Source organism: Bos taurus, chromosome 19 (assembly GCF_002263795.3).
Source record: "Bos taurus isolate L1 Dominette 01449 registration number 42190680 breed Hereford chromosome 19, ARS-UCD2.0, whole genome shotgun sequence".
NCBI classification, from domain to species: domain Eukaryota; kingdom Metazoa; phylum Chordata; class Mammalia; order Artiodactyla; family Bovidae; genus Bos; species Bos taurus.
The window spans coordinates 61,972,914-62,113,703 of NC_037346.1; the positions used below are offsets into that span (position 1 = coordinate 61,972,914).

A 140,790-nucleotide genomic window follows, 5' to 3' on the forward strand; every position below is an offset into this window, starting at 1 on the left:
CTGTCTGAGCCCCCAGGGCTCTGGGCACACAGCACCAGCACTGGGTGACCCGCAGCAACAGAAATGCACTCCCGCCGCCCAGGGGCCACAAGCCCGAACTCCCGGGGTGGCCAGCTAGAGACCAGGAGCCTCCTTTGCTTGCCCAGTGTCTGCGGTGGCCACACTCCTGGAGGCGCCGTGCCTGCACACACACCGCTCCGCTCCCACGGCCATTTCTTTCTCTGGGTCTTCACGTCATCTTCCTTGTGTCCAGATTTCCCCTTCTTGTAAAGACACCAGTCATACTGGAATAGCGTCTACCTGACCTCGTTTTAATTCGATTTTGTCTCTCAAGTCACATTTTCACGTATAAGAGGCGTCAGAACTTGGGTCCATCTTTTGGGGGGACACAACTGGACTCTGGCCCTGGCCTCACCAGGCTACTCTTGGCAAGGCCCTTAGCCAAGGGAGGAGACAGAGACAGAGTCAGAGACAGACAGGGTGGAGCAGGGCCAAGGTGGACATGGTGGGAAGCAGGCTGGAGCCCACACAGGGAGGCGGAGGCCTCTAGCCGGACAGCTTTACCCTCTGGCAGGAGCCAGTGAGGATGCACCAGGGCAGGGATGCGGGTTAAAGGTTAAGGGTGCCATGCTTCCTACAGAGAATCAGAGGGGTGAGGTCTGCTCAGGGGTGTGGAAGAGCCGCAGGACCCGCCAAGGTCACGGGGTGATGAGTAGCTTCAGGACCCAGATGAGACGGTGACCTGCAGTCGTGCTGACGAGATGCCACAGCCGGTTTTCCTCCCGGGTCTCTTATTCTCTCCCACGGGGCACCTCCGCTGGCCCAGGGGGACTGGAGGGCCAGGCTGAGCACCGGGGGCCCAGGAGGCCCTGGAGAAGTGGGCTTGCCGGCTGACCTGGAGTCCAGCGAACCGGGCGGGAAGCGCGGCCCCTGGGGGCCGAGGACCCAAGGGGACTGGCAGGGCCGGGCGTTAGGGGGCGGGGTGGGGGGGGAGAGCTGGGGGGCGTTAGGGGGCAGCGGGGGAGGGGGGGAGAGCTGGGGGGCGTTAGGGGGCGGGGTGCGGGGGGAGAGCTGGGGGGCGTTGGGGGGCGTTAGGGGGCGGGGTGGGGGGGAGAGCTGGGGGGCGTTAGGGGGCAGCGGGGTTGGGGGGAGAGCTGGGGGGCGTTAGGGGGCAGCGGGGGAGGGGGGAGAGCTGGCGGGGGGCGTCAGGGGGCGGGGGAGAGCCGGGGGGGGGGAGCTGGGGGTGGGGGGGAGAGCCAGGGGGAGGCGTCAGGGGGCGCGGGGGCGGGGGAGAGCGGAGGGGCGAAGCCGGCTCGCAGGCCCGAGCCGGACTCCAGACTCCGAAGGGCGCGCGTTGCTGGGTGAGGACAGGGTCCCGTGCGGCTGGGGGTGGGCGGCTGACGCGGGGGCAGCAGGGTCCCCGGGGGCTGTGAAGCTGGGAAGGGGGGCACAGCACTGCGGGCTCTGAAGTCACTCACTTCAGACGAGAGACTGCCCGCGGGGGAGACACCTGGCAGTAGGAGGAAGCGGAGCGGCGGGGGTGGGGGAGCCCCAGGGGAGCGGGGCTTCCAGCCTGGGCGGGGTGCGCAGTGGGAGGCCCTGCGGGGGCTGCTGCTTGGAGTTCTTGGGCAGAGGGCAGTTCATTTAGAAAGGGGGTCCCATGGGGGTGGAGAGTGTGCGATGCAGGGGCCGGAAGGGGGTGCCAGGAAGTTGTGTCGGCCCCGCGCTCCCCCAGGGACGCCCACAGTGCAGTGGGGACCCGGGCCCCTGGGATCTGTGTCACACGCGGGCGCGGGCCAGCCCAGAGGAGGAAGGAAGCGCTCGGGTGAGGGGGGCGCTTCGGGGCCGCCACGGTCAGACCCGGGCCGGGAGAGGCCAGAGCCGACCGGAGGTCCAACATGAACCAAAGCCGCTCCCTGCGCTGACCGAGGAGGGCGGTTCGGGAGGGTGAGGGGGCAGCACTGGCTGGAAAATGGGCTCAGGTCCCCGTGGCCTTGGGGTGTCAGGCGGGGGGCGCGTCCTCTCCCGGGAGGCAGTAGGGAGCCACAGAAGGTCTTTGCAGGAAGTATGCGGGCAGTCCCTGCGGAAGATAAATTCTCTGAGTTTGTATTAAAAACAAAATGCTTGGTGTCTGCAGGGCAGCCTTGGCTTTGGTCCCAGAAAAGCTGGCTACCCAAGGAGCGAGGAGGCAGGAGGATAGGACTGCTGCCCCCAAGGTCAAGGTGCTGCTCACGTTACTGGGGAGAGAGGGGGGCGGGGAGAGGGCGGGGGTGCGGGGCAGAGAGGAGGGAGGGGAGGGCGGGGGTGGGGGAGCGGGAGGACCGAAGTTCCCCGTCTAAATAAAGAAAGTGAAACTGGCGGTGGCCGTGAAATGGGCCCTCGCAGGTGTCTTCACTTCCTGCCGTCGGTCAGCTTCCTGAGCCCTCCAGAGGGGCTCTTCCCAGGAAGACCAGAGCCGGAAGGAAGCAGGGCAGGAACCTTGGAAAGTCCCTGACTAGGGAGCATCACAGTTAAAAGGACATGGAGACAGTGCTTTTCTCTCATAAGGGCGAGGCTGGAGACCTGAGCCTAGTCTGAGGGTCCAGCGGGCCTGCGGAAGCCGGAAGGAGACGGGATCTCCCGGCTGGCCCAGGGCAGGGCTTCTCAGGGCGGGCAGCGCTGGAGAGATGCTGGCTGTGGGAAGCCCCGGCTGGGGGGAAAGGGCTTGCCCGTGGGATGAGTCACCTCCGCCCCAGGACGGAGGGAGCAGAGGGCAGAGTCGGGGTGGGAGGTCGGGGTGGGAGCGGCCTTCAGCTCCCCGCGCCTCCTGTCTTTATTCCACAAGCCTCCGGTCTTTATTCCACAAGCGCTTCACTCGGGAGTCGCGGAGCCCCGCGGCGGTTCCTCTGGACTTCGGACCTGGCCTGCTGGGTTGGAATCTCTTCTCCACCCCTTCCTAGTTCTGGGCCAGGCCTCCTGCGGTGTCCAGGTTCTCTCTTGAACACGGAGCGGGTGGGGAGGGCATCCATGTGACCTGAAGACTAACTCTTTAAAACACACTTGGGACTTCCCTGGCGGTCCAGTGGTTAAGACTTTGCCCTCCAACAAAGACGGTGTGGGTTTGATCCCTGTTGGGGGAGCTAGGATCCCACAGGCCTCAAGGCCAAACAAACCAAACTTAAAACCAAAGTAATATTGTAACACACTCAATAAAGACTTTAAAATAGTCCACATTAAAAAAAAAAAAAAAACCTTTAAAAAAGGGCCTTCCCTGTATTAAATCCAGGAGCTCCAGTCCACCCCTTTCCCTCCTCCATCCCACTTCAAACTCACTCAAACTTCTTTTCCTAGATTACATGCGAAGTTCAAAAATTCGCTTCTATTTCTATATTTTCAGTAGTGAGCATATATTTACAGGGGAACAAGGAGACTTGTAAAATCAAAGACGTCAATTTTCTCAGAGTCCACCGGACTCCTGATTAAGGAAGGCAGAGTGTGATGTCTTCTGGGGAACAGGGGACAGGACAACGGGGTCCTGTTTGCCTTGGATCATTTCTAGCAGCTGTTTCTGGGAAGTGTGTGCCCCGGACCCACTGCAGGAGCGCTTCTCCTTAGAAGATGGAGGGGAATCATTCCTTATCATAGAGGGGCATCCTGGAGGCGACTAGGAGGTCCCACTTGGCTCAGATCATTCTACGTGGAATTCCTGAAGCCACATTCCCATGTTCCTACCCGCTTCCTCCATCCCTGACTCACTCACTCACCCACCTCACCTGGAAGCCATGGAGGTGCAGCTCAGGTTGAGAAATAGGATGTGCTGTTACTTCTGAACTGAGCTGATCCCTTTCGATAGACAGGCGTGATCTAATCAATTGCCTCGCAAGGAAAGCAAATTTTCATCAAACTCCAATGTATTTTCACCACACTGTTCTCCTTCTCTCATGCATCTTGGACTAAAATAAAACAATGTAGGTTCAACAAACATTTGGATGAATATAGTCACTTATCCTGAAGACCATTTCGACTGCACAGTTTTTCCTTTCTCCCCCCACCTTGTCCAATTCATCAAGCCAACTCCCATTCGCTACTCAAATACAATTTATTTCTATCCCAAGTCATTCCAAAAAGGACTTCTTGTGGCTGACCAAAAGACCAAAACCCAGAGAATGAAATCTCTGGGAGAAAAAAACACGAAAAATTGAACATTCATTCCAGTTCCTGCAAAAGAGCCTGATGCCAGATTTGTTCTGCTGCTCAGGGTGGGAAATGTCTGGGCGCACATCTCTTTTTGATCAAGAAAAAGGATACGTTGTGATTTCTGTCTTCAGGGAACTAAACTTGGAAGGAGATTTCTTTTGTGGTGTTTGTTAGAGAGACAGAATAGACACTGTCTTGACAGTAGTTTGGGGTCAAGTCAGATTTTTTTCGAAAAGAAATTCACGTGCTTTGTTCCTGTAATGACTTTTGGTACCCGCTGGAAACCCTCATACTGTAGATTTGCCCAGAGATGCTGATTCAACGTGGGCATTTGAAAGCACACTGGTGGAAGCTCAGACTGGCAAGAATTTTTGGAGGCAAATGTTATTTCGTAATGTATTGGCCATTATTTTATTTGGCATCTTTGAAAACATAAGCATTATGTCGTCAGTGTTGTCAGCTAGGTCATTATGATTTTTAATAGGATGCCATTGGGTGAATCCTGTGACATACAAGTGGGGACTAAGGAGGAGCTGGGACTGTGGTCATTTGGACATGAGTCCACTTAATCTTTGGGGCTTCCTTGGTGGCTCAGAGGTTAAAGTGTCTGCCTCCAATGCGGAAGACCCGGGTTCGATCCCTGGGTTGGGAAGATCCCCTGGAGAAGGAAATGGTAACGCACTCCAGTATTCTTGCCTGGAGAATCCCATGGACAGAGAAGCCTGGTAGGCTACAGTCTACGGGGTCACAAAGAGTCGGACACGACTGAGCAACTTCACTTTCACTTTCACTTTCCACTTAATCTAGTATTCATCCAAACTCTTGATTCATTTATACCATGCCTCTTTTCAGGCTTCCCTGGTGGCTCAGACGGTAAACAATCCTCCTGCAATGCAGGAGACCTGGGTTTGATCTCTAGGTTGGGAAGATCTCCTGGAAAAAGGAAAGGCTACCCACCCCAGTATTCTGGCCTGGAGAATTCCATGGACAGAGGATCCTGGCAGGCTACAGTTCATGGGGTCAGCTGCAAAGAGTTGGACAGGACTGAGCGACTTTCATTTTCACTTTATGCCTCTTTTCACAGTTCGATCAGTGAGGCATACAGGAGATGCTTAATATAAAACGTGTGTGTGTGCTTAGTCGTTCAGTTGTGTCCAACTCTTTTTGACCCCCTGGACTGGACTGTAGCCTTCCAGGCTCCTCTGTCCATGGGGATTCTCCAGGCAAGAATACTGGAGTGAGTTGCCGTGCCCTCCTCTAAGGGATCTTCCCAAACCAGCGATCCAATCCAGCTCTCTCGCATTGCAGGTGGATTTTTCACCATCTGAGCCACCAGGGAAGCCTCAACATAAAATGGTAAGCTATAAATTAGAAATCCAGGCAAGGAAGGCGTTCCCTGGGGGTCTAGTGGTTAGCACACAGTCTCACCCCAACCTGTTGAGTCAGAATCTGCATTTTTACAAGATCCCTGGGGGACTGCTATGTGCATTAAAGTTTGAGAAGGTTGAAGAGAGGACTCTGGGGAGTGCTGAACAACTCTGACCGGGGACTGGGATTCCCTGAGGTGATGAGTCTTGCCTGATGTACCCAGTGGGTCAGCCGTAGGTTTGCAATCAGCATCTAAGTATCCTGAGTCCTAATTACGTTCCTTCTTCCCACCCTACCTCGTCCCCTTCATCTGGGAAATGAGGACGCTTGATGAGATCCTTGTTAGGGTAGTAAACTGTGGGGTGATGAGGGTGGCCATTCAATTTATCATCCGAGCAAGGTCGCCTTAGAGAGTGCCAGAGGACCGTGAGCGTCTTCAGGCTGACAGGCCACTCACAGTGACTCAGCTGGCCACTCTACGCACCTACGGTTCTCTCCTGGTCGACAGAGCCCTCTCACAGATGTTCAGCAATTTAAACAGCAGAAATATCCAGTGACCAGATGATCTTAACATTCTATCTTTTTAATAAAATCTGATTCTCAAGGAAACTACACACACACACAATCTCCTAATAGACAAGTCACCATCTAACCTAATTGAGAAAACAGAAAGCCTAAGGTAACAAACAAAAGAGTGGGGAAACAGGTTTGCCAATTATGAGATTCTGAAACCGTTCTGCTCTCCCCATCCCCGTGAGTCTGGGAGCCTGGCTGAAGCGGGGCTTTCCCGCCATCTGTTATGCTCCGTGGCCGCCGCCTGGCCGGGCTGACGTCACATCTGCTGGCTTTCGGCCAAGTCATCTCCCGATGAGTCAACCAGCCCTATTCCAGCACTTCAGCCTGGAGCTGAGATGTCAGAGCAGCTTGGCAGAACTCCGCTCTTCTGCTGGGATGGGAACCCGATTATCTAAAGCCCAGTTTGTTGACTGCTCCTCTGATGGCAGCTGCCCACGTCCCCTCTCTGCCACAGCGTCACCCGCCGCCCTCAGCTGCCCAGTTCTAGGCAAGTCCCCATTTTTCACGGAACCATGTTGCTGGAGCTGGGAGGGCTCACCCTGTCGGAGACTGGGAGCTCCAGTCGCCCCTTTACAGATGAAGAAATTGAGGATCAGGGGAGGGAAGTGGCTGTCAGATGAGACTGCTTTTATTCATTTTGTGCTCTTTCTATTATACTATCTTTAATGACACTAAGTAACAGTCACAACTGGCATCTGTTGGTTTGCATGCTGTCTATCACGTAGGCAGTCACTGTGCCATTCCCATTTCACAGAGGGGTTAAGTAACTTTCCCAGACTCACACAGTTCGTTGGTTGTAAGTAGCAGTGTGGAGATGTGACCCCACATAATCTGACTTCAGATGCTATTCTCTCACCTCCACTGACTGCTCCAAGAGTCCTCACGTTATTCTGGAAAGATACAGGACTCAGACGATGGGTGTAATGGAGCCACTAGAGACGGTGGTTTTCAACAGTCCCCCAAAACACGAGAAACTGTGGTTTATCTGACATTCACCACTTGTCAGTCACGGTTCTAAGTGTTTTTAAAACATTTTAAAATTTTATATGGGAGTATAGTTGATTTACAGTATTGTGTTAGTTTCAGGTATACAGCAAAGTGATTCAGTTATACATATATATGTCCATTCTTTTTCAGATTATTTCCCATTTGGGTTATTATAGATTATTGAGTATAGCCTCTGTTTGTGACCCCAGGAACTGTAGCCAGCCAGGCTCCTCTGTCAAGGAGTTTTCCAGGCGAGAATACTGGAGTGGGTTGCCCTTTCCTGCTCCAGAAGATCTTCCTGACCCAGGAATCGAACTTGCATCTCTCGTATCTCCTGCATTGGCAGGCAGATTATTTGCTCTTGCGCCACTTGGGAAGCCCTCATTAATACTCTCTGCTGTATACAGTAGGTTCTTGTTGATCATCTATTTTATTTATATGTAGTAGTGTGACCTAGGATAACCACGATGGTGTGGTCACTCACCTAGAGCCAGACATCCTGGAGTGTGAAGTCAGGTGGGCCTTAGGAAGCATTACTACAAACAAAGCTAGTGGGGGGATAGAATTCCAGCTGAGCTATTTCAAATCCTAAAAGATGATATTCTTAAAGTATTGTACTCAATACGCCACCAGATTTGGAAAACTCAGCAACGGCCACAGGACTGAAAAAGATCAGTTTTCATTCCAATCCCAGAGAAAGGCAATGCCAAAGAATTCAAACTACTGCACAATTGTGCTCATTTCACATCCTAGCAAGGTAATGCTCAAAAATTCTTCCAGCTAGGCTTCAACAGTACATGCACTGAGAACTTCCAGATACACAACCTGGATTTAGAAAAGGCAGAGGAACCAGAGATCAAATTGCCAACATCCACTGGATCATAGAAACAGCAAGGGAATTCCAGCAAAACATCTATTTCTGCTTCATTGACTATGCTAAAGCCTTTGTGTGGATCACAACAAACTGTGGGAAATTCTTAAAGAGATGGGAGTACCAGACCACCTGACCTGCTTCCTGAGAAACCAGTTTGCAGGTCCAGAAGCAACAGTGAGAACCGGACATGGAACGATGGGCTGGTTCAAAATTGGGAAAGGAGTACGTCAAGGCTGTATGTTGTCACTCTGCTTATTTAACTTCTATTCAGAGTACATCACGTGAAATGCTGGGCTGGATGAAGCAGAAGCTGGAATCAAGATTGCCGGGAGAAATATCAACAACCTCAGATACACAGATGACACCACCCTTATGGCAGAAAGTGAACAGGAACAAAAGAGCCTCTTGAAGTAGGTGAAAGAGGAGAGTGAAAAACCTGGCTTAAAACTCAACATTCAAAAATGAAGATCATGGCATCCGGTCCCATCACTTCATGGCAAATAGACGGCGAAACAATGGAAACAATGTCAGATTTAATTTTCTTGGGCTCCAAAGTCACTGTGGATGGTGACTGAAGCCATGAAATTAAAAGACACTTGCTCCTTGGAAGAAAAGCTATGACAAACCAAGACAGTGTATTAAAAAGCAGTCATTACTTTGCCAACAAAGGTTCATATAGTCAAAGCTATGGTTTTTCCAGTAGTCATGTATGGATGTGAGAGTTGAACCATAGAAAAGGTTGAATGCCAAAGAACTGATGCCTTTGAACTGTGGTGTTGGAGAAGGCTCATGAGAATCCCTTGGACGGCAAGGAGATCAAACCAGTCAATCCTAAAGGAACTCAACCCTGAATATTGCATTGGAAGGACTGATGCTGAAGCTGAAGCTCCAATAATTTAGTCACCTGATGTGAAGAGTTGGCTCTTTGGAACAGACCTTGATGCTGGGAAAGATTGAGGGCAGGAGAAGGGGCGGCAGAAGATGAGATGGTTGGATAGCATCACTGACTCAAAGGACATGAATTTGAGCAAACTCCTGGAGACAGCAGAGGACAGAGGAGCCTGGTGTGCTGTGGTCCATGGGGTTACAAAGAGTTGGACATGACTTAGTGACTGAACAATGAGTGTGGACTTCCTGGTGGCTCAGCAGTAAAAAATCCATCAGCAATGCAGGAGATGAAGGTTTGATCCCTGAGTTGGGAAGATCCCCTGGAGGAGAAAATGGCAACCCACTTCAGTATTCTTGCCTGAAGAATCCCATGGACAAAGGAGCCTGGGGGGGCGACAGTCTATGGAGTCGCAAGAGTCAGACATAGCATATGCGCGCGCGCGTGCACACACACACACACACACAGTGTGTGTATGTTAATTCCACATTCCTCATTTTATCCCTCCCCCCCCTTTCCCTTTTGGTAACCATCTTTGTTTTCTATGTCTATGAGTCGGTCTCTGTTTAGTAAATCAGGTTATTAGTATCACTCTTTTAGATTCCACATATGATATTTGCTAAATGCTTTTCATATGTATCAGCTCAGGTATCCTAAAACCAAAACCAAAATTCCCCTTCCCAAAGAAAAACTCACAAGGAGGGAGCAGCAATGGCACCACTGAGATGGGGAGAATGAAGCAGAGAAAGGTTACATAACTGGCTTGAGCACAGCGAGTGGCCATCTTGGGGTTCAGAGCCAGTCCACCTGGCAGGGGAGCTGCATTCCTCCCAGCTAACCACACTCCACTGCCGGTTCATCGGGTTATTCATTCTGTCCTCGCAGAGCCCGACACACAGACAGGTGTCACTTTCCATCCACTCACTTTTCTCCAGCGAGATGAGGAGACAGACGCTCAGAAAGTTCAAGCAGCTTGCTAAGGCCATGCAGGGAGCTGATGGCAGCCCAGCTAGGGATCCAAGTGCCGGGGCGCACTGTTCACGCCCCTGGGCCTTGGTGCTCGGTCCGAGCTCGCCCTGGACCACAGAGCATGCGGGCGCCCTGGACCACAGAGCATCCTGGCGCCCCGGGCGCACCTCACCTGCGGCGCCCCGGCCCGCCAGCCCGACACCGCCCCCTAGCGCCAGGTGGGCGCCAGCGCAGCGCTCGCCCGGGCGGGCGCGGCGCGCTGATTGGCCAGCGCGGATTCGGGCTCCCGGGGGCGCGGGTCGGGGGCGCGGCGGGCAGCCTCGCTCCGCCTGGGCTCGGGACCGCGGGCGCGCTCTCCGGGGGCTTCCCCTTCCGTCCCGTGCGTCCCGGTTCTGAGTCCCAGGGGCCAGGATGACTATCCGACACAAAGGCCAGCAGTGCAGGCCGAGGATGGCGTTTCTGCGGAAGGTGAGCGCAGTGCCATCCGCCGGGCCCGGGAGGGGCGCGGGGACCACCTCGGGGAAGTGCCGGCGGGGACGTGGGCTGGGCTGGGCTGGGGGCGGGCCTGGTGGGGTGGGGGGAGTCCTTTGTGGTCTTAGTAACCTCAGTGATCTAAGCTTCCACGCCGCCTCTTGGTCCATGTTGGAGTACACGGGCCCGGCTGTCCTGAGGATGTCTACACGCCACACTTGCTCCGAGAAGCTTCCAGTGACCCACGGGGGAACCTGCATAGGAATGCACCTGGCATTGCGCTCCTTTCTTTCCCTGGATCGGGCCCCCAGCCCTTACGGCCACTTCTGCGCATCAGACTGCCCACCGGACACTATAAAGATAGGTGTGACTAGTGTCCGCGTTTTACAGGGAAGGCGACTGAGGCGAGTGAGGACCAACACTGGAAGAACTGTCGGTGTGACACAACAGTCTCCTTACAACGGTAGGAACATGATGCAGTGTCTGCTGGGAAGGGGCTTCCGGTTCTACTCCAGGAGCCGGGGAGCACCGCGGAGAAGCGTGCCTTGAATGTGAGACCCAAGCATGCTACATCGGGCTCTGCTGGGCCCAGGAGAGGCAGAATGAAGACCCAGGGGATGCGTCTTGTCTGTAGGGAGCCCTCTCCTGTTGGTGGGAGCTCCCCCTGGCTGAGATCTCTGTGGAGAGTGTCAGCCACCTAATGTGAGAAGCATTGTGAGCAGTGGGGGGTGGGCGGGATGTTGAAGCCATCCCTTCTGATACTTTTGGTGACTGTCTGGATTCCTTGCAACATTTGCGGTCACACCTCGGTGAGCCGGAATCTGGGAGTGGTAGCGCCAGGGCTGCCTGAGGGGTCAGACAGGCCAATGATGACATCTTGTTACAGCTGGGAAGCTGTGGTCTGGTCATCTCTGTGTGTCTGCCTGTCTGTATGTTGTGGAAGGGGTCTTCAGGAGGGATGGCACAGGGCACAAAGGTGATGGGGGGCCCGGAGAAAGGCCGCAGCAGCAGCCCCTGTGGAGAGCTTTAAAGTCTAGGCGGGTTTCTGTTGTTGGTGGACAGTTTCTGTTTAAGAAAAGATCAAGATGGCTCTGAGATCCTAGGCGTCAGTCATATATATGTATAATTTTTTTTTTGCGCTTCGGATTGATAACTTTTTTATATTTTTTTGTTTATTTCCAGGTCTTAGTTGTGGCATGCGGAATCTTCTAGTTTGCATAGGAACTCTCTAGTGGAGGCATGTGGGATCTAGCTCCCTGATCAGGAGTGTCACACAGGATCAGGCCCCTGCATTGGGAGTGCAGAGTCTTAGCCACTGGACCACCTGGGAAGTCTCTGACTAGAACTTTTTAAAGGGAACCATTTAAGTAGTTCCTTTAGAGTTTGGTTGGCATGGGTGTGTCCTCTGGAGCCAGGTTATCTCTGTGGGAACTGTGTAGGTTTCTGGCCGTACAAGATGGAGGGGCAGACAAAGGAACAAGGACACAGTCATGTCTTGTTACTGTCGTCCTTTGACAGGTCTTGCTTGAAAGTGCAAGTTTAGTAACATACTATTAATAGTAAGTCACTTCAAAGCTCCCCTTGATAGAGGTTTGGGCCAAAACTGCCTCATTGATTCTGTTGTTATTTCAGTATCTACATCATCGTGAATAAAGCTGAAGAGGTTCCTTGTACCCAATTTTATTCTATAATGTTAGGGCAAGTTTCCAGTGAAAGTTACTTCATGCACACATACAACAGTTCTTGAGTGTTTCTTAGCAACCTTCTATTTATCAGAGGAAATGTTAATCATGTTTTACTAAAGTAGGTCCTTGAACAAATTTCCGAGGTTTGTCATTAAGAAGCCCTGAATTGTTGAATTTCCACTTGGAACAATTTGTATTTTTTCCATGTAATTGTTTCTATATTTTATAAATAATTCATTGATAACACTGGCTCAATGATGTTGAGACGGTATCTATTCATGATATATGTAGGAGGAAGGGCAAGGAGGGTCCACTTCCTTCTCCAAATGTTAACGGCTCGTAGTACTTCATTATTTATGGACTGATTTCTCAATCGTCTGTAAAACTGAAACCATCCTACGGAAATCCAGTCAGATGATTTTCAAAACAGGGGTTTCAAAATGTCGTTTGAGAAGTGAGAGTGACTCTTGCACAGGTCTGTACTCAGGTGAATGATTTATGTCAGTGTCCCCAAAAGTGTGTTCTGGGAAAAAAACACCAGTTGGTGGTGGGGAGAGAGGTGGCTATTAACAGGGTGTTACCCCGAAGTCTCTGAGGTCAAATGCTTGAAAACCACTCAGCTAAACAAAGTCAGCTGAGCTCCATTACTGCAGAGCTTCTCAGAACAGTTTAATATTCTATCAGTAACTGTGGCAAGAGACTGGAGCTCAGATCCCAAACTTACTTGTCCATCTTTTATTGTCCCCTCAGGAACACACTGTGTGAAAGCTTCTTTATGTGAAATATTCCCCAATGCAGCCTGACAGTGTCAGAGAAGGTGAATCTGGTTCACTGAAGAATGCATGCCACAGTAGTCACACGCAGCACGACAGGGTCCCATACAGGAGGCCAGGGTCACACAGGACAGGGTCAGAGTAGGACAGGGTCTCATAGGAGGACAGGGTCTCACAGTAGGGCAGGGTCACATACAGGAGAGGGGCACATACAGGACAGGGTCACACAGTAGGACAGGGTCCCATACAGGAGGCCAGGATGACACAGTAGGACAGGGTCACACACAGGGCAGGGTCAGAGTAGGGTAGGGTCTCACAGTAGGGCAGGGTCTCACAGTAGGATAGGGTCACACACAGGACAGTGTCACACAGTAGGTCAGGGTCACACAGTAGGTCAGGGTCACACACAGGACAGGGTCACACACAGGACAGGGTCACACAGTAGGTCAGGGTCACACACAGGACAGGGTCAGAGGAGGGCAGGGTCTCACAGGAGGACAGGGTCACATACAGGAGGCCAGGATGACACAGTAGGACAGGGTCACACACAGGGCAGGGTCAGAGTAGGGTAGGGTCTCACAGTAGCGCAGGGTCTCACAGTAGGACAGGGTCACACAGTAGGTCAGGGTCACACAGTAGGTCAGGGTCACACACAGGACAGGGTCAGAGGAGGGCAGGGTCTCACAGGAGGACAGGGTCACATACAGGAGGCCAGGATGACACAGTAGGACAGGGTCACACACAGGGCAGGGTCAGAGTAGGGCAGGGTCTCACAGTAGGACAGGGTCACACACAGGACAGGGTCACATACAGGACAGTGTCACACAGTAGGTCAGGGTCACACACAGGACAGGGTCACATACGGGACAGTGTCACACAGTAGGTCAGGGTCACACACAGGACAGGGTCAGAGGAGGGCAGGGCCTCACACTAGGACAGGGTCAGAGGAGGGCAGGGTCTCACAGTAGGTCAGGGTCACACACAAGGCAGGGTCACATACAGGACAAGGTCAGAGTCGGGCAGGGTCTCACAGGCGGACAGGGTCACATACAGGAGGCCAGGATGACACAGGAGGACAGGGTCCCACACAGGACAGGGTCTCACAGTAGGACAGGGTCACACAGTACGTCAGGGTCACACACAGGGCAGGGTCAGAGTAGGACAGGGTCTCACAGTAGGTCAGGGTCACACACAGGACAGGGTCAGAGGAGGGCAGGGTCACACAGGAGGTCAGGATCACATACAGGGCAGGGTCCCACACAGGACAGGGTCAGAGTAGGACAGGGTCTCACAGTAGATCAGGGTCACACAGTAGGTCAGGGTCACATACAGGACAGGGTCAGAGTAGGGCAGGGTCTCACAGGAGGACAGGGTCTCACAGTAGGACAGGGTCACACACAGGACAGTGTCACACAGTAGGTCAGGGTCACACACAGGGCAGGGTCACATACAGGACAAGGTCAGAGTCGGGCAGGGTCTCACAGGAGGACAGGGTCACACAGTAGGTCAGGGTCACACACAGGACAGGGTCAGAGGAGGGCAGGGTCACATACAGGAGGCCAGGATGACACAGTAGGACAGGGTCACACACAGGGCAGGATCAGAGTAGGGCAGGGTCTCACAGGAGGACAGGGTCTCACAGTAGTTCAGGGTCACACACACAGGACAGGGTCACATACAGGACAGGGTCAAAGTAGGGCAGGGTCTCACAGGAGGACAGGGTCTCACAGGAGGACAGGGTCTCACAGTAGGTAAGGGTCACACACAGGACAGGGTCAGAGGAGGGCAGGGTCTCACAGGCGGACAGGGTCACATACAGGAGGCCAGGATGACACAGGAGGACAGCGTCTCACAGTAGGACAGGGTCACACAGTACGTTAGGGTCACACACAGGGCAGGGTCAGAGGAGGGCAGGGTCACACAGGAGGTCAGGGTCACACACAGGGCAGGGTCACACAGGAGGTCAGGGTCACACACAGGGCAGGGTCAGAGGAGAGCAGGGTCACACAGGAGGTCAGGGTCACATACAGGGCAGGGTCCCACACAGGACAGGGTCAGAGTAGGACAGGGTCTCACAGTAGATCAGGGTCACACAATAGGTCAGGGTCACATACAGGACAGGGTCAGAGTAGGGCAGGGTCTCACAGGAGGACAGGGTCACATACAGGGCAGGGTCTCCAGTAGGTCAGGGTCCCACACAGTAGGACAGGGTCCCACACAGGACAGGGTCAGAGTAGGGCAGGGTCTCACAGGAGGACAGGACGATAAGACTGCAGGAGGAGGCCTCACACAGGAGGCCAGGATGGCTACGCCCACGCTCCTCACAGCTGAGGGCACTCAGCCCGGGCGGTCAGCGGTGCCGGCGGCCAGCCGCTACCCGGAGGAGGAAGAAGCTGGGTTCCGAACGGGTCTCCCCGCCAGGCCCACTTCCGGGCGGGGGCTCGGTTCTGAGCGCCAGCCCGCGCCGAGCGGGGGGCCCTTCCGGGGCGCCGGCAGGGCCTTCCCCCGACACCTGCACGCGTGTGTCTGTTACTTGATGCGTTTTACACGCGCGGCCGGTCCGACACAGCACGACGAGCCCTAGCTCGCGTCCTTTTAGGTCGGGTTTTCACCCTTCTTGTCCACAAACCAGTCGCCTCGAGGGGCTGAAACGAGGAGACAAGTCCACAGCGCTGGGGGTCGACGGGCCGACCCCGAGCCAGGCCCTCGGGAAGGGCCGCGGGAGCTGGGGGGCAGACCCACCCTCACTGGCGCGCGCCCCCCAGGCTCGGGCAGGCGCAGGGAGGGGCCGGGCCGGAAGTGGCTGCCGCCGGAAGTGGCCGCCGCCGGAAGCCCGCCGGCGGGGCCTGCCCTTCCTCTCTAGGGGTGGGGCGGTACCCCCGTCTCTGTGGTCCGGGCGCGGCGGGCGGCGGAAGCGGACGCGGCGCGGGGCTCTGCGTGGGGCCCTTCCCTGCCCTTTGGCACCTGTGCGCGCCTGGCGGCGCAGCTGGCAAGAGTCGGGAATTGCCCTCATCACGACGTTAAATGTGGAGCTGCGGGAACGCGCCAGGGCCCCGTTTCTCACAGCGCGGCCATAGGGGCTCTATCGAAGTGAAGTCTGGCGCCCATTCGCTCACACTTGACTTGTTTTTTTTTTAAAGCGGTCTCACCCTTGAAGTAAGTTTTGGGCCTGAAGCCCGGCCTGGCCGCTGGACCCGCGGCTCCTGTGTCCCTCCGGGTTCGGCCCTCCGGCGCCCTGGGTCTGCGGGGCCCACAGACAGACCTTCCTTCTCTTCCCCTCGGGCCCACTGGTTCGCCTGGGTTCAGAGGCTCCTGTTAGCACCCTCTTACTTGGATTTTCTGGTCCAAGAAGAGAACAGAAACTATACAAATACAGAAGCTAGGAAAAGTAGAATCGTCTAGGTTTAAAAAACTTCACAGCATCCAACACAAACATCCAACATCTGTGGAGGATTCATCCTGGGCAGACAATCAGAGAAGTGGAGGGGAGAGGAAAACCTGCGTTTCTGAAGTGATCCTCCCACGAACGTCTGTTGGGTTTGCTCGCCCAACACCCAGTTTTGTTTGTTGCAGTTTTAAAGTGATGATTTTTCTGTGGAAACCAGCTAGCTCTCAGTCGTCTGAGGTGGGCGCAGGACCCAGGCGTGCCGGGTGGGAGCGCCCCAGCACGTCAAGGGGGCGAGGTTTGAGGTCAGAGGCTGGGCTGCCCAGGTCCCAGTCCTGGGTGCTACCTCATAGGGGTACTAAGAACCTCAGCTTATTATTTGTCCTCTACTCGTTTTTTAAGAAAAACCTTGTTTTAAATTGTAGTACAGTTGGTGTGCAATGTTGTGTTCATCTCAGGTGTACATCAATGTGAATCAGCTAAACACATGCACATACCCACTCTTCCTCGGAGTCCTTCCCCAGGTAGGCCGTTGCAGTGTTAGAGTTCCCTGTACTATACGGTAGGCCTGTGGTCATCTATTGTGTTGCTTTTATTTTGAATTGGAGTATAGCCACTTAACAGTGTTGTGATAGTTTCAGGCAGCAAAGGGACTCAGCCGTACACGTACATGCGTCCATTCTTCCCCAAACTCCCCTCCTGACCAGGTGGCCACAGAACACTGAGCAGAGTCCCCTGTGCGGTACAGCAGGTCCTTGCTGGTTATCCGTTTTATATGTAGTGGTGTGTGCATGTTACTCCCAACCTCCTAGTTTACCCCCCATTTTCCACTCTGTTTACCCATTTGTTCACTGGGGGTATTTTGTTTTATTGGAGTATGATTGCTTTACCACACTGGGGGCATTCATAACAGGCATCTACTCCGAGACTGTACCACACACTTAGGGGATAGGGCAGGTGTACTAAGGCCTGTTAGTACAGGCCATGATGAGTTCATCTCAGCGTGCTCTCTTCAGCTTTCTGTTTTTTCCTTTTCGTTTTTGCCTCCCACGATCCCACATCATCCACTGCATTGCCCCAGAAGTTTATTTTTCGTCTTTTTTTACCTACGGGAGACACCCTCAAGACAGAACCATGTCTTCCGTGCATGCTCAGTCGTACCCATCTCTTCCCGACCCCATGGCTGGTAGCCCACCAGGCTCCTCTGTCCGTTGGATTTTTTTTCCCAGGCAAGAATCCTGGAGTGGGTTGCCATTTCCTTCTCCAGGGGATCTTCCTGACCTAGGGATCGAACCCTCGTCTCCTACTTGGCAGGCAGGTTCTTTACCACTGAGCCCCCTGGGAAGCCAGGACCGTGTCTTACTCACCATTATACCATGCGCTTGACACGGTTCCCACCCCAGAAATGGTGCTCGGTCAAGTCTGTCGAACAAAACTGAATACTCCCTGACACAGAGCGGAGAGCACTGGACCAACGAGTGAAAGTGTAGTGAATCCTAGAGGAGGGACAGCGGGGAGATGGTGACAACCTCATGAAACTGGGGCCACTTTCTTACCGAAAACGCCACGATCCCTGGAGACTGCAGACTCCATTTCTTCGTGCTCTGGACTTGCTCTCGTATGGAGGGCAGGTGCTGGTGATCAGCAATCTACTGGTACCCAAGCCTGGCTTTCTGAACGACTGCTGCTTTTTTTCTGCCTTAGAACCCATTTCTTCTCTTGGGGACTGGCAGGGAAAATGACCACTGCCTTCAAAGAAATCAAATCTACCCTCAAGATATCAGATATTGCCCTGTGAGCCCAATAATCAGGTGCAAACGTTCACACACATGATGCAGAGTGGAGAGTGAGCCTCCTTAGGCACGGACGAGATGGATCCGGGCAGCCAGAAAACCCCTTTTAAAAAAAAATTAGTTTTCTTTATTTGTATTTGTTTTGGGCTGTGCTGGGTCTTCGTTGCTGTGCAGGCTTGTCTCTAGTTGCAGAGAACCGGGGCTGCTTTCTGGTTGCAGGGTGCAGGCTTCTCGCTGCGGTGACTTCTCTTGTGGAGCGCGGGCTCAATCAGTAATTGTGGAGCACGGGCTCAGTGGCTCCACAGCATGTGGGCTCTTCCTGGATCAGGGATCAAACCCGTGTTTCCTGCATTGGCAGGTGGAATTTTTTTTTTTTTCTTTTTTACCACTGAGCCACCAGGGAAGTCCCCAGAAAACCCTTTCTCACGGATGATTGCCCAGCCTCCAGTGGTGATGCTGGGTGAGTGATATCACCATCTGTTTCTCTGTTGAACAAGACTCACGTGGAGCCACATGGTCTGAGACTCAGTAATTCTTAGAGTCAGAACAGACGCAAGCGCTGAGTGTAGATCTCATTCACAACATCCAGTACCATGGCCACTTAAGCTGTGAATATTCCCGTGACTCCTGGTTCCCTGGTCCATGAAATAACCTATGTAGTTTATGGAATATTCTAGTTGCTAGAAAGTTTTTCAAATCTTTGGTGAAAGATTTCACCAAATCTTTATGCAATGGTGCCCTAATTCAGATTTTGCTAGTTCTTAGCAAGCTTCGGTGCTGCAAAATGAATCCAGCAAATACAAAGGACCTTCACCTCCCATCCAGTAGCCCTGTGGTCACTGATGGCACAACAGTAGGGTATTGATACCACGGGAATCGGCGATGCCACAATCAGATCTGCCTCCTGCCAGAACCAAAGCCCTGAACCCGCCGCTCACAAGCTGCAGGCTGACCGTGTCCTCGGTGAAACTCAGAATATGAGGGGGTGTAAGGTGTGCAGCAGTTATCTCCCCCAGATCTGCAAGGAAAAAGTGCCACATGGGTGGCACCTACTCCGTGCTGAGGGAGGAGGGTGGAGGGAGACGTGAGCAGAACATGCGACAGGGGAGAAGATTTGGAGGGGAGAAAACCCACCACGTGCTGGAGAAAAAGTAAAATTCAGGGCTGGTGAGAGGGAGAGACTCCATGTTGAGGGGCAGTGAAACTACAGCTGACAATTCAGATCAGGCCAGACTGAGGGAGGATGAGCCTTTTCAGGGAGCTGATGGAGCCACTGATGATTTTTAAGGAAGGGAGGGGGCCTTATAAGAGCAGGACCTGGGGAAAACTTTCTCTGACCTTGCACTTTAAAAATTGAGATGTAACTCACATACTATAAACTTCACCCTTTTAAAGCACACCGTTCAGTCATTTTGTCTACTCACAAGGTGGTGCGACTATTAACTTCTGTCTAGTTCCAGGACATTGTCATCAGCCCCGAGAGGAAACTCAATACTCATTAGTGGCCACTCTCTCCTCCACTAAATATGTGTACTTTTTACAAAACACCAAATTTGGTAACCTGTGAAGTGACTTGAATTTTGAACCCAGGAGGATTTATGTGTTCCAAACATAAAGAGGAAAAGGGACAGTGGCTTTTCTGAAAAAGAAGTGGCTTTTCCAAGGTTGTGTTGATATAACCAGAAATCATCTATCTATCCATTCATCCAACCATCCGTCTGTGCCATCAATGTTCTATCTAACTAGTCTGTCTTTCCGTCCATCCATCCATCCATCTATCCATCCATCCGTCCACCTACCCAGAAAGAGCAGAGAGAGTGAGAGAGAAGGCAGTATTAGATCCACATATGGGAGCAAAGAGCGTGGGTGGAGCTGATCCTCAAAACCAGCATATGGGAGACATGGCAGCTCTGGATGTTAGAAGACAAGTCTTGCAGGGATCATGTTTTTACCTGCAGGCATCTCCCGTATCAGCTGTCTTCCTGTACGCTTCCAGACACTGCCATTCCCGGGGAATCCAAGAGAGAGCAGAAGGCGCAGAAACTTGGAAAATCCCTTGCTCTGGAAAGCCCTAAGGAAGACCCTTGCTTTCCATGGCCCTCTGGGCTCTTCTTTGATGACAGAGGTGGCGGCTGGGGCCCAGGCCTGTGGAGCCTGAGCGACCCCACAGTCAGGGGTGGCATCTGAGCGTCAGGAGTGGGGCTCCCTCTTGCCCCACCCCCCGTCCCATGTGGCAGGAATGGTTGGGGCATGTCCACGATGGCATCCAATCTTCAGCCACGTGGAGCCTTGGGCTGGCTGGTCTGAGGGCAGCAGGGCCTCGATTTGTAGGGATGCTAAATCCCACCCTGTCAGCCTTCGGGCTGATCGAGCTGTGTATTTTCCTTCACATGTTAGAGTCTCGAGACTTCAAGACTGGAGAGTAATTCTGAGTTCATTGAGCCCGACTCTTTCTTATTACTCCTGAGAAAACAGAGACTCAGAGAGATTATGTAACTTGATCAAATCCACCTCTCCCACTAATCGAAGTGTCAGAAAAGCGGGGTGGGGGTGGGTAGGGGGTGTCAGCGAGAGGGACAAAGGCCACAAGGAGATTTTGGGGGGTAACGTGCTCCCTGACTTGACTGTGGGTGTAGTTTCCTGGGTGGATACATACACTGAAGCCCATCAGGTTGCTCACTTTAAATTCCTGCACTAATGTATGTCAGTTCTCACTCCGTAAGGCTGCTGGAAAAGAGTCACCCATCCGGGGAGGGGCACAGCAGGGGCTAGCCAGGAGGTTCACGCTTCCCTGAAACCCAGCGCTGTCTAAAAAGCAAAGCCTATTTGAAGTCGTGAAAATGCCTTTTCCCATAAAGTAATTTTTCCCTTTTTTAAAATTAAAAAAAATTTTTTAAAATTGATGTGTAGTTGCTGAACAATGTTATATAAGTTACAGGTTGCAGTATAGTGACACAATTTTAAAGATTACACTCCAATGGTAGTTTCTATAAAATATTGGCTATATTCCCCGTGCTGTGCATACATCCTTGTTTTACACCTAATACTAATACCTCTTACGCCCCCCTTCTCCCTCTTCCTCCTCGCCGCCCTCCGCCCTCCGCCCCCCACCCCGCCACCCGCCCCTTGTTTTACCTCCCAGCGAAGTCCCATCCTGCCTAAGGGCTCGCCCCGGACCACAGAGCATCCCGGCGCCCTGGACCACAGAGCATCCTGGCGCCCCGGGCGCACCTCACCTGCGGCGCCCCCGGCCCGCCGGCCCGACACCGCCCCCTGGCGCCAGGTGGCCGCCAGCGCAGCGCTCGCCCGGGCGGGCGCGGCTCGCTGATTGGCCGGCGCGGATTCGGGCTCCCGGGGGCGCGGGTCGAGGGCGAGGCGGGCAGCCTAGCTCCTCTCGGGCTCAGGGCCGCGGGCGCGCTCTCCGGGGGCTTCCCCTTCCGTCCCGTGCGTTCCGGTTCTGAGTCCCAGGAGCCAGGATGACCATCCGACACCAAGGCCAGCAGTACAGGCCGAGGATGGCGTTTCTGCGGAAGGTGAGCGCGGTGCCATCCGCCGGGCCCGGGAGGAGCGCGGGGACCACCTCGGGGAAGTGCCGGTGGGGACGTGGGCTGGGCTGGGGGCGGCCCGGTGGTCGGTTATCGCTCCTTGATGTTATTGAGTGACGGTTTGCCGTGTGTGTGTGTGTGTGTGTGTGTGTGTGTGTGTGTGTGTGTGTGTGTGTGTGTGTGTGTGTCGTGTGTGTGTGTGTGTGTGTGTGTGTCTGTGTGTGTCTGTGTGTGTGTGTCTGTGTGTCTTAGTCTGTATTGGTTAGGTTTCCTTGTAACCTGTTTATAGTGGAGAGTCTGCAGCGGGGCGGTGATCAGCTGGAGGCTGAAAACAACCTGTTACTCGGGAGAGGAGGCGCGGCTGGGTCATTTCTGAGACAGTCTCCAGACGTTGTTGGAAGGCGCCCAGAGAGTAAATGAACATGTTTACAGTTTTCTGATTCAAAGCGGCAGTATTTAAAGTGTGTGTGTGTTTGTGTGTGTGGTTAATGTGTACATACAGAAATGGTGTGATTTGTAAGCTAGAGAGACACCCTGCTTCCAGCATCCCTGGGTTGCTCCTTCAAGTGCGTGTATTCGTGGCTCTCGGCTCTCTAGGCCGGCCGCAGAAGTCAGGACCCTCCTGTTGCAAGGGCTTTCTCAAACCAGGTGGCCAGGCACTGGGTGTCCATCCTGGGGACTTGTGCCAGGTGGAGCGCATCTTGTGGGGTGATATATTTGGGGATGAAGTGGCTTATTTTGTTCTGGGCTCTTAGATAAATGGTATTGGAGGAGGTTGGCAGAGGCTTCTGTCCTGGATCACTCGCCCGCACCCGCTCCCATCTGCAGTGAAGTGTCCTCTGTCTTAGGCTTATCCTGAGGAGAATTAGCTGAATCCTTTGTGACGGTAAGAGCTGCCCTGAACCCTTGGAGCTCAGCAAGCTATTGTTGTCAAAACTGCCCTGATCTGTCTTGCAGTGTTAAAAGCTGGGCAGTTTGGGCTACGCTGGGCCACTGGTCACCCCTGGTCCACTTAGTTCAGTAAGCTGTGCGTCTGCCAGGTGTAGAGGTGTGAGGTGCAGAGGTGCAGCGTCGTCTCCCTGGGGAAGAGCATACGTTAGAGAGTTGTTTAGTCAGTGGCCTAGTCGTGTCTGACTCCTTGCGACCCCATGGTCTGCAGCATGCCAGGCTCCTCTGTCCTTCACCGTCTCCTGAAGTTTGCTCAAACTCAAGTCCGTTGAGTCGGTGGTGCTATCTGGATCCCCAGGTGGTGCAGTAGTCAAGAATCCCCCTATGAATGAAGGAAACCAGGGTTCCATCCCTGGGTCAGGAAGATCCCTTGGAGAAGGACGTGACTACCCACTCCACAGTTCCTGCCTGGGAAAGCCCGTGGACAGAGGAGCCTGGCGGGTTGCAGTCCATGGGGTCCAAGAGTTGAGCACCACTGAGCACACACACGCTGAAGAACGGCATTTAGGGAAACCCAGGGCTTGGATGTGGGGATCGTGCGGGGACGTGGGGGAGCCCTCAGGGAGTGGGGAACTAGCTTGGGCGGCGAGAAGTTGATGATGGAAGGGCTGGTGGTGAAGGAGGGCTCAGGGTCCGCACACGTCTTGCGGAGGTTGGGGGTTTGATGCTTTCTGTGTTCAGTGAGGAGCTGCTCGACAGTTTAAAGTTGGGGAGGAATAAAACCCGTTGGTTCCCATGTTAGAAAAACGATTCTGGTTAGAGGGGAGGAGGGCCTCTCTACTCTGGTGGCACTTTCAAAACTATGGCCATCAGATCACCAGCCTTAGAGTTTCTGATTTACTTAGGAGGTAATTAAGTCGTTAAATCTGTGGAGCCCAAACATCGGTGTTTCTGAAAAAAAAAAAAGAAGAAGCTTCCCAGGTGATTTGAATGTTCGGTGAAGAGAAAAGGCCACAGGACATTGAATGACATCTGGGGACGTTGTGGGGAAGGGGCTGCTCCTGGCATCTCTGGGGGGAGGCAGGTGCTGCTAGACCCCCAGGCGCACAGGGCCTCTGGCCCCGCATGTCAGCAGCAGCAGCGCTGGAGGGCGCCCTGGAGGCGGGGGACCTGCCAGGCGCAGGCAGAGACAGGCGGCCAAGCCTGGGGGTCGGCGGAGGTTACACGTTTCCCGGAGGCCAGGTCCACTGGGCGAGTGGGAGACTCGGCAGAAACAAATGCAGAGCCCGCAGCAGCTGGCGGGGCCCTGGGGGTGCCTCCCAGGTGTCTGTCAGGTGGGCAGAGCAGGTTTTGGGGAGGGGCCTGTCTGGGAGTGGTGCCCCCAGGGGTTGGAGAGCCGTAGGCGACGTGATCCAGTGTCTACTGGCCCCTGGCGGGAGAGCTCCTTCGTCCCCTGTTGGCAGACAACTCCGAGGTGCCGCTGACTTGCCCGTTGTCTGTGCAGAAAAGGGCTGATGATTATCGTCCCCTGGGGAACCTTCTCGGGCTCCGAGGAAAATTCCAGCTCGTGATCTTGCCCTGTGAATGACAGCTCCCTCCTGCAGGAGTGGCGTGGGCGTGGGAGGTGGGCTGCCGTTCCTGCTCCTGGTGACACTGGAGTTCCCTGTCACGCCTGCAGTCACGCCCAGCACGTGGCCTCCAACGCCCCCATCCTGCCTCCAGCTTGGGGTCACCCGGGGTCAGGCGAGGCCCGGGTCCCCCTCCAACTTCTTGCTCCCCGGGATCGTGGGGGGCTGAGCCTGGGGGGCTTGAACGGGGCTGATGTCTGGGGTGCGGGTGGCCATCCCCTCTGGCCTCTGGGCTCCCAGGCATAGGGAGGAGCAGAGGGGAGTTGGCAGCAGTTGAAGCTGAAAGGTGGGGCCTCTCACCTGCTGAGGACCTGGGGTGTGGCTCAGATGGCCCCATCTGTGATGGGCACGGGGCCTTCTTGCCGGAGGCAGAGCTGGAAGCCGGGTCTGCATGGCTGTGCTGGGCCACGACAGCAGAGGCGCGGCCCGGAGTGCACGCCCCGGCTGAGGTGTGCGCAGTGGTCTCCGGGTGGCTCTGCGGGGCCCGTGGGGCCGTGCTCTGCTGGCGTCCTCACGTGGCGCCCCGTCCCCCCGGCCGGTGTGTGTGTGTGTGTCAGTCGCTCGGTCGCGTCCGACTCTTTGCAACCCCGTGGACTGTAGCCCACCAGGCTCCTCTGCCCCTGGGGTTTCCCAGGCAAGAATACAGGAGTGGGTTGCTGTTCTCCTTCTGAGAAGATCCTTCTCCAGGGGATCTTCCCGACCCAGGGATTGAACTTGTGTTTCTTGAGCATCTCCTGCATTGCAGGCGGATTCGTTACCGCCTGAGCCACCAGGGAAGCCCCTCTGTGTGTGTCTGAGTCCTTACCTCGTCTCTTCAGTGGACACCAGCCAGGCCCGCCCTAATGACCTCCTTTTAACTTGGTCACCTTTGCAAAGACCCTGTCTGCTGATCCAGTCACATTCTGAGGTCCTGGGGGACAGGACCTCAACCTATGAATTTGAGGAGTGGTGCCATAAGAGAGTCTCTTGGAGATGAGACCACCAGCCAGAGTCCTGTGGTTTCCTCCCTGGAGAGACCCCGGGGGGACTTCCCTGGAGAACATCTGAGGACGGTGGACCCAAACCCCAAATGTTCTCGAGGTCCCTTTGCTGCTCCCCCTCCCACCAGCCCCCCTTTCTGAGAATTGTGACACCTGCCAGGGAGAAATCTGACTCCCCTCATTGTGTTTTTAAAATAACTCTCATTATTCCTCCTCGGAAGGTTATTTTCAAACCTTTTGTAACTAGATTTTTTTTTTTTTTTTGATGCAAAGAGAAGGAATCAAACCCCCTGACTTTCTGCTGGAGAAACTCAGGTTTCTAACTCATACCTTGGGTTTCTATTCTCCAATGCTTGGGCGCCTGGACTCCATGAAATGTTGCTGTTTCCTCTCATACAAGTTTTGGGATAAATGTGGACTTTCTTCTGGGAGCTAACGTGGGAAACGGGGCCCCGGGCTCTCACGTCTGAATAGCAGGCAGCCCTGGAAGGAGCAGGTGTGTCCCAGGCTAACGGGCAGGTGTGACTGCAGAAGTGGTGCCTCCTGCAGCCCGAGGCCCCTCGGTCCCCACCCGTGTCCAAGAGAAGCACCCCCTCCACCCCCATCCTGGGGCGTCTCCTCGCTCCCCTCTACTGTGAGCCTCTCGGCTGGCCCAGTGGCCTGAGACAGCAGTGGGCTCCTGGTTGTAAGCGCCCCATGTTCCTCTTGGCATCTTTTACTCCCTCGGTGCCACTCAGCTGAGCCGGGCTGTTCTGTCTTGCAGATCGAGGCCCTTGTGAAGGACATGCAGGACCCGGACACAGGGGTCAGGGTGCAGAACCAGAAGGTCACGGTCGTCAGCATCCCTCACGCCATGACGGGTAAGGTGTCTGGCCATTTGGTCTTGGCTTGAACAGACCACACACAGGTGTTGGTAAACTAGAGCCCACGGGCCAGAAGCAGCCCTTGTTCTGTATTTGCGAATAAAGTTTTATTGGAACAGATCCACGTCCCCATTTATGTATTACTGGTGGCTGCTTTTGCACTGCAGTGGTAGAGTAAACACACACTCTCCCCCTCCACACACACACGAGTCCAGTGTCCAGCCTCTCATCCCTTGTCTAGGTGTGTGAGACACACTGTCCTTCCTGGCACCTGGGGCCCCCTCAGTTCTCGGATTTGGGGCACTGCCCACTCAGCCACGGTCCCCCTCGTTTCTCCTACGTGGGTGAATCCCAACTGCAGTCGGAGCCCCTGTCGTGTAGCATCGGCACTGATCAAAGCAGACTGGGTCAGCGCTGCTGCCCCCTTGGAGGGCAGGTGACCGGGACTTAGGGGACGACGGGGCTGACGTGCGAGCTGAGATCAGCACAGATCATGTGGTAGATGCCCTGGGAGCCCCTAATCCCATCTGATCTATTTCAGGAAGTGCCCAAGTGGATGCGAAAGTCCTCGGCTCCTTGGCGGGGAGCGCTAACCCGTCTTCTGCCAGCTGGGGGCGGGGGGACTCCTTGGTGTGCACACCTCTGTGTAGAGACGTGGGGTGGACTGTCTAATAACACACCCAGTCCTGGGATTTTAAGTCGGATTTTAGGTGAAGAAGTCTGCTTTTGAATAAGCAAGGGGCTGAATAAAGGCGAGAGCGACAGGGGCCCCCGGGAGCCGTCATGGTGGGCATGTGGACGTGGGTGGCTGGACATGTGTGCGCCCAGGACGTGTGTACGAAGGGGCGGGTACGGGCCGTCCCCCCTCAGCCGTGCTGTGCCCCCCACCCCAGGGCACAGGCAGTGGGGTTTAGACCCTGGCTCCCCCCTGTGGTGTGTTTCGTGGGCCAGTTTCCACTCAGGCAGGGCACCTAGCTCAGCCCTTGGGAAGCAGGCTGGGGTTGCTAGAAAGAGTGGTGGTTGGCATTTGCACGATGGCTTCGGAGCTGGGGTGCATCTTTGTTCTGAGATGATGCTGCCGCCTCTGACGAGGAGCATGTCCTGCTGAGGGGCTGGGGACCTGGCTGAGCAGGAGACACGCAGCTTCCTTGAGGTCCCGTGTCCACTCTCGGCTGGCTGGTGGGGCTCAGCTTGTCCTGGCCCTTGGATCAATGTGAATCCTTGGGAGGGGCTCCCCGTGCCCTGATCTTGTCCCCGTCTGCCTCCCCTGCCTTCTTGCTCGCTGGCCTCCCATCTGCGTTGCCCCCGGGGCCAGCCCTCAGATGTGCAGGGCTCAAGGGCAGGCAGAGCCCACGTTCCACGGTCTGAAGTTGTAAACAAGACTACAGAGTGTTCCTAAGAAAGTGTCTCGTCCTTCTGCTTTGACAGAAGCCTTTATGATGACCTGAAAGGCCAGGCTTGGATGTACCACTGGCCATCAGAGTTTTGCTGGGGAATGTAGGGGCGTCAGAGACCCAGCACCCCGACCCCCTTGCACCCCCTTCCCCTCCCATCCGGGTTCTCATTACTGCCAGGACTGAGCTCCATCCAGAGCTCCATGGACAGCTTGCTTTGGGGCTGTTTTTTTTCCAATGGTCAAGACTTAGTCTGTTTACTTCCCTCTTGATGGATGACAGTCCAGGCACCCGTTATTGTATCAGTAAGAAAAGAGAGTCAGTACCTCTGAGAGGTGAAGGCTGAGGGGGTGGCGGGGACATGGGGTGGAAGTCTGGCTGGACTCACATCGTGGGCGGCCCTGAATCATGGGCTGGGGGTTCGGACTGGACATAGTTGGGGGGTGGGGTGCAGGGAGGTCCCTGGAAGATCTGAGCAGCAGGACGAGATCACGGCTGGACAGGGAGGCGGCCAGTTGGGTGGCAGCGTGTGGGTGGGTGTTGGGGAGGCTCTGACGTTGGCCAGACCCTTCTGCTTTGCAGGAAGTGACGTCCTCCAGTGGATCAGCCAGCGCCTGTGGATCTCTGGACTGGGTGAGAGCACCTTCTGTCCTCAGCCCGACTGAGGGCTGCTGTGGGCATCACCCTGGGGCGTATCTGGGTGCAGCTGGGTGGGGCTCAACCCGTGTCTCTGAGAAACTGACCTTTTAATTGGCGAGTTGAAGCCTTTGTGAGTAAAACAGCCAGACTCAACATGGAAGGGGTGATAACCGGGGGGACACAGTTGTTTTTTCGTACAAAATACTGAGATGTGTAAGTCACAGGCTTCCCTGGTGGCTCAGATGGTAAGAATCTGCCTACAAGGCGAGAGACCCAAGTTTGATTACTGGGTCAGGATGATCCCCTGAAGAAGGGAATGGCAACCCACTCCATTCTTGGCTGGAAGAATCCCATGGACAGGGGAGCCTGGCGGGCTAGGGGGCTAGTCCATGGGGTTGCAAAGAGTCAGACATGACTGAAGCGACTAATATGACGACTGCTACTACTAGGTCGCAGGAGTAACTGGGGAGGAGTCAGTCAAGAAGGACTTCCTGGAGGGGGTAATGCACACGTACACTTGGTCTGGAAGGACATGATGCCTGTGAAGTGTGCAGGGGAGCTCGGAGGGCCTGGACCCTGGGGGCAGGCAGAGTCCAGCTTGGGGCAGAAGTCGGCTGTGAACTGGGGGCAGAAGTCGACCGCCCCTTCCTGCCTCTCACGGGGTGAAGAAGGGTCTGTTGGTCAGAGACACTCTCCCTGCTCCTGGGTTTCTCCAGACTCAACGGTGTTCCTCCAGGAAGTCCCCATCTATCACCCCAAACCTGGCCCCTGTCAGCCCTGGGGTTCACTGGCTCCCCTCCAGACGCACTGAGTTGTCTCTGGGGCGACCAGGCTGGGGGACACTCTGGGACCGTCTCCCCAGCTGGTACTTGTCCACAGCGAAGGTCAGGAACCGCTGCTCCCACTTCTTGGCGAAAGTGCCGTGAGGATGGGGGTGCCCGTCCTGGCGTTTGGGGTGCTGTGTGGGGGCGGGCGGTGAGCTTCTGCTCTTGGCCCCTGCTCTTAACTTCCTTGTCTCACCTGCTCCTCCCCAGAGGCCCAGAACTTGGGCAACTTCATTGTCAAGTATGGCTACATTTATCCCCTGCAAGACCCCAGGAACCTCACTCTGAAGCCCGACAGCAGCCTCTATCGATTCCAGGTGAGCCTCGGCCTTGACCTGGGGTCAGTGGGGCAGGATGTCATCTGGAGGTTTAACGGTCAGCTTCACATCCTCCCAGAGCTTTAGAAACGGTGGCAGAGGCGGAGGCATGTTTCAGGCTACGGGGCGGGGGGCCCGGGGCGCACAGCCTGTGTCAGCCTGGCCGCCTGGTTTCTCTCGCAGACGCCGTACTTCTGGCCCACCCAGCAGTGGCCGGCTGAAGACGTCGACTACGGTAAACCGCGCCCGCCCCCGGCCTGGCGAGGGCTCCCCATGCTGCCCAGCTGCACGCTGCGTCTTGGCGGCGTCTGTGGCCGTCACGACCTTGTCTGTGTTAGGAGTGGCTCCTGGGGGCGGGAGCGGGTCCCGGAGTGTCCTGTCTGCTACGCTGAGCGTGGCAGCCTAGCTCATAGGGGGGTTTCGACAAGCGATGAGGGTGGAAAACGGTGTCGTTTTCTTTTCTAGCCATCTATCTGGCCAAGCGAAATATCAAGAAGAAAGGGATTTTAGAGGAATACGAGAAGGTATGGAGACGCTTTCACATATAGGTCCTTGTCATTGAGTGCAGTGCAGTCTTGAGCTGCTTCCCCCGTCCCCCCGTTACTCCATTCACACATGCGCTCATCACCCCTCCCTCCCTCATCCTGTGCCCATCCATCATCCGCCCTTATATTAATATTTGGAAGCAGCTGGTTGGAGTAGTCTCCCCCATGTTGTGCTACGGTTTCTCCTGCTGTAGTTTAAGCCTTTGTCTCAGTAACTCCTGGGCTCACAGTAGCGACTGCTTTCCTTTCTGTCCCCAAATAAGAGGAGTTAACATGTGTGATGATGCACATTATAGGAGGGACAGATTTTTTTAAAAACACTTTTTATTTTGTGGTGGAGTATAGCAGATTAATGCTCTTGTAACAGTGCCAGGTGGACTGCAAAGGGACCCAGCCACACATACACGTGTCCATTCTCCCCCAAACTCCTCTGCCGTCCAGGCTGGCACACAATGCTGAGCAGAGTTCCATGTGCTGGACAGGAGATCCTTGCTTATCCACTTTAAATAGAGCCGTGTGCACAGGTCCATCCCAGACTCCCTGACCAGCCCTTCCCGGCGTCCTCCCCACCTGCAACCATAAGCTCCTTCTCCAAGTCTGCGAGTCTCTTTCTGTTTTGTAAACAAGTCACATTGTATCATTTCTTTGTAGCTTCTGCATATAAGGGGTGCCATGCGCTATTTCTCCTTCTCTGTCTGATTTACATCACTCAGTATGACTACCTCTAGGTCCAGGATGGAGAGATTTGAACCTGAGTGTGAGATGGGAAAACAGCAGTGCAGGCTTTTGTTTTGGGCAGAATAAGTCAGATTTCTCAGAGAACACACCCTAATCCTCAAAAGGCTAGGTTTCTGGGCAGATGGCAACAATCTTGCTGTGTTTACTTTTTGAAAGTGAGAGTGTTAGTTGCTCAGTTGTATCCAACTCTTTGCGACTCCATGGACTGTAGCCCTCCAGGCTCCTCTGTCCATTGAATTCTCCAGGCAAGATACTGGAGTGGCTTGCCGTTCCCTTCTTCAGGGGATCTTCCCGACCCAGGCCACATTGCAGATTCTTTACTGTCTGAGCCACCAGGGAAGCCCCAAACACGTTTGTAGAAGGGCCAGCATCACACACGGTGTTAGGTTGTAGCTCTGTGGGTTTGTGGTGCTCTGCTGTTGACTGTTAAGTTTCCACATTCTTCTCCACACAACTCCCATCTTCGTAATCAGACTAGGATACATTTATTTAAAAAAAAAATCCAAGCCCACCTGTGGCTTCTGTTGTGAAAGCTTGTTGAGGATTCGGCATCACCCTGTGAATGAAGCCTTTGCACAGCAGGTGGGGAGGGGGCGTTTGGCTAGGTCTCCTGGTTGACTAGGGCTCCCTGCCCATTGCACACAGCAAAGCTCCTGAGGCTCAGTGTTCTCATTTTGTCTTCCTCCTCTAGGAAAACTACAATTTCTTGAACAAAAAAATTAACTACAAGTGGGACTTTGTCATCATGCAGGCCAGAGAGCAGTACCGGTAAGTCGGCGCTCGCCCTGGTCCTCTGGTATCCCTCTGCCCTCCCCTCCTTCCTTGTTTCTTTAAAAAAAAATGAGCTTTTATCAGGTGTCTGTGTGTTAAACAGCGGGCTAGGCCTAGGCGTAGGGAAGGGAGAGGCATTGTCCGGGGAGCTGGAGGCAGCGGAGAGGGGTGTCCGGAGGGGGCGGGGTGGGAGGACGGTGGCGGGGCAGGGAGGGAGAGGAGCGGGGTTGGGGGGACGGTGCGGGGGGGTGCCCACCTGAAGCGGACCTGGCACAGAGAGTGGCAGGAGTGAGGCTGGAGGTGTCGCATCCAGACTGGGAGAGGGTACTCTGCTCAGCACTGCCGGATGGTGAGCCGCCTCAGTTCACGTGTCATGAGCTCAAAGAAGTTTATCTTTTTAAAAAAAATGTTATCAGAGTGTAGTTAGAGAAGGAAATGGCAACCCACTCCAGTATTCTTGCCTGGGAAATTCCATGGCCAGAGGAGCCTGGTGGGCTACAGTCCACGGGGTCACACAGAGTCAGACGAGACTGGGCGGCTACACAACAGCAGCAGTTGGAGTGCAGTGCTGTGTTGGTTTTGGGTGTCTGGCAAAGTGGGTCACCAGTCACACATACACACACGCCCTCTCTTTTTAGATTCTTTTCTCACGTGGGTCAGTACAGAGTACTGAATTGAGTTCCCTGTGTATACAGTAGGTTCTTATTAGTTACCTAGTTCATACACGGTAGTGTGTGTCTGTCTGTCCCAATCAAAGAAGCTTTTCTGATTAGCAGTTATTACTGCACACAGATCACCCCGAAGCTTCATGCTCCGAATGGCAACAGTTGTTTTCCGCTCACGGAAGTTTCCGCAGCTCTGGAGTCGGGGACGGCTTGGTTGGAGGTTGTGGATCAGAGCCTCTCGTGTGGCTGCAGCCATGAAACAGTCACACAAGTAGTCAGGAAGTAAATATAAAATGACATGTTGGGTCACGAACTTTAAGGACATGGCCTGTGCACTCTCGTGCAGAACCCAGGATGGCCCCTGTGGTGCTTTTAAATCTGTCTGAAGTTCTGAGGGCTTCCCAGGTGGCTCAGCGGTAAAGAATTCACCTGGAGTACAGGAGTCCCAGGTTTGATCCCTGGGTCGGGAAGGGCCCCTGGAGAAGGGCATGGCAACCCACCGCAGTATTCTTGCCTGGAGAACCCCATGGACAGCGGAGCCTGGTGGACCACAGTCCATGGGGTCACAGAGAGTTGGACACTGAGCGCCTGAGCACGCACGCCTGGTTCTATGACCCCTGTCCACCGTGAGGGGGAGGGCTTGGCGTTCACCCCTTCCTCCCCTCGGGGTCTCTCCAGGAGGTCACTTGGCCTTCCTCACAGCATGAGGCATCTCACCACCTACAGGTGGTCCGAAGCTCTGAGGGCAAATACCACAGGGAAGGAGGGTGGCGGCTGCCCGCTTTGATGGCCCAGCCTCAGAAGCTGCACAGGGCCGTCTTCCTGACGTGCTCTGTTGGTCAAAACAGCTGGAAACCCCACCTGGTCTCTGAGGGGGAGGACACAGACCCTCCTTACAGCGGGGGGAACCGTAGACAGATTTATAAAGCGCCACAGTGGCCACCCCTGATCCTGCATGCAGTATACGGAATGTGTCCCTAGAGCACACAGCGAAACTTGTGATTTTGTATTTATTGCTTGACTCTTTCTGTAACATTTAGACCAGAAGCTATTCAAGGGCAAGACACATGTTTGTGTGTCATGCCGGTGACTTAAACAGCAGACGTTCATTTTCTCACAGGCCTGGAGGCGGGGAAGTCAGAGTTCACGGTTCCGCCAGGGTTTGGTTTCTGATGGTGCCTCTCTTCTCGGCTTGCAGATGGCTGGCAGCCTTTTTGTTGGGGGAGGGTGGTGGGGAGAGGAGAGAGGCTGTCCAGTGTCTTCTGTACCCAGGGCACGAATCCTATCCTAAAGGCCCCACCCACATGACCTCATCTAACTGCTTCTAAACTCTTAAGTGCTTCTTAAAGAGCCTACCTCCAGGTACTGTCACACCGGGAGCTAGGGCTGCAGCACATGAATTCTGGGGGAGAGTTGCTAACGTTCAGACCTCCACAGTCTGGTTCTCCCAGTGCTTGGATCAGAGTGGAGATCAATAAATATAACATCAAATGACTGTGGGAATGAGTGCAGAATTGATCAATTAAGGGATACTTTTGCTTTAAAGATCATAAAGTGACAAACTAAGATAATTCCTCGCTCAGGGTTCTCTTGAAGCCCATTCCTCACGACTCTCCTCCAATAAGCTCCGTTGCAGACAAGCAAAGCCAGAGAGGACACAGCAGTAAATTAGCCCTTGACTGTATTTCCAGGGCTGCCAGCATTATGGAAAGTCCCCAGTGCCCCAGGCCATCTGTGGCCTGTCTGCCTGGCTCGTTTACCCAGTAGAAGATCCACTTAGGTTGGCAAGGGGACAGTGTTTATAGTTAACTTCCGGAGGAGGTTGCAGAGCGCCCCACGGGAAGGGCCCTCCCCGCCTACCTTGCTTGCTGGGTGTCCTGAAGTTACTCAAACACGTGAGCTGGCACACGACCCCGCCAACCGAGTCTTGAGAGAGTGTGTGCGTCATCCTGCGTTGCCTGGGAGAACGAGCCTCCCCGAGCAGAGCTCAGGTCGCCGTGGAAACAGCGCTGACGGGTCCACGGTGGGATAATGAGCACAGCCTCGTTTCCTACCTGTGATGGCGGGGGAGACTGGGATGGGAAGGAACACAAGTAACCTTTCCCAGGAATCAGCTGGGGGCTCAGGAAAACTCTGACTTGGCACAAATTCTCTGAAGCCGCAGAGTGGAAGTGACGCTGGAGAGAAGCCGGGACTCCCCATGCAGGCTCTGGAGTTGCTTGCCACGCCCTCCCTCAGATGTTGATGATTTCGTTTATCAGAGCAGGGAAAGTTCAGAAGCCGGGTGGGTGGATGTCAGCCCCGCAAGTCCTCCGTACTTCTGCAGGGGTGACGTGGGTGGGGATGGTCAGACCCTCAGCTGGTCATGGGGCCTACATCGCCTTGCAGCCCGTGCTCCTGTGGGGAGCTGGACTCTGGGACCCGTCCCCAGTTCAGCTCCCGCCGCTGCCCCCTGGTGGCCCCGTGACCCTCAGGGGGCTCAGCCTCTCTCTGCTTCAGTCCCTGGGCTGCAAGGTGAGGCTCGCTCACCGGGAGGATTCGATGAGTCAATATGTGTAGAAGTTCTGAGCAGGGTACTCAGTGTGTAAGTGTGGTGTTAGGGTTCGCTACTTTCATCATCGTCATTATTATTATGGCAAGTACAGCTTATCTGGGCAGATCCGGAGAGTGGTCCGGAATGGGGTCCATCAGGAAGGGGGGCCATCAGTGAGCAAAGCATGCAGCATCTTCCTGGCCTCCAACGTGGCTTGTGGCTTTTCAGGGCCGGGAAGGAGCGGAACAAGGTGGACAGGTGCGCGCTGGACTGCCAGGAGAAGGCGTACTGGCTGGTGCACAGGTGCCCTGTGAGTGCCCTCCTGGCCCACCCGCCTCCTCTCACACCTGCCCGCCCCACCATGCTCCCCACCCCCGTGCGGCACAGGTGCCCTGTGAGTGCCCTCCTGGCCCACCCGCCTCCTCTCACGCCTGCCCGCCCCACCCATGCTCCCCACCCCCATGCGGCAGAGGTGCCCTGTGAGTCCCCTCCTGGCCCACCCGCCTCCTCTCACGGCTGCCCGCCCCACCATACTCCCCGCCCCACCATACTCCCCACCCCCGTGCGGCTCATCTGTCTGGGGCTGGAACTGAATCTGCAGGAGCTCAGTGTGGGCTCGCGTCCAGGGTCCTCTGGCTGGAAGAGAAATGGACTGACTGGATGGAGTCTGCCCGCCGCCCGTCCGTTGGTGTCAGGATGGAGCGAAGTTCCCTAACGGAGGGACCGGAATGAGTCTGCCTTGTGTGAGGGCTGGGACTCGATGCCTTGAAAAAGAATATGAGAAGAAAAAACTGTACTTCTCTGGGGGTCCAGTGGTTAAGACTCTGCTCCCGGTGCAGGGGCTTAGGTGCAGTCTCTTGTCGGGGAACTAAGATGCCACGCGTTGCATGGTGCGGCCAAAAAATTAAAAGAAGAAGAAAGAACTAGAGCCCAGGCCGCACGGCAGAAGCAACCCCGTGTTGCGGAACGGGAGTCGCTCGCGGTGGCCACGCCCCGGCGTCCCCGCGCCGCCTCTCCCTTCCTCGTCTGCGTCCCGCTGGCGGGGGCGGGAGGACGGGGTGAGCGTGTGCTCAGCCTGGGGCTTTGAGCGTGGGGCTCGAGGGCGCTAAGAGGCCGAGAGAGACCAGCCGTGCCGGCCACGTGCCCTGTCACTCATTCCCGGGAAGGCTGGCCTCGCCCCCAGCGCAGCAGAGGCGGTGTCTGTTCACGCCTGCTTCGGACCCGGTCGCTGCAGGCGAAGGGATTCGGAGAAGTCAGCTATTCAGAACCGAGCTCCTCCTCTTGCGGGAACCAAGTTCTCAGAACCAGAGTGACCTGCGTCCCCCACGGTGTCCAAGCTTCCGGATTCTTTGAACTTGAAGCCATCAGGGTTTGGCCGTTTCGCTCATTTTCTTTCTGGATTCAGAACAGACAGCCCGTAGGCGTTCCCTCTGTGAAGGCGTTGGTGTGGACGCCATGCTGGCCTGGGCTCCGCGCTAGGCCTCATGGTGCGATTTCTTTCTCCTTCAGAAAAAGCTTCTTCCTCTCTTTGGCCGTCTCAGGTCCTCGCTGCGGCACGCGGGGTCTTTGGTTGTGGGGTGTGGGATCCAGTTCCCCGACCGGGGACTGAAGCCGGCCCGTGCGTTGGGAGCACGGAGTCTTGGCCACGGGAGCACCAGGGACTTCCCTGCGTGGACGTTCTTAGTCACCTCTCGGCCGTGTGGGAGGCACAGTCAGGGCTGGTGCTGACTCCCTGTGGGAGCTGGCGCCCCGCTCTCCTGGAGAGCTCCTCCGCCTCCCACGACAGCGTCACGTGGTGTCACTGGGCGTGCAAGGCCTTTGTCACCTCCTCAGTCATGAGAGCATCACGTGATTGCTGCTCAGAGTTACCTGCCCCCTCATGGGTGGCCCTGGGGAGCTGTGTTCAGAACACGGCCTGATGTGAAAGAGCAGGCGTGAGCAGATGTGAACAGACGTGAGCAGATGTGAGCAGACGTGAACAGATATGAACACATGTGAACAGACGCGAGCACATGGGAACAGATGTGAACACATGTGAACAGACCTGAGCACACGGGAACAGATGTGAACAGACACGAGCACATGTGAACAGACATGAGCAGACGTGAGCACATGTGAAAGATGCAAGCAGACGTGAACAGACACACGCAGACATGAACAAACGTGAGCAGACATGAACAGCATGAGCACATGTGAACAGACATGAGCAGATGTGAACAGATGTGAGCAGATGTGAACAGACGTGAACAGCGTGAGCACATGCGAACAGACGCGAGCAGACATGAACAGATGTGAACAGACACGAGCACACGTGAAAGACACGAGCAGACGTGAACAGACGTGAGCAGATGTGAACAGATATGAGCACATGTGAAAGACACGAGCAGATGTGAGCAGACGTGAGCACACGTGAAAGATATGAGCAGACCCGAGCAGATGTGAACGGATGTGAGCAGACATGAGCACACGTGAAAGACACGAGCAGACGTGAGCAGATGTGAACAGACGTGAGCAGACGTGAACAGACGTGAGCAGACATGAAGCCGCTCTCACACCCCGGCCCCCTCCTGGCTGCCTCTCTCCATCGGAACTGAACTGGGAGTTGGGGACGAGACCAGGATGTCCCTGAGTCTCCGCTCCCTGAGTTTTTTTTAAAACTCTCAGCCTCTCGGTGGCCTGGAGTGTAGGGATGAGGGCCGTGTCTTGTCTGAGGAGCATCCACTTTAAAGTCTGTCTTGGGTGGGGATGGAGCGATCCAAGTGACAGGCCAGCAGCCCAGGCCGTCAGATGGTCTCCGGGAGCACTCATCCAGAGTGTCCGCCCTGGGCTGCACGCAGCTGCGCGGCTCCCCCTCTGCTGACGGCCACCGCTGCCCTTGTTTCCTGTGCCCTGACGTCAGCTCTGAGGGGTCTCCATTCCAGCTGCCTCTGGGGTCCCAGAAACTGCATCAGAGTGTGGGTCAAGTGTGTATGTATGTGTGTGTGTGTGAGAGAGAGTGTAAGACTGTTTTCCATCTCCCTGGGATGGGAGGTCCCAGATCGTTGCCTGCACCAAACAGAGGAAGTGAAAGACTTCAATTGCTGGCCCGAAGGAGTTCAGAGCTGGAGCAGGACTGGCCGGGGAGGCGGCCTGGTGGAGGCGGCAGAGCCGAGACCAGCTCTGGGCCAGGCCTCTCCACCGTGATCTTAGGGTGAACCGAGGCCTTGCCTGGTGACAGCGACCCTCCGTTGTGAGCTTCCATCGTGCTAAATCCTCACAAGAACCAGACAGACAGGAGGGGTCATCTCTGGTTCTCAGCACAGAGAGAAGTCTTTTCCAAGATCCTCCCCCCAGCTGGGAGATGGCAGAATCTGGATCAGAACTTCTGGGTGCTTGACTGAAGCCCGGACTCTCCAGAGCAGTGAGCCGTGGAGCGCAGCAGTTGGAAGGCCCCTGTGCCAATCCCATGAACTCCGATCCAGTCTGCGTGTTTATCCATCTACCCACCCACCCACCCATGCATCCATCCACCCACCCATTCATCCACCCACCCACCCATCCATTTATTTATCCATCTATCCACCCAGTCCCTTGGAGTGCAAGGAGATCAAACCAGTCCATCCTAAAGGAAATCAACCCTGAATATTCATTGGAAGGACTGATGCTGAAGCTCCAATGTTTTGGCCACCTGATACAAAGAGGCCGACTCACTAGAAAAGACCCTGATGATGGGAAAGATGGAAGGCAAAAGGAGAAGAGGGTGGCTGAGGATGAGATGGTTAGACAGCGTCACTCAGTGGACATGCAGATGCAAACTCCAGGGGCCTGGAGTGCTGCAGTCCATGCTGCAAGAGAGTCCGACCTGACTTAGTGACTGAACAACCACCACCACCACCCACCCACCCACCCGTCCAGCCACCCACCCACCCGTCCAGCCACCCATCCACCCTCCCTCCCTTCCTCTGGGGATGCTATGGTGGTGGAAGACGCCCCCACCTGAGGAACCTTACACACCCCTGTAGCTCCCCACAGATGGGCCACAATCCTCAGCTTGGTCTCACGATGGGCAGCTTGGCCAGAATCCAAAGGTAATCAGAAACTGGAGACTCTCCCGGTCCTTACACTGAGTTTTTCCTCATTCAGCCAGGGGCGAACAATGTGCTGGACTACGGCCTGGACCGAGTGACTAACCCAAATGAAGACCAGGTAAACCAGGTCAGTCTGCTGCGTACGTTGGGCGGGGCCTGGGCCAGGGGGGTCTTCGGCTGGGCAGGTGTCTGCGTGCCGTTGTCTGTCTGTGTCTGTAGGGCAGTGGAGCCTCTGCTCTGAGACGGCCAGGGAGAGGAGGCCTGTGCACGCTGTGGTGTCAGAGAGGGGAGACCACGGCAGGGGTTCTGGTCAGGAGAGTGGGTGAGGGCAGGCCAGGGCAATGGGATCTAATGGTTGGTTTTCAGACTCCTGAATCACTTCCCTCTTTGAAAATCTGATGAAACTTATCAACCCGTGTCAGCCAGAGAGGCACAGAAAGGCCTTTTGCACGCCGCTTCCACCAGTTCCCTTCCCCCTCAAAGACAGTAGGCCCCAGGCTCACAACCCCTGAGTCAACTTTGGGTTCAAACCTTAATCCACATGACAGGACCTGGTCCCTTCACTTTCTTTTGCATCTCAGTCGGCTGGGATCTTTGCTTTTTTTTTTTTTTTTTAAAGGACCCCTTTCCTTAATAGGCCACCGCTGATGATGAACTGTTTCCTATAATAGATTTTTATTTAAGGAAATGTGGTTCAGAAGCTGCTGAAACACAGGGCACCCCGATTAGGGTTTCCCAGGCATGGCACAGTTATTTGGGGCAGATAGTTCTGTGGGGCTATCCTGTGCCTTGTGGGGTGATCTGAAGCACCCCTGGCCTCCCCAACTGGATATCTGTAGCTCCAAGCATCTCCCTGATGTCTCCCAGTCCTGACGATCAGAAGTGTCTCCAGACATCATCTGGTGGTCTTGGGGACCAAGACTGTCCAGGCTGAGAACACGGGTCCCAGTAAACCAGCCTGTCCCCACTTAAACTAGCTGTGGACGGCTCCCTTGCTTTCTGTCCACCGCTGTATCTGGCAGCAAGCAGCCAGGGGCCTCGTTAGCCCTGTGTATCACCTGTAAGCCTCGGCAGTGCCTGGAAATGCTGGCAGGAAGTCTGACTTGTTTTCTTAGCCCACGGGGACCCGGAGCTCCGCATGACTGTGGGGACCCCCACCAGTGCCTACACGTTTTGGGTGGGGTCCACATGGAGGGTGTCCATACACAGAGGACACCCTGGGGACTCCGCTGGGCTCCCTGCCCCTAAATCAGAGCCCCCCTCCCTTGATACATGTTTGGCACCGTCAGCGGCCTTTTCCACATTCCCTGCGTCAGATGACAGGTAATTGCCCAGGCCTTGGCGGCTTGGTTGCCATGGATACAGCATCCTCAAGGAAAATACTGAACAGGGCTGGAGATTTGCTTTTTTGTGGATGCTGGCAGCTCTGGGACCTGTGTGGCCTGGAGGAGGGGGTGTGGAGGGGAGGCCCCCACTCAGCCTGACCAGCCACACACCGCATATGTGTGTGTGCATGTGTGCATGTGTGTACCTGTGTATCGTGTGTGTATCTTTCTGTGTGTATGGTATGTGGATATGCATGTCTCTCTGTATATATTGTATGTGTGTGTTTTATGTATACATGCATGTGTGTATATGTTTGCATCGTATGTGTATATGTGTCTGTATGTATTGTGTGTGTATACATGTATATGTGTGTGACTCTATGTGTGCGTGTATGTGCACGTGTGTGTTATGTGTACATGTGTGTGTGTTGGGTGTGGATTGTGTGGATGTGTATTTGTGTACATGTGTACGTGTGTATTGTATGGCCACCCCCTGGGGAGTCACCCCACAGAGCACCCCCGTGAAGCCGCTCACTCAGCATCTCAGCCTCCCGCCAAGGCCAGAGCCAGAGGGCCCGCCTCTGCCACACACACACACATACACACAATACACATACATGCATGCACACACACACAACACACTCACATACACACAGAGACACATACACACCACATACATGTACACGCATAATACAGAGACACATACGTACAGAGACACATACATATATACACGCAATACACACAGACACACACACACAATACATACATGCATACACACATACAACACACACACACACGTACACACACGTACATACACACTGTGTGTGTGTGTGGTGTGTGTGTGTCTGTGTGTAGTGTATGTCTCTGTGTACTGTGTGTATATGTGTCTGTGTGCATGTGTGTGCATGTGTATGTGTTATGTTTGTGTATTTGTGTGTGCATATGTGCGTGTGGTGTGTATACGTGTCTCTGTATGTGTGTTATGTGTGTCTCTCTCTGTGTGTATATATGTATGTGTGTCTGTTTGTACTTGTGTGTTGTATGCATGTATGCATGCATGTGTATTGTGTGTATGTATGTCTCTGTGTATTGTGTGTATATATGTATGTGTGTCTCTGTATGTGTATTGTGTGTATGTATTATGTGTGTACGTGTGTGTGGTGTGTATATGTCTCTGTGTGTATGTGTGTGTGTATGTATGTGTATTGTGTGTATGTGTGTGTATGTGGCAGAGGCAGGCCCTCTGGCTCCGGCCTTGGCAGAATGGCTGAGATGCTGAGTGAGCGGCATCACGGGGGTGCTCTGTGGGGTGACTCCCCAGGGGGTGGCCAGCCCCTTCTGGCTGAGGCAGGGTCCTCAGGGCCCCTTTCTGGGCAAAGGCAGGCAATGCGCCCCTCCAGGAGCCCAAGCCGAGGCTGGGGAGGCTGCGGCCACGGTGCCAGCAGCAGGGGCATAGGGGGCGGTGGGGGGGTGGGGGGCGCCGGGGGGCAGGGGTGGCCGGTGGGCCGGGGGCGCCGGTGGGTGTCACAGCCGGGTACCCACTGTCTTTCTGTTTCTCTCCCACCAGCTCCCCTCCTCCGTCTGCACTCGGGCTGCCCTGGTGCCTTAAGAAGAACAAAGACGTGTAACTCTGCTCGCGGGCCCGCCCCCAGCCCTCACCAGCCCTCCCCCTGGACCTGGGGCCCCCAGCCCTCCGCCTGGGCCCAGGGCGGGTGTGTGTGTGCCCTCTCCCGCAGCTGGACCCAGTGTCCCTGCTTGTCTGGCCCGAGCGCAGGGTGCAGGGAGCGGGCAGCGTGTCCCGGGGGCTGGGTGTCCAGAGGTGTCGGATTTCTGCGCAGTGCTGGTTTGAAGAGGGCTCGTTTCTGACAGTTTGTAAATTCTTGGAAAGACCTCTTTTCCTTAAACAGAGGCAGATGACCCGGAAACTGTAAACACCATGGAGAGAGGGCAGAGGCTCGGGTTTGGCAGGTGCCCGGGGCCCTGGGGGACCCTGTGCCTCAGGCTGGTGGCCGCGGGGGCTGCCCAGCCCGGGGAGGAGCCGGCCGGAGCGGGGTGGCCCGGGAAGCGGGTCCTCTTGGTCCTGCCACCCCGGCAGGTGGGGCGCCCTAATCTCAGAGGGCACCTGTCCCCACGGGGAGCAAGCTGAGTGGCGGCCAGCCCCAGCCTGGCTGTAGGCAGTGGTGCCAGGGCCGTGCCCCTCCCCTGGGCTCCAGCAGGGTCTCCAGGTGGTTCTGTGACAAGGGCTGGTGGGAGCTCTGACATCAAGGTGAGGCCCTGCTCCCTGCTTCTGCAGTTGTGTCATCTCGGACAAGCTGTGGCTCAGGCAAGCTCTTGAGCTCAAAGCCTCAGTTTCCTCGTCTGTAAAATGGGAGTAAGGAGAGTGCCTCCAGGGGCTGAGTGAGGTCATTTATGCCAAGTGTCTGGAGTGGGATTGGCGTGTGCGCACACTGGCCACAGCAGTGCTCACTGTTGTCATGACCATCTCTTTGCTGCCAGAGAGGGAATCTCTGGGGCCTGGAGACCCTCCGCCCTATCTGGGGGGCGCTCTCCCTCACCCCAAGTGTCCCCCTTCATCCTCCTTTCTTCTCATCCTTCTGCCCTGACCGTTGGTGGCAGAGGCAGGTACACGGCAACGCCACCACCCTGCCTGGCCCTGTGGACGGCTGCGGAGAACAGCGCCGTCCACACCGGTGGCTGCTCCAGCCTTTAGGGGGAAGGGCAGACACATGGCTCCACGGTCAGGGGCTGTGGCCTGTGGGGCTCCGGCCAGGAGCCCTCCATGAGCAACACCCCTCACCCCATGTGTCCCTGCCACCTGGGGGCAGACAGCTGTCGTCCTCTGGCTCCTGTGCGACCGGCGGGCGGCCGGGGCTCCATGCGGGCTCAGCAAGCGGCTCGTGACGCGGAAGCTCTGGCGTCTGTGTTCACAGCTGGGGACACAGGCGCTGGGGGTGGGCTGCCCGTCCCGGACACTCTCGGGGCTGGTGAAGCCGGGTGAGAGCTGACGGGCCCGAGCCCCCTCGGGGCCTTGTTGACATGTCCCGATGTCCGCTGCGCGGCCTCTGGAGGCTTTGCTGGAGTTTATTCTCTTCTCCCAGCAGCGTGGTGAGAGAGGTCACACCAGTTCCGTTTTGCGGAGAGACTGAGCCGTCTGTCTGCTCAGGCCGGGCCAGCCGGCGGGCGTGTGGGTCCTCACGGTTCTGTAGCCGCTGCCTCTCCGGGTACCGCCTCCCCATCCCCAGCCGCACCCTGCGGTCCTGCGCCCGGCGCCCCCTTCATGGCAGGGTCTGTGCTCAAGCCCCGAGCTCTACGCTCAGCAGGCCCGCGCTTGCCTTGATGTTCTGCTGATCTAGAACCTTATCCAGGTCCCTGGTCCCCTGAAAGCTGTGCGGTCAGTCCCGCCCTCATCGGGACAAGGACTCCTTCCGATGCTCACAGCCTCGGACTCGTCTCCTTGGACCGCTGACCGCACCCCTCTCTTTTCCGGTCAGCTTTGCCAGAACTGCTTCCGCTCTCGGATTTCCGGTTTCCGGCGTTTGACTCTTCCTCTGCTCTCGCGGCCCGTGTTCCCGGCGTCCCTGGGGTCCTCCCCACCTTACGTTTCACTCCACGGCTTGCCCGGCCCTCACCTGTTTCTGCACAGAAACCTGCCTGATCGCCTGACCCCAGGGTCGCTGCTCTTCCCTCCCCGGGTTTGCCCAGCCTCTGCCCCCGTCACCCCAGGGCACAACCTTGAGCCCTCCTGCCCTGGACCATCGCCTGCAGCCTGCGTCTGGATCTCAGGGCTGGCACGCGGGCCACAGGGCTGTGTGTAAACAGGCTCTGGACGTGTCCCTATTTGGGCAACTCTGGAAAAATCCCAAGCCAGAATCCTGGGAATGCAGAGAATGCTAAGATTCCTTGAGTGGGGTGCTCCTCCTGTAACAGCGTCTTCTTCCCTGGGCTGCGGGATAAAGAGGTGACTTCACCCCAGGAGGACTAGCTGTGGAGACAGTGGGGTTTGTGCGTGCCTTCCAGGGTGCAAGACGTGTTTTAGTCTTACCATGAGACGGCTTTCTCAGAATTGCTTAGAAATATGTGTGTGTGTACTTTTTAAGGGATTTCCTGGTGGCTCAGATGGTAAAGAGTCTGCCTGCAATGCCGGGGACCCAGGTTCAATCCCTGGATTGGAACAATCCCCTGGAGAAGGAAATGGCAACCCACTCCAGTACTTTTGAATAACTGAACTTTGATTAAATATTTCTTATGACCTTTTCTGCTTCCCTGGTGGCTCAGAGGTAAAGAACCCACTTGCCAATGCAGGAGACTTGCAGGAGATGCGGATTTGATCCCTGGGTTGGGAAGATCCCCTGAAGGAGGGAATGACAACCCACTCCAGTATTCTTGCCTGGAGAATCCCACGGACAGAGGAGCCTGGTGGGCTACAGTCCACAGAGTTGTAAAGAGTTGGACACGACTGAGCGACTGAGCACACACACACGTGGCCTTTTCTGTATTGATAGTAATAATCATATTGATAGGTTTGTGAGGCTTTGAAGCCCAGTTAAGTTTATTTTATTTTATTTTATTTTTCCCAGTTAAGTTTAAATTTCACGTAAGCAGCAGATGACTGTGTCCCCAGTATTGCCTGGGCATCCTGATCTGCCTCCTGACTGGGGCTAAAGCGGTACCTGCGTGTTCTTGGCAGAAGCATCTGAGCCCTCGTCAGCAGCCAGTGCTTAGGGTCCCGCCCCACGCCAGTCACTCCAGCTTATGTCCCTCTTTACGGATGAGAAGGCAGAGGCTTTCAGCTGCCGGGTAACTTATCCAGAGTCAGGGAGCCGAGAGGTGACAGACCGGGATTTTGACCTCTCTGACCCAGAAGGTCGATACTCTTTTAGTGACCCCCATCCCGTCAAATTCTCTCTCTGTCTTTTCAGAGAAGTCCAGAACCCTCTCCCTACTGCCAAGATACACACTCTCCAGACAGGAGAGAGACTCCCTGTATGTTAACCTAGAGGAGGCAGGTCCCATGGACAGAGGGTTGTTTTTTTTAAAATGATATATATATATATCATTATTAAATGATATATATATATCATTATTAAATGATATATATATATATCATTATTAAATGATATATATATATATCATTATTAAATGATATATATAGATATAAATCATTATTAAATATATATATATATTTAATAGTTGGGCTTCCCAGGTAGTGCTAATGGTAAAGAACCTGCCTGCTAATGCAGGAGACATAGGAGACGTGGTTTCTACCCTTGGGTCGGGAAGATCCCCTGGAGAAGGAAATGACCACCCATTCCAGTATTCTTGCTCAGAGCTTCCCACGGACAGAGGAGCCTGGTGGGCTACAGTCCATGGTGTCACAAAGAGTCAGACACGACTGAAGTGACTTAGCATGTAAGCAGTGGCTTTACAGTGATGCATTTGTGCTGTACAACGAAGTGACCATGGTACCTGTATCCCCTCCCTCTTGGACCTCCCTCCACCCCACACTGGACATCAGTATTTAAAGTTAGAAATAAACACTGAAGTCCATGTGGGTGATCCAGGGTGGAGGTGGACAAGCTCTTAGACCCCAAGGAACCCACTGCAGTCCGATTCCCAGGAGATCGCTGGTAGTTTGGGGGAACCAGAAAGCCCACAGCAAGCCCAGCGTCCTGAAAGGATAGTGAAGTCAAGAAGGGAATTAAAATATAAAAAAGTTTAACACCCTGAAGACCGAGATAGTGGCCCCAGAAACAGCAGTATTAGGCCGGAGACCATGCCGAGTAGACTAGAGGTGGGAGTGCTGGTGGCCGGGGCTGTGCGAGGACGGCCCCCGGGGGCCCAGAGGCGGTGGACAGGCTGGGCTGCGTGTCCACACAGGGTGCAGGGCCGGGGACAGCGGCTCATCCTGGGGCCTGGGCACCGAGGGAGGGTGTCTGAGACCCTGCCCACCGGGCACCCCGAGCACAGTTGCAGTCGTTACCACCGTCAGCGTGTCCACGCTCCAGCCTTGCTGAGGTATTGGCGTTATTACATGTGCAGGTTTCAGGGGTATAGTGGGTGGTTAGATGCGAACAGATATGGCAAAGTGAGTTCCACCAATGAGTTCACACCTCCACCCTTGACTTTGTGGTGTAACAGTTAAGATCTGTGCTCTGAACAGCTTCTAAGCATGTAATACAGCATCGTTAACTATGGTCACCGGGCTGTGTCAGGTCCCAGGTCCTACTTCTCTTCCAGCTGGGAGTGTTTTATCGTCGTTAGTGTTAATTAAAGAGTCAGTCAGGTGTGTGCTTCCTCTTGGACTGGGGCTCTTGCGTTCTTTCGTGCTTCTTGGTTTGTTTTTGTTTTTAATTTTTATTGGAGTGTAGTTGATTTACAGTGTTAGCCTCAGGTTTACAGCAAAGTGAATCAGTTAAATATACACATGTCTCCTCTTTTCTGGATTCTTTTACCACTGCAGACTGCTGAGCAGAGGTCCCTGTCCCGTGCAGCAGGCCCTCATTCTTTATCTGCTTTATACGAAGTAGTGTCTCATGGCCAAACAGGGGCATTCCATTCAGCACTAGCCTCAGCCTCGGGGCAAGCGAGGAACAGGTGCAGAGAACACACCATTTTCCAATTCTCCTGGATCACTGCTCGGAATTTTTGTTTTTGAACAGCCTTTTTTGAGCCTTTCTTGCTATGATTCTTGTTTTTTCTGGCCCGCACTGTGCTTCCTGTGGGATCTTAGCTCTCTGACCGGGGATGGAGCCCGAACCCCCTGCAATGGAAGCACAGTCTTAGCCACTAGACCACCAGGGAAGCCCCACTTCTCCGCTTGCCAAGGTCACATCTGGGTTTGGATCCTGGTTCAGCCAGTTACCAACCAGGAGATGTCAGAGCCTTGGTTTCCTCGGCCGGAAATTAGAATAATAAAACCTCCCTCCCTTAAATTTTCTAAGGGCTCAGAGAGGTGTAAATAGCTTTGTATATAGCTAGGTGATTATTTTCACACAAAAGTCCAGCTTCTCTTTTGAGCAGAAGGCATAAACCAGTAGATACTCTTCTTAATCCACTTCCGCATGACTTGAACTGAAGCCTCTGATTATATTAGATTTGAATGCAAATCCACCCTGGCCCTGGGGTCCTTTCCCACCTGAAATGTGTGTCTTCTCACACAGCCCTGTGTTAGGAGAACATAGGAACAGATAATTAGCGTAACTGCCAAAATGTTTGGGTCATTTGGAGAGTGTTCTCAGTTTTTTAAGAGAAAAATATTCTCTTAACCTTAAAATGCATCTCCTTTTTTTTCAGCCTCCAGGCACACAGTGGTCATCATTTGTCTGGTATTTAGCGAGCATCTGCTCTGTGCCACAGGTTATGCTCCGGAAGATTAACGTGGTCTTCCTGCTCCTAGTAGCGCCTGATGGGTGCTGCATAGATTAAACAGAGGTGCACAAACAGTGTCTAATTATGGTTGTGATGAGTGCGACGAAGGCGGAAGCATGTGTGGGGATGAGGGTCAAATCAGAGAGCTGTGCCTGAGCATTCCCTTCCTTGGTTAAAAGTATGTACTTTTCATCTTTGACTGTGTCTGGTCTCAGTTTGGCACGTGGCCCCCGGAGCGCACGGACTCTCTAGCTGTGGCGCGGGTACTCGGTTGCCTTGTGGGGTGTGGGATCTCAGTTCCCCGAGCAGGGCTTGAAGCCACGTCCCCTGCACTGGAAGCTGGATTCCTAACCCCTGAACCACCAGGGAAGTCGCACGTTGCCTTTCTGAGATCACTTGTCTTAGCTTCCCGCCGCCCCCCCCCCGCCCCCGCCCCCGCCTGAGAAAAGCAATCACATAAAAACAATTCCTGATGCAAAGTTAAAAAAATGCCGCAAAGTAGAAAGGAGACTCACATATGACGTTCCAGATCAGACCCTCCTTCCTTCCTTGTCACTGGGCTCTGGCCCAGGACTTAGCTCACTAGCTGGCCAAAGGAGATCGTGTCGTCCTTGGGCTTTCCCAGGGACGCAAACCCGGTGGGACTCAGCAGCACGGGTGTTAGCCGCCAGGAATGGTGCTCAGCTTGACGCGTAAGAGGCACACCAGGCGGTCCTTGACACAAGCAAACCTCGGAAAACTGGTTTGGGAAGCACCAGCTGTACCCAGCCTCCCAGAGTTGGATGGGGCAGACAAATGGTACCAGGGGCGCGTGTCAGGTGGTAGGAAGGTTCAGGAGGAGGCAGGTCTGAGTGGTTTCCGGGAGCTTCCAGGATCCTAGACACGGGGCTCCTCTCCGAGTCGCCCTTCCTCTGCTGTGAAAGTCCAGACCGAGGAGGGAGCCCGAGGTGAGAGCGTCCGTGTTAGGGCTCCGCTCTGGGGCTCAGCTTGCAGTGGAGGCTGCTCTCGAGTCTTTGAAGCGTGTGCTTTATTTTTGCTGGCGTGGCTTTTCCCTGAAACATCGGGTACTGGTCAAGTGGCTAGTTCCCCCAGTGGATGTTATGTGGGCGCTGTGGTGGATTGGGAGCAGTCCTGAAGTAGTGGCAAAGCAGCCCCTTCTGTCACCAAACCTCCCAGCTGATATAATTCTCCAGTAGTTGTACAGAATAGGGTGGAACAAGTAATGGGGAAATTCTGTCTTTTAAGTAAAAAAAAAAAAAAATGGGCAGTGTTCTCTTGGGGAAGGGTTTTTATGTTTCAAATGGATATTTGGACTCTAATGATTTCATGACTTCTGTTTAATGGTTTTGCTTCTTTGTTTTTACAGAAACAGACCGTGGTTTCTGTCAGGAAAGAGGTAATTAGCCTCCCAGTTTCAGGGAAGTTTGATTTTTAATCCTCTAACAAATTATATGTGCTTTGGCTTCCTGCTCTGCACTCAGCGATGAAATGAAAACCAGGTGTAGGGTTCAGACAGTTGTCTACAAAGTAACGGACGGCACAGACGCCAAAGCGTCTCTTGTAAGATGTGCCTGGGGTGAGCTGCTATGCGGGACATGAAGCACCCACCAAAGGCGGGATCTGCGGGGTGTGGGGTGGGTCCCGCACCCTGGATCCCGCTCACAGTCAGAGGAGCTCAGCGTCTGTCCGGGGTGACGGGCTAACTGCCCGGGCAGATCTTCTATCCAGGGCCCAGGACAGAGGCCTGGGTCATGATGGCCGTGAGGTTAGATCTGCTTCTGTGCGTCAGAGGCGTCTGGGGAAATGCTGAGCCTTTGTCTCGGTTTAGAACTTTCATTTTTCCCAGGTGGTGTCTTTTCTGAGATGAACACACGATGAGTTAAGGCTGCTCATTTGGAGTTGGGGTCCTCTGTGTGCTACAGACCTGAGCCCTGGGGTCCTGGGGGGCCGGCTTGAGGGGGCGGGATGGGGTGCTTTGATGGGGAAGCAGCTTCTGGTTCAGTCGCGTGTAGGCATTGGTGTTGACGACAGCCCGGGCGGGGCGGTCTAACCACTGTGTCTTTTGCAGATCATGTATTACCGACAGGCCTTGATGAGGTCCACGGTGAAGTCGTCCGTGTCTCTTGGAGGGTAGGTCTCTAACCTGTTGCTCTTGCTGAGGTTGGCACAGCAGGTCATCAGGCAGGAGAACTTCTGCCTCAAGGAGGACTTGACAAGTCGTGGTTGGCTTGAGATTCCCAAGGACTTAAAGGGACAAAAGCAGTCTCACGGGGATTAAGTTGGGTTGGTCTCTGGGTCGGGTGAGGAATAATCAGAGAGGGGTGAGGCGCTGGACAGTCTGTGGATGGGAAAGTGGGAAGCGTTCACGGCCTAGATGGTATGGTTCAGCGGTACTCATAAACATCCGTTGTTAACCTTTAATTAAAATCCAGTTGGGAGAAACTGGAAATTAATGTTTGATTTCTCAAACATTCAGGCTGTCTTGATCCAGTCTCCCAGAGGGCATTACTACTCTGACCTGTTCCAGAAAGTCAGTTTTGAAACCAAATGGACAGTCCATTATAGGAGGCTCAAAGGCTGTTGGATACTTTTAGACTCACTGTCTCGGAGCCTCATTACCATAATTTCCACACCATTAGTGTCTGGACCTGTGGGCACCTGTTTTCCCCCTTTCTTCCCGCTGTTCCACGGTGAAGGTCTGGTGGGAATAAGAAGGTCTTGTGAGAAGTGGAGCCCGGGGCCTTGAGTTCCACCCGGGACTGAGGACGGGGGGCTCTGCCGTGTCCCTGGGGCACGGGTCCTGCTCCGCAGTCCCTCGTGGCGGTGGGCAGCCTTCGTGGTGGGCACCTCGTGTGTATATTATGGATGCAATATGCCCACCCTTACGGTGAGGACCTGGCAGATTTTTTCCCCAAACTAGCGGACACCAGGACACATGTTGGTTCAGGAGGTCTAACCCAGCTAGAAGGGATTAGCGCTTGCATGTGTTTGTCTCGGGGAGACCACAGTGTTGAATAATGGGTCTGAATTCCCAAACGCCAGCATCTTTGACAGAGGGTGGGCCCCAGGGTGGAGACAGAGCCTCACTGAGTCTCCACGGACCTCATGCCTCCAAGATGGTGCCGAGACCCCTGTTTGAATGCGTGCAGAATCAGCTTTGCACTGTGAAGACTCACGATCAAGGCTGAAGAGGCCGTGTTCTATGAACCAAGCACAGAGAAGTCACAGAGGAGCCGGATTGGGAGACGCCGTTCCATTTCACGACGAGAATAGGACAGATCTTGTTAAGCACCTGCCAATCCTGAGAGTTGTTAGTGTTTTTCTGAGAAGACAGTGATGAGTATGTAACCACACGGACAGAGTTGAAGGAGGTCAGGCCGGTCAACCGACCTGAGTGTTGACTTATTTGGTCTCTGGGGTGTTGAACTTCCAGGAAATCACTTTTTTTTATTTTTATTTTTGCTTTTGAGGATCGTTAAGTATAGCGAGCAGTTTTCATCCAATGACGCCATCATGTCAGGCTGCCTCCCCAGCAATCCGTGGATAACGGACGACACCCAGTTCTGGGATTTAAATGCCAAACTGTACGTATTCGAGATGTCTGTGTTCTTTAGAAAGAACTTTTCACATTACAATTTTCACGTCATAGAATTCACCACTTAAAGTGTATGTTTCAGTGATTTTGACTATGCTCCTAGGCTCATGCAACTGCCACAGGTCAATTTTTAAAATATCACCCCAGTAAGAAACCCCCTACCCTTTAGATTCCACCTGCAATGCAGGAGACCCAGGTTTGATCTCTGGGTTGGGAAGATCCCCTGAGAAGGAAATGGCAATCCACTCCAGTCTTCTTGCCTAGAGGATCCCATGGTCAGAGGAGCCTGGCGGGCTACCGTCCATGGGGCCACAGAGAGTCAGACAAGACTGAGCGACTAATGCACACACCCTTTAGCTATCACCCCAAGTCCCCATCCGCTAAACCCCTCCAGCCCTCCTCAGCCACTAAACTGCCTGTCTCTCCAGGTTTGCCTCTTCTGGGTGTTCATATAAATGGAATCGTACAATATGAGGTCTTTTGTGATTAGCTTTTTACCCTTAGCATGATGCCTTCAAAGTTTATCCATGTTGAAGCAGATATTAGTACTCAATTTCAAATTATGGATGAAGAATATAATTCTATGGATGGACCACATCTTGCTCACCCGCTCATCAGCTGGCAGACCTTCAGGTCGTCTCTGCCTCCTAGCGCGTGTGAGTCTGCTGCTGTGAACATTCATGCGCTCGTCTTCCTGTGGACGTATATTTTTCATTTCTTGGGGTGTGTGCCTAGGAATGGAGCTGCTGGGTCAAAGGGTAACTCTGTTTTAACAATACAGAGATTGTTTTTGAAAAGAAAACAGTCATCTCTATGGCTTTCCATTCTCGATTTCTAATTAGAGTAAAAATAAGTTCTGGGAAGGCAGAGCCCTTAACCTGCCTTGAGGAATTACACCACTCATTCCTTCGCTGTTTGTGAAATTTGAGGGGTTGTTGCTGCATAATTCTGCTGTTTGGAAGAGGAGGCAAAGGCTGAACTACAGACGAGAAACCCAAGCTGACACAGAAAGAAAGAAGGGGAGGGGGAGGAGGGGCAGGGCCAGGGCGTGGGTGCAAACCACGGGCAGGTCGGCGACACGGCCGCCGCCTCCTGAGGCCTGTGGAGCACCCCGGGCTGACCCAACCTGGTGAGCAGGCCTGGGGGGGCGCCCTTTCCCCTCCTCCATGTAGCCCTGTGGTCAGCTGATGGGTCAAGGAGGGCGCCCGTGGGAGGCGGGGGTCAGCTGCAGGGCCCAGGACTCTGGAGCCATCTGGTTATGAGGATGGTTTCCTTCAGCCTGTGTGTCTCTCACAGTGTATCGAATAAGAGTTGTTGTTGGGGTTCAGTCGCTCAGTCGTGTCCGACTCTGAGACCCCGTGGACGCAGCACGCCAGGCTTCCCTGCCCTCCATCTCCCAGAGCTTGTTCAAACTCATATCCATCGAGTCAGTGATGCCATCCAACCATCTCATCCTCTGTTGTCCCCTTCTCCTCCTGCCTTCAATCTTTCCCAGCTTCAGGGTCTTATCCAAGGGGAAAGTTCTTCGCATCAGGTGGCCAAAGTATTGGAGCTTCAGCATCAGTCCTCCCAGTGAACATTCAGGGTTGATTCCTTTAGGATGGCCTGGTTTGGATAAGAGAGGCCCCCCTGAATTTGGGCCTGGCGTGGCGGCTGGCCCTCGCCTCCGCAGGCCTTGGAGGGGCTGTGCGTGTCCCTCTGTCCTGGAGGGTTAGCGGGGCGTCCCCCCCACAGCCCCGCCCGGGCCGCCAGCTCCCGACCCCAGTCCCAGGGGATGTGTCTGAGGCTGCATTTTCCGAGCAGGGGGTTACTTGGCTTGTCTGTGCCAAGGGATGGGGGAGGAAACGCGTGGAGGTTAGTGGGGCTGAAGCCCCTCGCCCCACACAGGTCGCCACCTGGCACAGCCCAGGTGTCTGGGGCACTTACACACGGTGGTCCTTGCAGAGTGGACATCCCAACCAAGATGCGGGTGGAGCGCTGGGCCTTCAACTTCAGCGAGCTGATCCGGGACCCCAAGGGTCGGCAGAGCTTCCAGCACTTTCTCAGGAAGGAGTTCAGTGGTGGGTCTTTGATTTTTTTTCTTAATAGAAGCATTTGCTTTTGGAGACACTCCTGGACATCTAGCCTGGGGCCGGAGGATGCTGGCAGGTGTGTTCAGGGCTCTGCTCCGGCCAACTCTTGGTGGGAGCTTTCCAGACTTGCCCCTTCTTGGGCTCCCTGGTAGGGGGGTCGCTTTGCTCACGGAAGCTGTGTGAGCTGTGACTCTCCTCCCCAGCACCCCGTCCCCTTTGGCTGCTGGCACCTGCTCACCCTGAGCCCCAGGGTCACCCAGCCACCAGCTCCCAAGTCTGCTGCCGCCATGCGCCTGGCTTTCTTCAGCACAGGGCGCCCTGGCTGCCGATTAAGCTCGCCTGGACCCCATCCCCAGTGCGTCCTTTCCAATTGGTTTGGGGTGGACTCTCTCAAGTTTTGATAACTCCCCGAGTGACTGTAACGTGTGGCCCTGATCAAGGACCACATCTCAGCTCCCAGTCTGCTTCCTTAGAAGGTGCAGCTTCAGTGGAGTGGGGGGGCTGGGGGGTCTAACGCCTGATGACCTGAGGTGGAGCTGACACAGTAACGATAGACACAAAGGGAAAGTGTTGGTCACTCAGTCGTGTCCGACTCTTCACGACCCCGTGGACTGTAGCCCACCAGGCTCCTCTGTCCATGGAATTCTCCAGGCGAGAATACTGGAGTGGGTTGCCATTTCTTTCTCCTGGGGATCTACCTGGCCCAGAGGTGGAACCTACGTCTCCTGCATTGCAGGTGGATCCTTTACCATCTGAGCCGCCGGGGACATATGGACATAAAGTGCACCCTTGAATCGTCCTGAAACCGTCCCTCCCCCTCCTGCCCCCAGTCCATGAAAAAGCTGTCTTCCGTGAAGTGGGTCCCTGGTAGTGAAAGGCTGGGGGCCACTGGTAGGCCCGCGCTTCATGTCCCGGCCTTGGGGGCCCTGCAACCTCACAGATACGGCGTGCAGGGAGGCACCCGGGAAAAGCGGAGGCCAGACTGGGGCCACATCCCGCCAGTGGAGCATTCCGTGGGCTTCACCGCCTGCCCTGAAATCCTGGCTTTCCCGCCAAGTCCCCAGCCCCGGGGCACCCCTGCCCCTCCCTTGCTCCCCGAGACCCGCTGGCCTGTGAGTTGCATCTGAAACTACCCACCGGGACGTGCCATGAGCCTGTTTGCCTGCCTGATGTGGCAACTTACGTTCTAATAGGGATTCTGGAAAAGCCTTTTCTCTGACTAAGCCTGATTGCCAGGATGTAATAAACCCAGAGATGGGGAGGGGGCTGCTTCAGGCCAGAAGCACCGGGTGAGGAAGTGGGCTGGGCGCCATCTCGTGGCCCCCTGACGAACCACAGCCTGAGTTTATCCCATCAGTGAGAATTCGTCTCTATGATTCCCTGGCTGTTATTTTGAAAAAGAGCGCTATTGATGATCTCTGGATGACATTGCCACGGCTTCTGATACAGGCAGAACAAGTAATCAGTCCATTTCATGAAAATTTTAAAAATCGAGACATGCTGCTCATGTTGTAAATTTGGACCATATAATCCACCTGCCCTTTCACAGTGTGCAGGTCAGCGCTCTGTATTAGACTCACAGACGTGCACAACAGCACCACCGTGTTAACTCTAGAACGTTGTCAGCGCCCCCCAAAAGGAACCCCAACCCATGGGAGCCGTTCCCTATTCCTCTGTCTGCCTCTCCCCCCACAGCCCCCTGCCCAGTCCTGGGCAACCACTGATGTTCTTTCCATTTTCATGGATTTGCCTGTTTGGGACATTTTCTATACATGGAATCATACGGTATGTGGCTCGCTGTCTTCTTTCACTCAGGAGAGTATTTTGCAAGTCGTTCTGTGTTGGAGCCTGTAATCATGCTTCATCCTTTTTAATGGCCGAATAGTATTCCATTCGGGCTTCCTTGGTGGCTCAGCAGCAAAAATCTGCCTGCCAATACAGGAGACGTGGGTTTGATCCCTGGGTCAGAAGATCCCCTGAAGAAGGAAATGGCCATGAACTCCATCTAGTATTCTTGCCTGGAAAATCCCATGGACAGAGGAGGCTGGTGGGCTACCGTCCGTGGGGTTGCAAAGGAGTTGGACACGACTGAGCGACTGAACGACAGCAGTGTTCCGTTCTGTGCAGGCACCCAGCCTCAGGTGGTAGACGTTCGGGTCGTTTCCGCTTTTTGGCTGTTACGAGTAGTACTGCTGTGAACATCCACGTACACACTTCCGTGTGCTCATTTATTTACACTGGTAAAATATCCATAAGGCTGCCATTGTAACCATTCTCAGTGTCGAGTTCAGTGACACTGTCACACCATCCGTCTCCAGAACCTTATAATCTTTCCAAACTGAAAATGTCCCCTTTAAACACGAACTCCCATCCCCTGGAAGCCGTTCTGCTTCCTCTGGGCCTGAGTGCTCGGGGGCCTCGAATACATGGAATCGTACGGTATTTGTTCCTTTGTGTCTGGCTGGTTTCACTTGGCACCACTTCCTTCAGGGTTCACGCCGCTGTGACCTGTGCCAGGATCCCCTCCCTCTCTGGGCTGAGTGGCGCTCATTGCACGCGCGCATCACATGTGTTTGCTCTTGTGCTGGCGAACATTTGGGTGGTTTCCACCTTTTGACTTTTGTGAACAATTGTGCATTTAATTTTACTCCTAAGCAATGAACTGTCTTTTGCTGTGGGCAAGGTGGTGTCCAGGGCCCTTCATGTAAAGCCAGTGGCTGTCACTCAAGAGCATCCTGGCCTGTCTGCTCCTGCGGGTGGTCTTGGTCCTAAGGACTCCCTGGATTTTATGCCAAAGAGGAAGGGTATAACTCTATAGAATTCTATAGAATTCTAATCCTATAGAATTAGGGGACAGAGTCAACTTGCTTAGGCTCCTACAGCCTTCTCTGGTCTGAAATGCCCGGGAGGCTTCCAGGGAACAAGGAAACGGAGCAGAGGGAAGGGGTGGTACACTTCCCTACGTGGTGGTGTTCCGTGACCCACCCCCCGCACACACGCACACCCGTGCCCACACGCACACACGCAGGCTCCTGCTTCCCGCTGCTGTGCCTCCTGTATTCTCTCAGGCGACACTGCCACCTGGGGCGATGCACCCGGTGTCACACTCCCGGGCTCGGGGGCACCGGGTGGAGGGCGTCGAGCTGGAAGGACACAGGAGGGCGACGCCCGGCTTTCCTTCTGGGCCCAGAGGGGCAGGGTCTCTGGCTCAGGCGGCCCTGCGTTTGGTCCCCCGCGGCCAGGCCTTCCCGGAGGGTCAGTCCTTCAGGGTCGCGGCTTCAGCAGAGCATCTGTGAGGGGCTCTGGCGGCAACACGCGCTGCAAGGCTCTCAGAAGCGGGTCTCTGTGCACCAAGGGGGCACCGTCGGCATGCTCCCTGGCCTCGTGCCCTCTCCCGGGCCCTGGCCGGAGCACCCAGGAGCCCGCGGTCCCACCTCCACCCCCGCGCCCGCGGCCCAGGGCAGGAGCTATGCCCACTGACTGCTTCTCTTCTTTCCCTCCCTCCGCCTCCCATCCGGGTTCCCGTCTGGGTGTCCACGGTGTCTACCGTCTGCCCCTCGCAGGGGAGAACCTGGGCTTCTGGGAAGCCTGTGAGGACCTGAAGTACGGCGATCAGTCCAAAGTCAAGGAGAAGGCGGAGGAGATTTACAAGTAAGCACGAGCCGTGCGGGTGCAGAGGCCCCCCACCTGGCTGGTCCCTGCCCTGCACTCGAGGTCAGACTGGACGGAGGCCCCGCACGCCCCGTGTCGTTCCGTCAGTGCACCTCGTGTGTGGACGCCTCACCCCTGCTCTGGGGAGCTGGGGGTCACCCCACCCACTGTTTGCTCTCTAAGAGGTTGGGAATTCCTAAGTTAAGCATATTTCACATTCCCAGTGCTGGCAGGGAAGTCTTCTTGCTTCTAGGAAATGCTGCTTGACAACCTATTCAGATGCTTGAGTATTCTGGAAAAGGACCCCTTTCACCCCAGGGTCGGTGAGGGGTGAGTTATGTCTGCCAGCCCCTCTCTCCCGAGCAGCTGGGAAGATTCCATTCACTGACTTGGTTTGGCTACTTTCATTTTAAATTTAGTTTTGGCTGCACTACACAGCCTGTAGGATCTTAGTTCCCTGACCAGGGATGGAATTCACACCCCCTGCCGTCTTGCGGTCGCACAGAGTCGGACACAACTGAAGCAACTTAGCGGCAGCAGCAGCAGCAGAAGTAGGGAGTCTTCACCACTGGACCGCCACTGGGGAACTCCCTGTCTGGCTACTTTGGCTAACATTCTTCTCCCGGTCTCAGGCTGTTCCTGGCCCCCGGGGCGAGACGGTGGATAAACATAGACGGCAAGACCATGGACATCACGGTCAAGGGGCTGAAGCACCCCCACCGTTATGTGCTGGACGCGGCGCAGACCCACATCTACATGCTCATGAAGAAGGTAGGCAGGGTTGGCCGAGAGCGCCAGGAAGTCCTCCAGTCTCTGGGTCCCCGGATGCGGGGGAAGGGGGCGTGTGTGGTCATGGCCTTGCTGCTGTTGGGTGTAGATCTGTCAGCTGTGTCTCCCACCTGCAGCAGGGCTGGCCCCTCCCTGTGCTCCCGAGCCCTCTGGCCAGGGAGGAGCAGCTGCTGAGGCTCAAGCCCTCTCAGGTCTTCTCACTCTGCAGTTGAAGGGCTGTTCTGACATAGTGATGGCACCAACTTCCATTCCCACCGCGCGTGTGGGAGGGTTCCCTTCTCTCCACATCCTCTCCAGCGGTTTTTGCTTGCAGACTTCTTCATGGTGGCCGTTCTGACTGGTGTGAAGTGGCACCGCATTGGGGTTTTGCTTTGCATTGCTCTGATAATTAGTGATGTTGAGCATCTTTTCCTGTGACTGTTTGGCCATCTGTCCGTTATGTCTTCTGCCCACAGTTCTCATGACTTTTGCTGTCACTGCTTAGTCTTTAGAATGGTACCATTTCAAGAAATTAAAATCAGTTCCCCATTGGTTGTTGAGAAATTCCCCCAGTTGTTGCTCTGGGCTTTCTCCTGTATTTGTTGGGACTGAAGTTTGCAGTTGGTTTGGGTGAGGCAGCATTCAGGAAGTGACTTCTCTGAACCTGCCCAGGGTCCCAGGAAATAGCCACACAAAGGAATCCGGGCTTCCCTGGTGGCTCAGACGGTAAAGAACCTGCCTGCAGTGCAGGAAACCCAGGTTTGATCCCTGGGTCAAGAAGATCCCCTGGAGAAGGAAATGGCAACCCACTCTAGTATTCTTGCTTGGAGAATCCCATGGACAGAGGAGCCTGGTGGGTTACAGTCCACGGGGTCACAAAGAGTCAGATACGACTGAGTGAGTCAGCACAGCACTGTAAGTGATCAGGTGAAATGGATGCCGCCGGCCTGGGGACCACACTTGAGAACCGTGGCTTTCGATGCAGATCTGAATGCCTTGAGCACAAGGAAACAAATCCTTTCAACTCCCGTCTCGCTGCTGGGAGGAAGCTGGGAAAAAGGCAAGTGTATTCTTTTGACTGGACCCTTTCCTTCTTATAATTCTCATTTTTCTCTCATTCCTGCCAGGACTCTTACGCTCGCTACTTAAAATCCCCAATCTATAAGGAGATGCTGGCCAAAGCGATTGAACCCCAGGGAACTACGAGGAAAAGGCAAGTAGAATGGGCTGAAATCGCTCACGGCCTGCTGTTTTGTTTACAGGGAAAGGAGGATCTTTTTCAGCCAAATGGCTATTATCAAGATATTTTCTGGATGAAAATATTGAGACTGGGAGGCATTCTTAGGGTCTGATCGCCTTATTGGCTTCATCACGCTCTGAAAGCATGCTGGCGAGACGCACATGGTCATTACTGCCAGTCAGTTTTGTTTTCCTAATGCTGGTTTGAAAGAGTTTTGATTATCAAATGGAATAATGACCTTTATTACAGATGGAAGCATTGCATTGGCCTTTTAACTGGCACACTTCTCCACTCCAAACTGGTGTTTAGGAATTAATTTAGCTACGTCCTGGTAACATCCTTTGTGATGGCTCAAGACTGTGGCGACAGGGGCAGATTGCTCCCAAAGAAAAATGCTGGACTTTCAGGGGAACGAACAGGGGAACTATTCTTGCTGACCACAGGGGACTGCTTTTCATCAAGTCCCTCTGTTCCTTTATCCATGCTCACCTTCCTCACTGGAGATGCGAATGTCCCTCTGGCAGCCCTTGGGCAAAGGATAAAACGTCCTGAGGAGCAGTTTGAACTCTCTGGGGGCGAAAAAGAAAACGCTAGAGGGATTTAAGATTCAGAAGAGTAACCAAACAACAGCTTGAACAAAGATTTGGGACTTTGGCAGAGTTTCCCCAGCCCCAGGGCCTGTCCTTCCCGCACCCCCCCCACCCCCACCCCCGCCTCCCATAGATGCTTCCCATTTGTCAGCTCAGCCCCACGCCAGGCGCTTTTCCAGCGTCTCCAGTCAATCCAAAGGAGGGGGTGGTTGGACCAGAGCCTTCATCAGAGGAGCTTTAAAAGACCCCAAGTTGATTTCATTTTTGAGGATAACGGCCTTGCTATGAAAAGGAGAGAAAGGAGGTCTTGGTGGTGGGTAAGGACGGGAGTTCAGTGTCCCTGGGAATCGGAAAGCTTCTTTAAGCCACAAGAAACGGCCACAATAGCTCCAGACGTCCTGCCAGAAAGCAGTGGGGGAGGGAGGGGAGCGTCTTGTGCCTCTGTCCAGATGTTTTTAGGTTGGCACAGACCTGAGAAATCAGCTGGGGTCTCTTGTGGGGTGCCTGGGCTCTTGTCTGGGGTGGCGCTGGACCGCGGGTGCAGCGCTCGGCTTCAGGGTCGAGGACCGCGGTCTGGTGGTGCTGTCGGCGCTCTGGGTAGTAAGCGCACCCTGGGGACCCGGGAAGCCCGGCCGGTAGCTGTGCGGGGATGGCAGGGGCTGTGAGTGTGTCCCATGACTGTCAGGCGTGAGACAGTGCACGAAACGGAAGTTTTCCAGAGCAAGTTAAGTGGAGCTCCAAGCAGGCAGGGCTGGGGGTGGAGACCGAGCCTCAGGCACGGCTCACAGGTGGGGGCGTGGTTCCTCCCCCGGCGGATACGGAAGTTCCAGGGATTACATGCTCCCGAAATTTGGAGAGCTCCTAGGCCTGAAGTCGCCCTTTGGGGCTGAAATGCTTCCCCAAGCCTGCTCACGGTCGCCTCCATCACATACCCGGAGCTGTGTCCTGGCCCCGAGGTGATGGTGGACAGTGCGGTCTTGGCGATGCGTGGGTGGAGTTGGTGGAAGAGGCAGACGGGTCGGCGCATGCGCACATTGCCGCCAGCGCATCCCTGGTCCTCCAGCCCCTTCCCCTTCCTCTGCCGGTCCGGCCTCGCTCTGCGATGGCCTAGCACTTTTCTTCCTTACCAGAACCTTGACTTTTGAAAACAAATGCTCCAGTTCTCCCTGGGGGGCGAGAGCCCTTGGGCTTCCAGTACCCAGGCCCCCTTGTCCCTTTCTTTCCCGAAGAACCTCTAGGAAGCTAAGGGGACACGTTGGTTTCCAGACACTGTGGCGGGTGGTCTGTGCTTGGCGCTGCCCAAGCCCTCTGGCGGCCTCTAAGAGCTGATGGCAGCTGGGGCTCACTCAGGCCCCATCCTCCCGCGGCTGGGGGGCCTCCGAGGGTCCCCCTTAAGGTTCTCCGGGAGGATGAGGGGCCGCCAGAGGCCGGCCTCGCCCCGCCAGGTGTCCAGTGCTGCGCTCCGCCGACCACCCCCTTCTCTCTTCCAGCTCGAGCCTCCCGTTCATGCGGCGGCACCTGCGCTCCAGCCCCAGCCCCGTCATCCTCCGGCAGCTGGAAGAGGAAGCCAAGGCGCGGGAGGCGGCCACCACGGTGGACATCACCCAGGTCATGAGCAAGCTGGACCGCAGGAGCCAACTCAGAAAAGAGCCGCCTCCCAAATAAATCCACACTTGCTTCCTCCCGGGGTGGGGGAGGCAGGGCTGGAGGAGTCCTTTCTGCGTTCGTGGGGCGGTGGGCCGCTCGGGTTCACGCTGATTCCTCAGACCCCCGACCTGGGCTTCCCCCTACCCCTCCAGCTCGCCAGCGGCCTCAGGTGGGCAAAGGCGGGGGCTTGGGCACCTGACTCCATAGCTGTGACATCTGCCTGCTTCCCTCCGGAGCACTTGGGGTGAGAGCCAGAGAGAAAAGCCGCCTCCTGAGCCGCCACTGGCTTTAGGACGTTCGGAAGGGCCCTCCCCACCCCTCCGCGTAGTTCTTTCAGGCAGGTTTGCTGTTTGTTTCCAGTGGCTTCAGGAAGCTCCTCCTCTAGTCTCTCCAAGTTAGACTTTGTCTCTAAAGCAGTTGGAGACCCGCCCCCCGCCCTCCCCGCAAGGGGCTGCTTCAAGGTTCCTCGTCAAACCAGCCCAGAGCAGCTCTGCTGACACAGTTCTGTTGAGCCTGTTCTCAGTCCTGAGTTTTGAAGGCTGGCCGGGACTCTCCTTCGTTTTTGCCTCCTCTCCCCCTGTTACACGATGCCAGGGGAAATTAGTAGCTTGTAGGAATGAAGGACTCAGGCTGGAGGCCTCAGGATGGGTCCAGGTAACACGGAGCATCTTTCTGGACAAAGGATGAAGGTGCTGATGTCTTCATTAGTAGAAGGAGGGATGGTTGGAGGTCTGTGACATTTTCAAAGTGAGTCAGAGTCAAAGATAGTTCTCTTCGGGTTATTTTCTAGATGTTGGTGCTTCCCTTCTTTGTAGCTTTAGATTAGGTGAGCCTGTGGCGGGGCGGTACTCTCTGTTGTTCCCAGTCAGAGACCAGTTTACACTCTGAAAGAGCAACTAGACGCGCTTTGTTCCTCTCTCCTTTGAAGAATGCTGGAGTCTCCTATGGGAGGGGCACCTCAAGGAGAAATTCCAGGTGATGAACCTTTTGTAAACTGACCTGAGTGGGGGACAATACCTCACCATGTGGAGTCTAATGCTTTAGATCTAATTAGTTCTGCATCAATGCATTATGTGAATGGATGGATGGATGAATTGATGAGTGGGTGGATGGATGGATGGAGGGATAAGTCGATGGATGAGTGGGCAGAGCCTTGGGTTTGGAGAAGGCCTCCTAGGCTTTGGTCCTCATTCTCCTGCTAGCCAGGTAGTCTTCAGCAAGTCTCTTCACCTCTATGCTTTGTGATTTGTGAACTGAGGCACTGGGGCCAGATCCATGCTTCTTAGACCAGACTCAGTGAATTCCAGGAGGATACCCAGCCTGGGGCATCAGTTTTACTTGAAGATTTGGAATGGGAGGAAAGATAGATAATTTTTAAAATTTCACATTAAAATAATCATGAATATATTATGAATTAGACTGCAAGATGTACATGAATTTTTAAGATGAAATTTGAGACATCAAAGCCATCTCATGCCTGGCTGTGGCAGATTCAGGCTCTGCCCTCAGACTCCTGGGACAGCGTGGCTCCCCGGCTCTCCTGCTGTTTGTCCTACTTTAACGGGAAAGTTTGCGGAGCATGATCTGGAGGTATTTGCCACCCTTCGTAGTTACCGTGTGTGAGCTGAGTTTGTGCACCCAGCAGAGTGGGGGTGGCTGGTGGGCGTGTTGAGGTGCACCTTGAACCTTCAGGTCATGGAGTGTGTCTTGTTCATCTGTGACTCAACTGTTCACCTGCCCATTCCTCACTTGTGAGACATGTCTGCTTCACACGACTCTCGTCCTCCAGCAGAGTACTGGGTGCTCCAGGTCAGACACGTAGTAGGTCTGGCACAGATGCTGCTGGAAACCTCATGTCAGATACACAAGGACCCCACAATCCAAGCAGAGGCGTAGGCCTGTCAACAAAGTAGGTTATCGTTCTTTATTGGACACGTGAGCCCCATCTGAAGGAAGGCGGATGACAAATGTCTTCTGGATGGCAGCAGTTACACTCCACACGTCTTTGATTCTATTATTATTAGAGTAGAGTTAGGTTACATATTATGTTGGCTTCGTGTGTACGGCATAGTGATTCAGTGTTTTTATGGGTTGTACTCTTGTCTAAAGTTATTGTGAAGCCTTGGCCGTGCCCCCGTGCTGTGCATTATGCCCTGGCACCCGGCTTATTTTATACCCAGTAGTTTGTGCCTCTTAATCCACACCCACCGATGGATTTTAAACGCCTGCTTTGTGTGCGGGCCTGTGGTGGGGGCTCTGGCCCAGCTGCAAACGTGGACAGATGTCTTCTGCCCTCACGGGGCTGACGAGGGTGCGAGCGCATCCAGGCTGGGCAGTGCGCAACACCGACGTGCTGGGAGAACCTGGGGATGGAGAACTGTCTGGCCTGGGGACTCAAGGGGTCCACCGGGAAATTCTCATGTTCCGAAGGAAGAAACCACAGGTCCCTCCCCAGTTTTGAGGTTTTGGAAGCGTGTCTGCTTCTGGACTCCAGCCACGGGCCCCGCCCCTGCCGGCTTAGTCTCTGCTCTCCATCCCTGTTAGCCCCACAGGGCCTCTTTGACTCTCAATGATATAAAAACAGTATTTATCTGGACAATATTGTTGCTACATTTAAATTAGTATCATACTCCTTATTATGCCCTGTACTTAGGTACCTTCTCGATTCTGTTATTATCATATTTTAAACAGTCTGAGTTTCTCTACCCATATGGGGTGTATCTGATGCTAGAAGATAAGTTGTGCTACAGAGTGCCAGGGATGTCTCTGTAGAATTCCAGTGTGAAGCTTGGCTTTTAGAGAAGAGACTGCTTTTGTTGTGAGCGTTGAGTGGAAACACACGGGCTAGAGAGTCGAGTAGAGTGCTTTGGGAAATGCCCGGCGTGAGTGCTCAGCAGATGCTGGCTGCTGTGAGCGGCGTCACATCCACTGTTATTATTATTGTCCTCACTGTCATTCTCACCACCTCCACCAGAGTCATCACCACCAGCATCCCCTCCACCAGCGTCACCATCGTCGTCCTCCCTGTCACTGCCATCCCTAGCAGCTTCACACTCTTGAAGCGCATGCTCCCTTGCATGTCCGTGTTGCCCAGTACAGTGACCTACCATTCTTTATTATTTAGGGCATTTAAAGCCCTGTTGACCCACACCGTCTTGCCTCTGTCCTCGCTGAGAATCCGGCCCTCCAGGGACCACTAGGATATATCCGAGGGGAGGAGAGCAGGGCGTCACAGTCCTGTGGCCTGTCCGCAGTTCCTTGGTGAGGGCTGACCAGCAGCAGGCAGTGACTGATCAGGCTGTGGTGGGAAGGCTGACGCTGGGGTGGGCAGAGGAGATGACGGACAGAAGAAACAGGGAGTTGGCTCGTGTGGATTTTCCACCGTGGGGTCGAGTGTGCTCACTTGCTTTGGGGGACAGCGGAGATGGGGAGAGTGAGAGGGGGCGGGAAGGGGGGACTGGTGCAGAGCATGCAGCCCCGGAAGGTGGCCCCCTCCTCCCGCCTGCTCCCAGGAAGTGGCCGCAGGGTCTCCTCCAAATTCCCAGCTGGCTTCTGGACGGGACGTGAATGGCATCCCTGTACCATCTGCTTTGCCTTTCATGAAAGCCTGAGCTCGTGCTCTCATGTCAGCGGCCTGCTCCACGCCATCGCGTTCTCCTAGGAAAATAAACAGCACAAAGCGAAGCTGAGCTCGCCATCACTGTGTCTCTGTCGCATCATTTCTCTGCCATGTGCCTTGCACGCGCTGCTTTGCCATTTCACGCCCGCGGTGGGTGTGGCCTGGGCTGCCGGGGCTGTGGCGAGCGGGGATCGTGGTGGAAGCGGGCGGAAGAGGCATCTTGCTCGAGTGTCCAGGGCCTGTTGGGCTGTGTCCAGGGCTGCTCACCCAGAAGGAAGGACCTTCTCAGGACAGGTGAGTGAAGCCGGACGGGAGCTGCCTCTTTACCTGTCCTGTCGTTCACCCCGGGGAGGAGCAGGTGCTGGGGGAGGAGGGTGGGCTGCGGGAGAGCCCGGAGTCGGGTGGGGGTGCGTGCCATCAAGTCCCCTGGGTCAGGCTGCCTCATCTCCGTGGGCCTCAGTGTTTTAATCTGTGAAGTGGGGTCATAACAGGAATTGATCACAGGCTTAATGAGTGAGGTTTAAGGTGATGCCCTGAGGTGCGGGTGTCCTCGGTGAACTGGAGGAAGGAGAACCTTGCTGCCCCACCCCCCGTCTCTCTGAACAAAGCCTGGTCTCAGTTTGGCGTATTGGCTCAGCACCCCAAGTCCTGCCCAAACCCTGTAGGCAACAGGCTGGCAATGTGGATCAGTAGGCAAGCAAGGGCTTTGAGGGTTACACGGACCTGGGGTCAGAGTCTCATTTGGTCACGGTAAGAGTTAACAATCGCCGAGTAGCAAGTTCGCACCAACGGCCACCATTTATGAGCTCGCGGTTGGCTGGGTGAGGCTTTGCAGGATTTCCGGGCACACCGTCAAGGTGTCTCGGGCCGTGTGAGTTCTCACTGGGGGCTCAGGAAGAGTCTGCTTCCAGGTTGTTGGAAGGATCCCAGCTCTTGTTGCAGGACCCAGGGCCCCATTTTTTGCTGGCTGCTCTCAGCTTCCAGAAGCCGCCCAAACTCCTTGCCACCTGCTCCCCACTCTCCATCTTCAAAACCAACCATGGAGAACCCCGGCTTGTTGGATTTTTATCACGAGCCTCTGACTTCTGTCTCTGGCTTCTAGACTCAGGATTGAAGGGTTCAGGTGAAGAGCTCAGTGTCACCAGAACGATTCAGAGTCACCTATGCCATATCTCACGGCATGATCATGGGGGTGGCCGCCCAGCACGTTCACAGCTCACACCCATCCTGAGGTCTTAGTGGCCACCTTAAAGTTCTACATTCTGTAGTCACCGGCTTGCAGTGGGAGCCTGGGGATGGTCCCAACCCGCTCCGTCCTCAACATTCTGGTCACTAAAACGGGGCAGTTGTAGATTCACAGGGAACTGGCACAGAGTAGGTCTTCATAACCTACAGGGCCACATACCTGACAGTCACCTCCCAAACCCTCCATCACGGCCATTCCCTGCAGACTGTCAGAAGCACAGGGCTCAGCTTCTCACACGACCTGGCTCTTGCTTACTTGCAAAGCAGTGCCCTCGGTGTTTGTGAGGCTTTGCCCCCCAACTCAGGTTCCCCTCCAGTGAGTCTGGGGTCTGCATTTATAACGGACACCCCGTGTGATGCTGACCTGTAAGCATCCATTGGGCATCACACATGTAAAATGTGGAGCCAGTGAGCCCAATTGCAAAGCCTGCTGACCATCCCTGCGTTCCTGGGCTTGGCTCCTGGAAGCCTTAGCTTTCTCATCTGTAAAATGGGCATAGTAAGTGTTAGTTGCTCTGGAGGTACCTGCAATAATTCACATCAAGTTTGCAGCCCAGAAACTCAAATTTCTGAGCTTCTCAAGCATGTTAATAATAATCACGATGGTGATTAGTAGGCATAGTAACCCGGTGGCCCTGGGTCAGGGCCTTGGCTCTGGTTGGTAGGCCTGTCTGAGCAGTGGATCAGCATCGGTGGCTGCGAGCTGCTGTTTCAGAATCTTGCTTGAGCTTCAGGGAGCAAGTGGGAGAGGGTGGGGCCCCCACCCCCGCCAAGGGCTGAGCCCCGGTGGTCTCCAGGCCTTGCTTTTCTTCTGAGGGCTGCTGGGAGTCTGCCCGCCCGCCCTTCCCTCTTCAGGCTGGGGCCCGCAGCCACCTTCCTTCGGGCCCAGGCGACGCCCCCTCTGGGCCGTGGGGCTGTGATGGTTTCACAGAGGGCTTGTGCTTCCCTGAGGCCAGTCGTCTCTTGGAGGCAGATTTGGTCCACCTCTCCCGGGCACAGCCCAGGACCGGCCCAGCCCCCAGCCCGGACCGCACCGGGCTGCCAAGTGCTGCACGGCTGCGGCGGCAGGCCCTGGGGGACACAAACCTGGCGGGGGAGAGGCGAGACAAGCGAGCTTCCCTGCCCAGGACTTGGATCCTGACGCCCCCATCTACTTGCACGGAGCTCTCGGGCTCCTTCAGCTGACCGGCCCCGGTTCCCCGCTCCTGCCCCGCTGGTCGGGGACCCAGGGCCAAAGCCGCCCAGGGCGGTTGCCTCAAGGAGCCGCCTTATCTGTATTTCCAGTCTCCTCCTCCCCCGGGGGCCCAGGCCCTGCTGCGGTGCCCGTGGGAGGCACAGGAGAGGGTGGCGGTGGATGAGAGTCGGGGCTCAGGACGCGGCGGCAGGTCTCAGGCCTGGAAGGGTCCGCACAAGCCAGGGCTCCTTGCCCCACCTCCAGTGCTCTGTGGAAAGGGTTTTACGTGCCTGCAGACCACAGGTGGCACCAAGGCAGGGCAGAGATAGGATGATGCTCGGTGGGTGGAGCCTGTGCTCCTGGAGAGTGGAGTTGATGGTCGAGGGGAAACCCCAGCCCGCAGCCAGCTCCCAGGCCTGGAGGAGCCTCCAGCTGTGCCCTGGGGAGGCGGCCAGGGCTTGGGGAAGCCTGTTCGAGGCTGTGCCATTCTCTCAGGGGGCTCGGGGCACCCCTCCCCGGTCCCCAGGGGCAACTGGACGGGCCTGGGCTCCAGCCTGGAGGGGGCAGCCCACGGCGGGGCCAGCTGTGCCCTCACTCCCCGTCTCTCTCCTTCTCTGCAGCCCGGCCAGCGGCTGGCTCCCAGCCCCCATCTGGCTGTGTACACCGGAACCTGCGCGCCCCCCTCTCCCTCCAGCCCCTTCTCCCAAAGCTGCCGCTCCCCTGGAAGGCCCTTCCGCTCGCCCAGCCGCTTCATCCGGAGGCCCAGCAGCACCGTCTGTCCCTCACCCATCAGCGTGGCCCTGGAGGGCTCCCCGGGGTCCGAGCAGAGGCGGGAGACCGATGTGTCAGGGGCGGTCGGCGGGGCCTGCATGGATCAGCTCCGGCCCCGGGCCCAGCCCAAGGCGCGTGTGCGCCTGTCCCTCGGGCGGTTCCTGAGACGAGGCTGTTTGGCTTCCCCGGTCTTCGCCCGGCTGTCCCCAAAGTGTCCCGCTGTGTCCCACGGCAAGGTGCAGCCCCTGGGGGATGCCAGCCGGCAGCTATCACGACCGAGGCCCCGGAGAGCAGCCAAGTAAGGATGGAGGGGGCAGTGTGTGTGTGTGTGTGTGCACGCGTGCTCATGGGGAGTGTGTGCACGCACATGGGGATTGTGTGTACACGGGGATTGTGTGTGTGTGCACGAGATTGTGTGTGTGTGCACATGGGGATTCTGTGTGCACACATGGAGAATGTGTGTGTACACGGGGATTGTGTGCATGTGTGCACACGGGGATTGTGTGTATGTGCACATGGGGATTGTGTGTATGTGCACACGGGATTGTGTGTGTATGTGCACACAGGATTGTGTGTATGTGTGCACACGGGGATTGTGTGTGTGTGAACATGGGGAGTGTGTGTGTGAACATGGGGAGTGTGTGCGTGCACATGGGATTGTGTGTGCACACGGGGATTATGTGTGCACACGGGGATTGTGTGTGCACATGGGGATTGTGTGTGTGTGCACATGGGATTGTGTGTGTGTGCACATGGGGAGTGTGTGTGTGCACATGGGATTGTGTGTGTGCGCACGGGGATTATGTGTGCACATGGGGAGTGTGTGTGTGTGCACATGGGATTGTGTGTGTGCACACGGGGATTATGTGTGCACATGGGGAGTGTGTGTGTGTGCACAGATTGTGTGCGTGTGCACATGGGGATTGTGTGTGTGTGTGTGCACATGAGGAGTGTGTGTGTGTGTGTGCGCACACAGGATTGTGTGTATGTGTGCACACGGGTGTCTGGTGAGGACCCAGGTTCTGTGGTCTGGGGTCTAGGGCCTGGGGGCTGGGCAGATGGAGGGTGGAGAGTGCCGGGTGAGGAGGAGGATTCTGGAAAGCAGACCCCATGGACAAACCTTTGACCTCCAGACCCTTTCCAGACTCAGCGCTGCCCTCTGCGGTCTTTCTAGGGGAAAGGAAAGTGAAGTGACGTTTAAGTAATTCAGCTGAGTCCGACTCTTTTCATCCCCTTGGACTATACAGTCCATGGGATTGTTTTTCTTTTCCATCTTTCCCCCTTTCTATTAACATGCTCTTCCAGGCTTCTCTGGTGGCTCAGTGGTAAAGAATCCACCCGCAATGCAGGAGACCCAGGTTCGATCCCTGGAGGAGGGAATGGCTACCTGCTCCAGTATTCCAGCCTGGAGAATTCCATGGACTGAGGGGCCTGGTGGGCTACAGTCCACGGAGTCTCAAAGAGTCAGAAATGACTTAGTAACTAAACAACAACACAATCCTCTTCCACTCACCCTGCCCAACTAAAACCTTGGCCTAATGAGTTTGTTGCATTTTTAAAAGGTCCGGAAATTTCAGTGGCAGTGCTGGGACCCACAGGTGGTGCTGGGCCCCGGTCCCCTCCCCTGCCTTGGGGGCCCTCTCCTCCCCCACCCGCTCCTGCACACATCTGCCCTGGGGAGCACTCAGGGGGGCTACAGGGTGCTGACAGTGTACAGCCTCCATTCAGGGCTGGCCCCTGTTATCCCCACTATGGGCGGCAAAGCAAGACGGACCTCTGAGAGCCCCCTGCCCGAGGCAGCTCTCTGGTGAAGAACAGGGGCTCCGGGGTGCACTTGAGGGCTCCGGGCTCCTGGGCACAAAGAAGAGTTATGGACAGTGCAACACAAAGGCAGCCCCGCCTTTGTTTGGTCTTGAGGGAGACAGCGCGGAGCACCCCTCCACCCTCTGCTATGCTCCTGCGTTTTGGCCATGCGTGGTCTTGGACACGGCGGCTCCGTGCTGAGGCTGTAGGTTGCCATGGATACCCAAGTCTCCAGCCTTGGCTGTGCTCTGTGCATCTGGGGTGGGGGGATTCAGGGGGAAAGAACTTGTCCGTTGATTCCTCCTGATGGGCTCTGCTGAGGGAACGCTCTAGTTTGTGGCCACAGCGGTCTTGGGGCTTTTGAAAACCTCTGTGCTCCATGGCCACCACTTCATTAGAAGGCAGTTTAAAGGGGCTGAGGCCTGGGTCCCGGTATGTTCTACAGGAATATCTGGAATTCATCAAAACCGAAAAAACTGAAGCCCCTTGAAAAGGGAAATAAAGCGTTCCCTGAATTATCCTTCGTTCAGCAGGAAAACAGAGCCTCCCTCGACACCCAGTGAACGGGGTACCCCCCCCAGCCCCGAGCGGGTCACTGCACACACAGCTTCCAGAAAGGCGCCTGGGTCTGTGCCTCCTCGGGGGGTTGGGTGAGCTGGGTGTGGTGACCTTCTGTCTCCACACACTGCTCTGCTCATGTGTCTGAAGCTTTTTCCAGATCAAGATGGACGTGCCCATGGGAAGCGGGGCCTGTCTGATGGACTCGGAGGACCCGGGCCCCGGAGCACGAGGTGACCAGGCCACAGAAAAGGAGGTCATCTGCCCCTGGGAGAGCCCCGCAGAGGGCCACACTGGCTGAGCCTGGGGCCTTGGGCCAGGAAGTTGCTCCCACAGACTCTGCAGGATGGGGCCACGGGACCCGCTGTCTCGGGGACCAGAGTGCACGAAGATCACACGTGGGGGCCGGAGGGACAAGATGGGTGGACTCTGCAGAAGAGCGCTCCGGGTGGGTGCCCCGTGGCCAGCCTTTCCCTTGCCCCCATCTTTCCTCTTGTCATCAGAAGAAAGGCATGTGGACCAGAGGACTTGACTTGCTGCCTTAAAACCAATAAAAGGTTACCTTGTCTAAGTGTTTTTGGATCGGAATGCTAGCGTACATCTCGTTTTATAAGCTATCTGTGAGCTCTCGCCTGCTAAGTCCCTCCAGTCGTGTCCAACTCTTTTGCAACCCCATGGACTGTAGCCCCCCAGGTTCCTCTGTCCAGGGGATTCTCCAGGCAAGACTTCTGGAGTGGGTTGCCATGCTCTCCTCCAGGGGATCTTCCTGATCCAGGGATCAAACCCTGGATCTCCTGCATCTTCTGCATTGGCAGGTGGGTTCTTTACCACTGGTGCCACCTGGGAGAAGGAAATGGCAACCCACTCCAGGGTTCTTGCCTGGAGAATTCCAGGAACAGGGGAGCCTGGTGGGCTGCCGTCTCTGGGGTTGCACAGAGTCGGACACGACTGAAGAGACTTAGCAGCAGCAGCCACCTGGGAAGCCCTTTATGAGATCTTATTTATGTGATAAACTCAGGTCTTGGTTTTCCGCACCAAGGGAACTGAATCACCTCCAAGAGCTCCCTGCTTGTATAATTGGTTTGTGCTTGATGCCGTCATCAACTGAGCTCCTCAGGGGGAGCTTGGGGCTGGGCCACCACACAGGAAGAGGGGGCTGGGAAAGACATCCTCCTGGAGTGCCAGGCTTGCTCAGATCCACCCAGAAGCAGAGGGCAAGGTGGGATGAGGTGGACCAGGGAACTGCTAGGGGAATAGCTGGAGAAAGGGGTGGGGCTCTCGGACCGCAGCGCAGGGCCGACCTTTGGGGAGGCGGGGGGCGGGGGCCCTGGATGGCGGAGCAGTGCCAGGACCGTCTTGGCGAGTTTGCCGGGGTGTCCTTGAGCCTGTGTCTTTTGAGCGTGGCTGTGCGTTTGGACCCCGCTGTAAGGGTGTTGGCTGGGAGCCTCCATGGGCGGCCTGACCGTGGCGTGGACACGCTGGGGCCGCTCCCAGAGGTTTGCGCCCCGGTCACCCTTCGCTCCCAGCTCTTCTCCAGTTGTGAACTCAGCATGCTGGACAGAGCGCCCCCACGGTGAGTCTCTGCAGGGCCCTGGGCAGCCAGCCGGACATCTCACTTGGTGGAATTCCTCTAGAGCCCTGGTTCTCAACCAGGGCCCAACTTGTCACAGGGGACGTTGAGCAGTGTCCGGAGACATCTTCAGTTGCCATGGCTGGGGTGGGCCTGTGCTGGGTGGGGGTGGGGGTTTCCTGAAGTCCAGTAGGCAGAGACCAAAGTGAAAGTGAAAGTCGCTCAGTCGTGTCCGACTCTTTGCGACCCCATGGACTGACTATACAGTCCGTGGAATTCTCTAGGCCAGAATACTGGAGTGGGTAGCTGTTCCCTTCTCCAGCGGATCTTCCAGACCCAGGGATCGAACCGGGGTCTCCTGCATTGCCGGCGGATTCTTTACCAACTGAGCCACCAGGGAAGGTGCTGCTAAGTGAACTACAATGTGGGACTGCCCCCACCCGCCCCTCGACAGGACGACGGGCTCTGAAGTCTCAGCCGCAGTGGAGGAAGCCGGAACAGAGGCCACAGGTCACTGCTTGTGTGCTGGACGCTGCTGGTTTCTGCCCAAAGCCCTGAAGTGTTGCCCTAAAGGGTCCACTGGGATCATGCTTGAACTGGGCAGTGGGTTGAAATTAAGGGTTACGTGGTGAATAAAACATTTCTTAAAAGTTGCCTGGCCTTCCCTGGTGGACCAGAGCTTAAGGCTTCCCCTCCCAATGCAGGGGCTTCAGGTTCGATCCCTGGTCAGGGAGCGAGGATCCCACAGGCCTTGCAGCTCAAAAACGAAAACATAAAACGGAAGCAATACTGTAACAAATTCAATAAAGACTATAAGAATGGTCACATTAAAAAAAAAAAAGCTTAAAAAAAAGATGCCTGGAAGGTCCTCGTAGAAAAAAAGGTAAGTGGTTTGCCAAACCACTTATTATGTTCTTCACCTTTAATCCTCAGAATTCAAGAGCCTCTCACTTTTAACCTCAGACACTTACTTTATTTAGCCCACAAACACTGGGGCTGAGCCATCGCTCTGCACACATCAGGAGACGAGTGGGGGCGGGTAGCTGTGTCCCCCAGACCTGGATCTACTGCCCTGAGGGAAACTCAGAGGCTTCAGCTCTGAAATAGCATCTCATTTCAGATTCTACAGAGTCCCCTCTCTTGGGCTCACAGGAGTCCCTCAGGAAGGGGAAGGGAAACTTTCTCCGAGAGAGTGAGCAGTCAGCCACGTTTCTTGGAAGGTGAGCAGGCCAATCCATTGAAATGGCCTTCCCCGGTGGCTCAGACGGTAAAGAATCTGCCTGCCATGCAAGAGACTTGTATTTGGTCCCTGGGTCGGAAAGATCCCCTGGAGGAGGGCACAGTACCCCAGTCCTGTGTTCCTGCCTGGAGAGTCCCATGGACAGAGGAGCCTGGCGGGCTGCAGTCCACAGGGTCACGGCTGGATGTGTTTCATTGCAAAGCTGGTCTGAAAGGAGATGAGGGGCAAATCCACGTCCTCCTGGCAGCCAGTGTGTCTGGAGACGAGGAGAATCTCAGCACCGGGCTCGCACACTCATGCCCCTGGGCGCCCGGGGTCCTGCAGGGAACCCCGTCCGGCATCTGGTGATGGATGATGGACTCTGGTTGCCTGAGCTGAGCACGTGTGCGTGCCAAGTGGCTTCAGCTGCGTCCGACTCTTTGCGACCCTAGGGACGGTCACCTCCAGGGCCCTCTTCTGTCTCCTGAGTTGGCAGGTGGGCTTTTTACCACTAGTGCCGCCTGGGCAAGCCCCGCGCTAGGGGGAAGTGCAGTCACAGAGAACCCCAGGAGGAAGGAAGGCAGTGGTCCACACGGGAAGGAATTTCTGTCTCCACCACATGCTGTTCAAAGGCAGGGAAGGCCCAGGGTGAGTGGCCTCCAGGGAAGAGAGGCAGTCAAGGGACTGGTATGCTTTGTGCCAGCCAAGGGCGCCGGGGCCCTCAGGAGCCTACAGGCCGAGCTGGGTAGGGGCGAGGGGACACAGGTCTCGGGCTCCTCGGCCTCAGAGGCCCTGCCCTGCACTCTGGGGACAGTCCCCTCCCAAGGCTTCACCAGAAGGGGGAGTCCCAGGCTCACGGATCCCCAGAGAGGCAGCTTTTCCTCCTGGGGACTTGAGACTGGAGTGAGAAGGAAGCGGGCCAGGAGGAAGGTCCTCTCCTGGTTGGAAAGCCAGAGAGGCGGATGAGGGGAGCGAAAGGGACCGGGCCTCCCCCTGTGCTCAGAGCCTCCGGAGCCGCTGAGCTGCAGGCTGATGGTGGCCTGTGGGGGTCTCCTGGCTGCTGCGTCCTGGGGGCTACCGGGGGGCTGGGCCATTTCTAGTGGCTTTGGTGAGTGTTGAGACTCTGCAGAAAAACTCCCGCAGGAAGAAAACTCCCTCCTCAGCCTGTGGACCATGGCCAAGAGAATCCCTCGCGTGGAAGGTCATCTCTGCGTGTCCACCCCCGACTTCCGGACGCAAACTGATTAACTCGCTTCCTCTGTCCCTGCAGGTTGCCCAGATGGCGCTGGCGATCAAGAACCCACCTGCCAAGCAGGAGAGGTGAGAGACAGGTCCGATCCTGGGTCGGGAAGATCCCCTGGAGAAGGAAGTGGCAGCCCACTCCAGGATTCTTGCCTGGAGAATCCCGTGAACAGAGGAGCCTGGTGGGCTACAGCCCATGGGGTCACAAGAGTCGGACACGACTGAGCGCACCCACACGCGTCTTTCCCTGTTCAGCCTGAGCGGCTCATCAGCTCCCTCGTTGGGCAGGTGAGGCTGGAAGCTGGGCCAGGCAGAGGCACCTGGACGGGGGCTGATGCACCGGGCAGTTAGCAGAGTCGGGGCTCTTGGCATCTTTGCGTGGACACAGAAGACAGAAAGGTCCAGGTTCGGGGAGAACAGAGAAGTGAGGAGCTGCTTCCCTCCTTCTCTGGGGGTTCGGCCCTGAGGCTGCTGACGCCCCCACGCCCTCCCTGAGAGTGAAGTCTGACTGGAGACGTGCATGTGGTCCAAGCATCACACCCATCAGGTCTCAGCGTGTCAGCTGCCAGGTCGGGTCATCCTGACTGCAGAGAATGATTCAGGCCCCTCGGGTCCACCGGGACCCTTGTGGTGGGAAGACCCACCCAGGAGAGGCTGGCTCCAGGGTTGCCGAAATCGAAGAAGCGGGTTCTGCCGATGACTGCTTAAAATTCATGTTGCCATGGCAGCGTGGCATTAGGCCACGGGTGATCCGGCTGCAGGGAGCTTTCATCTCGGGGAAGGCAGGGTTTCTTTTGCTCTTGAGCTGGCTCCAAGGGGACACTGCCTTGGGGTCAAGCTTTGCTTTGCTCCTGCGCCTGGGGATTGTCCCAGCAGTGGACAGCTGGGAACGGGGAGACAAAGAAGGAGGCTCTCAGAAGTCGGCTAAGCCCAGACACTGTGATTCTGGTCGGGGGGAGTTGGCTTGAAACCCTCCGGGCAAGAGATTTGAGTCTGAAGAGAGAGCAGTTGAACGGTCTGTAACGAGGGACGCGTCTGCACTGCTCTGCTTGAGAGGGAAGCACCAATGAGGAGGTTTGTGTGTATTTAGCAGCAGAGCCAAGGAAGAGCGTGGTTTATCTCCAGATGTGGCCTGGCTCAGCTAGTCCTAACAACCTGAGTAATTTAAGGGTTCGTTGAACAGCCGTCATGAGGACTTACTGTGTGGTTGGCGCGGGAAGATGCAAGAATGAGTCACGTGGCTTAAACCCTTAAGGACTCGCTGGGTAGTCAGGTCACTAAAGACAGTGAAAGCGTTAGCTGCTCAGTCGTGTCCGAGACTCTGCGACCCCGCGGACCGTAGCCCACCAGACTCCTCTGTCCATGGGATTTCCCAGGCAGGATACTGGAGTGGATTGCCATTCTCTTCTCCAGGGATCTTCCTGACCCAGGGGTTGAACCTGGGTCTCCTGCATTGCTGGCAGATTCTTTACGGTCTAACCCCCCGGGGAAGGCCCAGGGCACTGAAATCTGCGTTAAAATGGTGTACGCTGCTGTCTACAGACCAGATAGCTAGTGAGAGCCTGCTGTATAGCACAGGGGACTCTCCTCAACACTGTGGTGACCTCAGTGGGAAGGAAATCCAAGAAAAGAGAGGATACGTGTACAGCCAATGCACTTTGCTGTATGGCAGAAACAAACACGACATTGTAAAGCAACTCTACTCCAATAAAGACTTTTTTAAATGAGGCAAAGCAGCATGTGCTCGACTGCCTAGAGACTTCAGAGAAGGGAGAATCACCCCATCGGTGCCCTCGGGGTTTTCACAGGTGAGTCTAGGTTGAGCCTCAGTTGATGGGAGGAAGAGGAGGAGAGCATCCCAGTTGGAAGGACCACAAGGACAAGCGGGCGGCCGCAGGATAGAGGGGGCAGCGTCTGGGAATGACCAAGGGTCCGGTTCACTAAAGGGCCAGGAGGAGGTGGTGCTGCGACATAGGCTGACCCCAGAGCTGCGCTCAGGAGGATGGGCTTAACTCAATGGGCAACAGGGGGTCATAGAGCCTGAGCATGTCTGATCAGAGTCACACTTTGGAAGAATATGTCTGGGGACAGAGTTTGGGATGATGGAGCCACAGCGAGCTTGTGAGACCTCCATAGGGCTCGAGGGGTAAGGAGACCTCATGAGGCTGACAGCAAGGGGGTTTGAAGGGACAGAACAGCCAGAGGTCAAACAGGCCTGGGCACGTTGAAAGGGGCCAGAAGACGTTGGGGGCGAAGGCGGCTGAGATGGGGAGCCCGGTGCATCAGAGAGCGCAGCTGCTCTCCAGTGGGCCAGGAGACCAAGAGGAGGAGGCAGGTGGGGGAGATAATGCATGACGCTGAGTCTGAAGATTCCCGAGGGGCGCTAGCAGAGGAGCTGGAAGGGCCAGGTAGCCCTTGTGGGCATCCTTAGACACAACAGGGGCGCTGAAGACCTGGTGTTTGAGAGCAGATTGGCAGGCAGGGCAGGGGGAGATGGGAGGGAGGTTCAGGAGCAGAGCCCGGGGTTGGGGGAGTGAGTGAGGAGGAGCTGGAGGAGCGTGGGGGGCCAGCTGGAGACCACGGGTGCAGGCTGGCGGTGTCAGGGTGGCTGTGAGCTGATGTCTTCTCGGGCAAATGCCTCAGCCCCCCCACTTACTTCTGTGTCTGTGTGTCTGACCGTGGGGGAGAAAGACGGTGGGGTGATCTGAGAGAGTAGCTTGAAACACACATATAGCACGTGTAAAGTAGAAAGCTGGGGAAATCTGCTGTCTGACACAGGAGCCCGCAGCCGGGGCTCTGTGACGGCCTCGAGAGTGGGGAGGGGAGGGAGGTGGGGGAGGCTTGGAGGGGGAACACGTGTGTGCCTAGGCTGATTCATGGTGATGTGTGCAGAAACCATCACAGTATTGGAAAGTGATTATTCTCCAGCTAAGAATAAAATTAAACAAAACAAAAATGTGTCCTTTGGTCCTGGAGGCTGACTCTACATATCTGGCCTCCTAAGTCACATTTCTGGTGACTTTCAACCCTTTCTTCTTTTCCCTAAGACACAGTTGAAATTCCCTGGTATTATTACTCTGTACAGTCATAGAAAAAAGGCTCAGTCCTCAAACTGAGGACTGAGCATTTCTCCTCACCCACCTGACTCACACTGTGTGACCGGTTACTGCTGTCGCTCAGCCCTGCCTGACTCTGTGGCCCCATGGATGGCAGCACGCCGGGCTTCCCTGTCCTTCCCTATCTCACAGAGTTTGCTCACATTCATTTTTTTAATCCCATAGATGCCGTGAATCATGTGACCAATCCAGGCTGTCTCAGCCCTGGCTTCTGGGGAAATCAGAGCCACGTCTTCTGTAAAAATGCAGTGTGTCTGAGCCGTACAGCGTGTGCTGTGTGAACAGAGAAAAAAGGGAAGGAGACGAGCTGGCGCGTCAACAGCAACAACACTGCTGTGTTTCCTAAAAGCAGACCCTGAGATGAAGACGCCTGTGCCGGTCATACCTGATGAGCGCTTCCGGGAGGGCCTGGTCAGGGATGGGGAGGCCGGGTGGGGAGGCGGAAGAAGCCACGCCAGAATGTGCTCTCGGGACACAGCCTCTGCCCGCAGGGGACTCTGGCGTGAATCTGGCGTGTATGTTGCGCCTCGGCACGTTTTCTATGACTTCACGTACAGTCTGCCCACCTGCCTCTTCCTTTCTGCACATTTGGGCGAAGCAGCTCCAGGACCTGAGAGGAGCCCTTCAGGGACGTCACAGGTGCTGGTGGTTAGGAGCACAACCATGCTGAGCCCGGAAGAGGAGCTGCAGAAACAGCCGCAGGGGTCCGTGGGGCCTCGCTGCTGCTCCAGGGCCCACTGCCCAGCGGTCGTTTCTGAGAAGCAAGCTGACGTGTGATGATGACGCCTTTTGTACACTTCGGCAATGTTCATTTCTGCGTGTTAAGGATACATTATTTTAGAACTGGAATAAAGACTAAAGTAAAATGTTAAAGCATCTCGTCACTATTCTCCTCTATCCATTAGCCTGTTTTCTTTCCTTCTTTGATAAACTCCCTTTAAAGAACATTTAAGATAAATTTAAGATAAGTTTTATTTATCTTTCTTATTAAAAGTGGTACAGGGACTTCCCTGGTGGCCCAGTGGTCATGGCTTTGTCTTCCAAAGCAGGAGTTGCAGCTTTGACTCCTGGTCAGGGTGTTAACATCCCACATGCCTCAAAGCCAAAAAACCAAAACATGAAACTGAAGCAAAAATGTAACAAATTCAATAAAAAGATTTTTAAATGGTCCACATTTTAAAAAGTCTCTAAAAATGTTTTCAAAAAAATGTTTTACAAAATAAAAGCACTACAAAAGCACTACCTGTTCATTGTAGAAAATGCAGAAAATACAGGTGAGTAAAAAGAAGGTAATAAAAGCCCCCAGTCTTACCATAAAGAATACCCACTGTGATCACCTTCAAATATATTCTTTCATGAGTGTATGTCAAATTCAAATAAGACAGTGCTGTAAATATCTGGTTTTTAAGATGTTTAGACAAACTGTTACATCTGAAAATAGTTTTAGATTTACAGAAACGTTGGAAAGTAGTGCAGGGAATTCCCGTATACCTTTCACCCAGTTTAATACTGGCTTTTTTCACTTAATTTGTCACGAACAATAAATATTGTTCTCAACAATCTTCATCTCAACATCATTTAAAATAATCAGATCATGTTCAATTGTAAGGACATAGCATATTTACTGAACTAATCCCACTTAGTTGGATATTTGGGATATTTCTAGTTTTTCACTTTTACAGGTGTTTCTTACCACACAAAAAAAAAATTCCTAGAAGTATTGCTTGAAAATGAGAGGAAAAATCTGAATGCTTTTGATACCTGTTGGTCACTTGACTTCCAGGAATATGCCTTCAGCAGAATATCTGAGCCCCCATTTCACCTACTGTGGTACAATTTAAAAGTATATTTTTAAAAAACACCACTCACTTACATGTTCATCTACTCCTCAGCCATCTTCACAGAAACATTTAGGATGAAGTTTAGAATTTAGAAAGGATTTAGAACAATGACCGAGCACCTGAGCCCTGCGGCCCTACCCACCACGCGGGGCAGGTCCCACGTCCCGACTCGGTCTTTCCCTGGCTGCCTGACGCTTTCCGGGGCTTCCAGGTGGCACAACTGGTAAAGAGCCCAGCTGCAGTGCAAGAGACGTGGAGACACAGGTTCGACCGGGAAGACCCCCTGGAGAGGGCCTGGCAACCCGCTCCAGTGTTCCGGCCTGGAGAATCCCATGGACTGAGGAGCCTGGCGGGCCACGGTCCATGGGGTCGCGCAGAGCAGGCACGACTGAGCGACTCAGCATGCACGCCTGATGCTCTTAACCTGGTGTGTTTTGCTTGGCTTTGTCTTCCCTTCGGGTCATCAGTACCTCCAGGTCCTGACGGCCCACAGTACCAAGTGCCACACTGAGAAATCAGTGGGTGCTCAGTGATCCCGCTGTGGTTCACAGACTGGTTTAAAGTTCCCTCATCTGGGGGAAGCGTCTGTATAGGGCAGGGAGCTCAGCCTGGTGCTCTGGGACAACCTGGAGGGCGGATGGGGAGGGAGGGGGTTCAAGCAGGAGGGGATGTGTGTACCGATGGCTGACTCGTGTGGATGTGTGGCAGAAACCAACACAGTATTTTAAAGTAATTATCCTTCAATTAAAAATAAATAAATTGTGAAGAGCTTCCCTCATTTTGGGTGGGACAACTCAGAACTTCCCCAGGGGGATCAGCCCCAGGGGCCCAGCAGCTTCGTCAGCAACACACAGCTCATAGGTTTTCTCGGTTCTTATCTCACTTACCCCACGGCCTCACGGAACTTTCTGGAATCACCCCCAAATAAGTGACCTCCAATGTCTCTGGCTTTCTCTGGTGAAGGAGGGGCGGCGTTGATGATATATGGTGACCGAGGGCACTCAGATCTGAAACAGGGTCTCAGAGAACAGTACTTACCCTAATACATCAAATGCATTCTGGTCTTTTTTCTTTTCTCTGTAATTCTGCTGGACCTGATCCGCTACATTGACTTGATGACCCACTCCTGGGTCTCAGCCTGCAGATGGAAAAACCTCTGTCCTAGAGGGTGGGCATTCTCAGAAGAGCTGCTCTTGATCAGAAAGGCAGTTTGATAGCTGACCTCTTCCTTGAGAGGCACAGTGAGCTGCTGAGGTCAGCCCTGGTGGCTTTTCACAGCCCGGGGACGCCTCCATTTCATCCAATTTCAAACCAACACTTCTTGTCAAGGGGCTACTACACTGGCCTCTGCTGACCACTCTGGCACGACGCCAGATGGGAACAATGCACCCCCTTCTCTCTGCAGTCCCTCAGGTCAGCTCTGAGAGGACCAAGGCTCCGAGTGAGGGTGGGGAGAGCAATTAGGGAGGAGGAGGAAGAGACGTGAATTTTCAAAGGTCAGTTGGAGTATGATCAGCCAACGCTTGGAGGTTTATTCCAAAGGCCTTTCCTGATTAGAAAAACAACAATAAAAGAAAAAAAAAAAGCCCCCAACCCACAAGTGGGGTAGGAAGTCGAAGAACACTTTAATTCATAAGGAAAAGGACTTGAATAATTGATGCTGCCTCCATGCCAAAGATAATCTCAGCTCGTGCTCTATCTCACAAAGACATTTAGCATTGATTGAGATCAAAGCCTCCAGAACCCCTGCTGCTGGGCTGAAAGGCAGAACTCGCAGTGGCCTTTCTCGGCTCTGATAATGTCGTCTTTATGTAGTTAATAAACTGCACACTTCAGTCAAACTATATCATTACAGAAGACTTAGGGAGCTAATAATTTAAAAGCAAAGAATTGCCTCTGTTCTTCACTTTGAACTAAACAACATTCTGTTGAATGAGGAGCACATCAAAGTCTTGTCAGTATTACCAGTGTGGATTGAGAGAAGGCCGCACAGAGTGGGTGCTTCAGCCGTCAGGGAGAGGGAGAGGGAGAGGGAGAGAGAGGCATTGGCTGGTCCACCCAAAGGCAGTGCTGGGTGCGTTATTATTCTTTTTCCGACTGTGCACGCGTCAGGTGGTCTGCTCATCTGGTGGGCATCCTTGTTGCACAACGTACTTGAACGAGATCACAACGTCCGCTTTTCACCTTGGCCTCGTTCTGAACTTCATCTCAGTTACCTTCAGCCTGCCCACCCCTCTGGCCACTCCTGGACTCCCAGGTTAGATCCCTGGGTCGGAAAGATCTGCTGGAGGAGGTAATGGCAACTCACTCCAGTAACCTTGCCTGGAGAACCCCATGGACCTAGAAGCCTGGTGGGATGCGGTCCATGGGGTTGCAAAGAGTCTTACACACACACACACACACACACACACACACACACACACATCACATCTTTCATTTACTCTCTAATTCGATTCTTCTGGCCATTCTGTGAGGTAGTGCCAGTGTTTTATGAATCGAGATGCTGAGGCTTCGAGAAGTGATGACGCTTGTCTTGGAACCCACAGCTGGGAGTGGCATGCCCATGGGGAGTGTGTGGCAACGTCAAATACAGGTATAAACATTTGGAGGGTCAAACAGTCGCCTACTTACAATGATTTAACTTAAGATTCCTCCACTGCAAGCTGGTGCGGAAGTGACGCTCATTCAGTAGAAACTGTGCTTCGAGTCTGGAACTTGGATTTCTTCCTGGCCCATGACGCATGGTCCGGTCTCCCCTTCTGCTGGGCACGGGCAGCCCCTGTGTTGCCTGGGCAGCCAGAGGGTCACGAGGGTAAAGAGCCGACGCACCGACGGCCACCCGGGACCTAGACAGTCACCCTGGCCTCTCCTTTCAGTCCAGGGTTAGTTCAATAATTCACATGAGATATCCAACGCTTCACTCTAACATAGGCTTGTTGTTAGATGATTGTGCCCAACTGCCGGCTAACGGAGGTGTTCTGAGCACGTTTGAGGTGGGCTGGGCTAAGCCGTGATGCTTCCTGTTGTTTAGTCGCTGAGCTCTGTCCAAGTCTTTGTGGCCCCTTGGACTGTGGCCTGCTAGGCTTCTCTGTCCACAGGGTTCCCCAGACGAGCATACCGGAGTGGGCTCCCATTTCCTTTTCCTGGGGCTCTTCCCGACCCAGGTATCAAACCCATGTCTCCTGCATTGGCGGGTGGATTCTTTGCCACTGAGCCACCCGAGAAGCCGTGATGTTTGGTAGAAGAGGTGTATTAAACGCGTTTTTGACTTAAGAGGTTTCAGCTTACTCAGAGTTTGTTGGTCTGTCAACCAATAAGTCAAGGAAGACATGCCGTGTGTTTCTCAACACTGGGGGCTGTCAGATAAGTGACTGCACCCCAAACAACGGCACAGCTCATAGAAACGCCATCAGGGTGCAGGGATGGGTCCCTGTGCCATTAAGTGGAAAAATGAGGTCACGAAGTTGCATCCCGCAGGCGTGCGTGCGTGCGTGCGTGCAAGCTCGTGTGTGTGGACAGTATCTCTTAAACATCAAGGGCTGTTCTGCACCTGCATTTCCTTTGCTGAGCCTCCCCCGAGCCCACTATCTCCGAATTAAAGTTCGGCTGTTTGGTGCTCGTTGCCTCGGGGAGGGGATTTGGAAGAGAAGGAGCGATGTCAGGGTTTGGGCTTGAAAATAACAAAGTCTTCAGAGTGGAAATAAGGAGGCAGGATGGATAAACTCCACACCTCCTCTCCCTGCTCCACCTCAGGAAAAAAAGGTCCTCTGTGGTTAAGGAGGGGGCGGGATGGAGGGGGAGGGGAAAGGGAGAGAGGCTGAGGGGCTGGGGGTTCCCGAGATCAAATGCTGAGCTGGGCCCATCACTTGGGCCGAACCTGCTGGGAGCTGTGTGGAGGCTCCTCCAAAGGTTCTGAGAACCAAGAGCATCTGAGGCTATTGCTCAGAGCCCTCTGACCCCAGCGGGGTACCACGTAGAGAGGACCTGAGACGGGCCCCAGCCTGCCCTGTGGCCCACCCGGCCTTTCCCCAGCACTGGGGGCCTCGCAGGGCCTGCTGAGGGGCAGCGCACATGTTGAAGGCTGCCAAGACCTACAGACCAGATGCCCAACCCCCAGTTCCTCCCCTTCTCTTCCCCACCCGTGGTGAGAATTTGGCTGCTAATCCAGGGGAAAGGAGGGGACTGAACGGATGGCAGTGAATTCCTGCCTGCGGGGGGTCGGGTTCACGAGGAGCTGAACTACAGGAAATCAACATCTCTTTCTTGCCCACCTGAAGCCGTGGACCCAGGGCTTATGGACAGGAGAGCAGTATGATCAGTGGTTATTGCTGAGCGATTTCTTCTGAGCGATTTTCTTCTGGATGCTTTCCTGGTTTTTCACGTGTTTGGCGATAGAACACTCATTAATACTGAAATTAGAAAAAAAAAACAAACGTGCTTCAGGTCCTCCTCCAAAAGCAAGAACGAGAGTTCACCTTCGCCGAGGAGGCTCGGGGCGCCGGCCTACGTGCCACTCCCTTCCTCCATCCCCTTCCTTGCTCACACCCTCCATGGCCACGGCCTCAGAGCAGAACCCGGAGGCTCAGGAGGTGGTGCAGCTTGCCTACAGCTGCAGAAGGGCACTCGCCGCACAGATCTGACTCCAAGTCCTGGACTCTTTCTGCCTCACCCCATTGTCTACCAGACAAAGTGTTTTTTTCCTTGTGAAATGCGAAGTTAGCCAGAGCATCTGGGTTGGGGCTACAGATTCCAAGAGAACACAGGTGCTGAGCCGCGCTGGCCTCGCCGTAAACAGACGAGTCTGTACAAAGGGCGGGCCAGCGTGGGGCCCGGGACACAGCTGTCTGTACAGTGTGAAAGGAAGGCTTGCCACGATGAATTATACTGATGCAACAATGGGAGAACCGTTTTTGAAAGAATTGAGCTGTTTTTAAGAGACAAAGGCACATGAATCCCACCAACATTGATCCACTTGGTGTAATTTTTGAACCTTTTTCTAGGGTACGTCCTCACTGAAGTCTGACATAAATAGAGATGCTCACACAGCGAACCAGGGTGCAGCCTGATGGATTTTCACAGGCGTTTCAAGGCCCCCAGGAGCCCGCCGGGTACCCTCTTTCAGATTCCTTCTGCTCGACAAAGATAATAATGCCCCTGACTTCTAACACCTGAGCTTAGTTTTGCCTGATTTAAACTTTCTGTGAATGGAACCTTTTGAACATTATATAAATGGATCATAAAGGATGTTTATGAGATTTGCCTGTGATGTTGATTCATCTTTTTTCAAGCTCACTGACATACAACACCCACTGTGTGTGCTCAGTCACCTCAGCCGTGTCCGACTCGGCGACCCCAGAAACTGTAGCCCGCCAGGCCCTTCTCCCCACAGGAATCTCCAGGCAAGAACACTGGAGTGGGCTGCTACTTTATCCGCCGAATGACTATATGTATCAAATGCGAGTCTACACAGAAGGTCTTAGCCATTCTCCTGCTGATGGGCATTTGATTGTTTCTACTTTTTTTTTTCATGTTGTTTGGTGAATGTGTTTCTCTGGGGCAGATCCCCAGGAGTGGAATTGCTGGGTCACGGAGACTACGCGTGCTCTGCTTTGGTAGATTCCACCAGACAGCATTCCCAAGCGGCTGGACCAGGTTGCGTCCGAGCTCCGAGTGTCTCAGAGACTCCCGTCCTCAGCCTCTTTGCCAGCAGCTGGTGCTTTCTGCTTCGATGGGCGTGCAGGGGTGTGTTGTTGCCTCACTGAAGCCGAATACCTGAACGCCTCCTTGTGTGTTTATTGGCCATTTGGATATCCTTTTGTGGTGAAGTCCTGTTCAAGTCTTTTGTAGAGATTTTAAAGAATAATTACTATAATTCTTTGTGGCATAATTCTGATTCTATTGGAGTGATTGTACACGTGGTCTCTGTGGTATGATTTTTTTTAACTGCACGCTTTAAAAAATATTTATTTATCTGACTGCTCCTGGGTTTAGTTTTGACACACAAGATCTCCACTCTTCGTTGCAGCCCGTGCGTGCTATAGTTGCAGCGTGCAGACTCTTAGCTGTGGCATGTGGGATCTAGTTCCCTGACCAGGGATGGAACCCAGGCCCCCGGATTGGAGTGTGGAGTGTTAGCCCCTGGAAAGTCCCTATGGTATGATTTTTTTATGTTTCCTTACTGAAAACACATGTTCCCACTAGTCTTTTCACTGATGCCTGAGATGTCTACATCACACTTTCTTTTGAGGGAAGACCTGAACATGTAGGTGGAGAGGAGGGTCTGACAGGTGCGTTGAAGTTGTGGGGAACGGGGGCATGTCCAGATTGCCGTGGTTAGCTCGGTCTATGATAAAGGACCCAGGGAAGCTAGAGAGATGGCAGACATCTTAGCAGCCACACGGCCACGGCCCACAAGGAACAAGAACCTCTCATCATAATGAAAGTTATGGTATTTCAACAGCCAGGCTTTTTCAGTAGGGTGGGTCAAGAGCTAGGTGGTCTCCATAGCAACGCAGGTCATCCCACTGAGAAGCGTGGTCCTGCGGCTGCCCTCGGAGCGGAAGGTGTCTGTTACTGCCTGGCCATTTGTCCCTGATGCTGCTGACAAAGCAGCGTCAGATTTCCTCTTCCTGCGTCCCTGATGACGCCCCGTTAAGGCTTCTAAGTCTCAAGTCATCCACTGCATCTCCAGTCTTCTCTCTGTTGTCTTTCAATGGTTGCCCCCTATTTATCATACTTCTCTCTCTCTCTTTCTCTACAAGCCTCATTTTCCAATGAGAGACTCTGATCAGATGGCCACTGTGGGGCACTCCTGATGAGCAGAGCTCTTCCACTAAACCAGAGAAACTGAGAACGTAGTGGGAACCACTGGGCGAGCCCTACTCTTCACTGTGGTCTTTGGCTCTAAAGACCGAGCCAACTTTCACCTACTTGGTGTACAGCATCTTTCTGAGGTTCCACTGTGGGAGCCTGAGAGATCAAGAGAGAGAAAGATTTCTGATCATGTTGTTACGGACCTGGTTTCAGCTCTGTTGTTGTTATTTAGTTGCTAAGTCATGTCTGACTCTCTGCGATGCCACGGACCGCAGCACGCCAGGTCTCCCTGTCCATCACCATCTACCGGAGTTCACTCAAACTCACGTGCATCGAGTCGGTGATGACATCCAGCCATCTCATCCTCTGTCGTCCCCTTCTCCTCCTGCCCCCAATTCCTCCCAGCATCAGGGTCTTTTCCAATGAGTCAACTCTTTGCATGAGGTGGCCAAAGTACTGGAGTTCAGCTTTAGCATCAGTCCTTCCAATGAACACCCAGGACTGATCTCCTTCAGAATGGACTGGTTGGATCTCCTTGCAGTCCAAGGGACTCTCAAGACTCTTCTCCAACACCACAGTTCAAAAGCATCAATTCTTCGGCGCTCAGCTTTCTTCACAGTCCAACTCTCACATCCATACATGACCACTAGAAAAACCATAGCCTTGACTAGACGGACTTTGTTGGCAAAGTAATGTCTCTGCTTCTCAATATGCTATCTAGGTTGGTCATAACTTTCCTTCCAAGGAGTAAGCATCTTTTAATTTCATGGCTGCAATCAGCATGTGCAGTGATTTTGGAGCCCCCCAAAATAAAGTCAGCCACTGTTTCCACTGTTTCCCCATCTATTTCCCATGAAGTGATGGGACCAGATGCCATGATCTTTGTTTTCGGAATGTTGAGCTTGAAGCCAACTTTTTCACTCTCCTCTTTCACTGTCATCAAGAGGCTCTTTAGTTCCTCTTCACTTTCTGCCATAAGGGTGGTGTCATCTGCATATCTGAGGTTATTGATATTTCTCCCAGCAATCTTGATTCCAGCTTGTGCTTCTTCCAGCCCAGTGTTTCTCATGATGGACTCTGCATAGAAGTTAAATAAGCAGGGTGACAATATACAGCCTTGACGAACTCCTTTTCTTTTTTGGACCCAGTCTGTTCTTCCATGTCCAGTTCTAACTGTTGCTTCCTGACCTGCATACGGATTTCTCAAGAGGCAGGTCAGGTGGTCTGGTATTCCCATCTCTTTCAGAATTTTCCACTGGTCTAGGCAGAGGCAAATCCATCTTTGGAATTTTGTTTACATGCACCAGTAAACTCCCTTCTGGCCTCAAGCTGGGTTGGGTTGAGTTTCTGGCCCTTGTAACACAAAGTGTTCAATGAATGTAGTAAGCTTCCTACATAAATACTAGCATGAAGAAACTGGATTAGAAGTTTGAAAGATGCTCTAAGAAAAAAGACTCACAGTTCCAAGGACATCAAATCATAGAAGAAAACTCTGTCTTGTCATCCTCCTCCGGAACACATGAAACAGAAGCAAGTTTGAGCCTTAAAGAATCGAACCTACAGCAACTGGAACTCGGGCGGACTGGCTCTGCTGCGTTTGTGAATCCGCTTCTGACCATTATTATTGTGCTGCTGAGCCCTGGGAAAGCGAGAAGCCACCTATCAGCCCTGAAACTTCCCTAGTGGCCCAGCGGTTAGGATGCAGCACTTCTGACGCAGGGGGTGCTGGTTCGATCCCTGGTCGGGGAACTAAGATCCCACACGCCTCGCGGCACAGCCAAAAAGTAAGAACTTAATAACTCTTTAAGTTTGATAGCATCTCCTTCCATCCACTCCTCTATTCATCCATCCATCTCTATATTTACCCACTAATTAAACAAATATCAACAGAGTTTAAATAACGGACACAAAGAAGTGAGTCAGAGAAGGACAAAGACGGTATAACACGTGGAATCTAAAAAAATGATACAAATGGACTTATTTACGAAACAGATTCACAGACTTAAAAAGTGTTTTTATTTGGTGTGGACCATTTTTAATAATCTTTATTGAATTTGTTACAATATTGCTTCTGCTTTATGTCCTGGTGTTTTGGCTGTAGACTTGTGGGATCGGAGCTCCCTGAGCAGGGATCAAACCTGCACCCTGTGCATTAGATGGTGAAGTTGTAACCACTGGACAGCCAGGAAGTCCCGGACTCACAGACTTTGGAAACAAACTTACAGTTACCAAAGGGGAAAGGCGGATGGGAAAGGGGTAAATTAGGAGTTTGGGGTTAGCAGATACACACTACTATATGTTGGAGAAGGAAATGGCAACCCACTCCAGTATCCTTGCCTGGAAAATCCCATGGACAGAGGAGCCTGATGGGCTACAGTGCATGAGGTCACAAAGAGTCAGACACCACTGAGCGACTTAACTCACTACTATAACAGGTGATCAACAAGGACCTACTGTATAGGGCAGGGGACTCTACTTAATGTTCTGTGATAGTCTATGTGGGGAAAGAGTCTGAAAAGGAATAAATACATGTATATGTATAACTGAATCTACTCAATATTCTGTAATAATCTATGTGGGGAAAGAGTCTGAAAAGGAATAAATACCTGTATATGTATAACTGAATCACTTCGCTGTATACCTGCAGCCAACACGACACTGCAAATCAACCATACACCAATAAAAAAATGAAAATTAAATAAGAAAGCAACTATCACAAGGCCTAAGGAGGGAGATGACTTGAAACACTAGGTCATGATCAGATTAGCAAGACTTTTCTGCGCCTGGAGGCTGGGGCCCTCTTTTGCATTAAAAAAAAAAATGAGAAAATCTAGTTAGATACTTGCTCACATCCCTTTGAGGCTGTTCCGTGATGATTCAGACGGTTTTCAGAATGGATGATAACTTAGAGGGTTATACGGTCCGATTTTATCATGTCTGGGACGAGAACACTCAAACTTTCGGTACCCAGAGCCCGACACCCACTCCGCCCCCCATGACGTCATCACTTGCCTGTGGGGTCGGGCAGCAGGGCCCGGAAAGGACGCGGAGCAGCTGCCGTGGTGATGGTGGTGTCTGGGGCACCCACCCAGAAACGAAAAGTGGAAGAAAAGAGCTGGGGGCCCCAGAAAAGCTGCCTTGGGGTTCTCCTCCAACAACTGAAATTCAGAGCGTGTCTGCACACACAGGGAGAGGAAAGGGTTCTGAGCGCTGGCCCCGGGAGCAGGGAAACGCCAGCTCCGGGCAGGCTCACAGGGGCGCCGGGCGGCTCTGCCCAAGAGCTGTTTCCCCGACTCCCTCCTCCAAAAAGGAAATTGCAGGCTTGTTACAGCTTCGCTCAGGACCGGGGATTATGGAGCTTAAACTCTCTCCTTCAAGCCATGTTCAAGTTTTTGACTTAAAAGGGAAATGTTTCATTTTGGGCCAAACGCATCCTCCCCCTTCCCCCCTTCCTGGACGGAGAACAAAGCAATTCAAATCAGAAAACAGAGGGGACTCCGCGAGCAGTGTCCACAGGGACCCGGCTCCCAACTGGATCCGACGGAATTTGATTGAAGTACAGCTGAACCCCTCCGCGTTTGTTCAAATGTCATTTCAATAGAAACGTTTCAAATCTCTGCCAAGGAGCTGCCCAGGGGGTGGCGGGCAGCTTGGGCCGGAGACCACAGGGGCGGACCCGGGAGAAACTGACTCAGCCCGGCTGGGGGGGGGGGGGGGGGGTGGTGGGGGGGCATAGTGGGAAAGGGAGGGGGAGAGGGCGGAGGTGGACTTTCTGGGCCGCTCTCACACTACAGATGCGAGATGTAAACGAGACAAGGAGGCCTGGATTTTGGCATCGTATTTTCCTTTTTTTTTTTTTTTTCAGACGCAGATAAATGCAAAGCCTGGGAGGATTCATGATCGAAAGAGTGACGAGACTGCAAGATCCATGGTGCTCTAACACGAATGCGCCGCGTTGTCCGTTTGGAAAGGGGACGTGTGTCTGGCTGGCCTGGGCTTTGTCAAGGCAACTGCACAGGATTTGGTTTGAGGTTGGGGCTGAGGAGGTGGGTCTTGATTTCCTTACCCTTCATGGTGAAGGTGGCCATGAGGTTAGTGGTTCAATAGCCAAAACAGTCTTGAAAAGGAAGACCCAAGTTGGAAGACTCGTACTTTTTCAACTTCAAAACAGTCAGCTGTGGAAATCGAAGATGTATACAGAGAGCTACAGGCATCAGGACTGTGTGGTCCTAGTAAAGGACAGACCAGGGGTCCACGGAATAGAACTGAGAGTCAGAACAGGACCACAGCACTATATTTAATGTGGAAAACCAAGGACTTCCTGTACAGCACAGGGAACTCGTCTCAGTGTGCGGCTGCCTGGACGGGAGGGGAGTTTGGGGGAGAGTGGACACGTGTGTGTCCATTCAGCGAAGGCTGAGTCCTTCGCTGTCCACCTGAAGCTGTCACAACATTGTTGATTGGCTGTATTCCAACGTACAATAAAAAGGTTTTGAGAGGAAGCGGGAGCCTAGGAATAAATCCGTATACTTACGATCGATTGATTTTAGACAAATACATCAAGACAATTCAGTGGAGAATGAATACTTTTCAACAAGCAGTGCTGGAACTATGGGACATGCACACAAAAAATGATGAAGTTGGATCCCTACCTTATACCACAGACGCAAACTACCTCAGCGCGGCCAAAGACCTAAATGTAAGGGCTAAAGCTTTTAGAAGAAAACCTGGGTGTAAGTCTTCAGGGCCTTGACTCGGGCAATGGCTTTTTGGATATAACGCCAAAGGGAAAGCAACCTCCTGAAAAGTGATAAATTGAACTTCGTCAAAATTAAGCGCTGCAAAGGACATGATCAAGAAAGTGAAAAGACAACTCACAGAATGGGAGAAAATATTTGCAAATCTAGTGTCTCATAAAGGCCTCATAGACAGGCAACCTAATTTTAAAAGTGGACACAGGGACTTCTCTGGTGGTCCAGTGGTTAAGAATCTGTCCGGCAATTCAGGGGACATGGGTTCGATCCCTGGTCAGGAAGACTCCACTTACCACGGAGCAGCTAAGCCCGTTCACCCTAGAGCCGGTGCTTTGAAACAAGAAGCCACCGCAATGCAAAGCTTGTGTGCTGCAACGAGGGAGTAGCCCGCATGAAGCAACGAAGACCCAGCTCAGCCAAAAGAAATAATTATTTTAAAATGCACAAAGGATTTGAATAGACATTCTCCAGAGAAGATGTGCAAATAAGCAATAGGCATAAAATAAGCTTGACATCATTAACCTTTAGAGAAATGCAAGTCAAAAACCACAGTAAGGCATCACCTCACACCCACTAGGGCGGCTGTGATCAAAACGTCAGCAACAGACGCTGGCAAAGGTGTGGACAGATTGGAAATCCCCTACATTGCCGAGGGGAATCTGAAATTGTGTAGCCATTTCGGAAAACAGCAATTCCTCAAAAAGTTAAATTTAGAGTTAGCCTATGACTCAGCAGCTCCACTTTGAGGTCCATCCCAGGAGAACTGAAAACAAGTGTCAACACAAAAGCTTGTACATGACTGCTCAGAACAGGATTACTCAGAGTGGTCAAAGAGGCAGAAAGAGCCCACGTGCCCATCGACTGATGACAACAAATTGTTCCTACAAGGGAATATTTTTCAGCCATGAAAAGGAAGGAAATACTGATACATGGGGGAACATGCGTGAACTTTGAAAACGTTATGCTGCTGGAGAGAAGCCAGACACAACAGGCCACGCTTTATGTGCACACTGCAGGTCCAGGTGACTCAGCGGTTAAGAACCTGCCCGCCGGTGCAGGAGACCTAAGAGACTAGGGTTCGATCCCTGGGTCGGGAAGATCCCCTGGAGAAGGAAATGGCAACCTGATCCAGTATTCTTGCCTGGGAAATCCCATGGACAGAGGCACCTGGCAGGCTGCAGTCCGGGGTCACAGAGAGGCAGACAGGACTGAGCATGAACACGTCAAGAGCGCTGAGCAGAGAGGGACCCACACTTCTGCCGCCTCCTCGCCTCCCTTGGAAACATCCAGATTACTTGCCAGGTGGCCGGCTGCCGGCCCCGCTGCACTGGCTGCCTTGATGTCCCTGGGCTTCCCCTCGAGACATCCCCGCCACCTCCCCCTTAACCCCCAAAGAGCCCTTGGCGGACTTGGAAACTGAGTCACACGGTCCCTTCCGGAAGCCCACTCCTCCTCTCCCCACCCCCGCCCTCCCACCCGTGACCCGCAGGCTGGTTTTCATTCTCTGTCTCTCTCAAGCTGTGAGGGGTATGTCTTCCTAACACTTGTCAAAAATTAAAGTGAGACCCGCTTTCAAATGTTCTGTCTGTACTCACGGCCAGGAAGGCACGTCTGTCTCCAAAGAATTTGCATTTACAATTCCAAATATGCACTTGCGCTTGGGCGAAAGAATGTCTTCCTGCTTTCAAGCTGGGCTTGGCATGACCTCTAGGTTTTAATATTTTCAACAAAGTGTCATTGGACGATGTCACCGCATGCAGAAAGCGGGGGAGGGAGACGGGCCTTTCGCGGATGTGCCGCCTGGTCCCAGAGTCAGCTGAGACTTGGCCCAGAGCCACCTACCTGGTTTTACCTTTTGCTCTCACCCTTTATTTAATTTTAAAAACCTCCACGGAAGCGTTATTGTTTTCATTTCTAGGTTTTAATTACTTGAGGGTCAACACGCGTTTTCTGAAGACTGAAGTGTTGGCCAATGCTACACAAGAGCATCATGGTGGACCTCCTGCCTCGGTCACCATCCCTTGCCTCCAGCCCTTGCCCCCACGCACCCTGTCCCCCGAGGCTAATCACAGCCACACTCCTAGGTCTAGATTTTGCCCACAGACTCACTGGAAAAACCCTGATGCTGGGAAAGATTGAGGGCTGGAGGAGAGCGGGTGACAAAGGATGAGATGGTTGGATGGCATCACCGACTCAGTGGACAGGAGTTTGAACGAACTCCAGGAGACTGTGAAGGACGGAGGAGCCTGGCGGGCTGCAGCCCTGGGGTCGCAGAGTCGGATGCAACTTGGCAACTGAACAGCAACATCATCCAACAACAAGTCCTGTAAGAATCCAGCTGAGGGTGCTCTCTCTAGGGCTGCCCCAGAGGGTGATGAGCGGTGGGATTCTGGCTCAGAGTGGTGGGGCCTGGCCGCCCCCAGTCAGGGAGCCCCGCTGGGTCTGCGGCAGGTGCAGTCCTGTGGGTGGCCAGGAGGAGGTGTCTTGTGCTTCACAAGGTCCTGCTTCTGGGCCACAGTCTGAGCTCTGCCATTCCTCCTCCTCTCTGCACACAGAAGGCTCTGTCTTGACAAAGCAGTGGCGGGCACCCCACGACTCTGCCTGTCCATCACCCTGTCACAACAGTCAGCGCTGCCCCAGGCTTCACCACCCAGCTCTGTGTGACTTAGACGTTGGCCTGACGGCGGGATTCTGAAGCTTCATTCAACAGCCCACCAGGCGGGGGGCCCTGGATAGGCAGGTTTGCTCAGAAGTGAGTGTCCCTGGCATCCAGAGCAGGTGTCTGACGCCCTCACTCACCTCCACCCTGGGAGGAGCCCCCTTGGGCTGGACGGAGCAGAGGCCGTCTGCGAGCAGACTCAGGGGGCATCACCCCCGGCTGTGGGCTGGCTGGGCAGGGAAGACTTGGCTGATGCTGGGGGCTGTGACTCCAGGTCCATTTTCAAGGAGCACGTGTGGATTTTCACAGCCCTTCCTGGATTCATTGGGGTCGCCCCCAGAGCTGACCCTTTTCCCACCTACGCCCCGGAAAACAGGCTCAGATCTGCCAAGCGCTTCATCAGCCCCACAAAACCGGAGGTCTCGGAGCAGGCCGATTGGAGGCCCTCCGAGCTCTGCTCCAGGCTGCCCCGCTGCAGCACGTGTCCAAACAGACGCGACCCCTAAGGGGCAGAGGACACAGCCAGCCATCATCACCTGCTTTCAACTCCTGAAAGCCTTTCCACTTCCACCTCTGTTATCTTGTCTCCTGTTCCCGGGAGGTCTTGGAGCCTGTGGTTGGGGTGGACACGGGACCTGCATGGTCTCTCCTCCCTGCCGACCTCACCCCCAAGGGACCCCCCCACCCACTGTGTCCTGCAGGCTGCCTCCTGGGATGTGTGGGCGCCACCCTCCCCTGAGAAGCCCGCCTGGGCTCAGTCGCCTTTGCAGCCCCGTGAGCTGAGGGGACCCGCCTGGACCCGCCTGGACCAGAGAGAACGTTGCTCAGAGGCCTGGAGCGGCGGGCACGAGGCCTGGACCCGCAGCTCCGGGACAGCTCCCGCCCTCCTGTGTGTCCTGAACCCCAGGGGATGGAGGAAGCCCAGAAGTTCCATTTATCCAAAGAAAAAGCTTCCTGGAAAATTACCTTCTACTTCATCACCTGTTTCTCTCTCTCTTTTTTTAACAATTGTAATAAAATACGCACAACATAAAATCGACCGTCTTAACCCTTTTTAAGTTCAGTGGCGTGAAGTGCGCTCACCTTGTCGGGCAACCACGGCCGTCGCCCACCTCCAGAACTTTCTCATCTTCCCACACTGAGACTCTGTCCCCATTAAGCACCAACTCGCCGCCCCCCCAGGTCCTGACAGTCACTGTGCTACATCTGTCCCTGTGAACGGGAGGGAGTACCTCACCTCAGTGGAGTAATCCTTCGGTGCCCTTTTGTTTGTTTATTTATTTTCTACTTTTTGGCCGTGATTCGCAGCATGTGGGCCTCAGCCCCTGCACTGGAAGCACAGAGTCTTGACCACTGGACTGCCAGGGAAGTCCCCGGTATACGACCTTTTGTGACTGACTTTTTCATTTAGTGTAATGTCCGCAAAGTTCATGCTGTAGCGTGTGTCAGAATTTCCTTCTTTTCAAAAGCTGAATAATATCCCAGCGTGTGTGTATATGTATGTGTGTGTACATGTGCGTGTGTGTGCGTGCGTGTATAAATGTGTGCATATGTGTACGTGTGTGTGTGTGTGTGTGTGTGTACCCACTATAATTTAAATGTTCATCTGGTGTCTGTTTCTTTTAAATCAAATGTCTTAAAATTACTTCCTGGTTAAGCAGACTATTTATACCAAAATAAACCCTGATAAATAGGTCCAGGGGTCTGCAGACTTCTTAATGGGCCAGATAGTAAATATTTTAGGCTTTATGGTGATTATGGTCTCTAATGAGCCCTGGTGGCTCAGTTGGTAAAGAATCTGCCTACAATGAAGGAGACCTAGGTTCAATCCCTGGGTGGGGAAGATCCCCTGGAGAAGGAAATGGCAGCCCCCTCCAGTGTTTTTGCCTGGGACATCCCATGGACAGGGGAACCTGGTGGGCTACAGTCCATGGGGTCACAAAGACTCAGATAAGAATTACTGACTAAACCACCACCACCAGCATCAGAGTGATATAGTAGCACAATCACAATGAAGCCCATATTGGATGTTTGACTTGGTCTCACCAATCGTAGCTGCCGTGAGAGCCAGTACTTAGTGGGGGGCGACAGCATCAGAGTGATATAGTAACACAATCACAATGAAGCCCATATTGGATGCTTGACTTGGTCTCACCAATCGTAGCTGCCGTGAGAGCCAGTACTTAGTGGGGGCGAATTGCTCTCACCCTTGGCGGCCCTGATGGGCTGTGCCCGGCGCCAAGCTTCCTTCCCATGCTCCTCCACTGGGAGGGCTTAATGGAAGCCAGATCCAGGGTGGGGTTTGGTTAGGCTTGGGGGTCCAGGACTCAGAGTTTCTTGGTTTATCACTGAGCACAACCCCCAACGTGATGACAGATGAAGACCCAGGGGTGGCGAGGAGGTCATGGTGACCCTGTCTAGACTCTGAACTTATTTTTAAGAGGCAATTTTGTTGGAACCGGGTCCCGGGCGGTTCCGTGTGTTCTGAGATGGTGCTAAAAGGATCTTCTGTACAGGGGCAATGTCCTAGGTTTATGGTTTCCTGGCTAATTCCACCATAAACTTAATTGCCTTTTCTTTGGCTTTGAAGCCCTAAGACTCCCCTTGGCACAGGACTCCCTTCCCTACACACACCCAGGCTCCTGGCAGGAAGGATTGGCTGAAGATCCAAGTGCCAGGGCTCCCTGACTCATTCTGCAAACGGTTACTTCTGCCTGGACCCTCCCTCTGCAGGAGGTGACGTCAGCGAGAAGCCACGTCGCCAACAGCTTGCCGAAGCCCTTGGAAGCAAGCTCCTGGGAGCTGCTGCTTCCAGGCCCGGCCCGAGCACCGGGGAGTCCAGCTCACTGCCTCCCCTCCCTGGCCGACCCCTCCACGATTTAGGAGCTCTGTCCAGCCTGCTGGGTCTAACCTGAGTGGTCTTAGCTCTCACTTCATTCCCACTACAACGCTAGAAGCCTGTGTCCGCGTACCCATTCTACAGAGGAAAATACTGAGGCCAGGGTGAAAATGAAGGAGCTGAGTGAAGACTGGCCGGGAGGTGTTGAGCGAGAGCTCAAACTGAGGTCATCTGGCTCTCAATTCAGGGTTTGTTCCATCATGTTGCACACACCTGTGTTCACTACTTACGGCCACCATGATAAATGATCTCCAACCTGGTGGCTGAAAACAATAAGAATTTATTCTTTCTACAGCCCTGGAAGCCAGAATTCTAAAGTCAGTGTCGGTGGGTGGGTTCCTTCCAGAAGGAGAGTCTGTTCCTTGTCTTGCTCCAAGCGCCTGGCATTCGAGAACCTGTGGGTGCCTCGCTTCCGTCTGTGTTTGTCTTCTCACAGGTCTTGGCAAGACGCTCTTCTCTGGATAAAAAGGGAATGAGGTAGAGAGTTGGAGGCCTGGTGGCAAAGATAATCCAAGACAGAAGGAGGGTGTAGAGTCAGGGACTCCTTGGCTGAGTCCTGGGCAATGACTGGGGCTTCCCACGTCTAAGCCTCCTTGTCACCTATGACTTGGGGCTCGTGACCACACCCCACGGGGTTCTCTAAGAACTAATTGTATGCACAGCAGCGCTCAGCCCCAGGCCTGGCACCAGGGAAGAGCCCGATGAACATGGAAGAAACAGGATTGATAAGGAGGCTCCCATCCCGCTGTGGATAAAACCCAAGGTCTTTGTGACAAGGCCTTGCCTGACGCGGGTCTCGTCCTTTCCGGTCTCCCTTCTGCCCGCTGCCGGCTCTGCTCGGGGCGTCTCGGCTGCTGCGCTGTCCCCTGCCCCTGCCGCCCCGCCTCTGCTCAGGGCCTTTGCAGCTGTAGCTACTTGGGCCTGGCCTGATTCTGCTCCCTCTTCAAAGGTCATCTGACCTGAGGCCTGTCCGGGCGTCCTGTTTAAAACCCTCCCGATCAGTCCAGTTCCACCCAGGTCCTCCCTGGTGCCCCGGTCCTGCCCTTCTGCCCCGTGGACCGCGGTCTTCTCAGCGCTTATCACTCTTGTTGTCATTGTTCAGCTGCTCAGTCGTGTCCGACTCTGCGATGTCATGGACTGCAGCACGCCAGCTTTCCCTGTCCTTCACTATGTCCTGGAGTTTTCTCAAACTCGTGTCCGTTGAGTTGGTTCAGTTCAGTTCAGTCTCTCAGTCATGTCTGACTCTTTGTGACTCCATGGACTGTAGCATGCCAGGCCTCCCTGTCCATCACCAACTCCCGGAGTTCACCCAGACTCATGTCCGTTGAGTCGGTGATGCCATCCAGCCATCTCATCCTCTGTCGTCCCCTTCTCCTCCTGCCCTCAATCTTTCCCAGCAACAGGGTCTTTTTAAATGAGTCAGATCTTCACATAAGGTGGCCCAAGTATTGGAATTTCAGCTTCAGCATCAGTCCTTCCATTGAGTTGCTGATGCTCTCCATACGGTAAAGCTGTGGTTTTTCCAGTAGTCATGTTCCAATGTGAGAGCTGGACCATAAAGATGGCTGAGCGCTGAAGAGCTGATGCTTTCAAATTGTGGTGCTGGAGAAGACTCTTGAGAGTCTCTTGGACTGCAAGGAGATCCAACCAGTCACTCCTAAAGGAAATCAACCCTGAATATTCATTGGAAGGACTGATGCTGAAGCTGAAGTTCCAATACTTTAGCCACCTGGTGCAGAGAAATGACTCATCAGAAAAAACCCTGATGCTGAAAGATGAAGGGCAGGAGGAAAAGAGGGTGACAGATGATGAGATGGTTGGATGGCATCACCAACGCATTGGACAGCTTATCATGAACTGATGTGGTAAATACTCTTGACCCTTGAACAATGCGGGGTGTGGGGTGCCACTGTATTTAACTTTACAGTCAAACCACTATAACCAGGTTCCATATTAGAGGATTCAACCAAGTGCAATTGTATCACACTGGAGTACTTACTGAAAAAGTATCTGCTTGCTAGTGGACCCACACAGTTCAAGCCTGGGTTGTTCAGGGTCGACTGTATTTCCTGATCTGATCGTTTGCTTCTGTCTTCTTCCAGCCAAGCATGAGTGTTTAAGGCCTTGTTTGTTCACTGCAAATCCTCAGTGTCCGTGGCAGAGGCCGCAGGCAGTAACTCTCTGCACGTATGTTACACTCATGCATGAAGTCTGCCCGGCGGCCCTGGCTAGCAGCGGCTCACGTGTGCAGTCTCGCCCCGTCAGCCATCTTTTGACTTTGCACGTCCACCAGCTGCACTCTGCGCCTCAACTCACTTCACGTCTGCGTTTATAGGTGGAGAAACAGGCTCAGAGAGGCCAAGTCAGTGGCCTAAGATCACACAGCTCATCGGCAGAGGCGTGGAACTCGTATCCCTGTCCGCCTCGTATCCCCTCCTACGCTGGGGTCTCTCTCAGCTTCTGACTCTAGAGGCGGAAAATGAGGAAAGATGGAATCTGCCCCCATCAGGGGGCTCCCTGGGAAACTCTGCAAGCTCGGCTCCCAGAAGAGGGTCCTGGCCTCCGGAATTCTTGGCAAGAGGCAGGAGATGTGCCTGGACCTTCTGTCGCTGACCTTGAAGAAGCTTCTTCAGAAACTCTTTTAATTTAAACTCCCCGGCAGCTTCCAGCCACCCACATCTGAAGTCGTGTCAGCAGGGCCTGCTCAGGCCTGGCTTTCTTTCCAGAGTTCCTGACCCCGCAGCCTCCAGCACCGCTCTCTGCTGCTCCCCCATCTGTGGTGACGGGGGCGTCGAGGAGGGTGGGGCGGAGGAGGGCAGGGACCAGGCTTCCACCCCCGCCTTCCCAGGGGCCGAGGGGCCGCTGTCCTCTGCCGCTTCGTCTCAGAAAGTCCACCTCCAGGAAGCACTGCAGAAGCTGCCGTGAAGAGTCGGGGGTGCCCAGGGGCTGTCTGGGGTCAGGGGCCCCACTTGGGGCCGAGCACCTTCTAGCTGGCACGCCGCCTGGTCAGGCCACGGGACCCCACGCCCTGGGTCTCTGAGTCCACCCTGCATGGCTCCCTTCCTGCCACGGCATGTCCATCAAACTGAATCGAAAATGTGTATGGAGCCAATGTATAGACTGTTTGGGGCCCTGGGCCCTCTGGGCCCATCTGGGGTGTCCCTCCCATCCGTGGGGTGGTCAAGACCTAGCTCACAGCTCAGAACCTTCCTGAGGTCTTCCCAGCTTAACCTGCTCCAGACTTTGACACCGATTAAAATTCCCAGGGGCTTCCCACCACCTTCACTGCCGTGCGACCCTCTGCAACGCCAGCTGGGAGTCCTACCGCCCAGCTCAGCCTTGAACTGTCCACCTGGAAACAGCGTCACACAGCGTAAGTGAAGGGCTCTGTCCTATGAGAAGACCTCTGCCCTGCGGACGCCACTCAAAAGTCCAAATTGTCACCGGTGAGTCTGACCGACCTGCTGCAGTTCAAGGGTCTAACGACCCCTTCCTTGGGTTAAATTAATTTGCTAGAGAGACTTGCAGGACTCAGAGAGACAATGTACTCAGTAGACCACCGGTCTATTGTAGAAGGATATGACGTAGGAACAGACCGATGCAAGAGACGCAGGGTGCGGGGCATGGGGAGAGCTTTCGTTCCCGCTTCAGCGAGAGCCTACCCACATCTCCACCTGTTCACCAACCAGCTCCTCAAACCCGCCCCTTTGGGGTTTTTATGGAGGTTGCATTACCTAGGCATGATTGCTCAGTCAGTAAGTTACGTCCGAGTCTTCGAGACCCCACGGACTGTAGCCTGCCAGACTCCTCTGCCTGTGGGGTTTCCCAGGCAGGAATACTGGAGCAGGCTGCATTTGCATCACCTGGGCAGGATTGGCTGAATCACTGATCAGCCCTCCAGCCCTCTCCTCCTGGGGTGGGGGTGGGAGCATGGCATGCACCCTGCTGGCTCTCCCGGCAGCCAGCCCCCGTCCCTCAGGTGCAAGTCCAAAGTCATTTCATTAACACAGCGAAAGACACCTTGGTTGCGCTCACCACTAGGAAATTGAGAGAGTTTTAGGAGCTCTGTGCCAGGTGCAGGACAAAGACCGAACGTGCGTTTCTGATTATAAACCACAGTATCACACGGCTCAATCAGATCCCTTCACACTGCCCGCCCCGTGGGGCCCAGGGTCTCTGTGGAGCAAAGACCTGTGGGAGGGCTTGCTCTTGGCTCAGGATAAGCCCAGGGTCTGCGGCTCCTGGATCCCCAGCCTCATCTCTCCAGCCCGTCTCTGCTCTTCTGGATCTCTGAGCGACCTGGCCATTTTCTGTGGTCTGGCTTTCCCTGTCTTCTTTCTGCTGCCCCTCTCCGGGCTGGGGAACAGGGTTCCCTCAACACTTGAGTCCTTCCCAGAAGCACGGAATGGAGCCTATTTGGAGTAGGTTGCTGATGAGGTCATTTGTCAAGATGCAGCCATGCTGGGTCAGGAGGGCCCTGGGTCCCGTGTGGCTCTGTCCTTACGAGAAGAGACCCAGAAACACACAGAGAAGAAGCCCAGGAAGACGGAGGCAGAGATGGGGTCATGAGATACGGGCCAGGGGCCTTCCCGTCTTCCTGCCACCCCAAGAAGTTAGGATATGAGCAAGGGCGTCTCCTCCCCTCCAGCATGGCCCTGCCGACACCTCACGTTTGAACTTCAGGCCTCCAGGACAGTGATAGAATGGATTTCTGGGATTTTCAGCCATCCGTTTGTGGTACTTTGTGACACTGGCCCTAGGGAACTAGTCCTTCCTGTGGTGGGCACGGCTTTTCCCCTTCCACATCAGACCTCGCTTTCCAGCCTCCTCACATCAGGTGAGCGCGCCTGCCGAGCAGCCTGTGGCCACGTGGTTCCCAGGGCGCTGCGTCCTGTGACACTGCTTCGCATCTCTCCTTCCTGCCTCCCCCATCCTCACTGCCCTGGGCTGGAACCTTGCCATTAAAGCGTCAACACTTCTCCTTTGGCTTCGTGCTCAGTTTTCCAGAGGGTGCAGTCTAAACAGTGGTCAAATAGGATTCTTGCCCGGGAAATCCCATGGACAGAGGAGCTTGGCGGACTACAGTCCTTGAGATTGAAAAAAAGTCGGACACGACTTAGTGACTAAACAACAGCAACACCAAAACCTGCTTTTTACCCGGCTCCCTGCTTCCAGAGTCATAGGCCACAGAAGCAAATCAAAGACTGAGCAATTCTGGAGTAAAAAGGAATCTGTCTTGAGAAGGACATACTGTATGACATCCCTTATATGCAGAATGTAAAAAGAAAGGATAAAAATGAGCCTATCGACAAAACAGAAACAATTTACAGTTTAGAGAAGGAACTTATGGTTGGTGGGTCGGGGGAAAGGATGAAGGGAAGGGATAGTTAGGGAGTTTGGGATGGACGTGGACACACGGCGATATTTAACATGGATAACCAGCAAGGACCTCCTGTACAGCACAGGGGATTCTGCTCAGTGTTACCTGGCAGCCTGGGTGGGAAGGGAGCTTGGGGGAGAATGGATACATGTGTATGTATGACTAAGTCAGTTCACTGTCCACCTGAAACTATCTCAACATTGTTAATTGCGTATGCTGCTGCTGCTAAGTCGCGTCATTCACATCTGATTCTGTGCGACCCCATAGACGGAAGCCCACCAGGCTCCTCTGTCCCTGGGATTCTCCAGGCAAGAACACTACCAATGCAAAATAAAAAGTTTAAACAAATCTGCCTACCCAGCAGGCTAACATTTATTGAAAACTTCCTCTGTTGTAAACATGATTCTAAATGTCACATGCTGAAATTCCCACACCCACCCTCTAGCGGGGGTCTTAGTATCATTCTGCCTTACACTCAGGGACGAGACACGGAGAATCTGCGTAACTCGTCTAAGACAGCACGGCGAGCCAGCAGAGAAGCCTGTGCTCAGATCCAGGAAGCCTGGCCCCAGAGCGTGGTCGTGGTCGGAATGCGGCACAGGCTCCGCCTTCACTCAGGACTGCCTTTGTTTTTGAATGATGGATTAAAAAAAAAAAAAATCACACCACCTGTGGACATCACCTGAGCTGGTTCTACCGAGAACAGTTTACCCTGATTTCCTGCAGAGATGCTGTTGGAACCAGCAGGGAGCCTTCTGCCTCAGCCTGCGCAGAGACCCACCCCAACTCTCTACGAGCTCACAGCTTCGCCCTGTAATAAACATTTGCAGGAAAGGAGAGGAGGAGAAAAGGGGGGAAAGTTGTCTTTATTTTAAAAAAAGCAGCATCCTTGTTGCAAGAGCAGGAACCCTGGACAGATATTCAGTGGTACTTTCCATTCTTAGCTGCGGCTCCCACATTGGAAGAGAGAGTCTTTTACTACATCATCAGTTGCTCTGCGACTCTGCGGCTTCTAAACAGGGGGATGGCCGAGAAGAAAGCAAGAAGAGGCTGCCACCACCATGAGACAAGGTCCCTCAGCTTCTGGGAGTGGAGCTGCCACGTACAGTCGCACAGGTTGCACACTGCACAACTGCTGGGGTGGCCGTTCCCACGGTTGTCCATCGCACGGTTGCCCTGAGCGGGAACCAAGCAATCCAATCCGGCAACCACAATGCTGAGGTTTGGGTGGGGTGGGTGAGGGTAATTGCAGGGCTATAATCATTCTAAATACAATCTGGCTTATCTGAGTGCCTCAGGGTGTAGTCCATGCCATATCACAAAGCCCCAGGAAGGTCTGACACTGGCGCCTGGAAGCCTGCCCGGTCTGAGGCGAGGCCCGAGCTCCAGCGGGAGTGTCTGCAGTGGCATCGCCCTGACAACCTGGCCCTGAGTGCCCACTTGCTCCCAGGGTCCCGCGGCCTCTGTCAGCAGGTTGGGCCGGATCTTTCTTTGTTGTTGGGGCGAGGCTGCTGGGTGCCCTGACGGAGGTTTAGCACGTCTTTGGTCTCTATCCTCAGATACAACAGAACTGCCCCCAGACGTTACCAGGAGTTTCCTGGGGAACAAAAGTACCTGGGACTCGCAGAGCCGCGCTTTCGAGGTTGACTCAGTGCGGTCGAGGTGGCAGCTACTGGCACACGTGCTCGCAGGCACTTGGAGTGGGATCGGTCCAAACTGAGGTGCCCTCGTTCACAAGCGATTTCAAAGAGTACAAAGCAAAAACCAAAAAAAAGAGTGCCGAAGTTCTCAGTAAGAATTTTACAGCATCGATTACACACAAACATGATAATCTTCTGGATCTAAGGGGCTAATTAAAATATAACATCCATTTCCTCTTTCTTTTTTTAAAATGTGACCCCTAGAAAACTTAAAATGACCCATGAGTCTTTTTGTAGCTTTTAGTCGGAAGGTAATGGCTTTACAGTGTTGTGTTGATTTCTGCCACATAACAATGGGAGTCAGCTGTAAGGATACTTGTGCTCGCTCTTGAGCCTCCCTCCCATCCTGCTGGGACCTATGAGTCTTCAATGCTGCTTCTGCTGAGAAGCGTGAGGTTAGCTGTCCCCCCTCTTTTCCAGGGTCTTTCCCCCATGGCTCAGTGGTGGAGAAGCCACCTGCCAATGCAGGAGACTGGGGTTCAGTCCCTGGGTCGGGAAGATCTCCTGGAGAAGGAAATGGCAACCTGATCTGGTATTCTTGCAGGGAGAATCCCACGGACAGAGGAGCCTGGTGGGCTACGGTCCAAAGGGTCTTGAAGAGTCGGATACGACTGAGCTCCACACCCTCTGTTGCTGGGGCTCCAGGGGCGTCAGCAGTGACCGTGCTGGGCTTGCCTCTGTCCTGCCCCTGCCGCCCTCGTCCCCATCTGGACACGTCAGGTCCACCCCACTTAGAAACACCCTGTGCTGGAAACTTCACGCTGTCACCAGCTCCGGGAAGAAGGGCCCAACAGGCCTGCTCCTCCACACCTGCTGGGCAGGCAGGGACCCCCGGCCCCGACCAGCGTCTGCATTCCCGGGTCCCCCGTCACGGGTTCTACCGTGCTGCCATTCCGGACCCATTCCACCGATCCCATAGCCCTTTTCCTCCTGCCGTCTTCCAGGTACATTGCTCTGATCCTATTACTCCCCCGTTTAAGAACCTTCTGTGGCTGCCTCACCATCCCCCGGACAGCCAGACCCCGTAGCTGAGTGCTCACAGCCTGTTGCAAGCTGGCTGCAATCCACCTTGGGGGCTGGGACTTACTGTCACAGGCTTTCCTTCCTGTTCCAAACAAATGGGTTTATTTCCTCTCAGGTCCCCTGCCCTTGGCATCATCCCTTCTGTCAAAGCCTATTCATCTTTAAGACCCTTTCCAATCCCTCCTCCTCCGAGAAGCCTTCCGTGTTTACACCATCCGTGGTCACCAGACCATGTCTGCACTGAGCACTTGGGAACAGTCGTCTGACTATCCTGAGGATGTTCTGGTATCTGGTATTCTTTAGTAACTATACTACTCCTTGGATTTCCCTGAGTTTAGATCGCTTCAGTCCTGTCCAACTCTCTGTGACCCCGTGGATTGTAGCCCGCCAGGCTCCTCTGTCTATGGGGTTCTCCAGCAAGGATTACGGAGTGGGTTACCATTTCCTTCTCCAGGGGATCTTTCCGACCCAGGGATTGAACCAGCATCTCTTGCATCTCCTGCGTTGGCAGGCATGTTCGTTACCACCAGCACCACCTGGGAAGTCCCTCTTTAAGCACAGTTTGTAAAGTTTGTGGACAAGCCTTCTAGGAATATACTCATGAGAATCACTAGTCCCAGTATCTTAAAATGAGAGCTCTCTCTCTCCCATGGGAGATGCTGGGGATCATGTCTAAGCCTCTCGCTATTTCCTAAAACCCCAGCCCTGTGCAAGACACATCTGAGGATTCACACATGCTGGTTGGAGAATAAGGCCCCCATTCAGAAGGACAAATCAGGACTTTCCTGGTGGGATAGTGGTTAAGAACCCGCCTGCCAGTGTCGGGAGCACGGGTTCGACCCCTGGTCCAGGAAGATACCACGTGCGTACTGCAACTAGAGAAAGTCTGTGCACAGACATCGAGACCCAGGGCTGTCAAAAATAAACAAAGAACTTAAAAATAAGAAGAACAAGTCAAACGGGAGGTGGGGGTCAGGCAGGAGAGACCCTGGGAGGTACTCTGGGTGCACACGTTGCTGCCTGTGTGCCATGACTCAGGTACCCGTGGGCACTGTGCTATGTGCCCATGGGTACTTGCCCAGCCCTGGAGCTCTCCTCTGAGAGGCGAAAGGTCAGGGCGGGGAGTCCCCTGTTCTCTGGCAGAACATCTGAGGCGCCGTCTCCCCAGCTGTCTCCTAGGTTAGTGGCTTCCTAGGAAGTGGCGAATCTCTCCTCCGGCTGCCTTATAGATCAATATTTGCGCTGGTGGATTATGGCAATTATGCAGGGTGGTGGGGCTCGTTTCTCTGCCTCCCGTGGTGCCGGGCCCTGCAGACGGGGCTGTAAACCTGACTCAGGGAGACGGGCTGCCAGGCAGGACGGTCCTTCTGAACAGCGCGCTCCATGTCCAGTAGGCCCACCTGCGAGGGGGTTGCTGCCCCTCCGTTTGTGTGGTAGGTTTGGCTCTAATGGCTCTGCCCTCTTCCTCCCAACAGCCTGAGCAGTGAGCAGGCTCTCACCATCCAGCACTGATGATTTGCCATAAAGTCACCCCTTTCCTTTGGCTTTGTTCTCAGAGCAGGATGAGATGGGGAGAGCTGGGTCCTCCTGGGCCTTCCCTGGGGCCAGTCTGGCCTGAGAAGGGGCACAGCAGACACAGCGCCTGCCCAGCGGCCGTGCCCACCAGCCCTCTCAGCCTGCGCCTGTTCTCGAGCGGCCGGTAGGTGGCTCTGTGAGCGCTGCTCACTCTGCAGGAACCTCAGCCCAAGCATCCGCCCTCTCAGCCTCGCGCACTGGGCCCCCAGGATGCTCTGGCAGCTCCTCAGGTCATGTCTTCCTGGCAGGAGGCGGCACTGGGCATTTTAGGGGCTTGGAGAAGCCTGGGAGGGCCAGACCACATGTGGTGTGTTGGAGGGCTCAGGGAGAGTGCAGGTTTGTGCAGAGCAGGGCAGTGGTCTCTGCATGCTCACTCATGTCCAACTCTTTGCAACCCCCTGGGCTCCTCTGTCAATGGGATTCTCCCGGCAAGAATACTGGAGTGGGTTGCCATTTTCTCCTCCAGGGGATCGTCCTGATCCAGGGATGAACCTGTATCTCTTGCATTGACAGGTGGGTTCTTTACCAGTTGAGCCACTGGGGAAGGAAGTGGGGGGAGGCTCTGTAACAGGGATTAATCACACAACCCCTGGAGGAAGGGGTGGTCCGGCTTTGCATCCTAGCTCAAACTCCTACAAGCTGCTCGGCTTTAGGCAAATGACTCAACCTCTCTGTTTCCATGGGTTTATCTGTAAATTGAAGACGTGATACCTCACAGCGTCCTTGAGATAAGAGCCCAGTAAGCACTCAGTGAGTCTCAGCCCTTTCTTATTAAATGGAACAGGCAGGCTGCAGAGGCCGGTGCGAACTTACCCACTGCCCCTACCCCCATTCCCATGAAAGACGAGAAGAGGAAGCCGGGAAAACAGGGCAGCGAATAGGAAGCACCCTTCTCCTTCTGTTGTACAGAAACTGATACCAGCAGGGATTAGATGTAGTCTCCATGGTAAAGGAAGCCTCGCTTGGAGACGGGAAAGAGCACTTGGGAGCTTGGGGCTGGGGTTACCTAAACCAGCAGGGCCTGTGGGGAGGCACCGAGGGGTCTGCCAGGGGCTGGTGCGTGCCAGGACTGCTACCCTACGGTGTCACAGAGGACCAAGGTGCCCAGGGGTGGGATGTGGTGGGTGGCTGCGCACCCCCAAAGAAGGAAAGGCGCAGGTAAGCCCTGATTCCCAGGGAGGAACAGGCTGGGCCTTTCCTGGGAAGATGCTAGAACCATCTGGGGTGGGGGCCCAAGGGGGTGGCTTAGTGAGGAGCAGGGGCCCTCGGTCAGACCCTAATTCCGTGCTGGTCAGTGCTCACGGGCAGCACATTAACCCCTTCAGTTCCTACTGCATGCCACGGGAGGGTCTAAGGACCAGTGAGGTCACCCACGTGAGGATGTGTGTTTCAGTGAGCGGAGGGAAAAGCCAGATGACGTCATAAAGAACACATTATCCCAGACAGATTTAATTTCAGTCATCTTCACTTTCAGGGCAGAACATGGCAAGTTGGGCATACCAGAGGAATCCAATCTCTTTGCTAAACTGAGGCTCAGACGAAAGTAATTTGTCCAAGGTCATAAGCTCATGAAAGGCAAAGCTGGGGTCTGGTCTCCTGACTTCAAGTCAAGAGCTTTTAAAAATTGTTATGACTTTTCATCCTAACATCAAGATTTAGTCAATAACAGCATTTCTACAAATAGTTTTTGAAGGAATAGTAATAGGTACTTCTAGAAACAGAGTTTCTAGCTAATTAAATTTGGGAAATGCTGAGTTAGAAAAAATTACATGGGTTTTTTTTTTTTTTTTTTAAAACCATGGGACTTCTCAGAGCCTTCACTATGTCTACACACTTTGAGAATCTCCTAGAGGCCAGTATAGTGAAAATCATTTCTCAAAGGAAGGCACAAAGCTACCCTTGTTTTCTTGGACCGTCTCCTGGAGGTTATTCATGGAGTCCGCAGTTGACTCTTGAACAAGGCAGGTTTGAGGGGGTGCTGACCCACCAGGCAGCTGAAAATCTGAGTGTTTGTAATTCCACTTCCCTATCTGTGTCTGCTCTGTCTACGGCTCCTCCACACTCCAGAGTCCTCCCACCCTCAGATCCCACCAACCGTGGGTCATGTAGAACTGTAACATCTACTATTGAAAATAGAATCCTTGTAGAAGTGGATCCACGCAGTTCAAACCCACGTTGTTCAAGGGTCGAGTGGTTGGGTTGCTGTGTGTGTGTGTGTGTGTGTGTGTACGCTATGTGTAAATGCTCTTGATTTGGAGACGTCTGTGGAGTAGTTGAGTATGGATAGTCACTAGCTCTCTGATCATGCTATGCGATCAAGTTCACAGATAAGCTCAATGGACGTCCTTTAATCCATGTTGATGAACGTATGTATATATCTGTTTAATGAGGAGGGCCCACAGCAGAAGACCGCACTCGTGCCTGCACGGTGGGATTACTAGTTATTTTCATTTCCTTCTTATGCTTATCTGTGCTTTGTAAATGTTCTACAATGAACGCGTGTTCTGCGGCCAGAAAGAAAAGCCGCTCTTTATTGCGTAATCAGTGCTGTGGCATCGACTTGAAAGGACGCGGCTCCTCTGGGGATTAAGTGCCGGGCCTATCTTTACTAATGACTTAAACAAAAGGATGGAGCTTGTGCCCATCAGAGCCTCACATGATGCTAAATTTGGTGGGGTGGCTCCCACTCACAAAGCCAAGAATAAAATTCAAAACAACCATGACAAATTGAAAACACGACCCTACAAAAACCGGATGAAATTCAATAGTACAATTAGAAGGTGAAATATTTAGGGCTAAAATCAGCCAGCATATGTTGAGGATGAAGGCTCCAACTGCCAGGTAGGCACCTACGAGGCGCTTGATTCTGGACTAAGGACTGGGGCCAGACACGGGGTTAGGAGGAAAGTCCTGGCGGCAGCTGCTGTCCATGCGACTGTGGTTTCTGAAGGCAAATGCCTAACAGAGCCGTCTGGCATGAGGAATGGCTCCCGGTTTGCAACACGGACCGGCCTTTGAAACCTCGGGTTGCCGACGTTTCCAGTGACCTCGCTGCAGTAGGAAGTCCTCTGTCCCCCGCCGGGCTGGGCGGACACTTTAGCGTCACGTCCCCTACTAAGAGGCGCTCTGGGGTCTGCAGTGTGGAAGCAGAGAAGTCAGAGCTTCTGGGACATGTTACAGGTTTATGGGGACCATCAAATAGAATCTTTGAAATATGACACATTTCCAGAAAGCCCATCCTGGAAACTCTGGGGCATCTGGTCGCTGTCAATAGAGCGCCTTGCCTTCTTCAGGGCTGCCTGGATCCCACAGGCAGGGAAGGGCCATGATGTGCTGGGCCTGAGAGTCGTCCCCCTTCTAGGGTCCAAGTGAGTCAGCCCCTCATTAGGCCTCTGAGGTGAGTCTTGTGTCACCCTTCTGAAAGGGTCTGGCGAGGCTGGAGGGTGTCCAGGCAGGAGCCACAGAACTGATCAAAGCAGTGGAAACAAGGGCCAGTGCAGCAGGTTAAAGGGACTGGAACCAGGTCTCCTGGAAAAAGCCAGGGAGAGTCTGAATCACCCAACGCACAAAACCCACCTTAGCGTCACCCAGGGGCCTACTGGAAGTCATCCCGAGAGCCCCGGGTGATCGTGCTCCCACGACGCTCGGAGCTTTCTGCTCAGAGCTTCGCATAATTGTGACCTCACGTCATTACGACTGCCGTCCTCCGCCAGCCCTGCCCCAGACGAGGCCCGGCACAGGAGCTACACAGCTTGCTTGAGCTCCGGCTGGGATCTGAGCTCAGTCAGTCTCATGACCTTTCAGACAGTTTCCCAACAGTAAGTGTCCTTTCTGGAGCCTTTACAGGAGCGCTCTCATCTGGCATTGTATGGCGTGAAGCTTGTGGATGGCAGCTAAGGAGGAAAGCCGGTTAGGTGACGGATGGCACTGAGCTGTCACCAGACTCGTTTTTGACAATGCGTCTTCTGCAGTGTGGCACCCCTGCGCCCCCCGCCCAGTGTAACGCCGGGGCTCACGGGTGGACCTGTGCACCTCCCCCACGTTCATATGTTGCAGTCCTAGCCCCCAGGACCTCAGATTGTGACTGTGTTTAGAGACAGGGGCGCTTTTTTATTTAAAACATTTTTTCAAATCTATTTTTGGCTGTGCTGGGTCTTGGTTGCTGAGGGCTCAGTAGTCACCGCTTCCGGGCTCCGGAGCCTACAAGCAGTAGCTGTGGTGCGCACGGGCTTAGATGCTCCACAACATGGGATCTTCCTGGACCATGTCCCCTGCATTGGTGGCTGATTCTGCTTTTCAGCTTATTTATATTTAACTGGAGAGTAATTGCTTTGCAGTCTTGTGTTGGATTCTACCATTTACCGACATGAACCTTCCGTAGGTATACGTGTGTCTTCTCCTTTTTGAATCTCCTTTTCACCCCAGTGCTGTGTGCTCAGTCCCTCAGTCGTGTCCAGCTCTTTGTGACCCCATGGACTACAGCCCACCAGGCTCCTCTGTCCATGGGATTCTCCAGGCAAGAATACTGGAGGGGGTTGCCATGCCCTCCCCCAGGGGATCTTCCCCACCCAGGGATCAAACCCAGGTCTCCCGCATTGCAGGCGAATTCTCCACCATCTGAGCCACCAGGGAAGCCTTCCCACCCCATGGGTGGTCACAGAGCACCAGCTTCCTGCGTTATGCAGCAATTTCCCGCTAGCCATCGATTTTACCCGCCCCAGGGTGTGTATTTCAATACTCTCTCTCAGTTCGTTCCATTCCCTCTTGCTCCTGCTGGGTCTGTAACCTGTTCTCTATGTCTGAGCCTCTGTTCCTGCCCTGGCAGTCGGACTCCTATCCACTGGACCACCGGGAAGGTCCCGAGACGGGGCCTTTGAAACGGTCACTAAGGCAGCGGAGGTCAGGAGGTGCGTCCTCATCCAACACAGCCAGTGTCCTCCTGGGAAGAGGCGATGAGGACACAGACGTGGCGGGACGGCCGCAGGAGGATCCGGCGAGGCGGCCAACTGCAAGCCTCAGGGAGAGGCCTTGGAGAACCCTGGCGACACCTTGATCTTGGACTTCCAGCCTCCAGAACTGTGAGCAAATACATTTCTGCTGTTTAACGCCCACCCCCCACCGCCCCCGCCATGGCCCCCAGGGCCTGCGGTGCCCCGTGAGCCACCTGAGCAAATGAACATACCGAGAAACTCTCCCATCTCAGAAGAGGAACCGTGTCTTGGAGGAGCCAGTAACTCGTCCACTGTGACGGAGAGAAAGAGATTCAAGCCTCTTTCTGTGACCCCAGGACCACGGGGCGGAGACAGAACACACAGAAATGTTACTTAGCACACATCTCAGCAAACACAGTCCTTTCTGACCCTAGTGTGGATTTGCAGGGGTTTTTTTTATGAATATATTTTTTAATTGAAGTATAGTTGATTTACGATGTGGTGGTGGTTTCGTGGCTCAGTCGTGTCTGACTCTTTGCAATCCCATGGACTGTGGCCCACCAGGCTCCTCTGTCCAGGGGCTTTCCAGGCAAGAATACTGGAGTGGGTTGTCATTTCCTTCTTCAGGGGATCTTCCTGATCCAAGAATCAAACCCAAGTCTCTTGTCTCCTGCATTGGCAGGCTGCTTCTTAGCCACCAGGGAAGCCCTGATTTACAACAGACAAAGGAAAATGCTTCAGTTCACACACACACACACACAGTCTCTTCCACATTCCTTCCCGTTATGGCTTGTCACACGTTACTCAACACTGTTCTCCACGCTGTAGAGCGGGACCTTGCTGTTTATCCCTCCTGTCTATGGGATGCGGCGTGCCCAGCGCCCAGAGGGATGGGAGGCCCCTGCTGCGAACTCAGCACCACTTGTGACCACAGGTGGGATGAGGGCAGAGGAGCTGGATGGGGTTGGCAAGATGAGAGCTCACGTCACCGAGGTGCCCACGGCGCCCTGGCTGACCAGGGCGCAGGATCCCGGGAGGCTTCCCATCTCTGGGGGCTTCCCAGGGGTGGGGGCAGCCTGGGACAGCTACCCTGAGAAGCAGCACTGGGGCAAGAGAGACTGGCTTCTCTCCTGCTCCCTGAACTCGACGCATCACAGGCTGCCCTGTCCTCAACCAAGTGAGCCTGCCTGTAGGTTCCCTTCAACAGTGACTCTGGGTTCCACGACTGAGGACAGCTCTGGGGGGCTTGGAGCCCACCAGCCCGGAAGCCTGAAGGTCTGGCCCCATGGGAAGCAGGGACCACCCCCCGCCCCCACCAGCCTCCCCTTCCGCTCTCCAAAGCGAGAGCCCAATCCTGGCAGCTCACGGCCTCATGGCAGAGCCAGTTCGAAATATGTTTGTTCCATTCAAGGGCCTCTAATGGAATCAAGACCAGGCTATTTATATTTACAGATGGTGCAGACTTCAGTGGGACATCAAATGTGCCAGATGTTGTCAGAACAGGAACATAGGGGAACTTGGCTGATGGAAATCCAAGAGCCAACCCCTCCCCCCCACCCCCCACCCCCCAACAAGCCTCCCAGGACCCTGACCAGGAGACGAGGAGAAAGGCTGGGCCGCTGGGCCCTTGACCGACCCAGGCGGAGAGGCGAGCCCAGCTCCTCTCACTGGAGGAGAAAACAAGAGTCTCGTCTCTTCCCCGCGTTCCTTCCGAGACCACGCGGGGGACCGAGCGGCGGGCGTTTCATCTCCAATTATTTTCAGCCAAGGGAAAAAGCAGATGGTAAATAGCACCGAAAAAACCTTTTTCAGAATTAATATTAATAAAAGATGTGAGGGCGGCTTTGGCTGAGTCCTGGGGAGCTAGGGCCGCCCATGCGCGGCGGGGCGTGGGGAGCGGGGGACGCAGAGGGCCCGGCGCAGGGCGCCCCTGGGTCCCTGGGGGCCAGTGTGGGAGACGGGGCACCCGTGGGAGCCCGGCCTCTGGAGGGGCTCCAGCCACACGGCGCCTGCCGAGGGCCTGAGCTCTGCGGGAGGCATGCCCGGCTCATGGGGAAGGCTGGCGCCGGCCCTGCCACCCCCCGGCCAGGATGGCTCTCCTCCGCGCACAGAGGGGCGGGCGGCGTCTTACCACCTCGGCCCACGCGGCCCTGCTCGGCCAGGCCCAGCGTCCATCTGTCAGCAAGTCCTATCGGATGTCCGCAGGCCGCCCAGCTGTCCTCTGACAGCCCGAATTCCACGTTCAAGCAGAGACACTGATCTGGCTTCTTCAGGATTTATGGGCTTCATGGGGGTGGAAAGACCGCCAGGCAGCGGGTCCTGGGTGTGGAGGCAGAAGGGCGAGTTCTGGGGACCCTCATTTATCCCCCAAAGCTCTGGAGCACGGTCAGGCGCTTTCGGTGGTTCTAGGGGACAGAGTGGATGCGAGCCCTGCCCTACAACAGCTTCTACTGGAGCTGGAGAGAAGTCATCATCCCAGGCACACTCGCGTATATGTCGATGACTGTCAAGTTCAACTAATTTACAGGAAGTGGCAAAGGACCACAGTGTTGTGAATGAAAGAACAAGAATACCTGGAGAGCTGCCCAGCGAGTCTGCATCATGCTGATTTACTGAGGTCCTGGAGCTCAGGGAGTTATGGGCTTGGAGGAGAGGCTGGAAGAGAGGAGGTACCACAGAGGGAGACACCAACCACACAAATCTGCTTTACGAGCCAGAAACCCCCAGCTGGGACCACCCTGCTGCCTTTGCAGCTGATCTTGTTTCTTTCTTTGCTTTGGCCACCAGGAAGCTCAAGATGGAAGCATGTTTGTCTCTGGCAACAGCCATGAAGGGTTTCACGCGATGTCTCTTCTGAAGTAATCTAGCTCCTGGTTGTGGTTTTCCTTCCCTTCTGTTTGATTTCCTTCATGGCGTATTTTTAATTTGTATTTTCTTACTTTGTACGTATGCCCCCTTTTTTGGTATGCTGTTTGGAATGCTTTCTGAACTGCACCAGAGAAAATATAAACAAAAGAGAATGGATGTTGATGGGGTTCAATTAAGACAGAAAAATCATTCTTGCTTCCTGTGATTCTGGATGAATCTGGGGCTTCCCAGGTGGTTCAGACAATAAAGGATCTGTCTGCCCATGCAGGAGACGCAGGAACTCGGGTTTGATCCCTGGTCGGGAAGATCTCCTGAAGGAGAAAATGGCAACCCACCCCAGTATTCTTGCCTCGGAAATTCCATGAACAGAGGAGCCTGGCAGGCTACAGTTCAGCGGGTTGCAAAGAGTTGGACACAACTGAGAGACTGTCCACATGAATAAGAAGTTAAACATTGCCAGAAAGGACATTATTATTTTATTTTATTTTTAAGTGGAGGATAATTACTTTACAAGAAAGGACATTATTGGGATGATTGATGAAATCAGAATACGGGCCATGGATTGTAGATTAGATAAAAGCCTGGTTTGAATGGAAATTTCCTAAATTTGGTGATTTACTGTAGTTACATAAGACAATGTCCTTGCTTTTGGGAAATGTACCCTAAAAAGGATAAAGAAGTATGCTATCTGCCGTCTCCTCTCAAATGGTTCAGAAATGGGGAGGAAAAATGCATATATATTTATATACATTTATATACAGAAGAATTTTTGTATGTGTGTATAAATGTATATTTATATATAATGAGAGGACAGGGAAAGAGGAAAGATTATAGTCTCACCCTTGCAGAACGAAAGCGCTTGTACATCTAAGTGAGTTCACCTTGCAATTTTAATTACAGTGGGTGCCCTTTGAAAAAGAATCTTAAAAGGCTGATTTTTTCTTGCTTTCAACACCGCCCTCTCCCTCCGCCCTCTCCTCTGAGGACTCTCACCCCCAACCTCCAAAAGCTAAAAAAAGAGACTGCATTTTGGAGTGATTCCGGAAAGAATTGTTTTCAGATAATTAGGCATGGTCTGCATTTGCCTCTGGCATCGGTGTGGATACAAAAGTCCCATCTGGGTGATCAGCAAGTGTTTGAGCTCTGAGACGTTTTTCTTCTGGAGGTTTTTATTAATCCACTGGGGAAGCGCCTCCAGCTTCCCCTCCCAGCCCGACTTCTTGCTTGCAGTTCAGCCCAGAAGGGAGGGTCAATGCAGAGGGTGGAATCGGAAGTCGGCCCTTTCCACTGACTCAGCTGCAGGGCCTTCTCCCTCCCCCAGCCTCTCTCTCCATCTCCCCTGCACCCCAGTCAAGGTGGGCTTGGGTGCAGAGCTCTGGCAGACCCTGGGGAGCGCCCACCTCTAGCCTGTCATTCAGAAACACCCGGAGCAGGAATGCTCTCAGCCTTCTCTTCGCCCCCTGCTGCTACTCCTGACCCACCAAGACTCTGGACAAGGAGACGCCCCCTCCAAGAAGCGCCTCCTGTTTTGGCCGTGGCCCACTGGGCTCTGTCTGCAGCCCACGGGGCAGACACCCAGCGCTGTGTCACTGTTTGGGTTCCACGCGTAAGTGGCACTGCGTGGTGTCTGTCCTTCACTTTCTGACGCGCTTCACTTAGCATGATAAACTCTAGGCCTACCCACGCAGTTGCAAAGGGAGGCGGGGTTGGGATGGGGCGGGAGTTTGGGATAACAGATGCAAACTCAGGCATATTCGATGGATAAACAACGTCTCTGCTAAATATTACAGGGAGCTGCAGTCAATATGCCATGATAAACCGTAATGGAAAAGAATCTGGAAAAGAACGTGTGACCCTGGTGATCCAGTGGGTAAGAACCTGCCGTGCAAAGCGAGGGACGCCAGTTTGATCCCTGGTCCGGGAAGATCCCGCGTGCCGCAGGGCAAACTAAGCCACGCCTCACAACTCCTGAGCCCGCGCGCCCTGGAGCCTGAGCGCCACAACGAGAGGAGCCACTGCAGTGAGAGGCCCTCGCACGGAAACTGGAGAGGAGCCCCCGGCTCGAGAAGGGCCACTGGCAGCAAGGAGGACCAGCGCAGCCAAAGAAAGGAGCAGGAAACACACACACGACAGAGTCGCTCTGCGGCACAGAAGTGAACACAGCATCGTAAACCAGCTTCAACAAAACTTTTTAAAAAGGTAAAAATAAAGATCACATAAAACGTGGAAAAAGAGATAAGTCAACTCAAAAATGAAAGCCCTTATAAGAGACCAGGAAGGCCGAGCACGCTGAGACCCCGTAACGGGCTCTGTGGCTCAGCTAGCAGCATCTCCAGATGGCCTGCACGGGGACGCCCCAGGAACTGGGGAGCTGGGGCCGGCTTGTCCAGGGACCCCGGGAGCTGAGCGGCTGATACAGGAAGGCCACCCCTTCTGTGGGAAAACCAGTGATGACCGTAACTGTCTCCCCAACAACCCTATACTTAAACCCGATTAAGTCTGCTCTCTGAAAGGAAGTGCCCCATGGTTTAGCCGAGCTTGGGGTCCCTTCTCTCTCCCCAACGCTGTGATGCTGCGTTATACAGCAGACTCTGCTCCGAAGCAGGACCACGTCCATTGGGCCTGGTTCCAGCAGCCTGCGCCTCCCTGACACCAAGGGGAAGGTTCCATTTCTGGGCCACGCTCACAGCCTGGGGTGAGGCTGGGGAGACACCGTGCGTCCCAGTGGGTCCTTGGTGCCTCCGAGCTCTGGATGGGCCGGACTCCCGGCAGACTTTCTCAGCCTTGGAGACACTTGGTTTCCCTTCTCCAGGCAGACACATCTGGGAGAACAGAAACTTCCTAGGTGAGAAAGAAGAAAGGGGAATGTGTCTGTCCCTCGGGTGTGTGTCTGTCCCTTGGATGTGTGTCTGTCCCTTGGATGGGTCTGTCCCTTGGCTGTGTCAGGCCATCAAAGTATCAGTGGGTGACTTGGTAAAATCAATCCTCTGCCCTTCACACATCCAATTCAACTCGGAAATAGAGATTATGGCTTCCAAAGTGGGCATTTTCCTTTGCCAGTGTGGTTGCAGGCAAGGCACTTCATTCCCTTAATCCTCTGGACACCCACTCATGTATATAAACACCCGTGCACGAGATAATGCGGCTTCCCTGGTAGCTCAGACGGTAAAGAATCCACCTGCAAGGCAGGAGACGCAGGTTTGATCCCTGGGTCAGGAAGATTCCCTGGAGACGGGAATAGCAGCCCACGCCAGTGATCTTGCCTGGAGAATCCCATGGACAGAGGAGCCTGGTGGGTTACAGTCTATGGGGTGGCACAGAGTCGGAGACACCTGAGCACGCGTGTGCACACACACACACAGCAAGAGGTGACACACCCGCACACGTGTTTGCACACCCTCACACATCTTCTTGCACACATCTTCTTGCCGTAATTAGCACCCCGTGAAGGACAAGTCCATGAATCAGAAACCCCCAACCTCGATCCTGGGTGACTGACAAGCCAGAAAACTTAATTTCCCTCTTTGTGGGAGAGATCTTTTAAGCCACCGTTTGATTGCTTCAGCAGATTAGGCCAGTTCTGAACTGCTTTGGAGAAATGCGTTCCTTTGCCCAAGGCCCCCCCACCTTCCCGGGTGGTGATAAGGCATCTGTAAACACTCTGAAACTTTCTCTCCAGACTTCTGGGCTCTGCCACTTTGAAGTTGAACTGCAGGAAGACCTCCGTATGAGATGAAAATGTCTTGCCAACTGATAAAGAATTGCGGATCCAGCTGAAATCCACTCAGTCATAGGGATTAACCAGCCTGAGAAGGTTTGTTTGGGTGGAAGGCTGAGTTGAAAAACAGGAGGTTTGGATTCAATCAAAAACGAACAGAGAACTCTAATCACCCAGCACCCACCTCCATCTCACCCAGGGGTGCCCAGGCAGGCTGGGAGGGCACCCACCTCCCAGTTCACAAAGATCTTTGCTCTCACAGCAATTTCCCTCTACATGGCAATTCTTAAACTTCGTAGGGCATGTGTGTATCCAAAGAGCTTGTTCCCTGCATTGCCGTGGAGTCTTATTTGCACAGGTGGGACTCGGTGAGCTGGATTTTTAGGAAGACCTGGGGCTTCTAAAACAGGTGATGTGTGTCATGCATGCTAAGTTGCGTCCGACTCTTTGCAAAGCTATGGACTGTAGCCTCCAGGCTCCTGTGTCCATGGGATTCTCCAGGCAAGAACACTGGAGTGGGTTGCCATGCCCTCCTCCAGGGGATCTTCCCCACCCAGGGATGGAACCCGCATCTCTTACGTCTCCCACATTCGCAGGAGGGTTCTTTACCACTAGCATCAGCTAGGAAGCCCTAGGCAGGTTATGCTGCTGCTGCTAAGTCGCTTCAGTCGTGTCCAACTCTGTGCGACCCTATAGACGGCAGCCCACCAGGCTCCTCTGTCCCTGGGATTCTCCAGGCAAGAACACTGGAGTGGGTTGCCATTTCCTTCTCCAGTACATGAAAGTGAAAAGTGAAAGTGAAGTCGCTCAGTTGTGTCCAACTCTTCGTGATCCCATGGACTGCAGCCCACCAGGCTCCTCAGTCCATGGGATTTCCCAGGCAAGAGTCCTGGAGTGGGGCGCCATCACCTTCTCCGAGGCAGGTGATGACCAGACTCTTAAAAACACCAAAGTGGTAAATAGCACTGTCTATGCAGGGCTAAGGTCTGTGCCAGGACCGGGGGCAAAGTGTGGATGAGCAGCCCCCGCCTCCAGACCTCCGGGTGCCACCAGCTGGTTTATTGTTCAGATCTCAGCTAAGCAGACCCTCCTAACCCTGCAGGCTCACACAGCTGCCCATCCACTCCACCGCCTGATTTTAATTCTCTGCATAGTGTTCACCACTAGCGGACATTTTAATTATTTACTTCTTCACCCAGTTGTTTATTGCCTGTCTGCCCAACTAGTCCTAGCGAGTGCTGTGCTTGGGGAGCGCGTGTCTGCTTCTTGGGGGCAGATCGTTGGACGCCTCTGTTTCACTGAGCGGTGTCACCCAACTAGTCCTAGCGAGTGCTGTGCTTGGGGAGCGCGCGTCTGCTTCTTGGGGGTAGATCGTCGGACGCCTCTGTTTCACTGGGCGGTGTCACTCTTTGCTGAACTCAGGCTCCCGTCTCTGCCGGCCACCCTGTGGTCAGAGGTCATGATCTGGCAAAGCAGTAGGCGTGCTCACTCCAGGTGTCTGCAAAGTGGCCGTTACCCTCCGAGCCGGGCAGAGATGCTCTAAAAATGAACAGATGCCTTTGGTCCAGTGTGGTGGCTCCCAGATGCTCACTGTGGGTTGATGGCATCGGAATTACCTGGGGAGAATCTGACCTGTGCAGATTCTCGCCACTCCCCTCCTGGAGGACCTGTTTGAGGAGATGTGGAGGGGGTCTGAGGACCTGTTTGAGGAGATGTGGAGGGGGTCAGAGGACCTGTTTGAGGAGATGTGGAGGGGGTCTGAGGACCTGTTTCAGGATGTGGAGGGGGTCTGAGGACCTGTTTGAGGAGATGTGGAGGGGGTCTGAGGACCTGTTTCAGGAGATGTGGAGGGGGTCAGAGGACCTGTTTGAGGAGATGTGGAGGGGGTCTGAGGACCTGTTTGAGGAGATGTGGAGGGGGTCTGAGGACCTGTTTCAGGATGTGGAGGGGTCTGAGGACCTGTTTCAGGATGTGGAGGGGGTCTGAGGACCTGTTTCAGGATGTGGAGGGGGTCTGAGGACCTGTTTGAGGAGATGTGGAGGGGGTCAGAGGACCTGTTTGAGGAGATGTGGAGGGGGTCAGAGGACCTGTTTGAGGAGACGTGGAGGGGGTCTGAGGACCTGTTTGAGGAGACGTGGAGGGGGTCTGAGGACCTGTTTGAGGAGACGTGGAGGGGGTCTGAGGACTTGTTTGAGGAGATGTGGAGGGGGTCTGAGGACCTGTTTCATGATGTGGAGGGGGTCTGAGGACCTGTTTGAGGAGATGTGGAGGGGGTCAGACGACCTGTCTGAGGAGATGTGGAGGGGGTCAGAGGACCTGTTTGAGGAGATGTGGAGGGGGTCTGAGGACCTGTTTGAGGAGATGTGGAGGGGGTCTGAGGACCTGTTTCAGGATGTGGAGGGGGTCTGAGGACCTGTTTGAGGAGATGTGGAGGGGGTCAGAGGACCTGTTTGAGGAGATGTGGAGGGGGTCAGAGGACCTGTTTGAGGAGATGTGGAGGGGGTCTGAGGACCTGTTTCAGGATGTGGAGGGCGTCTGAGGACCTGTTTCAGGATGTGGAGGGCGTCTGAGGACCTGTTTCAGGAGATGTGGAGGGGGTCTGAGGACCTGTGTGGAGGGGGTCTGAGGACCTGTTTCAGGAGATGTGGAGGGGGGTGTGAGGACCTCTGCTTGTCAAACGTAGCCCAGTTGTGCTCACGCTTTGCGAGCTTGCCGAGCGATAGCTTAGCGGGTCGCTATGGAGACACCTAGTTCATGGGAAGAGACCCTCACTGCCTGCTCCCAGCGCTTCTCGGCCGCGTCTCCATCGACATCTGGGGACGGAACTCTTTGCGGGGCGGGGCTGGGCTGTGTGCCCTAAGATGTTTACCACCACCCCTGGCCATCCCTCAGGACACCATGGCACCTCTCTTTCAACCGTGACAACCAAAATGTCTCTGGGCGTTGCTTCGTTTTTTCTGGGGGGCAAACACGCCCCTGGTTTAGACCCACTGCCCCAGGGCCTCAGCCATGCTTCAGGTAGCCTGGAGGAGATCTCTGTAGTCAATGGTCTAGAAGATTCCATCACCCAAAGTCTATAACAACAGAGGTGACTCCTCAAAAGGCCAACTTTTGTTATGCTAAACAATTGCCTAAACCCATCCATGCATATGTGGTGGATACTCGTGTACCTGGAAATCAAGAACAGCTTTAAACTAATCAAAAAGAGATATCCTGGTCAAAGTGTATTTGAAGACTGCCATGTTTTAAAACTCAACACGACTTAAAACAGAATCCTATAAGTTCCTCGGCTAAAATACTTTCAGGAGGTATTAAGTATAACAATAGTTTGCTACATGAAAATGGCTTTGAAAAATCTTAAAAGTGTTTTAAAAGAAAAGGGACTTTTTTTGGTGTGAGGCATTAAATTGGATGTGAATATGACAGATTTCAAAGACTGTCAAAATAACAAATTTACATCATAAATGCATCCGCTTTCCCTTTAAAGGCTTTTCCACCATCAGGAAGGCGTTTAATGGTGAGCAGGTTCAAAATGTCGCCAACTCCCACCGGTACAGAGGGGAGGCAGTCCCCACCAGAGTCTCGGGGCTTCAGACAAATTCTCTGCCTCTTTTCAACTTAATAAACTGCACTCCTGTCAAATTGCAGATAATGAGAGACAGCGCCATTGTTTTCTCCCACATCTTGCTAAGAAAGATATCTCCCAATATTTTGGGAGGACCGCTATACCGAAAAGTAAACTTGAAAGAAATCCACCCCGCCGTGACTTTACCGGATCAAAGGCAACGGAATCTCCACAGAAGCACGGTTCTGAAGTTTGCAGCGCTTTCGTTCAGACAGAGGCTCATTAAGAAGCATCTAACGCGTTTGATTGTTTCAGAGTTAGCCATCTAAATTTTTAATCATGTGTGGGTGCAAGATAGTCCTAGGGTTGTACCCAAACACTGCAAAGCCTTTATATTCTAAAGAGTCATGTCAATACCCTCTCTTCCTGAATAGTCAGCAGGTAGGCTCGTGGAGGGGGTGGCTTCAAACGGCTCCCTTCTGTGACAGAGGGGTGGGCAATTTCTGAAGTTGCCTTTGGAAAGAGAAATAAGTCCGAGTGTTTTGAAATCTGGGTTCCTTTCTTTTTTGAGGGAGTGAGGCTGCGGCTCTCTGTGCTCCCCCCTCCTCTCTTCTTTCTGCAGAGATGAAGCTGCTCTTCTTCATAAAGAGGACAAGAGGGCTTCGCTGGGAGCCCGGCCTCTCCACCTAGACTCTCCCGGAAAAGAAGCATGTTCTCTTACTCAGCACGCTCGGGTTCAACGTCCTCCAGCCGTAACCGCACAGGCGTGTTTGTTGTACCCTCCTCTTCTGGGACAGTCTGTTTTCCTTTCTCAAGAGACTGATGGGTCTGCAGCCTGGGCCAGGGTCCCGGAGCCCTTGGCGAGGGGCTGGTGGAGGTGGGGAAGGCGGGCCGAGGAAGAGCACTTACCCTGAGCTCCTTGGCCAGAAGGGCTGTGCGTCCCGCCTTCCACACCCACTGGAAAGCCTTCATCTCCCCGCACCGCCCAGAGGCAGAGGGGCTGGAGATGCAGCATTTGTCAGGGCAGCCCCTCCCAGACACAACCGGAGAGTAAAGGGGAAAGCGCAGAAATGGCCTGGGGGGCAGCCTGGGTGGCTCAGTGGTAAAGAACCCGCCTGCCAAGTCGGAGACGCAGGAGACGTGGGTTCCATCTCTGGCTCGGGAAGACCCCCTGCAGGAGGAAATGGCAACCCCCTCCAGTATTCTACCTTGGGAAACCCCACGGATGAAGGAGCCTGGCTGGCTACAGTCTGTAGGGTTGCAAACAGGCAGACATGACTGAGCGAATAAGCACACAGAAGCCTGGTGGTCCTGGGCTTTCACTGCTGGGGCCTGGGTTCAATCCTTGGCTGGGGAAATAAGATGCCACAAGCTGAGTGGCGTGGCTGAAAAATTTTTTAATGATAATTTTTTGAAAAGGGAAAGGGTAGATGGTTGGTGGGCCTCTCACTGTCCCTGTGACATCAGGAAAAGGGCTTTTCTTTCTTTAAGTGATGATTAGAACCGGAACGTGTTCGAAGGGGCGGACCTGAGGTTTTCAATCTAATGGCCCACTACTTACGCTGGAAAGGGAGTGAAGGCCTTCCTCTCGCTTCTCTGTCTGGATTTCTCACCCCACGTGGCCACAGTGGTTCTCCTCCGGGGATCACAGGAGGGTTTGTGACAATGAAGTTCATCACGGCCAGCCCCAGGAGCAGCTGAAACCAAAGGGGCCAGGGTGCGCCGAGCAGTCAGGGCCCGTGTGCGCCGAGCGGTCAGGGCCGGTGCGCGCCGAGCCGACGGGCTGGTGCGCGCCGAGCCCACAGGAGGGGGTGGGCCTGCTCCCAGGCTGATGACTGGCTCCTGGTGAAGTCCTGGAGAGCACTGCCGCTGTCTTAAAGGACAGCTTGTACACACTTAGGAAGGTACGCGGTGATGGCAGAAGAATTAGACCAGGTTCCCAGGACCACATGCGTCAGGCTCATCTCAAGTTCGTCTTCCACGGTCTTAATCTGGCAAACCAAGGAGATGCAGGAAACCCTGAAAACTGAGTTTTGTACAGTGTTTGGCAAGACCTCTCATAAAGTCCGAGGGGGACTCTACAGCATGGGAGACGGTACATTTAGGTGGATTTATGACTAGTTGACAAATCGTTCTCAGAGCAAGCTGAAACAGGGAGGTAGGGCTGCTACCTGAACGCCTTCAGGAGTCAGATGGTGTCATTGATGGGTAGGGCTGGCAGGGTGCTTGATGATACACAGTGATGGGGACAGAGACGAACGGAGAGCCGGTCACTGATGGCTGAGCGCCCTCCACACACCTCCAGGGGGGTGTGCAGTCCACAACACACGCAACCACCCAGAGCTGCTCTGGTCACGCCTGCCGGTTGTCAGCGTGTTGGACTTTGGACCCAGGGTTGAGCTATATTCAGTCTTTCAGGAGAAGCTGGCTGTGGACCCAGTGTTGAGATACACTCAGTCTTTCAGGAGAAGCTGGAACCCAGATGTTGGCCACTGATTCAAAGTTAAAACAAGAAAGAAAATACCATGCAGGCCAAGCAAAACATCCCACAGGCTGTGTTCGGCAGCTGGACTGTCCCTGTGTGATCTCTAACCCAGGAAAGGTTTCCGGTAGCACAGGGTTATATCATTGGTCCCGTTCTACTCAGCAAGTTTAATCAGTGACTTGGATCAAGATCCAGAAAGCATGGCTGTTGATCCAAAGCCAGAGGGACCGTCGGACGACCGGCATGGGATTCTAAAGAAGCTCAGCAGAGCAGGACAGAGGCGCTCGTGGGCAGACATATAGACCATTGCATCCTTGGGTTCGCAAACATCAACCACACAAACACAGAAGGGATTAACAAGAGCACACGTTAGGAAAAACATGCTGTCAAGTTTCAGCTGTTTGCAGATCAGTGTGGGACGATGGGGCGATGGGGCTGCCAGAAGCAAAGGCAACCTCAGCCCGCGTCAACTGCAGCGGAGCCCGCCCGGCTCAGCCAGCTGCAGCCGGAGCTCTGACCTGGGTTCCAGGAGACACTTGAGGAGGGACGTGTGGAGCCTGGAGCACACTGGGGGGCATCAGCAGGCACGGGGAGAGTACTGGAGACTCTTCAAGCGAAGGAGAGCTGAAGGTGTTAGGGCTATTTTGCTTCGAGAAGGGATGCCCTGAAGATACACAAACGCTGGGTTCCAGCATTTAGGGGGTTCGTTGTGTGTGGGGGGAATTAGCATTCTTCCTAGTGTGTAGATTAATGCCAAGGGGGAAGTGGTGCAGGGACCCAGCGTTCAAGTCAACATGCAGACACCTTTCAAACACATCTCTGGGGAGGGGAAGGGCTGTCCAGAAGGGAAATTGCCCCCACACCCCCCCCCCTCAACAGCTCCATCCCTAAAGATGGAAAGCTGAGGGTGGGAGACCTTGGGGATGATGTAGAGGGAACTCATCAGAACAGGACTGATTCATCGGAAGGACTGATGCTGAAGCTGAAGCTCCAACACTTTGACCATCTGATGCAAAGAGCCAATTCACTGGAAAAGACCCTGATGCTGGGAAAGACTGAGAACAGGAGGAGAAGTGGATGAGATGGTTAGATAGTATCACTGACTGAATGGACATGAATTTGGGCAGACTCCCGGAGACAGTGGAGAACAGGGAAGCCTGGTGGGCTACGGTCCATGGGGTCTCAGAGTCAGACACGACTTAGCGACTGAACAACAACAAATCAGAACAGGCACACTTGAGATGCGATGCAGAGAGTCCGGGGGGTTGGAGGGCCTTCCTAGCTCCTGCCACACAATGAACTCCTGGCAGGTAGAGCTGGCAGGGAATAGTGTGTCAAAGAAGGTCATTGAGGTGGTCGGGGAGGCAAGAAGAGTAGGCATTCAGGAGAAGTGGAAGTGTCAGAACTGTCACGAGCCATAGTCTCAGGAAGATAAATCCTGGTACTGTTGACTGAAGATGGTATGTCAGTCCTGTAGGAAGATGCGGGGACTGAAGTTCAAGGTTCGTGAAAATACTTGGTCTCTTCTCGGTGGTGCCATATTTTAGAGATTGAACCAGAAGTCCTAGAGCAAAGGCAACTTGGATTCTTAAGCCAGAACCCTTTGGAATGAACTGGCTCAGTCTCTTTGTTGCATGAATTAGGGAACTGACTCTCACAAGAAGGAAGTGACTTGTCTAGGGTCATATAGCTGGGAAACAACAGAATCGGAACGTGACTGGGGTTTCCTGACCTAAGATGTTGCGGTGATGGTCATGCTCTGGGTGGATACTCTGTGGAAAGCTTAACCTCAGTATCATCTTTATCCTCAGACTCACCAGCTGCTCCCGTTTAGTGGCTTAAAAAATGGTCTTGGTAGTGACTGCAATGGTCTCCAGACACAGAGGCCGCTACAGCTTGAGACTTGATCTTGACACACTCATTCGGTTCCCTACTTTTTCCCCCAAGGTAAGTTGGTTCCAGGATTCACCACATTCTTTCTATGTCATCGCTCACTGTTTTTTTAAATTTACATATTTTTAATTGGAGGATAACTGCTTTACAATGTTGTGTTCGCTTCTGCCGTACATCAGTGTGACTCAGTCATAGGTGTACACATGTCATCTCCCCGTTTAACCTCCCTCCCCCCACCCCTCTTCTTGTCACTGGTGGGGCTCCCTGTGCTGTGCAGCAGCTTCCAATTCCCACAGCTGTCTGTTTTACATGTGGTGACGTATATGCTTCAGTGCTCCCCTCTCAGTTCGCCCCTTGCTCTCCTTCCCCCGCTGCATCCACAGTCTGTTCTCTATGTCTGTCTCTATTGCTGCCCTGCAAATAGGTTCATCAGGGCCATTTTTCTAGATTCCATATATATGTGTTAATATGCAATATTTGTTTTTCTCTTCCTGACTTACTTCACTTTGTATGACAGGCTCGAGGTTCATCCACCTTGCTAGAACTGACTCAAATTTGCTCCTTTTATGGCTGAGTACTATTCCTTTGTATATATGTACCACAACTTCTTCATCCATTCATCTGTTGACGGACATTGAGGTTGCTCACTCTTATCTGTGGTTCCGATGACATCTTGCCAAAATGCAGGTCCAACAGGATCCCTGGGGGACACTGGAGCTTTATCACTCTGCCTGTAAAGACCAGTTTCCAGATCCCTTTCGCATTTCGTCTCTGAAGCGCAGCAGGCAGGACAGGGCAGGTGAAGGCTGCCAACGGCCACCCACCAGGCTGCGCCTGAACACAGCCCAGTGGTACAGACTTCCCTCAGCCCATGGCTGGACCAGTCACATCCTTTGAGCTCCTCAGAAAGGCTGAGTGAGAGACGCAGAGGAGGGCATTACTCAGATCAGCTTTGTCCTTATCCAGGAGCCCTCATGGCTCAGCAATGCCCAGTCAGTGTCCCCCACCCGGGGCAGGCTGGTGATGGAGCTGATGGCGGCAGACTCTCCCGCTGGAGGGCCTGTGTGCTGCGGACTGAGGCCCGCTGGATAGAACCCTACCTCGGGTCTTGGAGCCCCGGCTGCTCCCCTGTGGGGGCGCGGCTTACAGCCTGGGCCTGAAGCGTGGTCTGCAGGCCCTCCTTCCCGCGGTCCGTGCGCGCTCATCCGTCAGCGCGGCTCCGTCCACCACGCTGCCACTCTGGGCTTCACCGGAGACAGCTGTGGTGCTCCCAACGGGTTCTTACGAGAACTCTCTCTCCCCACTTCTGGAATACAGAAGGTCAGCTGCCTCCCCAAGACAGGCTTGGTCTGGAGGCGGGGGCCTCTTGAGCCTACCGGGCAGGCCTGAGCCAAACCACACACCCCGAGGGATCAGCGGCCTTCTAGAGATGCAAGGAGATGGACTGAAGTCCCACTGTTGCCAGAGGAGGAAGAGAACCCCCAACAGCACTCTGCGCTCCCTTCTGCAGATCTGAGGCTGCGCTGGGACACTTCACAGGCACCTCCCGGAGCAAGCAGCGAGCTGGGCTCTCGATGAGGTCAGGAGCCTGGGCTTCAGACCAGCACCTGCATCTCTGCTGTGGCCCCTCTCTTCACACCAGCTGTGTTGTGATGCGCTGTTAGCTGAAAAAGGAAAACTGCTTACCCAACAGCAAGCACGTTCCAGCGAATAGATTTTGTAATATTTAGTATCACTTATATTATGAATATGTGTTGTACAGCTGTATGCGTACATTTATCAATAATAAAACCCATTCCCATGTCAACTTCGCTGCAAAGACATTGAGAGAGAAAGAAGAGAGTACGCATAAAATGCTGCGCATTCTCCTCTGGGTGAGGCGTCGTCAGTAATTTTCACCTTAATTTTTGTGTGTTAAGTCACTCTGTCTGGGCTTCCCTGGTGGCTCAGACGGTAAAGCGTCTGTCTGCAATGCAGGAGACCCGGGTTCCATCCCTGGGTTGGGAAGATCCCCTGGAGAAGGAAATGGCAGCCCACTCCAGTATTCTTGCCTGGAAAATCCCATGGACCGTGGAGCCTGGTAGGCTACTGTCCATGGGGTCGCAAAGAGCAGGACACGGCTGAGCCACTCTGTAACCCCATAGACCGTAGCCCACCAGGGCTCTGTCCACGGGATTCTCCAAGCAAGAGTACTGGAGTGGGTGGCCATGCCCTCCTCCAAGGGATCTTCTTGACCCAGGGATCGAACCCGTTTACTTCTTAAATGTTCTGTATTGTCCATGTTTCTTGTGCATCACTCATGATTAGAAAAAAAATGAGGTTTTTTAATTCCCTAAGGGAGGGAAGAGGGCACAGCTGGCTTAGAACGGCTTCCTCCAGCTTGGGGGAGGGGGGCTCGAAGAACAAAGAGACCCCAGCGCCCACGGGTCCGTGGGGACCTCCTGAGGCCGCCGGGTCTGGCTGGATTGGGATTTCGGGCCTGGCCAGGCTCCCACCAGCTTGAGGAGCCAGGAGCCGCCCAGGGGTCACCATCTGGGCTGGAAGGTCAGCGTCTTCCCCTCCCAACCCAGCGGGAGTGGGGAGAAGGGGCTGTTGGGAGAGAGGCCCGAGGAGCAAGGAGGAGAACGTGGGCAGTCAGGAAATTGGGAAATAAACAACGTGTTCCTGCGAGGTGGGGGTGGGCTCGCTTTGATCCCAGGCCGGGAATGGGAAGCACCAACTCTGGGAAGATGAGCCGCTTCCCGAGACCTCCTCAGCCCACCTGGGGCGGACACAGTGAGAGTCTTAGCCCGGCACAGGTGGATGGGGCAAGGGCCCGCCGGCACCCCGAGGCCCCCTGAGGCCCCGCATCCCCGTGGCCGCATCACAGGCTGGCCCTCTGCCCAGACGTTTCTGCCTCTTAGAGTTCGCTTTTTGAAGAAAGGTTCCGCTCCCCACTCTCGGGAGCATTCTCAGCCCTCCCCACCCTGACCACCACACACTGTCATGCCGTGGTTTGCCTTGACGTCTCCCTTATCCGCTTCCTGTCCCTGGCACCCAGTGGGCACCCTGTGTGGCATCCATGCCCCCTGCACTGAGTGAATGAGAGATGGACGGCTCCAGGGAGGGAGCACACAGCTTGCCTGGACATCTCTCCTAAGACCTCGGTCAGCCCGACCTTGCTCGGTGTTCGGAGTGACTTGTCTGGGGAGTCCCGGTCACCCTGACCATCGCGGCATTTCCCCCGGGCTGGGCACCCCTGCTCACGGCGGCGCACCCTGCTGGCCTGCTGCTGATGTGTATCTCAGGCACGGAAATCCATGACTTGACTTTGTATGAAAGTTCCCCTTCCCCGATGCACCTTGCGATGGTTCATTTTACGTATCAACTCGACTGTGTTAGGAGATGCCCAGAGACCTGGGAAAACATTAGCTGTGTGTGTGAGGGCGTTTCCAGAAGAGATGAGCATTTGAACCCCTCACCAAGGCGGGTGGATGTCACCCAATCCACTGAGGTCCCCGATAGAACCAAATGGAGGAGGAAGGCGAATTCTCCTTCTCTCTTACTGAGCTGGGACAGCCGTCTTCTGCCCTCAGACACAGGCGTTCAGGCTCACATCGCACCATCTGTCGGCCCCGCCCCAGTTCTCAGCACCTTTGGACGTGGGTTGCATCACACCACTAGCTTTCCTGGTTCTCCAGCTTGCAGCTGGCAGACCGTCGGACTTGTAGGCCTCCACAAATGTGTGAGCTAATTTCTATCATAAACCCCCATCTATTGATCTGGGCTTCCCTGGTGGCTCAGCAGTCAAGAATCTGCCTGCAATGCAAGAGACCCAAGTTCGATCCCTGGGTCAGGAAGATCCCCTGGAGAAGGGAATGGCAACCCACTCTAGTACTCTTGCCTGGGAAATCCCCTGGACAGAGGAGCCTGGTGGGCTACAGTCCATGGGGTTGCAAAAGAGACAGAACTGAGCGACTGAACAACAACAATAATCAAACTATCTATGGGTCTCCTTATCTATCTATCATCTGTCTCTCTGTCCATCTATCTGTCTTATCTGTCTGCCTTCTATCTACCTATTCTATCTTTCTATCTACCTATCTATCTATCCACCCTCTTGGTTCCATTTCTCTGGAGAACCCTGACTAATGCACACTTCTATCCCAAAGATGTACCTGTTAGACCCAAGAGGCTGGAAACATGTAGGCTCTAAATGCATAGCATCACAACTATTTTTAAGGAAGAAATCCAGAAAACAAAAGCCGAAGCAACTGCCCTTGTCCACCATGACTCCCCAGACTTGGATTGACAAATAACAAAATTGAGAATAATAAGCTTTCAAACTCCCCTTTTCCTTCTGAGACTCACTAAACACAAACATCTGGGTTGATTCTGGGGACCGGCAGAGTAGAATTCCCCTGGACTTGGGAGAGAAGGAAAAGAAGGGGCTTTGAAATCAGGCAGACCCAGGCCCCAATTCCCTGCCCGATCACCAGTCGGCTCTGTGGCTTTGGGCTAAGCCTCCAGGTTCCCCTCTGCCGAGGGGGCGATGCTATTTCTGCCCCGTGGTGTTGGGAGGGCGTGAGTCGCTGCCAACTGTCGGGCGGAGAGCATAGCACCACAGACGGCTCCAGCGCGCGTGGAGGTGACTGTTGTTGGAAGTCCATCGGCTTGATTCTAGTCTGAGCTCAAGCGGACTAATTTCTGGCTCTCGGTTGCTTTGTCCATAAAATGGGAGAGGAATGGACTCGACTCTGCCCTCTAGTCGCATTGATCTCCTTTTCGTTCCTTCTACATGTGTTGCTCCCTCGTTACGGGGACTCTGCATTCATAGCTCACATTACTTAGCATTAGACTCAGCTGCATGGAGAGAAAACCCACAGGAACAGCGAGTTAATGAGATAGATAGCTTATTTCTCTCCTGTACAAGCCCCAGTGGGTGCTTTAAGATAGTCAGGTCTCTTTGTTTTATCGTTCACCATCCTCAACAGGTAGTTTTACTTCATGGTTAAAACGGCTGCTGAGTCTCTGCCATCACGTCCATCCTCAGCCGGCAGAGAGCTGAAAAAACAAAGGGAAAGGCACATCCTCTCCCTTGAAAACTTTTCTTGGAATTTGCACAGGGCTCTTCCATGTGCATCAGAGGGTGGAGGCTGTTACACTCATTTTCTGGAACCTTCTGGAACCTGTGACAGGATGCCACAGACTGAGTGGCTTGCATGCACGTGTGCTAAGGTGCTTCAGCTGTGTCTGACTCTCTGCAACCCTGTGGGCTGTAGCCTGCCGGGCTCCTCTGTCCATGGGATTCTTGAGGTAAGAACACTGGAGTGGGTTGCCATGCTCTCCTCCAGGGGATCTTCCTGATCCCGGGATCGAACTGCGTCAGTATGTCTGCTGCCTTGGCAGGTGGGTTCTGTACCACTGGTGCCACCTGGGAAGCCCCGAGTGGCTTAAGCAATGCTGGTGGTGGTTTAGGCACCCAGTCGTGTCCGACTATTGCGACTCCAGGGGCTATAGCCCGCCAGGCTCCTCTGCCCATGGGATTTTCAGGCAAGAACACTGGAGTGTGTTGCCATTCCCTTCTCCAGGGGATCTTCCTGACCCAGGGATCTTCCCGACCCAGGGATCGAACCCAGGTCTCCTGCATTGCAGGCAGATTCTTTGCCGACCGAGCTATGAGGGAAGCTCACATCTCTGGAGGCTGGAAGTCCAAGATCAAGGATTGGTTTCTCCTGGGACCTCTCTCCCTGCCTTCTGGCTGCGTCTTCACTTGCTCTTTTCTCTGTGTGCGTGTATGTCACGTCCGAATGTCCTCTGCTTGCAAGGACACCAGTTTTATGAGATTAAGGCCCACCCCGAGGAACTGATTTTTACTAAATCGACTCTTTAAAGACCTCATCTCCAAATACAGTTATATGCTGAAGTACTATAGGTTAGGGCCTCAACACAGAACTTTTGGGAGAACATATGTGACCCTTAACAGCTATGTTTAGGGACCTACTTCCAACGACTAGATTATGAGGACCGAGAAGAAAAGGTAACTGCATGGTAGCAACACTTGGCAAACTCTCCTCCGGCCAGGGTCCCAAGGTCAACGTCATCAGTGCCAACTCATGCTGATGGTACAGCCTTTGGTATGACCGCACTTTACGCCCATGGTCTTCCTTCCAAAACCCATCACCCCTGTCTCACCAAGAGAGAAATGTCAGGTAAACCCACACGGAGGGACCAGCACGCCCCAGAACGGTCAAGGTCACCGAGACCCAGGAAAGTCCGAGAAAGGATGCCTCGTGGCTAAATGCAACGTGGGACCCTGGATGGATCCCTGGAACAGAGGCCAGATGTTTGGAGAAATTAGTGAAATCTGGATAAAATCTGCAGTTTCGTTAATAGCAAAGCACCACTGTTTCCTTAGTTGTGGTAAAAGTACGTAGCTATGTAAGACGTTGCCGGTAGGAGACACTGGGTGTGGTTGTGCAGGGCCTTTTGGTACGAGCTTTGCAGTTTCACTGTGAATCTAACACTATTCTAAAATTAAAGCTGCCTTTGAAAAAATAGCCCACCCTCGTGGACTTACATTCTTTTATTTATCTATTGATTGCTTGATTGGGGTATAATTGTGTTACAATATTGTGTTAGTTTCTGCTGTACAACGAAGTATATTTATTCATTTTTATTAGAGTATAAGGGCTTCCCTGGTGGCTCGGATGTCAAAGAAACTGCCTGCAATGCTAGATACCTGGGTTCGATCCCTGGGCCGGAAAGATCCCCTGGAGGAGGAAATGGCAACCCACTCTGGAGAATCCCATGGACAGAGGAGCCTGGCGGGCTACAGCCCATGGGGTTGCAATGAGTTGGACACAGCTCAGTGACTAAACCACTACCACACAGTTGATCACAGTGTTGTGTTAGTCTCTGCTGTACAGCAAAGTGATTCAGTTATACATGCACTGCATTCTTTCTTAAAAGCATCCTTCCCCTTTATGGTGTATCCCAGGATAGTGAATGTATATATAGTTCCCTGTACCACAGAGCAGGACCTTGTTGCTCTTCCATCCTATAAATTAAAGCTCACATCTGCTGATCCCAAACTCTCAGTCCGCCCCTCCTCTCTCCTCACCCCCTCCCTCTTGGCAACCACAAGGCTGTTCCGTGTGTGGTGAGCTTACATTCTGATTGGGACTGGGGCGGGGGGGGAACAACCGACACTGAACAATCAACAACTACATTAAGTAAGTTAGGTGGTGTGTTTGGAGGAAATAAACACCCTCAATAAAAGAGCAGGGTGTGGGTGGGAAAAAAGACCAGGAATGCTGCTGCAAGGTTAAATCCTAAATACAGTGAAAGCGTAGAAAGGGCTGGCCCAGGGCTGGCGCACAGCAGATGCTCAGGAAGCCAGGGCAGCCCCGTCTTGCAAGCATTTTTGTTAGGACGATGTTCAGATGAGTTGCATTATATAAAGTATGAATGAAGAGGGATGGTTCTGAAGTTCTCTAGGTGTCAAGAGGAAGCCAGATGAGGGGCTTCCCTGGGGGTTCACTGGTTACGTCTCCACCTTCCGATGCAGGGGCTGCAGGTTTGATCCCTGGTCGGGGACCTAAGACCCCACATACCAAAAAACACCCCATGAAACAGAAGCAATATTGTAACAAATTCAATAAAGACTTTGAGTTTGTTACACACAACAGCAACAAGAAAAAAAATCTTTCTTTAAAGAGGAAGTCAGATTGAAATATTTGCCACAGACAATCCTCACAGGGAGAAAGCAGAATTCAGCAGCACACCCGAGACCCAAGGCTGTCTATCCCACGAAGAACCTGGGAAGCAGACTTAGAAGAGCCCGTTCCGTTAGCTCAGAGGCCCAAGAATTGAGAGGATCGATTTTAACATTCCCATTATCAGTGCTAAATAATCGCAGGGGAAAAGAGTGAAAACGACTTCGGGAGCCCCTCTGAGGAGCAGGCTGAGTGTCATCACCGTCAGAACACTTCTGCAAAGGAGCTGATTTTATCCCGGTTTTGTAGGTAAAGACACCGCGGCGCAGCGTGCTTAAGGAAATTGCCCAAAGCCCTGGGGGTTAGCACTAGCTAAACCCGCGCTGGTTTTCTTCGACGTCCGAGGCAGCGCAGGTCCGCCTGGTACGCTCTCCGCGGCTCCCTTGAAACGGGCTGGCCGGCGCCTCCAGCCCGCCCCGCCCCAGCAGAGGCCAAAGAACCAGAAAGGCCCCATTCATGTGGTCCCGCAGGAAGCCGGCGTTGAAGGCAAACACACACGGAGCCGAGGACGGTGACTCACAGCGCCTGAGCCTCCTTCTCACCGGTTGCACACACTTTTCCAGCGCATTGAAGTCTGGTAGAAATCGTGCTTCCTGGGAAGGTATCAAGGAAAATATGCCAGGAACCAAGCGGCAGGCCCTACTCTGAGTCCTCGCCCCTTTTTTTGAGGTTTTTCTTTTTTTTTCCTGGGCCATTCCTTTGAAAAAAAATTTTTTTCCTTTCCCCATTGACCTTGTTCGCGGAGCTGGTCCCGCCCCCGGACAGCGAGCACTTCTGTGCTGGGTCTGTTCTTTCTGCCACTTCCTGGCTCTTTGAGCGCGGCTGTGATGTCTGAGCAGCGGGCCCTTCTGATCCAATTGCCGCTCGCCGGCTCATCCTCTCCCCAGGTATCAAGAATGAGGGCAGCGGGGCCTGGGGGTCCTCATTAGAGGGGGCGGTCAGCTCTCCCACCGGTCAGAGCAGGGAGGGCAGCCCCGACTCCACGAATGACGGGTGTTGAAAGAAAGCTCCAGGCGTGAGTGAGAGACACTGACAGGCGGAGTCAGAAGCAGAAGGTTAAAAAAGACAAGAAACGCAAAAAAACCCAACAAAAACCACCCCACAAAAGCCTTCTTTCTGACTAAGTGGCTCTCTTTCGGGACCTGAGGCTTTCCAGAAAAACGTCCTGCGAAAAGTAGACCATTTGGGGCTGTAGCATCTTCCCTCCGAGGGCAACGCCTCGGGCCGTCGGGTGTCCGCCCTGGCGCTCTCGGCCCAGCCCAGCCGTCACTCAGGAGGGAGGGAGGCCTTATCTCCGTAAGCGTGGCCATGGCCATCCGAGCAGAGGGCGGTGGGCAGCTCCGACCACAGCGGAGTCCGGAAGCTTCCCTGGATGCGGATGGGTCAGCCTCACTGGAGGGAGGACGGCAGGGGGAGAGGGGCCCTGGAGAGCCGCCACGGTGGCGGCAGGTAGCGCAGCGCAGGGCCGGCCGGGTGGTCCTGGGGGCGCCGGCCCTCCGCGAGGGGCAGCGCGCACCCTGCCGGTGGAGGCGGCGCTGGCCGTGGGCGTCGGGGGGCCTGGCTCTGAGCCCGGCTGACCCGGGCCGACCTGCGCGGGCTGTCTCAGCTCTCTGAGCTTTGTTTCCTTTTCTTGGAAACGGTGATGATTCTGCATCTTCATGCAGCGTCGAGCGCGTTTCCTTGAGCACCTACTGTGCGCTGGCTGCTGGAGATAGATATCAAGATGATAAGAAGACCGCAGGCAAAGACCGCTTGCTCTGCTGGGAGAGATAGACACATGGACCAAAGACTAAAATCCAGGGCGATGAGTGCAGTGTTAGGAGTGTGCACCCCGTGGGGGCTGACAGGGAGTCCTTCTTGCACGGGAGCCCATGGAAGCTGCCTTTAAGCTTCGAAAGATAACTTCTGAGTGTGATGGGCAGAAGGGAGGCAAAGAGAAAGTGGCGTCACGGGTAGAGACACAGTGATGCTGTCGTCACACTAGAATCATCTCAATGGAAGCGGGATGGAGGTGAGGCCATGTTGCTGATGGTCCCAGGCATCTTGTGGATGAAAATGAGACTGCTCTCCAGAAGAAGATAACCACCCAAACACAAAAGGAAAGGAAGTTCACGGCAAGTGACAATCTTCCAGTCCTAACCTCCACTATTCTAGAAAATATAGTGATGATTTGTGTGCAAAGGTTTGAAATTTAAAAGTACTGAGTTCCTGAAATTCAATAAAATATTTTTATTATTGTACTAATATTTATGTGATATTTAATATTTATTAATATTTATGGGAGGTGGAAGGGAGGTTCAAGAGAGAGGGGACATGTGTATACCTATGGATGATTCATGTTGTATGGCAGAAACCAACACAATATTGTAAAGCAATTATCCTCCAATTAAAAATAAATAAATAAAAAAGACAGCTCATATGACTATATTAAAATAAGGTGGGTGTTAAGGGGAAAAGAGCATCACCAGAGAGAAAGTTGTTGAAAATACTAAAAGTTTCCATTCATAACCAAATTGTATAAGAACTCTAAAGTATCATGCCACAGATAACTTCAAAATACAGAAAGCAACAATTTTCAGAACTGTAAGAAAAAATGAATAATTTCATAGCCATAGAGGGATATTTTCAGTTCAGTTCGGTTCAGTCGCTCAGTCGTGTCGAACTCTTTGCGACCCCATGAATTGCAGCATGCCAGGCCTCCCCGTCCATCACCAACTCCCAGAGTTCACCCAAACTTATGTCCATTGAGTCGGTGATGCCATCCAGCCATCTCATCCTCTGTCGTCCCCTTCTCCTCCTGCTCCCAATCCCTCCCAGCATCAGGGTCTTTTCCAGTGAGTCAGCTCTTCAAATGAGGTGGCCAAAGATTGGAATTTCAGCTTTAGCATCAGTCCTTCCAAAGAAATCCCAGGGCTGATCTCCTTTAGAATGGACTGACTGGATCTCCTTGCAGTCCAAGGGACTCTCAAGACTCTTCTCCAACACCACAGTTCAAAAGCATCAATTCTTTGGCACTCAGCTTTCTTCACAGTCCAACGCTCACATCCATACATGACCACTGGAAAAACCATAGCCTTGACTAGACGGACCTTTGTTGGCAAAGTAATGTCTCTGCTTTTGAATATGCTATCTAGGTTGGTCATAAGTTTCCTTCCAAGGAGTAAGCATCTTTTAATTTCATGGCTGCAATCACCATCTGCAGTGATTTTGGAGCCCCAAAAAATAAAGTCTGACACTGTTTCCACTGTTTCCCCATCTATTTCCCATGAAGTGATGGGACCAGATGCCATGATCTGCGTTTTCTGAATGCTGAGCTTTAAGCCAACTTTTTCACTCTCCTCTTTCACTTTCATCAAGAGGCTTTTTAGTTCCTCTTCACTTTCTGCCATAAGGGTGGTGCCATCTGCATATCTGAGGTTCTTGATATTTCTCCCAGAAATCTTGATTCCAGCTTGTGCTTCTTCCAGCCCAGCGTTTCTCATGATGTACTCTGCATAGAAGTTAAATAAGCAGGGTGACAATATACAGCCTTGACATACTCCTTTTCCTATTTGGAACCAGTCTGTTGTTTCATGTCCAGTTCTAACTGTTGCTTCCTGACCTGCATATAGGTTTCTCAAGAGGCAGGTCAGGTGGTCTGGTATTCCCATCTCTTTCAGAATTTTCCACAATTTATTGTGATTCACACAGTCAAAGTTTTTGGCATAGTCAATAAAACAGAAATAGATGTTTTTCTGGAACTCTCTTGCTTTTTCCATGATCCAGCGAATGTTGGCAATTTGATCTCTGGTTCCTCTGCCTTTTCTAAAACCAGCTTGAATATCTGGAAGTTCACGGTTCACGTATTGCTGAAGCCTGGCTTGGAGAATTTTGAGCATTACTTTACTAGCGTGTGAGATGGGTGCAATTGTGCGGTAGTTTGAGCATTCTTTAGCATTGCCTTTCTTTGGGATTGGAATGAAAACTGAGCTTTTCCAGTCCTGTGGCCACTGCTGAGTCTTCCAAACTTGCTGGCATATTGAGTGCAGCACTTTCACAGCATTATCTTCCAGGATTTGAAATAGCTCAACTGGAATTCCATCACCTCCACGAGCTTTGTTCGTAGTGATGCTTTCTAAGGCCCACTTGACTTCACATTCCAGGATGTCTGGCTCTAGGTGAGTGATCACACCATTGTGATTATCTGGGTCATGAAGATCTTTTTTGTACGGTTCTTCTGTGTATTCTTGCCACCTCTTCTTAATATCTTCTGCTTCTGTTAGGTCCATACCATTTCTGTCCTTTAATGAGCCCATATTTGCATGAAATGTTCCCTTCGTATCTCTAATTTTCTTGAAGAGATCTCTAGTCTTTCCCATTCTGTTGTTTTCCTCTATTTCTTTGCACTGATCACTGAGGAAGGCTTTCTTATGTCTCCTTGCTATTCTTTGGAACTCTGCATTCAGATGCTTATATCTTTCCTTTTCTCCTTTGCTTTTCGCTTCTCTTCTTTTCACAGCTATTTGTAAGGCCTCCCCAGACAGCCATTTTGCTTTTTTGCATTTCTTTTCCATGGGGATGGTCTTGATCCCTGTCTCCTGTACAATGTCACAAACCTCCATCCATAGTTCATCAGGCACTCTATCTATCAGATCTAGTCCCTTAAATCTATTTCTCTCTTCCACTGTATAATCATAAGGGATTTGATTTAGGTCATACCTGAATGGTCTAGTGGTTTTCCCTACTTTCTTCAATTTAACGGAGAAGGCAATGGCACCCCACTCCAGTACTCTTGCCTGGAAAATTCCATGGATGGAGGAGCCTGGTGGGCTACAGTCCATGGGATTGTTTAGAGTTGGACACGACTGAGGGACTTCACTTTCACTTTTCAGTGTCATGCATTGGAGAAGGAAATGGCAACCCACTCCAGTGTTCTTGCCTTGAGAATCCCAGGGATGGGGGATCCTGGTGGGCTGCCGTCTGTGGGGTCGCACAGAGTCGGACATGACTGAAGTGACTTAGCAGCAGCAGCAGCAGCAGAAGCTTCAATTTAATCTGAATTTGGCAATAAGGAGTTCATGATCTGAGCCACAGTCAGCTCCCAGTCTTGTTTTTGCTGACTGTATAGAGCTTCTCCATCTTTGGCTGCAAAGAATATAATCAATCTGATTTCAGTGTTGACAATCTGGTGATGTCCATGTGTAGAGTCTTCTCTTGTGTTGTTGGAAGAGGATGTTTGCTATGACCAGTGCGTTCTCTTGGCAAAACTCTATTAGTCTTTGCCCTGCTTCATTCCATATTCCAAGGCCAAACTCACCTGTTATTCCAGGTGTTTCTTGACTTCCTACTTTTGCATTCCAGTCCCCTATAATGAAAAGGACATCTTTTTTGGGTGTTAGTTCTAAAAGGTCTTGTAGGTCTTCATAGAACCATTCAACTTCAGCTTCTTCAGCGTTACTGGTTGGGGCATAGACTTGGATTACTGTGAGGTTGAATGGTTTGCCTTGGAAACGAACAGAGATGATTCTGTCGTTTTTGAGATTGCATCCAAGTACTGCATTTTGGACTCTTTTGTTGACCATGATGGCTACTCCATTTCTTCTAAGGGATTCCTGCCCGCAGTAGGAGATATAATGGTCATCTGAGTTAAATTCACCCATTCCAGTCCATTTCAGTTCACTGATTCCTAGAATGTCGACATTCACTCTTGCCATCTCCTGTTTGACCACTTCCAATTTGCCTTGATTCATGGACCTGACATTCCAGGTTCCTATGCAATATTGCTCCTTACAGCTTCGGACCTTGCTTCTATCACCAGTCACCTCCACAATTGGGTATTCTTTTTGCTTTGGCTCCATCCCTTCGTTCTTTCTGGAGTTATTTCTCCACTGATCTCCAGTAGCATATTGGGCACCTACTGACTTGGGGAGTTCCTCTTTCAGTATCCTATCATTTTGCCTTCTCATACTGTTCATGGGGTTCTCAAGACAAGAATACTGAAGTGGTTTGCCATTCCCTTCTCCAGTGGACCACGTTCTGTCAGACGTCTCCACCATGACCCACTCGTCTTGGGTGGCCCCACACGGCATGGCTTAGTTTCATTGAGTTAGACAAGGCTGTGGTCTGTGTAATTAGACTGACTAGTTTTCTGTGATTATGGTTTGTGTGTCTGCCCCCTGATGCTTCTTGCAACACCTACCTTTGGAGAGGGAGGTTTTAATATGTCTCAAATAAAACAGAGAAATAATCAGAAAGAATATGATAGATTTGAGCAACATGAGTAGCAAACTTGACTTAATGGATATATATATGAAATGTTAGAATCAACAACTTGAAGCACATTCTTTTCAAGCAGTTGTGAAAAAAAGGATTTAAAAATGACTATATGCTGGGCCATAAAACAAGTTTAAAACTATTGAAATCATGCATAGTAAATCCACTGACTACAATGCAATTAAGCTAGAAATCAGTAACAAGACAATAAGTAGAAAATCCCCATGTGTTCATAAGTTAAACAAAATATATTGCTACTAACCCACAAGTAAAAGAATAAATCACAATGGAAATAATAAAAAAGTATTTAAAATGAATGATAATGAAATATAACAAAATTTGTGTGATGCAGCTCAAGTGGTGCTTAAAGGAAAGTACACAGCTTTAGTTTCATACATTTGGAAACTAAATACCTGAAAATCAGTGATCTAAGTACCAAACTTAAGAAGTTAGAAAAAAGAACAGTAGATAAGCCCCCACAAAGTAGAACAAAGCAAGAAATAAAGCTATTTTCAGAAATTAATGAAACAGAAGGGCTTCCCTGATGGCTCAGTGGTAAAGAACCCACCTGCCAATGCAGAAGACCCGGGTTCAATCCCTGGGTGGGGAAGATCCCCTGGAGAAGGAAAGGGCAACCCACTCCAGTATTCTTGCCTGGGAAATCCCATGGACAGAGGAGCCTGGCAAGCTTCAGTCCCTGGGGTCGCAAAAGGGTCAGACACAAGTTAGGGTCTAAACAACAAGGAAGTAGAAACCAAACAAAACAGACTCGATAAAGCCAAAGATGATTCTTTAAAAGAATGTTGTTGTTCAGTCGCTCAGTCGTGTCCCCGTGGACTGCAGCACACCAGGCTTCCCTGTCCTTCTCCATCTCCCAGAGCTTGCTCAAATTTATGTCTATCGAGTCGGTGTTGCCATCCAACCATCTCCTTCTCTGTCGTTCCCATCTAAGAGTAATTCCCTGGTAAAGTTTATCAAATAAAATAGAGAAGGGACAAATATCGGGCAGTATCAGAAAGTAAATTTAAAGGAAGACGTCACTGCATGTTTAACAAGAGGAGCTATTATAAAGAATTTTATGCCAATAAATTCAAATGTAATGGACAAGATTTTAGAAAAATTTAACTTACCAAAATAGACACTAGAAGAACTGAAAAACGTTAACAGTCCTAAATTAACTTTAAAAAAGTAATCTGTGATCTAGAAGTTTTCACAATGAAAGATCTGGGTTGAGGAGGCTTCACTAGCAAACTCATTCAAACATTTGAGGGAGGAATAACATCAATTTTACATAAATTCCTTCAGTAAATGAGAAAAATATAATGTTTTTCAACTCAGTTTATGAGGACAGCATATCCTTGACACCAAAACCTGAAAGGAAAATTACAGGTCTATGTATCTAATGAATAAAGATGCAAATTCTGGACAGAAGGTTGGAAAGCCAAATGCTGAGATATAAAAAAAGCTAGCGTATGACACCAGGTTGAATTAATTCCAGTAGGGTTAGGTTCATTTGATATTAGAAAATTAATCACTGTGATTTAAATACTAGCAAAATAAATGGGAAAAAATTACTATTGTCTCAATAGATGCAGAAAATTTATTTGATGGCTACCTAACTCCAGTGTTCTTGTCTGGGAAATCTCATGGACAGAGGAGCCTGGTGGGCTACAGTCCATGGGGCCACAAAGAGTCAGACACAACTGAGCCACTGAGCAGACACACACTTGCGTGTAACCATTTATGGTTAACAACATAAAAGTC

At 53.5% G+C, this 140,790-nt stretch overlaps 2 protein-coding genes and 1 long non-coding RNA gene across 17 annotated transcripts; 1 reads left to right on the forward strand and 2 right to left on the reverse strand.

Moving 5' to 3' along the window:
* Window positions 1-290: 290 nt before the first annotated feature.
* LOC101907107 (uncharacterized) lies at window positions 291-10,702 on the reverse strand. Of its 5 annotated transcripts, none has more exons than XR_238887.5 (3): window positions 9,793-10,136; window positions 3,753-3,932; window positions 291-2,080 (listed from the first exon to the last, which is right to left on the reverse strand). XR_238887.5 is itself a non-coding variant. In XM_059878366.1 (3 exons), exons 1-2 carry the CDS (start codon window positions 10,565-10,567, stop codon window positions 8,990-8,992), a joined length of 975 nt encoding a protein of 324 aa, XP_059734349.1. In that variant the 5' UTR covers window positions 10,568-10,702; the 3' UTR covers window positions 291-2,080; window positions 3,753-8,989. The 5 variants fall into 5 exon arrangements, 4 of the variants coding, with proteins under 4 accessions (XP_059734349.1, XP_059734346.1, XP_059734347.1 ...); XM_059878366.1 differs by having other exon boundaries at window positions 3,753-9,189; window positions 9,793-10,702; XM_059878363.1 differs by having other exon boundaries at window positions 9,564-10,702.
* On the forward strand, window positions 10,698-70,337 carry RGS9 (regulator of G protein signaling 9). 10 transcript variants are annotated; one of them, XM_024979594.2, is made up of 20 exons: window positions 20,492-21,476; window positions 25,748-25,844; window positions 27,824-27,874; window positions 28,915-29,021; window positions 29,205-29,256; window positions 29,487-29,545; window positions 30,996-31,072; window positions 34,502-34,583; window positions 38,396-38,458; window positions 48,400-48,429; window positions 49,102-49,163; window positions 50,504-50,617; window positions 52,573-52,688; window positions 56,264-56,351; window positions 56,984-57,122; window positions 58,247-58,332; window positions 60,440-60,557; window positions 67,255-67,703; window positions 69,739-69,834; window positions 69,927-70,337. In XM_024979594.2, exons 1-20 carry the CDS (start codon window positions 21,420-21,422, stop codon window positions 69,964-69,966), a joined length of 1,983 nt encoding a protein of 660 aa, XP_024835362.1. In that variant the 5' UTR covers window positions 20,492-21,419; the 3' UTR covers window positions 69,967-70,337.
* LOC112442742 (uncharacterized) lies at window positions 31,067-36,203 on the reverse strand. Of its 2 annotated transcripts, none has more exons than XR_003031037.2 (4): window positions 35,071-36,203; window positions 33,601-34,984; window positions 31,789-31,986; window positions 31,067-31,468 (listed from the first exon to the last, which is right to left on the reverse strand). It is a non-coding gene; the product is annotated as an uncharacterized lncRNA (long non-coding RNA). The 2 variants fall into 2 exon arrangements; XR_009491611.1 differs by having other exon boundaries at window positions 31,789-32,950.
* Window positions 70,338-140,790: the final 70,453 nt, after the last annotated feature.

Coding starts and splice junctions, on each gene's coding strand:
- LOC101907107 (XM_059878363.1), bottom strand. CDS start 10,567: ATGCAGGTTCCCCCGTGGGTCACTGGAAGCTTCTCGGAGCAAGTGTGG. Junction 3,933..9,563: donor GCCATTGCTGCTCCCTCCTT/GTGAGTTTTTCT, acceptor GTTTTATTTTAG/TCCAAGATGCATGAGAGAAG.
- RGS9 (XM_024979593.2), top strand. CDS start 21,420: ATGACCATCCGACACCAAGGCCAGCAGTACAGGCCGAGGATGGCGTTT. Junction 29,546..30,995: donor TTTTAGAGGAATACGAGAAG/GTATGGAGACGC, acceptor TTCCTCCTCTAG/GAAAACTACAATTTCTTGAA. Junction 52,689..56,263: donor TCTCAGGAAGGAGTTCAGTG/GTGGGTCTTTGA, acceptor TGCCCCTCGCAG/GGGAGAACCTGGGCTTCTGG.